Genomic DNA, 144,179 nt, shown 5'->3' with positions numbered 1-144,179 from the left:
AAGGAAGTGTTCAGCAGAGCAAAGGGAGTGGGAGGGAGTGTAGAAAGAGAGGCGGGAGGAGAGATAAAAAGGAGGAAGACCGTAGAGAGAATTAAAGACTAAGCAGAGAAAATGAAATTTAAGTTGGGAGTGAAAGGGAATCCAGCCAAGGGAGGAAAGGGAAGCAGAGATGGAGTCATGGGAGGAGAGGAGACAGAGGGTACGGACGTCAGAATGGTAGATAGATTTAAGGGGGGCGAGATGAGAAGTAGGTAGTCCAAAGAGTAAGGAGGAACAGTAGAAGAGGCGAGAGAAGATGAGGGAGGAGATTAAAAGTTTAGTAGCATGGAAATTAAGAGTAGGGCAGACTTTGCGAATATTAAAGAGGTGGTAGCGACAGGCATGAGAGGTGAGAGAGATATGATGGGAAAAAGTGAGAGAGGAGTCAAAGTGAATGCCCAAGTTGCGAGCGTGGTCAGAGATGGGTAGATTAGAAGGAGGAAAATGAATGAAAGGAGGAGGAGAGGGAGGGGGAAGAGAGTTGGAGGGGAAGAAAACTACTTCAGTTTTATCAGTGTGAAGGGAAAGAAAGCGAGAAGACATCCAGTTTTTAATTGCAGTAAGACAGGAAGAGAGTTTAAGGTGGAGGTTGGTAGAGAAGGAAGAGACGGAAAGGAAGAGCTGAATATCGTCAGCATAGAAATGGCGAGAAATGCCAAATGAGGAGATAACAGGGGCAAGGAGGGAGGTGTAGAGTGCTTCTTAAGTGAAAATGTAGCATCCAGGTAGACGGCCAAGGTTTTGATTTCCTTTGCAATATTAATCGTGTTACCATCGATGTTGAAGGAGGAATATCACAGGTCAAGTTTGTTTAGGCGTATTTGGGAACCAATAATCAGGAGCTCAGTCTTCTCATCATTGAAACATAGATTGTGGTCTGCCATCCATGCCTGGATTTCCAGGTAGATGTCATTAATCAGTTTAAAATCATCTTCATAGCATCCTGACAACGTATTGAGAACTTGGGTGTCGTCAGCTTAATTCGTGTATGTAACACCCAAGTTATCAAGACGGTCGAAGAGGAGCTTTGTGAAGATATTGTAGAGCGTCGGGGATTGGGTCAGCTGAGGCTGATGGAGTGACGACCCTGGTGGTGCGATTAGATAGGAAAGACTATATGCAGTTAGAGGAGTTGCATGTGAATGCTGATCTACTGAACAAGTTGAAAAGATTTCAGAGGCACTCATGTGGAAAGTATTGTCAGAGAAAATACAAAAGTAAAGACAAGTACTACAATTTGGCTTTCCAAGGACTTTGACACCAGTTGGTCAATTGAATAGTTGGATGTCATCTGCTCGACACCATATTACTGGTAAGTCACCAAGAAATACCTATCATTTAAAAAGAGATAAGGAATGCCAATGTATTCATGATTACAATCCTGTCATTGCTCAGCTTTGGAAATTCAAATACTTATGTACAGTTTATTGCTGATTATACAACACCTGTTGCTCGTTATGTTGCAGCATAAATGACAAAAGCTGAAAAGAGCAACGCAGCTTAGGTATGGGCAGATTTATCAGCAGATAATAGTCTTGCAGGCTGATTCATGGAATTAATGTGCGCCGAAAATTCCGGCGCAGAGGTGCCAAAACGTGCGATTCGCAGTAAAAGTGCGAAAAGCGCAGTGCAACTGCGAAAATCGCAGGGAAACCAGCGCACATCGATTCATGGAAGTCCGTGCGCGAGAAAAATATTGGATGTGCGCTGAAAAAGTGCGCGGCGCACGCCGGCACACAGATCATCCAACGGCATGCGCCACGGCTGCTGCGAAATCGCACATAGCGCGGCGCACATTACAAAAGTAGGCGGAACACGGGGCGTAACACTCGGAATGGGGAACAACGCGTGAAAATATGGGCGTCACGGGGGAAGTACAGGAGGCAAGTGCGCGGAACGCCCACACGCTCGCCTACAACTCGTATTCATGGAATTGAATAGGGCAAACCAGCACACAGTCAAAGACGTGCACAGTGCCAAACAAGTACGCCACAAGAAAGCAGGCGGTAGCGTCCCTGCGCCTGAAATAAATGTGCGCCAAAATGTGCGCTAACAAAAAGCACCCATATACAGCTATGATGAATGATCCATACTGTGGCCCTCTAGGACAAATGAGGTGCAAAGGGGTACCGACAAACACGGACACCCGCTGTGTGAAAAATATTGTGTGCGTGTATTACGGGGTTCGCAGGAAGTTCCACACGCGATTGGCCTGGGCATGTGTATTCCGGGGTGCGTGGGAGGTTTCACACGCAAATTTGCAGGGTACATGTATTTCGGTGTGCGCGTGAGGTTCCACACACAATTTCAGTAGGGTACGTGTACTCCGGGTGCGCGGGAAATTCCACACGTGAATCCAGCAGCCTACGTGTATTTTGGGGGTGCCGGGGAGTCCCACACGTGAATTGTCCCGCAGGCAGCCCATCGACCATGGCCATGCCCCCCAGCCAACCCACATGTCACCTTGCACCACTGCCCACCAACGCAAGTCTCCCAGCACCCCCACCCCCCAGCATCCAGGGGCACCCTCCACCAGGCCCCCACTCATGTCCCCCTGCACCCCCACCCCCCTGCATCCAGGGGCACCCTCCACCAGGCCCCCACTCCTGTCTCCCAGCACCCACACCCCCCAGCACTGTAGGGCACCCTCCACCAGGCCCCCACTCCTGTCCCCTTGCACCCCCACCCCCCTGCATCCAGGGGCACCCTCCACCATGCCCCCACTCATGTCCAACTCATGTCCCCCTGCATCCCCGCCCCCCAGCACTGTAGGGCACCCTCCACCAGGCCCCCACTCCTGTCTCCCTCCACCCCCACCCCCTGCATCCAGGGGCACCCTCCACCAGGCCCCCACTCCTGTCCCCCTGCACCCCCACCCCCTGCATCCAGGGGCACCCTCCACCAGGCCCCCACTCCTGTCTCCCAGCACCCACACCCCCCAGCACTGTAGGGCACCCTCCACCAGGCCCCCACTCCTGTCCCCCTGCACCCCACCCACCAGCAGTCAGGGGCACCCTCCACCAGGCCCCACTCATGTCCAACTCATGTCCACCTGCACCCCCACCCCCCTGCATCCAGGGGCACCCTCCACCAGGCCCCCACTCCTGTCTCCCTGCACCCTCACCCCCCAGCACTGTAGGGCACCCTCCACCATGCCCCCACTCCTGTCTCCCAGCACCCCCACCCCCCAGCAGTGCAGGGTACCCTCCACCAGGCCATCACTCATGTCCCCCTGCACCCCCACCCCCCTGCATCCAGGGGCATCCTCCACCAGGCCCCCACTCCTGTCTCCCAGCTCCCCCACCCCCCAGCACTGTAGGGCACCCTCCACCAGGCCCCCACTCCTGTCCCCCTGCACCCCCACCCCCCTACATCCAGGGGCACCCTCCACCAGGCCCCCACTCCTGTCCCCTGCACCCCCACCCCCTGCATCCAGGGGCACCCTCCACCAGGCCCCCACTCATGTCCATCTCATGTCCCCCTGCTCCCCCACCCCCCAGCACTGTAGGGCACCCTCCACCAGGCCCCCACTCCTGTCTCCCTGCACCCCCACCCCCCTGCATCCAGGGGCACCCTCCAATAGGCCCCCACTCCTGTCCCCCTGCACCGCCACCCCCCAGCAGTGCAATTTGCCTGGGTACGTGTATTCCAGGGGTGCACGGGTAGTCTTACACGCGATTTCATCAGGGTACGTGTATTATGGGTCTGTGTGAACTTCCACACGCAATATCAGCAGGGTACGTGTATTTAGGTGTGCGCATGAAGTTCCACACGCGACTGGGCCTGTGAGAGTGGGGTACGTGTATTCCAGGGGTGGGCGGGAATATTTACTCGCGACTGTGCCTGGGAGAGCGTGTTACGTGTATTCCTGGGGTGGGCGGGAAGATTTACACGGTCGCCTACAACGCGCCAAAAAATAAGGTCCAATCCGGAAACATGTACGCCAGCATGAAGCAGGCGCACGTCCCGCGCAGCATAAAAGAGTGCGCAAACAACAAACAAGCTCAGACGCCAGGATGAATATACTGTTCCTAGCAGCAGTGGCCGTGGGATACTGCAGGAGGAGAAGGATAGTCAGGGCCAGAATCTTCACACCCAAAACCAGCCTATTTGGTATGCCTGATGACCAGGTGTATGGGAGGTACAGGCTCCCACCACACATAATACTCGACCTGGTCAGTGAGTGGGAGGATGACCTCACATCACCCACCCTGTGCTCCCAAGCACTCAGCCCCCTGGAGAAGGTCCTCAATGTACTGCACTTCTTGGCTACCGGATCATTTCAGCGGACAAGTGCCATAGTGGGGGGGGGGGGGTGTCACAGGCCACGCAGTCACGGTGCCTACACCAGGTGTTGGCCATCATCACTGCACGCCCATCAGTCCGCAGGCACATATACCTGCCCAGAACACCTGCAGAAAGGCAGGCTGTCAGCCAGGATTTCTACAGGGTGGCACAATTCCCCAAAGTGCTAGGTGCCATTGATTGCATTATATGCCAACTATCCAGGGTCCACCCATGACAGCTTCATTTACAGGATGTCAACCCTAAACCGGGACATGGAAGCTGGGCGGCATGGCGATGCATGGCTGTTTGGGTGAGTATAAATGCCACAGCACACGCATGCATGACAGATACAGAGTAATGTCAATACCCCACTAATGATCCCCATCACCACCTCCCCAGGGGACAATGCCTTCCCTCTGAGCACCCACATGATGACGCCAATTCGGAACCCCATCACGCCTCCTGAGGTAAGATACAACACAGCCCACATTGCAACACGGGGCATAGTGGAGCGCACATTCAGAGTGCTCAAGTCACGCTTTCGCTCCCTTGACCGTTCTGGCGGGCAGCTGTTATACGCTTCCCCAGTAGTGTGCAGGCTCATAGTGGCAGCATGTGTCCTGCACAATGTTGCAACACACCGGGGCCTGGCTGTGGACATGGTGGTGCCCCCACATCCCCAACCACATGCACGCCCACTGCGCATGGGAGGGGAAAGGGCACGGGGTGAGGCAGCCCGTACGCAGCTGGTGGCTAATTACTTCACATAGAAATCACACCCCTGTGGAGTGCACACAGCCCTGGCACATACCATCTGACAATCAATGATGACTCAATCTGACAATTATGATGAATTAAGGTCAGAACCATAGCAGCCTGAGATTGTTCATCTGGAAGTGTCACAATGTGTGCATCCCTACCTACACAAACACCACCAATGCAGTGTCATCAAAAGACACACTTCCATGCAGCAAAAATGAATACCCACTTGCAAAATACAACATGAGAACAGTGCCATGTCACCCAACCCCTCCCCGGCACAGCCACACAACACACCATGGCATGTCATGCTATGTGAGAGCAAACAAATTAATCCCCACAACATGACCCAAGTGTCACAAACTACAGTGTCCCTAATGGAAACTGGATACACATGAAATGCTCACAGTAATGCAGGACCAACAACACACATTACCAAATACTTACCAATAATACTAATCACCTACACAACCTCCAACCTACCATAAACATGACAGTATGGACTTAAAACATTGGTAGCCTCACTACCTGATAATGCCAGCACTTCGAACACTTCCAACTGTACAGTGTTAGCGCCACGCAAAAGTGTAGGTTCACTGCTTACAACACGGACTCCATTTCCAAAGTAGACCGCCTTGTGAAGACATGACAAATGGACCTGCAAATTAGGAGGATGAGATGGATGCAGAGGCACATATCAATACACCATGCAGTGTACAATACAACAACAATATGCACTAGGAATGTATACACAGTATTGACTACAGACTGCCCACACATCAAATGGGAGTCCAACGTCACCGTGTAAGTCAATGTCACTTGGGCACAACCTTTGCAAGCCCATGGAAACGGGAAGCAGGAGGGGTGTGTGTCACACAAACCCAAGCATCTGACCCAAATTCAGGACAAGCCTGCATGTGCCCAGCCACACTACAGCGTATGCCCACGGGAGCCACACAAGGCAACACACTGTCCAAAAAATCAAAAATCAAATATCAAAAAACAAAAATCAAAAATCAAAAATGGCCATGAATGGGCCCGGGGGGGTGGGAGAGACCACACAGGAGGTCAGAGGACAGGGTGCACACCAAAACCCACCTGTGTGGATCTTGCGAAAAAAAAAACACCTCCATGGGCTCATGGCCTGCACGGCTACCCTATTGTGGGAGAATTGCTGCTGTTGCTCTCCTCACCCTCTGCAGCTGCATCAGGAGGTGGTGGAACTATGGGAGGCAGCCCACACAAAGCCCTAGTCTGGTCCTCCATGGAAGCAAGCATGCAGGTGTGGAAGGTCTGGTTCTGGAGGATAATTGTGCAGAGGTCCCCATGCAACAACTCACGGGATGCCTGGACCTCCTCCCTAGTTGCCTGCATCTCAGCTGAGAGCGTACGTGTGAGCCGCTCCAGCTGCTGTTCTGTCCTCGTGTTAGCTGAAGCCTCAAGCTCAACCAGAGTTACCCTGAGCTGACGGAGTTCCACCCTCAGGGCTTCGCTGTGGCCCTGGGACTCAATAGAAATGGCTTCCCGCAGAGTCTCCAGTGCCACCCGCCTGTTGGACGCCAACATGTCCTCCCTGTGTGACTGGCTAATGGAGTCTGTTGTCTGCTGTAGTTGTTCAATCAGCCTTTCTTGGGGGACAATGGAAGTGGCCACCCTATCCATGGCCTGAGCCATCATCTCAGTTGATGCTGCCTGTTGGTTTGCCATACTGTATATGGATTGCTCCCATGCGGTATTGCCAGGTGACGTACGGCCACCGCGACAGCGGGCACCACACCTGTCTGGGGCAAGGCGAACTGCGCCTTGCTGTGCCGGCACTGCCTGAGGCTGCAGGACTGCATTCCCCCTCTGATCTGCTGGCCCAGGAACAGGATCAGATGTAGCGGAGTGTGACCCTGCATCCGTAACCTCCAAATGCGGACCTACCAACACTGACATCCCCATTGAGGGTTCTACCCCTGGTGCAGGTGGGTTGGACAGTACAGAATCCCTCCCAGAAACACTTACCTGCGACGGCACATAGGTCTCATCATCCGAATCGACACCTGAATAGAGCTCGGGGGAGGTGCACCCAGAGACACCCCTTGAGATGATGGTCTGCAGCAAGTGTGGGTTCTCACCCACCACCACACCACGTCCCTCACTGGTGCCCGGTCAGGCCTGAGACCCCTCCTGGGTCTGCACCATCTCCACAACCCCAGCAGTATCAAGTGCGTCATCCCCTGCAAAGACATGAAAGAAAAGAAATGGGAACAGGCATTAGCACCATGGCACACAATTAGGGCTGAGAAACAACAGAAACAGTACTTCACTGACACATGTCCCACATGACTATAACCCTCCCATGCATGCACTGTCACTGCGTATGAAGGGGAGGCAAATGGCACGCATTGATGACACCAAGATGGAAGACCAACACATTTGATGCATGCTGGCTAGCAGTGCCATCACACATTGGCCTGTGATTGGCATGCCCAATACACATACATGACACATGCCATCACACAGATGGCATGTACCCTAGCCATGTCACACATGTGACAATAGGACTGAGAAATGCCTAGTGAAAGTGGTGGAATGCAGACAATCAGCCTGAATGAACACAGAATAATATGCAACTATGTTGTGGCAAGATGACACTTCAAGGGCAACTGGCGTGAGGTTGGGCTGAATGTCTACTGTTGCCAGGAGGGATACTGCAACACCCAAATCCTGTTGCGCAGAATGTATTGGATGAAGCACATGGGTGACCCAAACCACTCAGGCACACACCCCCTCACCTGGCACTCAGTCAGAAGCACTCACACACACACCATGCACATGGATGATACACACATGCATGTGCACTCACCGGACAATGCCTCATAATCTGGCAGGTCTCCTACGCCTTGGATCTGTTCCTCCATGACAAAGGTCCCAGCAACATACTCATGTGGAGTGAGTTCTATGTCCTCTGCTGGAGACCCACCTCCAGTCACTAGAGTTGCGGCATGATTTGTGGCCAGCTTTTTCTTTTTCCTGCGCTTCAGGTCATTCCAGCGCTTGTAGCAATCATTAGCGGTGCGCCTCACGAATCCAAGGGCACTTATGAGTTCCGCGATGGTCTGCCAGTGTGCCTGACGTTGTGCAGGTGTGGCCTTGCATCCTGCAGTAATCACCATTTTGCTGTCATGTGCGGACACATACTCCACAAGTGCATCAAGTTCGGCCTGATTGAAGCTGGGCTTCCTTGGTGGGCCGGACTGTGTAGCCGTGTCTGGGGCATCAGCCTGTACTGGACGAGCACTCTTCCTCTTCCGCTTGGAAGGTGGTGGTGATACTGAGTGTCCTACGCCGCTCTGGAAACTAGGGGCAGGAGCCCCGGTGGACTGTGGACTAGGAGTGTGGGAATGAACACTCACCATGGGACTTGGTGCAGGCATTAGCTGAAGTGTGATGTAGTCAGGGGGAACGTCAGCAGGATGGAAAGGACCGACACTGTCCCGGCTGGGAGACTCAGAGCTGGGGTGGATGGAGCCGCAGCTGCCCCTGCAGCCTCCCCACCCTGCCTACTCGGGGCAGCAGATGACATAGCTGCCCCTGATCCACGTGGGCTGGTGACACCAACGTGCACCGCCACATGTGGCCTAGACCTGCTGACATGGAAGTCAGCCATGGAGTCACCCTGTGCCAGGTCTGGGCCACAATGGGCTGGTCCAACAAGGGCTGAGCAGGGATGGTGTCAGCCACGTTACCCTCAACCAGGGGGGGCATGGGTGACCCTGACTGGTCACCCACACATGGGGGGCTAGAGGCACCCTGCAAGTCCCGGCCACGTCCCCTACCGTATCCACCACGGCCACCTCTTGTGGCTCGCCCACCTTTGCCACCCTTACCGCGTGCTCGCCTCCCAACCATGGCACTGATGTTGTTGTGCGTCTGGGAGTTGCAGTAAACTATTGTCCTGGGCAATTGGGGGTCAAAGGGGTAGGGTACTAGATGGAATTCGTACCCTAGTGCTCTAGCAAGGCTGTATGTGACCCCTGGGGGAAGATGACGGGTCACGCAACACACAGGCACCCCGAAAAGGGAGATAATGTGCACGCAACCCCTCCTAGACCACGTGCGTGGAAAAATAAACCTGCAGTATGCTGTGGCACCCAGAAACACAAAAATGAACGTATACGTGTCACACGCAGCCTAGACTGACCTCTGAAGGGGTAGGCAACACACAGGGCAAGCACAGATGTCAAATACATGCGCGACTCACCGTCTGCCAGGAAATATTGCGTGAAAAATACATGCGTGTGCGCGTTGGCAACACCCCCGCCAAAAGAAGAATTGTACGCTGTCTGAGGAGACAGGACAACAGGAAAAGTGAACGCTGTTTGAGGAAACAGGCCCAGGAAAAAGACAAAAAGAGAAAAAGCTGTCAGAGGTAACAGGGCGTACGAACTTGGAACGCCGTGAAGTAAATCGTGTGTGAACCAACAAGAAGTACAGATTTCATCCACTCGCTCTCCACGAAAAGCATGTACATGGAAATGGCGTTCTATACGTACCTTTTAAACATGCCCACACGTCCAGCGTCACTTCCGCGTGTACACGTTAAGGCCCTATCCTCCAATTACACGAGCTGACACTCTGACGTGCAGTCATAGGGAAACGCCCGCGCACGCACGTCACAGATGCGCATCCGCGCTGAGGCCCTTTCCACCAATTGCACGCTATGACACTCTGACGTGCTTATTTTTTCTATGCGCCATGGAAAACGCATGTGCGCGTAACGTCATAGACGCGCCTACACGCTGGGGGCCTTTGGGACAATGAATTTGCGTACGTGTGCTGACGCGCTTACGCGCTAAGGCCCTTTCCTCGAATTACACGCAGACGTGCTTGATTTTCACGTGCCAAATCACTCTGTCTCAAGCTGGCCACGCGTAAGCACACGGAAGACCATGCTCCTGCCCAGAAGGCTGGATGATTGCCCCCCAGAGCCCCAAGCACGCTCCCACCTGCCATCTGCTGCTGCCTGATTGCCTACTGCCCACGTGCCCTGCCATTTGCTGCCTGCACATCAGCCAGGGGTGCTGTTGCTGTGACTACCCCTGCTGGAACCGAAGACTCCCGACTGGGATTCCATCGCTCCACAGACCAGCCCCAGGACCCAGTTGCCCATCCACTCCTGCCTCTGGGGTTGTCATGTCGGGCACTGCAACATCTGACACCACTGGCAACCCCCAGCCAGAGAGGCAGAGGGCCACCAGCTTCACTGCCACCGAGGTTGGTGTCCTGGTGGAGCAAGTCCTGGGCAGTATGATGCCCTCTACGGAAGTTTGCGTGCCGACAAGGAAGGACGGACTCGGATCTGGACGGACATCGTGACTGCCATCAACACGGAGGGGGTGGCAGTCCGACTATTCCATCATGTCAAGAAGCGCTGGGAGGACTTCAGGTCCAGGACCCTCAACAAGGCCCGGCGCCTCTTGAAGGCAGCGGATGCTAAGGGGCGCCGGGGCCACTTGTCGGACGATCAGATGAGGGTCCTGGAACGCATATCCCCAGCGCTCCACGTCCAGGTCCTTCAGAGGCAGACCCGTCTGGAGTTGAGCGGTAAGTGTACATGCATCATGATTGTAAGCTGTGCGTGTGGTGGTGTGCCAGTAGTGTGCAGGTTGCACATGTGTATTTATGGGGCCAAGTATGGGGGGGGTGTACAGGGCCGTGAGGATAACACATGCGAGGGCTCTCATGTGTGAGGCATGGATGTTGCTTGTTTGTGTAGGCTTGCATGCCAAATGCAGATGTGTGGGCACACATGTTTGGATGAATGTGTATGTAAGTAGGCATGTTTGTGATGTCACACCTGGATGTTGGTTTCAGCTGCATGTATCAGCACTGTCTACATGTTCATGTGTGTGTATTTGACAAGGGGGCAACAGTGATGCAACATGGATGCATGTGACAGCGGGATGTGGAAGCCTGATTGGCAGATGTGACATGGATGCCAATCTGAACACTGCAACAGTTGGCAGAGGCGTACACATGCATGCAAGTGTGGTGGTGTGTGTGCATGTGTAGTGCACTCCCTGTGTTGCATGTGATGTCTGGCTCACCTTTGCCTGCTCATGCTGTTGTATGTGTATGGATGGTGCTGCCTGTTGCAATATGGCTGTGTATGGCTCATGTGTGCGAGTTGAAATGATATGTGTGTTGGCAAATGTGATGCCATGTCTGACGTTTCCAAATACCACTCATGTACAACTGTCATGTGTGTATGTGTCCATTGTACAGTGCCCTGATGCCTGTGTTTTATTTCTCCCTGTCTGCAGCGTCAACTGATGAAGAGGGCGGAGAAGGTGCTGTGGAGCACAGCGGCAGGGATTGCACTGCCAGCCGGAGACGCAAGGCCCGGCTCCCCTCCCAGGTTGTCATCTTGTCGGGGAGTGAGGAGTCCGGTGCCGCGTCCCAGGCCGCAGCTGCTGGGGGGAGGTCCAAGAGGCGGAGGTCGGAGTTGGACTCCTCAGCAGCAGAAGGGGCAGCTGGGACCCCACAGGGCCCAACGGGGGAAGATGGCACGGAGTCATCCAGGTTGGTGGGGTGTTTGGTGGAGGAGGAGGCCGTGCAAGAGGCAGAGACAGGGTCTGGAGGTGGGGATTCCACTGGTGCTAGTGGTGCAGTGCAGGACCAGGGACAGGAGGCAGCACAGGCCACCGCGGAGGTGCCTGTGTGCAATCCTGTCCCTGATCCTGTCACTGCATCATCTTGCACCAGCAGGGATACCTACGTCCAGACCCGTTTTCAGGCAGGGGATGAGCTTACAACAACTGGCCTTCCTCTGCCTGCGGACATGGCTATCCAGGTACGGGTTGAGCCTGTCCTGACTGGTGTGGCGTTGCGTCAACGGGCCATGCGAGATGACCTGCAGTCTTTTCATGTGGAGACTGCACGTCATCTCGAATGGCTCGTTGACCGCGTCAGCCTACTGGGACAGGTCACCCAGGCCGGATTCTTCTGTTTGCTGGAGCTTGTTCCGACCCCCTCCTCAACTGAACACCCTATGCGCCAGTCGTCCTCCGTGCCATCTTTCCACCCATTTGTCACCTGGGTGCCCTGTGGAGCTGCCTCTGACCGTGCGGCCAGGCTGGTGGAGGACACATCCCTGCCACAGTCGGGAGTCAGACGTCCAGCAGGGGTGGCCACATCAACGACTGCACCCCGGCCGGTGGAGGATGTGCAGGCAGCAGGAGCCAGGGCACGGGCACAGGCACAGCAGCAGCAGCAATGAGGTGGGAGCCATGATGGCTCGGGGCCTTCGACATTGGAGGGGCAGGCATCAGCCGGAGGGCAGGAGGACCCAGGACGGGAAGTGTCTTCCGTGTGGCAGCGGTTGGGCCATGCCATAGATGCGGAGCGGCAGCGGGCGGAAGAGGCACGTCTCACGATGGTCAGGGCGGAGAACTCCATGCGGAGGGCCCTGAGGCGGGCTGAGTGCCTCGAGGCAATCCGCAGGGAGTTGGAGGAGAACATGTCGTCGTCTCTGCAGGCCCTCGGGGCCATGGAGGAGGACCACCTCTGGAACATTGAGCAGGAGTTCGATGATGCCCTGGCCCGGAACATCCAGAAGTGAGCCGTCGGACTAGCCCGCTACCCTTGTAAATAGTTCTTTAGTGTTAAGTTTCCTTTTGGTTTTGTTTTGTTTTGGGGCGCTTGGACAATGCCCCAACTTCTTGTATATAGTTCTTCATTAGGTAGTATTTTATTTTGTAGGTTTCATTTAAAGGATTGGGCACATGGACCCTGGATGTCCACCTTGTACATAGTTTGACAATGGATTTGGAATTTTAAATTTTTTTTTTCACATGGATCAATGTTTTTTTCTTTTTTTGGAACATTGGATTTATTTTCTCACACTGACACTTTGGAGACTTGCTTTTGGATTGCCTTTCATTTGGATTTCATGCATCTTTTTCATTTAGTGGACATGCTTGATTTCATTTATTATTTCCATTTTCCTCTGTTCCATTTCATTGCCTTGCTTTTCTGTTTAATACATTATAATTTTGTACTTCAATGTGTGGTATTCTCTCTTTGGTTTCATGCATGTCACAATGTGTGTTCTATCATTCACATGCTGTCATTGTGTGGGTTTGACGGATATGTGTTGATGTGCAGACTAGCCATTTGGGATGCTTCATGTGCTGGTGATTTCTTTGTCGGGTGGATGTCATACCTGGTGGTGTGTTCAGACTGGGGTGGCGTAGGCAGTGTATTGAGTGCGCATGGGGGCCATGATTATGGATCGTCATGAGGTGTTGGGGGGACATGTATGGGGGCCTGGTGGAGGCTGCCCCACAGTGCTGGGGGTGGGGGTGCTGGGAGACATGAGTGGGGGCCTGCAGGCAGGTGCCCTGCACTGCTGGGGTGTGGGGGTGCTGGGAGACATGAGTGGGGGCATGGTGGAGGGTGCCCCTGGATGCTGGGGGGTGGGGGTGGTGCAGGGGGACATGAGTGGGGGCCTGCTGGCAGGTGTCCCACAGTGGTGGGGTGTGGGGGTGCTGGGAGACATGCGTTGTTGATCAGTAGTGCAGGGTGACATGTGGCTTGGCTGGGGGGCATGCCCATGGTGGATGGGCTGCCTGCGAGACATGAGCAGGGGTCCAGGGTAGTCCCCTGTGGTGTGGGCTGTCTGCAGGGGCCGTGGAGGGTGTAGAGGGAACACCTGGGAGGACCCACACGGCCAAATCACGTGTAGTACTCCCCGCACACCCCTGAAATACACGTACCCTGCTGAAATACACGTGTGAAACTTCCCGCGCACCCCTGAAAGACATGTACCCTGCTGAATTTGCGTGTGAAACTTCACGCACACCCCTGAAATACACGTGCCCTGATGGAATCACGTGTGAAACTTTCCGCGCACCCCTGAAATACACATACCCTGCTGAATACACGTGTGGTACTTCCCGCGCACCCCTGTAATACACGTACCCAGGACAATCGCGTGTGGAACTTCCTGCGCACCCCTGAAAGACACGTACCCTGCTGAATTTGCGTGTGAAACTTCCCGCGCACCCCTGAAAGACACGTACCATGCTGAATTTGCGTGTGAAACTTCGCACGCACCCCTAAATGATGTGCAAAGGGTACGTGACAAACACGGACACCCACTGTGTGAATAATAGCGTGTGCGTGTATTTCGTGGGTGCACGGGAAGTTTAACACGCGATTGGGCATGGGGGAGGGTGGTACGTGTATTTCAGGGGCTCACACGTTGTTTAAAACGTGATCGGGCATGGGGGAGCGTGGTACATGTATTTCAGGGGCTCGCGGGTTGTTTAACACGCGATCAGGCATGGGGGAGTGTGGTACGTGTATTTCAGGGGCTCGCGGGTTGTTTAACACGCGATCGGGCCTGGGGGAGCAGGGTACCACTCACCGTCTGCCTTGCATGTAGAAGAACGCGTAGCCAACACCCACCCGCTGTGAAGTAATGGCGTATGAACCCCAACGCCTGCATAACACACGCACCGCACCCCACGAAAGGCACATACTGAGCAATGGAAATCCACGTGGGATCTTCAAGCTCTGCCAGGGCAACGCCCGTGGGCGATACGTCACAGACGCGCTTACGCACTAAGGGCCTTTGGTCCAATGGAATCGTGTATGTGTGCAGACGCGCTTACGCGATAAGGGCCTTTCCTCGAATTACACGCTGACGTGCAGAATTTTCACGTGCCAAATCACTCCGTATCAGGCTGGCCACGCGTAAGCACATGGAAGACCACGCTCCTGCCCAAAAGGCCGGATTACTGCAACCCAGAACCCCGAGCAGCCTCCCACGAGCCATCTGCTGCTGCCTGCCTGCCTGCCTGCCTGCCTGCCTGCTGCCACCGTGCCCTGCCATTTGGTGCCTGCACATGAGCCATCTGCAGGGGTCCAGTTGCTGTGTCCACCCCTGCTGGAACCGAAGACTCCCGACTGGGATACCATCGCTCCACAGCCCAGCCCCAGGACCCAGTTGCCTCGGGGGTCGCCATGTCGGGGGAAACACCATCCGAGACTACTGGCGACCCCCAGCCAGAGGGGCAGAGGGGCACCAGCTTCAGTCAGAAGGAAGTTGGTGTCCTGGTGGAGCTTGTCCTGGGGCATTATGATGCCCACTTCGGATCATCACGCGCTGACAAGGAAGGACGGACTCGGATCTGGACGGACATCGTGACTGCCATCAACACGGAGGGGGTGGCAGTCCAACTATTCCATCATGTCAAGAAGCGCTGGGAGGACTTCAGGTCCAGGACCCTCAACAAGGCCCGGCGCCTCTTGAAGGCAGCGGATGCTAAGGGGCGCCGGGGCCACTTGTCGGAAGATCAGATGAGGGTCCTGGAACGCAAATCCCCAGCGCTCCATGTCCAGGTCCTTGAGAGGCAGACCCGTCTGGAGTCGAGCAGTAAGTGGCCAAGCATTGCTGTGTGAGACAGGGCATGTTGCAGTGTGCTGGTTGTCTGATACTTGCCTGTATGTGTGACATAGGCCATGTACGCGTGTGTGTGCAGGGATATCATGGTCATGCATTTGAGAACAGTAATGTGTGAAGCACACGGTTGGTGTATGTGTTTAAATGCAACATGGGGAGCCCTATGCGGAATGGACACATGAGAGCATGCCAGTCTCTGTTCCTGGACATGGGTGTGGCTGAGGGATGGGTGCTGATGCCATGTGCTTGTATGGTGTCCATGTCTGTGTGTCTGACCTGCGTGTCTGTGACTTGTGAATGCCATGGATGCATGACACATGTCTGTGACAATGTTCAGAATCACTGATGCAGCCTAGTTGGCTGTTACTGCATGTGTTTTGCCTGCACTGACCCATGTGTTGTGGAGGGACATGATGGAAGGGATCTTTGACAGTGCCACTCATCTGCTTTTGCTTCCTGTCTAGGGGACCATTGTACAGTACCCTGATGCTTGTGTTCTATGTCTCCCTCTACACAGCGCAAAGTGAAGAAGAGGGAGGAGATGGCGCTGTGGAGCAAAGCGGCGGGGATGCCCCCACAGCTGCAGCAGAAGGGGTGGGTGAGCCCCCACAGGGGCTTGCAACGGCGAAAGACGGGGTGGAGCCATCCAGGTTGGTGGTTTCCACAGAGGAGGAGGAGGCCGCTACTGAGCCGCACATGGGGCCTTTCGGGGGCATCCCTGCTGGTGCAAGTGGTGCAGTCCAGGGGCAGGAGGCAGCACAGGTCGCTGTGGAGGTGCTTGTGCATGTCACTGTCCCTGACACTGTGACTGCACCACCATGCACCAGCAGGGATGCCCCATCCCAGGCCCGTCTGCAAGTAGGGGGGATGTCCATGTCATCTGACTCCCCTCCACCTGCGGAGGAGGGGACCCCTGGCCGTATGGAGAAGGTCCTGATTGGTGTCGTTTTTGCGCACGGGTGTCATTCGTGATGAGGTGCGTGCTTTCCGGGGGAGCACGCACATCATCACGAAGAGCACCGTGCCAACGTGGCCCAGTTGGGAGTGGCCATGGTCGGGGGTTTCATACATGTGTCGGGCACTCTGGCGACCCTCTCCTCCTCTGTGGAGGCTATGCGCCAGTCGTTCTCCATGCCATCTTCCGGCCCAGATGCCACCAGGGCCCCCTGTGGACCTGCCCCGACCAACGCAGCCAACTCGGTGGGGATCCCATCCCTGCCACAGTCGGGAGTCGGAGGTGCAGCAGGGGTGGACACACCAGCAACTGGACCCCAGCAGATGGAGGATGTGACGGCATCATCGGGCAGGGCACATGCACGACAGTGTCGGTGGATTCCATCAGCCTGGATGCCGTCGTGCTGGCACAGGCAGTTGCGTCGGAGGCAGCGGCAGGCTCGACATGGGAGGCAACATGGCTCGGGGCCATCAACATCAGGGGTGCAGGCATCGGCCGGAGGGCAGGAGAACCCTGGAATGGGAGTGTCTTCCGTGAGGGAGCGGTTGGAGCAGAGGAGGAACGGCTCACAATGGTCAGGGCGGATAACTGCATGCTGAGGGCGCTGAGGCGGGCTGAGTGCCTCGAGGGTATTCGCAGGGAGTTGGAGCTGGACACTGCATTATCCCTGCAAGACCTCGGGGCCAGGGAACATGCCCACCTCCAAGCCATTGAACAGGAGTTCGATGATGCCCTGGCCCATGACAACAACCAGTGTGCCATCGGACTAGCCCGCTGCCCTTGTAAATAGTTAGTAATAGTTACCTTGTTGTTAGGTTTCCTTTGCTTTTTATTTTTTTTTGGACCTTTTGGACAATGGACCGCATTTTTGTATATAGTTTTTTTATTAGGTAGTATTATTAGGTAGTTTTCATTCCTTCTGTTGGGATCATGGACCCTGGATTGTTTATCTGTATAAAGTTGAGTGTGGAATTTTATTTTTTTATTTGGAATTTATCCATGGAGCAATGGTTTTCGGTTTGGATTTTCCATTGGATTTACTTTTTTGACCTGTGACTTTGGACACCTTTCCTTTGGATTATGATTTGTGGTTTTAATTTATTTTACAGACATGCTGCTTTTGGTTTTTAATTCCCATTGTCGTTTGTTTATTTTTTATTCCATTTATGTTGCTTTTAATACATTGTCTTCATCAAACTTCAATGTGTAGTATCATCTCATTGGTTTCATGCATATCATGATATGTGTTTTGTCAGTCATTGACACCCATTGTGTGTATGTGAGAGACATGTGTTCATTTACATACTTGCCATTGGAGTTGTATCATGTAATTGCCATTTCTAAGTGGGTGGATGTTTGGCATGTGGAGGCAGCCCATAAGGGCCAGGGATCTAGATTGTGATGACGTGTTGGCTGGGGCACATGAGTCGGGGCCTAGTGGAGGGTGTCCCTGGATGCTGGGGGGTGGGGGTGCAGGGGGACATGAGTTTGACATGAGTGGGGGGCCTGGTGGAGGGTGCCCATGACTGCTGGGGGGTGGGGGTGCAGGGGGACATGAGTGGGGGCCTGGTGGAGGGTGCCCCTGGATGCTGGGGGTGGGGGTGCAGGGAGACATGAGTGGGGGCCTGGTGGACGGTGCCCCTGACTGCTGGGGTGTGGGGGTGCAGGGGGACATGAGTTGGACATGAGTGGGGCCTGGTGGAGGGTGCCCCTGAGTGCTGGGATGTGGGGGTGCAGTGGGACATGAGTGGGGCCCTGGTGGAGTGTGTCCCTGGATGCTGGGGGGTGGGGGTGCTGTGAGACATGTGTGGGGGCATGGTGGAGGGTGCCCTGCACTGCTGGGGGGTGGGGTGCTGGGAGACATGAGTTGGACATGAGTGGGGGCCTGGTGGAGGGTGCCCCTGACTTCTGGGGGTGGGAGACATGAGTGGGGGCCTGGTGGAGGGTGCCCCTGGATGCTGGGGGGTGGGGGTGCAGGGAGACATGAGTGGGGGCCTGGTGGAGTGTGCCCCTGGATGCTGAGGGGTGGGGGTGCTGTCAGACATGTGTGGGGGCATGGTGGAGGGTGCCCTGCACTGCTGCGGGGTGGGGGTGCTGGGAGACATGAGTTGGACATGAGTGGGGGCCTGGTGGAGGGTGCCCCTGACTGCTGGGGGGTGGGAGACATGAGTGGGGGCCTGGTGGGAGGTGCCCCTGGATGCTGGGGGTGGGGTGCAGGGGGACATGAGTTGGACATGAGTGGGGGCCTGGTGGGGGGGTGCCCCTGGATGCTGGGGGGTGGGGGTGCAGGGGGATATGAGTTGGACATGAGTGGGGGCCTGGTGGAGGGTGCCCCTAACTGCTGGGGGGGTGGGGGTGCAGGGGGACATGAGTGGGTGCCTGGTGGAGGGTGCCCCTGGATGCTGGGGGGTGGGGGTGCTGGGATACATGTGTGGGGGCATGGTGGAGGGTGCCCTGCACTGCTGGGGGGTGGGGGTGCTGGGAGACATGTGTGGGGGCATGGTGGAGGGTGCTCTGCACTGCTGGGGGGTGGCGGTGCTGGGAGACATGAGTTGGACATGAGTGGGGGCCTGGTGGAGGGTGCCCCTGACTGCTGGGGGGTGGGAGACATGAGTGGGGGCCTGGTGGGGGGTGCCCCTGGATGCTGGGGGGTGGGGGTGCAGGGGGACATGAGTTGGACATGAGTGGGGGCCTGGTGGAGGGTACCCCTGACTGCTGGGGGGTGGGGGTCCAGGGGGACATAAGTGGGGGCCTGGAGGAGGGTGCCCCTGGATGCTGGGGGGTGGGGGTGCTGGGAGACATGTGTGGGGGCATGGTGGAGGGTGCCCTGCACTGCTGGGGGGTGGGGGTGCTGGGAGACATGTGTGGGGGCATGGTGGAGGGTGCCCTGCACTGCTGGGGGGTGGCGGTGCTGGGAGACATGTGTGGGGGCCTGGTGGAGGGTGCCCCTGGATGCTGGGGGGTGGGGGTGCTGGGAGACATGTGTGGGGGAATGGTGAAGTGTGCCCTGCACTGCTGGGGGGTGGGGGTGCAGGGAGACATGTGTGGGGGCCTGGTTGAGGGTGCCCCTGAATGCTGGGGGGTGGGGGTGCAGGGGGACATGAGTTGGATATGAGTGGGGGCCTGCTGGCAGGTGCCCCACAGTGCTGGGGGTGGGGGTGCTGGGAGACATGCGTTGTTGATCAGTAGTGCAAGGTGACATGTGGCTTGGCTGGGGGGCATGCCCATGGTGGATGGGCTGCCTGCGGGACATGAGCAGGGGTGCAGGGTAGTCCCCTGTGGTGTGGGCTGCCTGCAGGGGCCGTGGAGGGTGTAGAGGGAACACCTGGGAGGACCCACACGGCCAAATCACTTGTAGTACTCCCCGCGCACCCCTGAAATACACGTACCCTGCTGAATTCGCGTGTGAGACTTCCCGCGCACCCCTGGAACACACATACCCAGGACAATCGCGTGTGGAACTTCCCGCGCACCCCTGAAAGACATGTACCCTGCTGGATTGGGCCAATAGCGTGCGAGACTTCCCGCGCACCCCAGTAATACACATGCCCCGCTCGCACAGGGCCAATCGCGTGTGAAACTTCCCACGCACCTCATTAATACATGAACCCCCTCACACAGGGCCAATCGCATGTGAAACTTCCTGCGCACCCCAGAAATACACATACCCCGCTCGCACAGGGCCAATCGCGTGTAAAACTTCCCACGCACCCCAGTAATACACGTACCTCGCTTGCACAAGGGCCAATCGCGTGTGAAACTTCCCGCGCACCCCAGTAATACATGTACCCCGCTCGCACAAGGGCCAATCGCGTGTGAAACTTCCCGCGCACTCCAGTAATACACGTACCCCGCTCGCACAGGGCCAATCGCGTGTAAAACTTCCCGCGCCCCCCAGCAATAAACGTACCCCGCTCGCACAAGGGCCAATCGCGTGTGAAACTTCCCGTGCACCCCAGTAATACACGTACCCCGCTCGCACAAGGGCCAATCGCGTGTGAAAATTCCTGCATACCCCAGTAATACACGTACCCCGCTCGCACAAGGGCCAATCGCGTGTGAAACTTCCCGCACACCCTAGTAATACACGTACCCTGCTGGAATCGCGTGTGAAACTTCCCACGCACCCCAGTAATACACGTACCCTGCTAAAGTCACGTGTGAAACTTCCCGCGCTCCTCAGTTATACACGTACCCCGCTCACACAGGGCCAATCGCGTGTGAAACTTCCCGCGCAGCCCAGTAATACACGGACCCCGCTTGGCGTTTGCTGTTTGGCAGCCCTGTAAACTGGTCCAGGGTTAGCGCAGACATTTGCGATGATTTGGGGATTTTGATGGATTTTCCTTGCGCAAGGGCGTTCTTGGGGGCGTAACTGGTGCTGCTGCAGGGTCGCAGCGCCACTCTGCGCCACGGCTGGTTTTGGGGGCTAAAATCCATGAATACGCTGTGCGATGAAATGGATTTTATCGCACGCGGCTGGCGCAGTGTATCGCACGGGGACACTGTGCACCAGCCGCGTGTGCCACTTTTGTGCGAAATTCTATGAATTACCCTGTTAGTCAGATACTTTTAAACTTCAAATAGGCGAACTAGTTTGCCTCTGTATGGACGTAGCATTAATGTACTTGGTTAAGTCTTGTACCAGCTAGCACTAGAAATTTGGTACTGAAGCCTTTGAGTGAAATTCAGCAGTTAACTGAAGCAGTACCTGACAGTACAGACATTTTGAAAACCAACTTGATTATACATATTATCCAAATCAATCTTTAGAGTTGCCCCATAGGGCTCAATGGGACTGGGGAAGGCGGTAATTACGGTACCGCAAATTGCGGTATTGTACTTACCTCGAAAGTACCTTTGCGGGTCCCTACTTTAACGGCTGGTCCAAACCCGCCGTTAAGGTTGGGAGCCGCAAAGGGACCTCGTAATCAGGCGTTAAGGGTTTAACGGCGCCGACACCTTATATGGTGCCGTTAACTCCTTAACGCGAGGGTCCTAATGAGGGCCAGTGTAAAAGACAAATTCCCTAAAAACACATACAACATTAAAAGGGATGAAGCATCCAAGTACATCAATGATTACAATGCAATCATTGCCCTCTTGTGGAATGCAAACATGGACTTACAATACATTGCAGACAGTTGCAAGACATGTCACAGCCTATCTCACCAAAGCTGACAAAATAGAGCTAAACGATCTCTGGGATGACATATCATCTGACAAAACAATGTTACAAAAATTGTACAGCTTCGATATAAAAATGCTCTCCCATAGAGAATGCGGGTACTATGAAGCTGCAGACTGTTTAACAGGTGCAAGGTATAAGGTACAGGTATAAGGTACAGCCTTATATGGTATATCTGAACACGTTGGGCCGCAATACAAGTGAGGCGGTAAGGGGTTAACAGCGCCAGTAAAGGTGCCAGCGCCATTAACCCGGTACCGCCTCTTTACGAGGTTCCCTCGCGGGACCAGCATGCTAACAATGGTCCTGTTATTAACAGGCCCATTGTTAGCATGCTCCCCATTCCCATTGAGCCCGATGGGGGCTCAAATGGGAATGGGGATGGTCAGGTTCCTGAATGGGGAAATACCGGGCACTCCAAAGGCGGAATGGCCCAGTATTTCCCGATTCAGGGACCATGGACCCGAGTTTGGAGGCAGCCATGCATGGCTCCTCCAAACTCGTAATGAGGCCCATTGTCTGGCTAAACCTTGGTCCAGCTTTAACACGAAAAAGAGTACTAAAATCCTACCAAGAGATAGAAACAATAGCCACAAATGGTCCCAAAAGCCAGCACATTTTAAAAAACATGTTAATTGACACTTACTAACAAAACAGAAATAATGATTTGCAAAACATGTGCTTGTAAGAAATAGCCCAAAACTTCTCCTACAAAACAATGTCACGCCAGGTGAGACAGATGGCAAATATTCAGTCTCAATTTGTGAAGGGAGCCTAGTAAAACGTACCCAACCCACCCTAATTAATCCAATAAAGTTATCCTTTAAATCTCTGCAACATAGATAACTGTAACATGGCCCTACTGCAACTTTTAAAACCATTTAATTATTAGGTGACTATGGGCCTCATTATGAGGTGGGCGGTAAGGGTTAATGGGCACCGGTAAGGAGACCGGTGCCGGTAAACACTTACCACCCTATTCTGAGGTCCCTTAGCTGGTCCCGCTATGGGCGCCTAGTTTTACCAGGCGCCCTTAGCAGGAGCCGCTAAGGGACCAGGGAGCTAATAACGGGCCCGCTATTAACGGGCCCGTTATTAGCTCCATCCCCATTTCCATTGAGCCCTATGGGGGCTCGAATGGGAATGGGAAATGGTTCTCGGAATGGGGACTTACCAGTCCTCCAAGGTTGGATTGACTTGGTAAGTCCCTATTTCGAGAACCCGGACCCGGAATGCAGCAAGGGGTAGCCATGGTGCTAGTAGCACCATGGCTACCTCCTACCTCGTAATGAGGCCCAATGACTCATTTGAAGCTGCATTGAAAGCAAATGAAAGCAGTATAACAAATGTCAATTTCAAACAATACAATGAAATGTTGGACAATGAATGCCAACAAGAGGAAGACATTGAAGCTCAAGTAGATATAGACACTCCTGAGGGCAGTCAACCTTCCCTTACAGGAAGGAAAGAACCACTTGGAGAACCACGCATTCTAAGTGTAGCAGAAATAGCCATGACTATAGTAGAAAATACCATGTATCAATATAAACAATCTGAAGAAGACTTGTCAGTGCTCAAATCACAGCTAAATGATAATGATGAACAACTCACAATTTATCTGGAAGTCACTAAAGAAACTGAACATAGTTTTAAACATAAAACTAAAACCTGTAGCTGTAAAAATGATAAACCTCTGCGCCTGTATGTAAGTGGTGAAGCTGGTTCTGGTAAAACATTCTTAATTAAAATAATAGGCACATTTCTACAAAACTTACCAAACAACAACCTTTCGGCTGTTGTATCAGCCTCCACAGGTTTAGCTGTATACTACATAGGAGGTGTAATTTTACACCGACTGCTGCTACTTCCAGTAGAACACCAAAACTAATTAGACTACTACAAATTATCAGCAAAAGTTGCTACTGAAGTACGCAGAATTCTTAAACAAATCAAAGTGCTGTTGATAGATGAAGTAAGCATGGTTTCCAAACTCATGTTGGCTTTTTTTAATTTAACTATATACATATTAATTACATCCTACTAAAACATTGGGCCTCATTACGAGTCTGGTGGTAGCCGCTGCTGGACTCGTGATGAATTACTGCCGCCTGACTTGCCGGAATAACCAGGGCATTACAGCCCTAGCGGTCCGGTGAGTAAGGCATCGGCAATTTTACTCAATGGGAATGGGGAGGACGGAAGCACCAGCACTGTGCACAACAGTGCTGGTGCTTCCATCAAAGTCTGCTGGCGGGTGCCGTTCTGCTAGCCAGGGTCAGACCTGGCTGTTGAAACGGCACCCACCAGCAGACTCATAGTTTGCCGGTCCAGAAACAACGGTGTCAGTAAGCTTACCGGCACTGTTGTTTCCAGACCCGGCAAACTTGTAATGAGGCCCATTAACTTTGAAAGAAAAATAAGAAATCAAATAAATGAATAAAAGCATTTTGATATTTATTGACAGGGGGACAACCCCCCTTGTCGAAAACAAGTGAGCAATGGAAGTTATAAAAATAAATCTTATTTTTCCATCAAAGATTTGTCCTCCTTTTCAAACAGACAAAATGCTTTCTTCATATATGCAAGCAGGGCAAGTATAATAGAAACATGTTCTCCTGTGAGCAGGAGCACCCACAAGTCCTCTATGAACAGCAAATTGTTCCAGAAACATTCCAAGCCATTGGCTTCTTTGTTCACAAAAATGTGGACAAATAAATGTCAAGTGGTGTAGAGTTTCCCTCGGAGCATTACAAAGTCTGCATACGCTCTTTCTTTGTAGTTTGTTTTTCAGCACTACTTCGATAATTTCTCTTGGGGGAAGAGGTTCATATGGAACCTCATAAATTGGTGTCTAAGCATGTGGTTTGGAACTCTTTGTTTCTATCCAGTCTTGATCACATAACTTGGAATTCACTTTTGATGGGAAAAGTTTCAAAGACTCTTCTGAGGAGCTTAAATACTGAAGTATAGCCATGCAGATTTGTTTCCAGGCATCTACCCTAGTTTCCTGTGGGCGACCGAAATGTGCGCTGTTCAGGACTTTAAATCCCCCCTCCGGTTTGCCCAGAAAAAATTTCCTATAAAAGGCCAAGGTTTTCCAGACAGTCTTGGCGTATAAAGACATAAGGCCTAATTCACGTCTTATCACTTGAATGGGTAAACTCTGCAGAAGACGGAGGTCCCTGCTCCAGAAAATGGCCTCCAATTTGGGCCAAACCGAAACAGGTAACGAGAATGAGGTCTCAGCTCTGTATGTAAGGATGGGAGCCACTTTGAGGCGATAAAAGTCAATAATTTGCTTCAATGAATACTTGCAGTATCTCACTGCTAGAAGACAAGTCTGTGAAGCCAAATTACGAGTCTTACCTTTAAGGGTGACCTAGCTTTATGCATCACATGCACTGTTATTGATCATAATTCCCAAGTATAGAAGGGATGAGACTTCCCTTAGTTTTTCACCTTTCAGAGACAGAACCGCACTACATGAAGAATTCTTATGTCGTTGGGGCAGTCCCATGTTTTTAGTTTCCCACAAAGATGTTGTTGTTCGATTGTGTCGAATGCCTGAGCCAGTTCAATTGATGCCAAATAAATCTGGCCCGTCCCTTTCCGCTTTGTTTTTGACTCAAGCAGATTGAAAAAAAAAGGTTTAGGGCAGTCCCTACATCCTTGACAAAGCCTGCCTGCCACTTATCATGATGGCCCGTGTTTCTACTCCAAGATGTGATAGACTTTGTTAATAAAGCATTGAATATCTTACCGTAGACATCCAAGAGGGTGATAGGTCTATAATTTGCAGGAACTGACCTATCGCCCTTCTTGAATACAGGGACTACAATTGAGGAGCTCCAAGAGTTCGGGATAACACCAGTTCTTTTGATCTCATCAAAGCCTTTATGCAGAATATGAGCCCATTTTTCAGCGTCTTGCTTCAATGTGAAGTTGGTTATTCCGTCCGGACCGGCCACCCTGGAGTTGCTTGCTGTTTTGATTAAAGACTCTATGGCCTCTCTGTCAGTTGCGAATGAGCAGCCTCCTCTTGTCTTTCCCTGGGCTGGTGTTTTCTCTGTGTTTGATGTAAAGAAGACATTAAAGTGTTTTGTCCATATGTCCTCTGAGACAGCGTTAGATGTAAGAGCTTCTTGAGGAGCAAATTGATTGTTAAAAAGTCTCCACATTTGGCATTTATTCTTTGCTGAGATCATGTTAAGCATCTTTTCTGTGTCCAGCTGGTGCATTACCCATATATGGCCTTTCAGCTAGTTTTCATATCGCTGACTAAGCTTTTTCTGAAAAGTATATTACCGGGATCTTTACGTCGGCACTCCCTAATTTTATTTTGCAGTTCTTTCTTTTTTGGAGACCCGCCCTGTCGAAAGAATGTTGCTTTATGAAGGGGGAGCGAGGGCCCTTTGTCCTTCTTTCTTTAAACATAAACATTTTTAGTGGTTCTTTTATGTGGTCCTGTTGTAGGTCCTTTAGTTGATTTCTAATGGACGCCCTCTGAGCGGGTAAGAGTCTATTGCGCCCTTGGTTAACAATGAGGTCAGCATGTCACTTTGTTTGATTTGTCCTCCACCATCCCTTAAAGGTGACACATACCATGCCGTGGTCGCTAGCTGTAGACTGGTTCACTGTCATGGACATCAATGGAAAAAAGAGGTTCTCTGAAGCAAAAATGTATTCTAGGGTTTTTTTGTACTCCCCTCTTCTCCAGGTGCACGAGGTAGAAACATCTCTTTTCGTCTGGCCACTGGCCATGTAAATGTTCCTGTCTTCCAAGTTAGCCCTCAAGGACAAGCCCCTAATTTCTTGTGATGTTAAAAAATCTGAGCACTCCAAAATTGGTGCAACATTTGTATCGAAAAAACAGTGGATATTTAAGTCTTCACAAATCAAAATATCCAAGGACGCCCAGATCCCCATTCCCTCTTCAATTAAGGAGAGAACCGAGTTAACAATACCCTCAGCCGCTGGTGAGGCTATATTCTGGCAGAGATTTAATAAAAGGAGCGGTCGGGCAGGTCTTCCTTCTGTCACCCCTATTTTTATAAAGAAGGCTTGGATCAGAGGAGACAGCCATTTTTCCATAATGACCATCATCGATAGCGTGCTTTTCAAAGCAATCAACAGGCCCACCATGGGACGACCAGTGAGTCCTTTAATCGCAGGATTTATATTGATCGTAAAAGCCTCTAAGAGGGGTTTGTCTGTGAGCCATGTCTCCTGAAGACACACAATGTCATGATCTTCAAAACTTAGCCCATTGAAAAGGTGGGTGAAGCCTCTTGTGTTCCAGGAGACAAGGGAAATGTCGTGGGCGGATCTTCCCTGGGGGTCCTAGATTCGCTGAATGGTGGCTATGCTGCTCGATGGTCGTTTGCCAGCTCCCCAGCCAGCCATGCCCAGCACTGTTCTTGGGTGCCTCTACTGAAGTTGTCACTACAATGGTGTTTGTCCTCGATTTGCCGAATGTTTTCGAATGTTATTTGCAGGCTGCCTTTTTGGGCCCTACATGTTTGTAACCGTTGATCATCAGAGATCATCAGTTTCTGGGCAACTTGCATTGGAGAGGCCATGTGACCCTTAAGCACTGCTTTCCTTCTTTGAACTTGGTAGTTTTCTTTCTTGAAGTTGGACGAATCAACCCCCCCCCCCATCATAAATAGATAGGGAGAATACCATAAGCAATCATTTTTAAATTCATTAAAAGAGTTTTATTCTTTAATGTAGAAATGTAGAGGATAACCATGTCATGTTTTTCCTCCTCCTGGTACTCTATCAGGAATAAGTCTGAAGAACTTATGCTTTTTAAAGAGGGCACGCAATGGAAAAGGCGCAATGTATTAGCCCTGTTCAAAATTAGTTTGTCATTAAATAACATTATTCTTTGAAGGAGCAAACAGTGAACAGTACAGTACCTGTGTTGTTCTACTTGAGTTCTCTCCTTTCTGCTGTCTGTTTTATATCCTTTTTTTACTCGCCCCATTCTGACGATTCTTGCCTGATTCTTTAAGTTTGTTCCTTTTTTGATCTTATGTTAAAAAGGAGGTGGGAGGTGTTCTTGCAGACCGTGTGTATTGTAACGGGACGAAATGAGACAGTAGCTCATCGGCGTCGTCTTTTGTTGCCAACGGCAAATGCCTTTGGGAGTGCCCCTCCTCATGGCAGCACATGGGGCAGGCAATAGGTCTTCATCTTCTAGTAGAGTCACCTCCCTTCTTCATGTTCTAATAATTTTGATATGATCACAAGCGTTTGTGTCCTCAATACTGGCTTTGCTACCCGTGATGGAGTAAGTCAAGAGGTTTATCAGTTCTTCCATGTCCTCTTCTGCGTTATTAGGTTCTGGCTAAGGTTGTTTGTTAGGATAAGGATAAGGGGCTGCCGGAGCTCCAGAGGAATACTTCTCGCCGATTTGTTCAGAGAGGCCTTCGTCTATGCCTTTCGCTTTGCTTTGTTAGACCTTGTGCGTTAGGATCCATAACGTTTTTAATGAATACTATGGACCTACCTGCAGTCTTAGCTTGCCCCCTTTTTCCTGGCAATTTCTGTGTTTCTTGTGACTTAGGAGGCTTAGTTATGGCCCTTTTAAGCAGTGTTATTTTAGTTTGGGGAGAAAATAACCCCTGTTTGCCTCTGGTTCTAATTTAGAAAAGATTTAATATTTCTTTTGGGAATCCTGCGAACCAGAGACCTTTTTACTTTCATCCTACGTCAGTTCCCTGTTCTTAAAATCAAGGGTGTGTTGGGCTGATGTAGGGCGGTCCTCATTTGGGCAAGCCCCAACCTGGTGCATGGTGTCCGAACTTGGTGGCGGAATATCTTCTCCCCCTCTGGTTCTTTAGTAGGCTTTTGCCCATTGTCTTTTTGTGACTTAGGAGTCCTTGTTCCTTTAATAAAGGATTGCTCATTCACAGGCATTGTCGGGATCAGAGGACCATTTGCAGATGGATGAACTTCGCTTCCTGCATCACGCTGCTTGTCCGATTCAGCCCGTCTCCTGATTTTGTCCTGGATGATTGGGTCTATGATGCTATGTAGGATCTTTATGATGTCTTCCGTATTTTTATCCAAATTGGACTGTATAGCAGTCACAAAGCCCTCCAAAAACACCATCTTTGAATTGATCATTGTGAGCAAAGTTGATTGGTCCCGAATTTGGTCATTTAGGGACTCATGCAGTTTCATGTATGGAGCCAGGGTTAGAGTGAGGGTTGCAATTAAGTTCGTATCTATCTGCACATTGCTAGCTGCCTGGTCCTCCATTTGTGAGGAAGCCAAAGCCATTAAACGGTCTTTGTCCATTGAGGGTTTCCCCAGTGTTGGTCTGAGGAGAGGTTTGTGGGATTTCTAGCGTTTTCCTTTATTTTCATCCTCATTGAGCCCAGAGGCAGCTCTTCTTGTGGACACTGGTCCTCCTTGTGTGTTCCCCTGTAGAGGCTTCTCGTGGCCCTCCCACTTTGAGTGGGTGCCTTTCCCTCCTCCCTGTCAGCATTTGTTAAAAAATCCAAACCGCCTCCTGTTGACCGGGGATTGTCTCTCTGCCTTCTCTTCTGGAGGACTGTTTTGAAGGATGTTGTCTGACCTCCGAAAAAGAACCTTTGTTTGGAAGCCAAAATAGTTGGAGTAAGTCCTGAAGGTTTCCACATTGATTTTATGGAGGACTAATTAAGTGTCTTTGTTGTTGATTCATGATGAGGTTTGCCAAACCTGTACATCATGTAGATTGTGGCGAGGGGTGAAACCTCCCCCCTAGTCTCTGCTGCTTGTCCCACACCCTCACCCATATCTGCAGTAGGAATAGAACGGGACACCTCGATCACCCCTTTTGAGGGTTCGGAGACCATTAGGTCCTCAAATGGGCTTGAGCCTTAGTGCACGTTGTGGATATTGTCTAACTGCAGAATATTGTCAGAGGAGGTTGTTGAATGTCTTATTTCAACAACTATGTTGATATTAGGTGTCACTGACACTGTTGTGGCCGGCAGCCTCCCTGCGGGTACGACTCCTGTTATAATACAGTCCAAGGACATAGGCTCCTCTATTTTTCCTCCTTCACGGTCACCCTGTGATGTCATGGCTGTGACCTCTCCTTCCCCCAGTTGCATTTCTCTGGTCTTTACAACCCCTTTGACCCTTATTATGTGACTTCACGTAACTCTTAATACTCGTGGACAAAAGATGGAGTGCTCTGGGTAGGGATTTGAGGCACAAAGTTAGACTGTCTGCCTTCTCAACCGTGCAGAGGTTACAAGGATGTTCTAATATCCAAAGTAAGTAAAAGCCAGACAGCTAAGGTCAGGGCGTCGTGGATGGGATCAAGGAGCTTACTCCCGCAGTCTCCCAGCCACTTACCGCCCTCCCAGTTGTAACATAATTTCGGTCACTTACTTGTCGAGAGAGAAGCAGGTATCAAGCCCACTGATAGTTCAGAGATGTCAAAAACAGCTCGCTGGCATGCTCCAGGCTACACTGACAAGGTTCTCTGAGCTCATTGCTCGATAGCGAAAAGTAGATGCTGTCCAGGAGACTTCACTCATCTGGAAACAGCGTTCTCCTCCAGTAACTGCATGCCACTTAGCCCGCCACTTTGCAGCGCTTCACAGTGCGAGTGAGGCTAAGTATGGAAGTTGGGGGGTGGAGCACGTCCGCTCGACACAGCGTCCCCTCGCTGTTTTTTCCTCCTTAAAGCAGTATCACTGTTTTTACTGACGCTCGCAGGTAACACGAGAAAGCACAATGGAAAGTGCAAACAAAGTCAATGTTGCACAATAGAATGAACTGGAAACAGCGTTCTCCTCCAGTAACTGCGTGCCTCTTAGCCTGCAACTTCGCTGGCTTTAATTCACTTCAGAAAGCAAAAGTCCTAAAAAACGCCTATGAAGAACTGTTTGGAGGAAAACACGTTATTGTTTTTGGAGGCCTCCTACAGTTAACACCAGTAAAAGGTAAAGCTATTTTGAAAATATTAGGACACAAACAATGCTGCAACATGCTCGGCAGCATTGGAAATGTAAATCTTTGGCACTATTTTCAGTACAGAGAACTAACTCACAACATGAGTCAGTCTGCAGACCTCACCTATGCTAACATTTTAAAAAGCATTAGAACTGGTCTGCTTACTAAAGCTGCACAATCCATCCTAAATGGTAGACTTATCAATCAGCTATATGGGCGAGACACATCTGCTCCTGATGTATTGGAACAATTAACTCAACAAAATATAAAATGCATGTCCTTAATGCCAATCCTTGCCAGCTGTAGTCAATTCAATGAGGACCTGCGTAATCCGACCGCGTCTGCTTTTACCGCAATGGAAAAGTGTGCATGAGAAATGTACGAACTACAAAAGGTTTGTACATTTCACATGCGAACATACATTAAAAACCCCTACAAACCAACACCCCTACCAACAGCCACAACACACCTACTACACACCCCCACCCACACCCCTAAAACATCCCCACCAACACCCCCAACATACCCCTACCCTACTTACCTTTGAAGATGTGCTGAGTCCCTGCGGCGCCAGTTCACTTTCACTTCCGTGATCATGTACTGGCACCGCAGGGTCCTTTTCTTTTCATTTTTCTTTTTTTTCCAGGCAGCTGCAGGGGCTAACCTCTGCTCACTGTAGTGAGCGGGGTATTGCGAGGGACACCCCCCAGCCCCAAATCTCACCCTACCGAAACACCTAAACACACCACGAAAAGTTTAAACTTTTGGTAGTTAGAACATTTCATGGTGTGTGTTTAAGGTCTTTTGGTGGGGTCAGACTTTTATACTCTGTAATTTCGTACAATACAGTCAACAAGACAATGTTAAAAAAGAAATGCAACCCATACTGCATATCAGCTCCACAAATAAACTAGACACACACAATGTGGTTCTCCCTATGTGTCAACAGGCAAAAGCACAACTAAATATCTTAGAAAAATATATCTACAACACAGCTGGATTGGAGAAAATATCAACTTTGTGCCTAAACTGCAGAGTAATTCTAAAACGTAACCTTGATGTAGAACAAGTCAATGGAGCAATTGGTACAGTTGTTGGCTTCCAAACATATCCACATGAGAGCAACATTCAGTTTGTCAACATCCACTTTGGCAAACTTGCAGAAGTTAAAATAATGTGCCTCACAATAGCACGTTTCCCTCTTTTCAAAGACATGTACGTATGCAGAGAACAATTTTCTCTATCTCTTGCATATGCTGTCACTATTCACAGATCGCAAGGTCTAACTCGAAATCACACATTGATTGACATTTGAACCCAATCTTTAAAAAAGGTATGCGTTACTTAGCAATTTCATGTCTGCATACACTCAATAGACTATTCCTAGTTAGGTTTGATGCAAATAAAGTCAAAGCTGACATTCCTTGCATCCTAGAATACATCAAGATAGGTGCACCATATACACCCCATCTAGATATGTACCATGTAACTCAAAAAATAAAATCTTTAAAAAGAAAACTAATGCAAACAGAATCTACAACAGCTCTCCCAACAATACCACTAAACTAACAACAACCAACTCCTTCTCCATCAAATAATACAACCACAAAACTGTCTAGAACAAACTCAACTGCACGTCCATCAGAAAGCAAAGAGACAAATGTCTCTTCTCCAAAAAAATATTCTCTTCCAATTGCCACCAATTTTTCACAGCATTTACTTAAATGGCTCGGACCAGTTCTATTTGCAAATCCTCGCCCTTCATAGAAATGACACAAATAATCCTGATAGCACTTACAGTGTCTCAGGTATAAAACAAGAATTGGACTACTTTGCAAGAATGGTGAAATTTACCATAAACACGCAGGAAGATCCACAATAATTCCTAGGGCCTTATTACGAGTTTGGAGGTAGCCATGCCCTTAAAAAGGGCATGGCTAACCCCAAACCCGGGTTCCCTGAATGGGGAAATACTGGGCCATTCCGACATTGGAGGGTCCGGTATTTCCCCATTCAGGGAACCCGGACCCAGTCCATCCCCATCACCATTTGAGCCCCCATAGGGCTCAATGGGAATGGGGAGCATGCTAACAATGGGCCCATTAATGACGGGCCTGTTGTTAGCATGCTGGGCCGCTCACGGGACCCGCTAAGGACATCTGGTAAAACCAGGTGTCCTGAGTGGGTCCCACGAGCAGATCTCGTAATAGGGTGGTAAGGGGTTAACGGCTCCAGCACCTTTACCAGCGCAGTTAACCCCTTACCACCCTCCTCGTAATGAGGCCCCTAGTGTACTTACTACAAGTACTGGAAAGCAAAAACATCCCTATAAATGAAATCTTCCAGATTTCATACACTTGGAAACATAAAGGCACTCTCTGCAACCATGTTTCACAAGAGTACATCCCTAAAGAACGATTTGCATATGTGTCCTTACCAAATTGTAAATCCATTCCAATTCACCAATGCAAATCATGGAATATTATGCAATCTTCGCAATTCACACATGGCCAAGTATCTCTTGGGAAGAAAACCTTCAGAACAGTAGGTATGACATACCACACCAGTGCCACAACCACTTCAGGACACTATACAGCATATGTCAAAATAAGAAGTGGTTGGTTTGAATGTAACAACACCTCTGTTACTACAAAACATAGGTTACCAGCAAATCTAACAAATGCCTACTTAATATTCCTTTAATCAAAATGTACTCACTGAACTGTAGCACAACAAACCGTTAGACTACGCCAACAGGTATCTAACTACATCCATAGTACTACATTAGTACTTTTAAAAGTCAACATAGTTAGAATATGCCAAAAGATATCTAACTACTTCAAAAATGCCCTTCATTGCAATACACTTTAAATATGCCATCACAGTTATTGTTACAAAACTTCTTGTAAAGTCTAATATAGTTAGAATACACCAACAGGTATCTAACTACTTTAAACATTCCCTTAATAATACCACACTTCAAACAAATATACTATCACTTTTAGATTGACATAATTGTAATAGTTTTTTTAATCCAGTATGGATTTTCTTTCCCAGTGACCCAATGATTATTCAAGTCATCACAACAACAGTGTAGCACACACTAATATTGTACTAAACATAGTACATGTAATGTACTGTTTATGAGGGTAAAAAGAAAGTAAATGTATATATGTAAAATGTAACACAATTAAAGGTTTTCAGCTATCCTGCTTAACAAATTATACTGTTTCTTTCACTGAAATTCCACCTTTACTACTCTATCCAACTAAGTAACCGTACCAAGTGTAAACAAATACATATTCCATAACCACTATCCTCAATTGTACTACAACCATAAATACTACATATTTTCTACTTCCACTACAGTGCCTATAATTACTATACACATATTACTATAATGGTTGTGGCCACTGGCCACAACCACCATAATATAATTAAACCATATAACAAATACATGCAATACACTTGTAAATAACAGAACTCGCCCTGATCCCCGTGGCATTGAATTGCTGTCCATGGACAACAAAATTGATTGCAGACTCAGTGTCACCTGCAAACCCTTTTTTCACTTATAAAGATCTCTCCATATCATCTTTATTCCACTCACCTACCCTTTCCACACCTCTTTCAACAATCAAATAACCTCAAATGTGTTTTCCAAACTGTCCGCTCACAGCGCTGTCCATGGACTACCAAGGTGTCCGCGGACTTGGCGGTACCTGCACTCCCTTTTTCCACCTATAAAAACAGCCCCATATCATCTTTATTCCACTCCCTCACCCTTTCCTGGCCCTCTTTTGGCCACCAAATAACCCCAAATGTGTTTTTAGACCTTTTCCCCACTGTTCTATCTGCAGACACCAGCCTCTGTCCGTGGATCAGACATGGCAGCCATTTCAAGAAAAATGATGCACCTCATGATTTTTTACCATCCAATTACTGGATTTGTCCAATGTCCGAAGACATCACACCGGACCCTGATTGGTCCAGGGAGCTGTCTGCTTCCAACCCCAATCCCAGTCACCTGAAACTGGAGAATATATGGTTATAGGATCATTGCTAACCCATTGTTGTAGGACCAAGCCTGATTTGCATATGTTTTTTCCCCTTCTGTAATGGCTTGGCAGGCTGAAAAACGATGGTCTGGAGGGTTGCCCAGAGCTTTGCCCGTGGTTATGATTAATTCAAAACCTTCCAGCCATCACCTTTCTGTTTTGCTAAAGTCACCCCGAGTGGGACGGGTATGCCCAGACGTGGGTCCCAAGTCTGCCGGGCCTAGAGACCCAAGCTACTCCTCACTGATGACGCCCAACAAGGCTGAAACATGTCTGGGGATGCTTGTGGTCTCGTGCAGAAGGGATGTGACCTACGGGCTGGACTGCCCCTTTTGGGGTAGGACCAAGCCTGATTTGCATATGGTTTTTCCCCTTCTGTAATGGCTTGGCAGGCTGAAAAACGATGGTCTGGAGGGTTGCCCAGAGCTTTGCCTGTGGTTATGATTAATTGAAAACCTTCCAGCCATCACCTTTCTGTTTTGCTAACCCAATGTTCCAACATGGCCGGCCGCTTTTAAACGGTCTGTGAGTCTGATTGACATGATGCAAACATAAATAGGGGGCCATGCACCATAGCATGAACATAGAGACCACTTTCATGTAAATAGAGCATAATCCACATTTTTTGTACTGTAGGTGATCAAGCAGCAGGTCAGTTGCGAAACGCGTAATTCGAGCTTTGTGTCCTTGCATAGGGATCCAAAAATAAAGGACTGTGTGACAATTGAAGGATTCTTTCCTGTATTCTTTCATACATTTGGAGGTTGAGGAGTGCATCTTCAACGTGTTCATGCACTGAATTTCTTTTGTTGTATATATATAAGTGCACCTTCTTGCTTAGACACGTTTTTCGAAAGTATTAAATTACGGCTGTCTTCGGGTGTACCTTATGCCCAAACATAGGCAGTGGTCCACTGGGAATCAAAAATTGCCCTGGAAATGTTTTCCAAAGTGGCCCCATATTTACTCTGTGTAATCCCAAGCCCCTCTATGTTGGGGTTGGGGTGGCAGGTTTCTCCCACAAAAAAAATTGAAAAAAGCGCTCACACAGTGAATTTGAATGCACATTGTCCCCTGTATACGGATTAAAAGTAATTAACCATAAAAAAGGACATGTAATATTCATTCACGAGGAATGAGATACCGGTAGCCTTTTACCACATGCTGTACTTTAAAGCAAAAGTTGGGAATCAGGAAAAATGAAAGGAGGGTATGATGGAAGAGCTGGAACACAAAGGATGCCCACAGAAAGGATGCCCATGGTGCAAATGCCCATCGGTAAATCTCAAGAGTTCTCGGTAGGCCAGACCAGCCCTGAACGTAGGACTAACTTGGCCTTCGGTAACATACGCCAGAACAGGATTCTTTTTTAATCTACGTTATTGCTTGTACATGATATTGACAAATGGCTTGAAGGAGATATTTGTTCAGCACTCAGGGGCTCATTACAATGTGGGCATATTTTTGTTCAGGAATAACGAGGCTAGCAAATAACATCTCTACTAATGGTTTTTCCGAAATTCTGCTGGGGATATTCCAGAAATAACAGTTCATTTTTTGTTTGTTTGTTTTTTTTTAAATTAATTTCCTCCATCATTCTGATGGTCTTCATGGATAATGCAAAGTAGTGCTACAAACCATTATTGTTAATTTTTTTAATGCAATGGGTAAAGTATGACCCTTTTATGCATTACATAGTCAAGGTGGTAAGAGACGGGCCATGCCAAGCTTTCCCGCCCTACTCATGGCCCACTGTGAAATCGTTTCCCACTGAACGTAAGTGCGTGTGCTTTCCTTCTATACAGTGAGCACAGTTAGAAATGCTTTTTTGCCCAATTTAGTATTTTTACCTCTACCTCTGGTGATGGAGGTAAAAAAGGGTCAGATTTCCAAATCGTAACACCCTGGATGGTTTCCCCAGGGATGCAAACTCTGATTTGTGAGGGCGGTAAATGAAATGGCAGTATTTTACAAATGGCACCCGTTTTACCATTATTGCCCCGGATGGAATTGCCCCTTACATACTATTCCCAATGTGGTAATATGGAATGCTTCCTGTCCCATATACAGGCACCTTTCCCTGTATTCTTTTTCTCTGATGCATTTTGCTTCATTTGTGAACATATTTGAAAATATCTGTGTGAAAAGTGGCTAAATCAGCACGGGTGTGGACTTTACAACTGCGGTGTTTTGGAGCAATACTAAGTACTATTACAAGTTTGTTTGCTGTAAACATTACTTTCATAGTTTCTTCTTCCTAGCATATGCTTTAGAATATCTGTTATACGTTCTGTAAACACATTGTCAAGCGTAGGTAAAAACATATTTTTTCTTTTTTTCGTTTCTATCCCTGAACAAGTCCCAAGGAGATCAAATAGTGTACGATTTCTTTCATTTGTAGAAATGTAAGATTTGAGGCTGGAAATGAAAAGTGTTTGAACTACACAGCATGTCTATTTATTGATTTATGTCAACATCTATACATTATATTAAATTGAATGGGGAATTGCATGGCTACATCTCTCCTACATAGAAATGCTTCAAAAGGGGCCTGCTTCCCACTCAGGCTCCAGTCATGCATTGACTGGGGGTTCAGAATTTGGCCAGACTGACTCCTGGGGTAGGAGCTGCTAGTCCTTCATCTCCCCTCCAGATGCAATGCCAGCCTGCCACTGCCTTCTCTTGCAGCCAGTACGGATAGCGCAGGGTGCCCAAAAGCTCTGTTTAGTTTCTGCCTGCAGCACTTACACAGAATGCAACAGAATCCCGCACACGGTAATACTGAGCACCTGAGTACTCAATCTGCATTGAGAGAGTGAAGGGAGGTGTTCCCCAACCATGTATAGTCGTGTTTGGGACGGTTACAGATACACCTATTCTCGGCGCAGAGTGAGCCCGTAATAGGGAAGCGGTGCCCTGCACCTCCAACTCTGCAGACTAGGAGGCCCTTGGAAAGTACTGCTTTGGCCAAGAGGTGACTTTTTAACTGTGTCATGTCCAGGTCTATACTGGCCACCTATTGCCTGGCTCGGACTCTTGCCAATGACAAAATGGGACTCATTGCAAGTTCTGCCATCAGTGGAAAAAGTGGCAGCAAGGGAATTGCCACTACTTTCACCACTCTGTCGAATTAGGCTTCAGTGAAAATGGGCACTAATCCCACTGGCGGAATTAACCCCAGTGGAAACCAGCATAGATAGTGGTGGCACTAATTCCACCAGCAGAATTAGTGCCAGAAATATAAACGGTAATTCCACTGCATGCTCTGCATTACCAAATGGTATACCACTGAAAGCAGGTGGAGGTGAATGCATCCAGGTGAAGGAAATGAACCCACAGGTGCACCCAATGGGCTCAAACAGGGTATGTATGGGACAAACCTTTCCCAAACTCACTTCCAAACGCCATGCAGCCCATGGGAGTGGCTAGCCTTGACATACATGGACTCCTCACCTACATTGACCTACAGAGAATAGCACAGCAGCAGCAAAACGGAACCCATCAGGGTTAAGGGGAGGCGACGTATGAGAAGGAGGGCGCCTATTCCCAGAGTCAGACCATCGCCCAGGGCACGGACAGATGCACAGTTAATTACAATGTATTGCCTCAACCAGCAAACCATAGCAGAAATCCTCACCCTCATCCAACCTGACATTGAGAGTGCCATCAATATACGTTCTGCTGCTGATGCTGGTATCAGTCCTGCACTTTTGTGCCGCTGGCACATATCAGCACATAGCCGGCATGCTGCATGGCATGTTGCAGCCAACATTTACCAAAGTGCTGAGACAAGTGCTGGATGCATTACTGAAACATGCGCACCAGCACCCCTTCCGAAATGCATGCCACGACGGCCAGATTTTACACCACTGCCCACTTCTCCAATCTAATAGCAACGTTTGACTGCATGCATGTGGAACTGGTGGCACCCCAGGCATCAGAGGATGTTTGTTGAAACTGGAAACAGTGTCATTTCCTGAATGTACAATGTACATATGACCCACTGCTGCACCTGTTTCCCTGGTTCAAGTCATGACGCCATGGCACTACGGCGCAGCACCCAGCCTGCTTACATGGAGATCTAGAGTGGACAGAAGACTTTGACTCTTGGTATATATCCATAATGGTAAATGTGGAAGTGATTTGGGAGGGTTGGGAGGCAAAGATGCAGAATGCACATGTACCACACAGGTTCCTGGGGCATGATCCACATGGCTTCGCAAACACCTCTGATGTACAGTCCGGACAAGGTGGGGAATGATAGTCCTTGTTTGTGTGATGCTGCACCGGGAGGGATGTTACATTGCCTGCAGAGGAGGACGTGTCACTGGCAGACTCAGAGGAGAAGGATGACGAGACATGGACAGGCAGACCAGCACAGGATGGCCATACAGAAGGAAGGGATGGGTGCTTCTGGCATCAGAAACTCATAGAGAGATTTTTTTTAACCTCTTTATTTTAATTTTTTCAAAGACAACCTCAATATTATAACATACTTATACATTGGAATAGAAAATCAGTACAATGTAATCAAAACAATGAAGTAGTAATCACTATGGGACTAAAACAAATACAAAATTGCAAGAACATTAAGATTAATATCCGCAAGATTTTAGAATGTCTAATGAAAATTTGATAAAATATTTTCAATCATACCAATAATACACAAACAGACACAAGACACAACAAAACACTAACTTCCCCACCCCCTCTTAAAAATATTAAATATAAGCAAATCTAACTCTGGTCAAATATTAAGCATAACATTCATTAAAAACACTCTATTGCTCATCATAAGCCTCATCTCTATGCAATTTACCAAATTTGATCTTCTGAAATAGACAGATTTTTCTGAACAACATGCACACTGGACAATGTAAATAGAGAAATGAGTGTCGTAAAATCCATGACATGACCCAAAAGACTACCGGATCTTTACTTGTTATCCAAACTCCATTTATTAAATCGGTTACACCCACGCCCTCCCTCTACCCTGACTCCTCAACACCAGTGCCCTCATACACAAATAAATGTCCACAGTTTCCTAATCTCTTGCCATGCTTCCCTGGCGCAGATTGAGATTTTGGTGCACACATGGCAGTCCGTTGAGACCTGGGTCTTGGACTATTAGCAAGGCATCCCCCTGTTGGGGTGGCAGATGCAGAGCTAATGGAATCAAGTCCACAGATGTGCTGCAGTGTCAACAGCAGGGCATGTTGCATAGATTAATTCCCTGCAGATATGGCCTCAGTTAATTCTTGCACTCTCTGACCAACCATGTTATCTGATGGAGTGCCTTCTGTGAGGTATCTGCATTGGCGGCCAACTTCACTTGCCAACTGGCAAGATGCACTGCGCCTTCATTCTTTCCTGGTGCTGCTCCATCCTTGTAAGCCTTTCACATATGGCTGTCAGGGTACCTTGTGACAGCTGATCTGGTGGATAGACTGGGATTGGGGTTTCACCAAGGGAGTGTATTCCACTCCATCAGTTGCAGAATCTTGATCCTCTGTGCCAATATTGGTGTCTACACAGGGCTGCCATAGTATACCCCGAGCAATGGAAGAACGCACAGACGCAGATGTAGGGTGTTCAGAGATGGGAAGGGGGTCAGGTGCAGGAAAGCCATGCTCTGCTGATGCACTGATCAGTGTGCTGGCAAAGATGCTGGTGACCAGGGCAGTTTCATGAACCCCTGGGGCCTGACCGGCAGTAGTGGTAGTGTGTATATTGGATGCAACAGTGGGAGTGTGGCTGAGGCTGTTGTGGCAACAAGTGTCACAGTGAATTCAGGCGTCCTGGCTGGTGTTTCTTGACAGGTTGTCAGACTTTGGGCAGCATGGGCTGAAGAGACACTTTTCCTGGCAGTTGTTTTCTGAGAACTTAGTTGTGGTCTCAGCCTTTGAAGGTCCAGCTGGACCGATGCTGGCGTCATCTACCTGACTTCTTTGGGAGCCTGCTATGAGAACACAGAGCTGTACTCAGTGACGTGCTTGTTAACATTAATTTCAACAATGCAATCTAGCGGCTGTTCCCTATGCATCTGGTACGGGCTGCCCGTGACACAACTCTGGAACTGAATCCACATAATAGCTAGACTGTGCTTTGTCGCTGGAATAAGATGTTCTCTACTTCAGTTAGTAGTAGAGGGATGTTGGACTGCCTGAGATGTCCAGGGAAAATATGTCTGGTTGCCTCAAAGATACATTGTTGATGCTATTCTCACTTACTCAATATCATGGCCCAAGATATATCTCAGCTGTTGGGATTGAGATATGAAGTTAGTGAGCTATACATCACCTAAGTCCATCAGAGGCATCAAATAGTTTTCTTTTGGGTGTTGGGTGAACAAGCAGTATGTTTTGGTCCAATAATTCCCATTGCCAGGCACTTGTTTTTTTGGGGATTACAGTGCATTTGCTTCGTAGAGTGTTGTCAGGCATATTCGTGGATACCGGTTACCCACGCTCACCCACCAATGTGTCAGTCATTCAGAATGAAGGTAAAGGGACATATTATATCGTTCATGACAGTAGCATGCAGCAGGTTGCCTGGATTTCACATTGCCATCATGTACATTGGAACTTGTATGGACATTTGGGTTCTGTTCCATATTGCAGCAATCGTTAATAGTTGCTGCCATATGTATGGGTCCAATATACTTTAGGGTCATATGTCCTGCTGACTTTATGTGAAGGTGTGTTGTTGGATGAAACCATTTACAGTGAGTTGGAAGGCCATAGCCTAGGGCTTGTGCTGGCTCACATGATTTCACGGGGTCCATTCATCCTTGTCATGTTGATCTGCACTTTGTGAAAGGTGTCAGGTGTTCACTTGATGATTCCTGTGGACAATCTGTTGGACATTCTGCAGAACTTCCTCATTCATCTTTCGAGTATATTTCGATGTTTGCCAGTATTGCTGTTGTTTTACTGTGGTAAGGCTGACAAACCTGGTTGGCAAGACTGCCACTCAACATGGGTCACACATTCTCCAAGATTTGGGTGGTTGCATGTCAGTGTTCATCCTCATGTCAGGGTCGATGGCAGTACATTTGTGTTTTTGAAGTGTTTCCCTGTTAGGGGATGGTTGCCCCTGTGTTTTGTCCGGATCTGTACATTGCAGTGGAGGCAATACCTGAGATGTGTGTAGTGTGGTTTAATTATGCAATTATTGTGGATACATTCAAGGCAGAGGGCCTCATCACGAGTTGGGCTGTAGCCCTTAAATGCGGTGGTAATGGTATTACTGCTGCAATAAAGGGCTGGCCCTATCATGAGTTGGGCGCTGAATCGGCTGTTTTACCTCCAGATTATTTCTGGAGGTGAAAATCCCTGTTTTCGGCAGTATTACAGCCGGCTGTATTACAGCCGGCTGTATTAGTCCACAGTATTAGCACCGAAAATTCCCCATTGGATCCAATGGACCCAATCAGGAATAGGGATTTATCGTTAAGGCCCAACCCGTGATTCGGTGGTAATACCACCGGACCAGTCGGTGGTAGGGCTATTACAGTCAGCGGTATTACAGCCGGGAATACAGCCCAACTCGTGATGAGGCCCAGAGTCAGATGTACTGCCATTTTGTTTAATCTGCTGCGTGGCCTGTAGCTGAACACATGATACTCATACATTTCGTTTTCAAATGCACCCAACATCCTCATTTGTACTCACCTGGGTCAACTAGACTGCCAACTCAAGCCTCTGCTGTACCAACTGCCTCTATGCTAGCCATCCCTATGATGCCAGCCACTTTCTCCTCCTGGGGTGTGAGGAGTAATGATTCCACAGTTTCTCTACCCCTGGCTGCTGTCACTCAGCAGAAGTTAGCAAGCAGAATGCGCACACGTGCCTTCTGGTTGTTCCAGAACTTCCTACAGTCTTTTGCGTCGCTCTGCACAGTGCCAACCACCACCACCACCTTTTCCCTGATATTGTTCCAGATGGTGTTCTTCCTTTCTATAGGAATATTACATTGCTGGTAGCCAAACAGCTTCTCAGCATTGGCCACCACCTTCTCTGCTAACACCTGCAGGTCCCTCTCACTGAATTTGGGCTTTCGTGTTTGCATTTCTCGTACCTTGGCCTTAACCTTGTCACCTGGCATCTTTCCAGTGCATGTAGGGTCTGGATGGCTACAGGAAGTGAAGGATTTAAAATGGATTGTGTTTTCAAACATGGCAACTGCTGAGTTTCCAATTTGCAACATGATGCTATTACTGCTTGGTGGTAATTCCGCTGTGGAATTAACATTCAGTAATGCCTCTACTTTTGTAGTGGTAATGGTAATTCCGACAATAATTGGAGGCCTTACCACTCGAAGTTGTTTTTTGGTGATAATTCCACTAAACAGAATAACCGTTACTGCTGATGGCTGGTGCACGCACCAGTCAACTTGTGATATGGTGATAATTTCGCTGGAAACACCAAGTTCATAACAGTAATTCCGTCTGGTTTGAATTACTTCTGATTTCACTGCCCAACTCATGATGAGGCCCAATGTTTGGTATTTATTCAGCATTCACAAGTGTCATTGCTATGGCACTTTTCATATTTGTCCCATCAAATTCAGTGGCAACGAACCACCAAGATGCTGGAGAACTTCTGCCTCCATGTACATCGTAACGCTGAGATAGCCAGGTTTCAGGTTGTTGCAACCAACTGATCTCCGTAAACACCTGGCTCCCAATCGTTCCACCCGATTCTGTTCCACCCCACGATGAAAGGACGTTGTACAGAAAAGCATGAGGCTATATGAGTAGCCCTAAAGTCCTTTGGGAAAGGGCCAAACTGCTCAAGGCATCTAAGTATGCAACAGTGTCTCAACAGGGAGTTTTGACCATAAGGACAAAGCGACACTATGCTGGAGGTTTTTATCTGAGAGATGCTTTAAATACCTGTGTGTTGGCCATGATATTCCACACCCTTCCACTAATCCTCCCTTGCATTTCTTCTAACTAAAACATGTAACAGATCTGCTCTAATATCAGCAGAAATACCTGGGACTATTGTGTCTATTTCACTGAATTGCACAACTGCACCACCTTTTCCAATCATAAAGCTGTACACCAGGCCAGAGGGAAGTAGTCTTGTCCCTTTACACCATGACATTGTAGGAAACATTTAAGGCTAAATCCATATCACACAGCATGTGGCACTCGGAGGAGTACCAGTCTCCCAGAAACACATTTTGGGAGAGCTGAGGGTTTTTGTAGGAAATCAAACCCTACGCGGCTCTCCACGGTGGGTTAATGCCCAGCTAAGTCTGCAAACCCATCTATGATGTCCAAAAAGGATGACTCTGATCAGCAATCATCAACAGAGGCACTCTAATTGGTGACGCAGCCAATTGCAAAGCACCAGCTGAGCAATGATCTGCCTTACTCATTACACCCACTGCATTAAAAATCAGGGATGTGCAGCAAACCTGTTCCTTATTGAGTCCACTACAGCATTTGACAGCATGGGAAACAAACTGCTAGTCCAATGGCAAGGAGTATTTGTTTATTTTGGCCTTCCAAGATATTTGTTGTGTCGGCTGCATATTATTCAAAAAGGCAGCACGTCGTCCTCTCTTGAAGGTTGGGCGCGAGGGACAAAAACCTGTATTGAGTTTTCTCCACTGGTTAACATTTAAGTCGCATTTAGAGCACTGTATGTCCGTTTCATCCATCAATTAATTTGCTTGGTTCGTGTTTCTTGAGGAATAATGTGTTCCTCACATACCTTTCAGAAGACTTAGGTCAGCCTTTCTGGGATTTGTTGCAGATGCCCAAGTTTTGATCCTCCAGGAGGTGGATCTTTCTCCATGCAGACGATCCAACTTTGGACCTCAGAATCCGGTCAATGACCGATCATCTTACCTTTCCTCATGTAGTTAACACTTACCTTTCTTCACGGTAATGATGCTTGCAAGGCTTTAGTGCTTTTTTAAGTGATATTGGTCAGCTTCTAGCACCAAGATGCCATTTGGGGTGACAGCCATGCTTTGCACATTTTAATATCATACCATACAGTGGGTGGGCATGGTGAGACCCCTCAGTGGAGCTAGCAGTATTTATGGAGCTCCTTAGACTCTATTGTTCTGCTGTAATTAAAAGAAGTATCTGAAGCCACTCCCTATATTAATATATTCAAACGGGTTATACAGTGGGTTTAAAAGGCCCACATAGAACAGTACGTTCTTGCAATTTGAATGACTGTGCTTTCAAAGTTCATTTATTAATAGTGGAGGCAGATTGCAAATTAAATAATGCCAGAAACTAGATAAATACCTTATCCCCCTTCCTTGCTTGTAAAGGAAAAGTCCTGGCATCCATTTCACACATTGGAGGCACCCATGTTCCTGCAACCACCTGATTATATAATTCAGTGAAGCCATCCGGACATTATCACTGAATAACAAATGAACTACACCATCTACACTGCCATCATCATGATGGGAGTTCAGAGACTGAGACAGCCCTTTCTATTAAAATTGTGTCTGATGTCTTGATAGTTGCGGTGGCTTATTGCAGAAGCTTATACCCAAGTATCCCAAAAGGACAGACATTCCTGCAAGTATTCAAAGGCACTGCAACAATCAAGACAATCGATGACCCTCTTATACCTGTCTGCAGACCTAACCACTAGTTTTCTGATCTCTAGTCTAGTCTGTTATATCTAGCTGATAGATTGTCTCAAGCAGCTATAGCAGCTGCCACGTGGTGGGACTACATCCTCAACTACATACATTAAAAACATTTTCCAAAATGTAAATCCTCAAAGGTACGAGGACCTGATGTTGATGTCCTCTGTAAAGCCCTTCTTAATGTTTCTGCCATTACTTGGGCATGGCTTTAGTCTTCATGCACATTAGCAAAAGTGGATAAATCTCAAAGAGCTGGGAAAAGTACTCTGGTACCTTTAGAATGACCACCTAATTGCTCTCTTAGATTTTCCCGAAAAATATTTGCCATCCTACTAGAAGGACCTACAACAAGGGTGGGGGCAAACAGAGTAATATGTCCCTACCCAACAGGCTTTGGGGGCAGTAACATCCACCACAGCAAACACCAAGCCATTGACATGCATGGTTAAAAAGGGCGCTAAAGTGATAAATAGACCACAGTGGGAAACCTTTTTATATTACACACATTGGTTACGGTCCATTGGGAAAAACTGTGGTGCAATTAATAAAGTGGTGAATTAGGCAAGGGCCCCTTCAAATGTTCATTGCTTTTATGGTCAGTCCTCAGTGAAAGTTAGATTAGACTTGCCGCCTTCCCAGCAGAAATCCTCACTGAAGAAGGTGGCGGTTCATGTCGAAGATGATGGGGGAAATGAAAGCTCCCATGAAGATCATGACCTTGAAAACCTCAGAGTAATGAGCTTCCGGACAAATTTAAACAGACTCTTAAAGGAATCCTAAGGAGTTTGGTTGGCAATGATGGGAAGAACTCAGGTGACTTTTCCCATGGGCTCTTCATGCCGAGAGAAAGACACCCCTGCATTCTAACTGTTTCTCCCCCTTCAAGCTTGTTTATTGGCAAAATCCTATATATATTTTGGACATCATGAGTCAAGAATAAGAAGGTCCAGGGAATCACCAGGTCAGTGACCATTCCAAGACATACAACACCAGGGAATATATGGGGATGGTGCAGAAAATGGTCAAACACCCCCTTCAAGCAGCCAAAGCACAAGAGAAAGTCTACAATAGAAATGCTAGGGAATGCACCTTTCAAGTGGGAAACAAAGTCATGATGCTGCTGCTCACCACACAGAACAAGCTATTGGCCAGGACAAGTAGAGCGGACCGCATGTCATCATCGAAATCGTGTCACAACAGACTTACAAAGTCCAACTTCTCAGAATTAGAAGCCTCTTGACAGATAAGCTGACCATGGTTCATCCCAACCCTGTACAGAGGAACCACACAGGTCAAATGGCCGTCAAGAAACTGAAAACCACTTCCCTGTAAAAGCCCAGTCTTGATCATGCAGGACTTCTCCAAGGAATTACTGTCACAGATGGATGATTTGTAGTAGGACTGGCTGCACTCCTCTCATAGATCCATGAGGGAGAACTGAAGCCATTTCAATTCATCAGCTGCAAATTCTTTCCAAGGGAAAACAATGATCTGGTACTCATCCAGTTTTGGAACTAGAGTGTCTAACAATTAACAGGGCCATAAACAGTCTCTGCTATTATCTAGCAGGCTGGATATTCAGATTAATAACAGACCATGCTCGTTAAGTATAGATGGCCTCTTACAATGGCACAAACCGTTGCATTTTTAGATGGCTGCGGCCCTCCAACCATATTATTTTGTGGTAGAACACTGGGCCAGTTCTAAACAAGCCAATGTAGAGTTCCTTTCAATGTATTCACAGTCAGGCAGACAAATTGAGGAGGAAGAATAATTTGAAGGAGCCATGCAGGAGTGTGACATGGAGCTGACCCTCTCAACAGGGGATGAGGAAATTCCCAACAGGGGATGGGTGGACTACCATGGTTTTCAACATAGCCATGCAAGTAGAAGGAGGACCAGCAGACCAACCAGAGGAAGGACGGTGTAGATGAGTGTGAATTGAGTGGTATTGATTGTTGAGAGAAAGTGATACCTTGGTTTCAGGGTTTGCGTATGCAAGGTGTTTGAGTGAAATTAATTGAGGAAGAGTACGGAGTGAATGAGAAGGTGACTGGAAGAGTGAAAGGAGGATGAAGCGTGGTGGTCGAATCATAACCCTGTTCCCCCTCCTATAAAACACATGGGTCATAAGAAGAACTCAAGATACCATGATCACCCATACCATTTCGGACTAATTCCTAGTGCTCCTATGATAGACAAGTATGTCGACAGGTACCCATTCAGTCAACCCTATATCCCAGGAGCAGTGCAAATGTTGCCCAATGTGGATGAGGAGCCTCAGGATGCGATTACAGACACCTCAATTGACACTCTCGACTATAGCGCCAAGAAGCCATGCATGATGTCGTTAGACACCACGTAGCAGCGTTAGATATGAAGCACACATGCCATCCGCACATCAGGACACAAAACACGCACTGAATACATGAAGAACATATGCGGAACAGTTCTATAAGTTAGAGGACAGATACATATAAATACTGCCTTTGCCCTTATTATGTTGTCATTAGCTTAACCACAGCAGTGCAGAAACCACAAGAAGCAAGAGATCCTGAACAAGCTTGCAGAATACTTTCATGCAACTAACCTATGGAACTGCAGGAGCACCTATGGGATCTGTCGGAACCAATGTGTTACTAATGTATGGAGGACTATAGAATAACATGAACATGTAGAAGCAATCTATGGCTTAGGAAAATTACAGACCCTCGCAGATGCTGAGCTGAATGAATTCAGGCTGCTCAGAGGCACGAATGTGTGAGACAGGGCCAGCTGCCAAGGCCACCAAGATAGTAGTGACATTCCATTCCCTGATCTGAAGTAGGCAGGCACAGTAAATGCGAATAAATCGGAGTAATTCAGAGCTCCAGAAGCCCAAACCACGGTCTCTAAGCATGTGACCCAGTCGAGCTGATGATGAACCGAAACTAGCAGCTGGGAAAGAGGAGCGATCTCACAGAGCCAGACAGAAGCTGCAACAAAGTTGTTACAGGAGAAGGCAAATGTTGCTTGATATGGATGGGGTTGTCCAGTCAAAGGGTCGAATTCAAAAGGGTCGAATACAATACATTAAACTCAAAAGGACCGGAAAAAAATGATCAAATGACTTTTTTTAAATGTTTTTTTTTTGGGCCTTGGTATAGGTTAAATTTGTGGGGGGTTTTCCGGTCCTTATGATTCGAAACAATTGCATTTTGACCCTTTGTATTCGATCCTTTCACCCTAAACCATGGATGGGCACTCACATAGTCTTTAGTGGTGCCAGCTTGTCACAATGCAGACACATAGTTGTTCTTATTACCTTGAAAAGATACATCTGGAGCTGGGAAGCATTTCGAATCCCAGGCCTGGGGATGCCAGCTCTAGCCAATCACTGTTCAGGACCCTAGGGGTGGGTAGCAACGGACAAGAACCAATGATCGTACCCTCACACTGAAATATTCTTTAGTGACAGCAATATTCTGATGGGGTAGGCCTGACACCTGACATGGCAGAGCCATTAAACTAATACATATAGGGTCTGCTATAAGGGAAGTACCACTCAACACCCAATCCCGAAGGATGATAGGTTTTCTGGCGAAGGGCCCAGGTTGTGACGTTTTTGTGATGTAAGAGTCTATCAAAACTGGCCTGCGAGCCAGAGCTCACTGAGATGTCCACAGATTCTTCTGTCCCTGTAGTGATCCCTATATAATAAACCGCAGTTTGAACTTGTCTGTCTGGGCCTGCGTTCCTTTTGGCAAGGTAAGGAGTTGAGCCTTCCATGAGTTCTGGGTTAGCGAACTCCTAGTAGCCCTCTAACCTACCTAGTTTTATCTCAACAAGGATGACTGTGGGGGAAGGTATGGGTGGAGAGTAGTAGTAGTGTGGACTGAATAGAATAGTAGTAGTATGGATTGGGGAGAGGATCTGTGGTGTGGAGAAGACAGTAGTAGTAGAGTGAAGAGGAGAGTAGAAGTAGTGTAGAGAGGTAGCAGTATGGAGATGGGAGAGTACATAGGGTAAGTTCAGAGGGTGGAGGTAGGTAGGAGAGAGAGGAACATCTGAAGGATAGATAACGCATTTTGAGGCAGGAGAGACAGTGGGTGTGTGAAAACAAAATCAAAATATCGAGGCTGAGTACCCCAAAAGGAAATACACCGAACATGGGTTATAAAGTAACATACAAAGATTTTAATTTATACTGAATCAGTTACAAAGAACAGAACAAAATCAGATAGCTATCGGCCCTCAGTGGAATACAGCAAACTCCAGCGTGGTTCGGTGTATTCAGTGAGAGACGCTGTACATTAGAATTTGTTGCTATTTTATACCATTTGCGAACACGATGTCCAACCCTACTTCGGGTTAATATTCCTCTAATACATTACTGATCTAGGGTTCATGCTGAGTTCGCATATCTACATGTAACTAGTTTGCCTTTAATACATACGTCAACAAGCCTACACGGCAACTGTGTATTCTGGGATTTCCCATGCAGGTCTTCTCAAACATTAATACAATGTAGTTAACCAAGTGTTCTAAGTTCAGTATTTGAATACATTGTTCTTAACATATGCTTGCGGATTAGTTTCATTGACGCGAGTAATCCTTTACACACAGGTCAACGGAGGACAAGGTCTCAGTTCACGACCTCAACAAGTGGCCTGCAGGCAAGTTATATATTAATTACACACAGAGGTCAAGACGGCCATGTTGTATTCCGGAATGACATTGTCCACAATTTTAACACAGGGTGACTTTATAAAGCGAACCTAAAATGGCGGATTGACCTAAAATGGCGGCTTACATTGATTTTATATACATATATTATACATATATTCATTGCAATAGGAGGCACGATATACTTTCTCATTTGACAGGTGTAGTTGTATGGAGGAGAGTGAGTGAAAGAAAGAGAGAAAGAGAGAGACAGAGAGACTCAGTGACAGAAATAAAGGGGCATAGAAGGAAAAAATCAAGTGGGGCCTGAGTATCAGGAGTTTCTCTCCTCCACCACTCTCTCTACTTGTGGTGTCCCCTAGGGATCTAACCTTTCCCCTGGTTTTTCAAGATCTACATTACCCCCTTGGCCCACAGAATATCTACCATGACCTCTAACTTTCAGTGTTGTGCGGATGACACACAGCTCTCTTTCAGGCTACCCTCGTCCTCCTCCTTGCTTATTCTGGATCGTCCATCTGCAATTCAGGCTTGGTGTGCTGCTAACGATCTCTGCCTGAATACCAGTAAGAGTCCTCGCCTACCAATACCAATGAGGCAAAAAATCTTGGGGTTATCTTCGACTCCACTCTTTCCTTCTCTTCTCACATCTCCGACATCTCCTAAAAGTCCAACTACCAACTGCACCTCATCAGAGGTATTCTACCTTTTCTCTCTAGGCTGGACTATTGCAACAGCCTCTTTCTCAATCTTCCTACTCCTACTCTCTGTCCTCTACAGCACATCCAGAACAGAATCTCAAGACTTATCCTTGGCCTCAAGCCTTGGGGTCGCATCTCTCCGGCACTGAAATCCCTTCACTGGCTCCCAGTGGCTGCGAGTATCAAGTTCAAGATCCTCTGCAAAATCCACAAGGCTTTCTGGGGCCAGAGCCCACACTATCTACAACGCTTTCTTCCTAAATACTCTCCCTCTAGAGCCCTCCGATTGTCCTCCTCCAACTCTCTGTGGGTGAGCCTCCAGAGATTTGGGGGTAGATATTTATCCTCTGCAGGTGCGTCCCTCTGGAACAGCCTGCTTGCCTCCCTCCGTCTTAAGCTGGAACACCTTAAGTTCCGGAAACTCCTCAAGATCTTCCTTTTCACTTCCTCCTTCACTCTCCCTCTCACTTTCTAATCTACTTTCCTTTCTCTCCTCCCTCCTACTCCCCCTTACGTCCCAGGCTCCCGTCAGTCTTTTGCCCTTGCTTCAGGGCCGCTGCACTTTTTTCAGCATTACTGCACTTTCAGCTTACGCTCCATGAGCAGAGCAACCTCTCTGCACTTAACCCACGGCCCTGTTGATCAGACTTGTTTTGTCCCTCCCCTGCCCTCCCGTCGACGCACCTCCATATGTACGTATGCATTACCTAGATGTTCTAGGACCAGTTCGTTGTCTGTCTTGTCTCCCCTGTCCGAGCTTGTCGCAACTATGACATTTCAGGCACTTACACTAGGAGAAATGTCATCGGGCCTAGTGTTCTAGTTTTCTTTCTCAGTTTTGATCATTCTGAATTTTCAAGGCCCAAGAATGAGTACTGTATTCCCTTGTTCCCTTCCCGCCTTGAAGCATGTTGAAGCACTTCACCTGTGTATAAGAGCTGTATAAATAAACTATAAATAAATAAATAATGCACCAATCCACTATATTAGGTAACTTAGACCAGGGACCACCTAGATTGTTCCCAGGGAGAGTTAGACATAAAACATGTTTACCTTTAGGCCATCACGACCAGCTAGATAGCTTCTTAGATAGTAGGTGTTAGCGACCTCCAGATTCAAGTCTGGTGTCCAGAAAAACCTGGGCTTGGGAGAGAATGGCCCACACTAAATGCAAAAGCAAGGGTCGTCCCTTAGCAAGTTCCTTTTCTATTCTGAAAATAAAAACCATTGACCTGTTGCTGTGTTCTTGAGGACCTCTGTGACAATGTATTGTAGGTTCATGCTAACATCTGTGTTTGTGACAAAACTATTTTTTTTCAACATTTAAATGTCTTACAGGCAAGATATTAGAGAGATTAAATGGTTTCAAGTGCTGCCAATGTGTGAAAGTGTGGCTTACAGAAAGCACCCACATATGGTAAATTTATATTGTGTGGTAATGGCAAAGAGGATGTCACCTCGGCTATCTCCATGAAAGCCCAAGGCTTTAATGCAGCTTTACTCCAGCACTTCCATTCTAGTTTCCAACATTGCCCAAAGGAAAGCTTGAAAAGGTCATAGAAACTTTGGACCACATATGCAGAAAACTAGATGCTGTTAGGACTGGAGGGGTCTATCTGTACTTCTGCAGCCGCAGCATGTACCTCGGGATAGCTTCGAAGATTGGGACTCGACCACAGGCTGGATCTCGGATCTTCATTCTGTCATGTGTCCTCGGGATGTCTTTGTCGGCTTTGGGTGGCAGGGACACACTGGCGGAATTTCCTTGGTAGCCGGAGACCTATATTTTCTCTGGGCGGGACAAAGTGGACTGTGGTGATGGCATGGGAACCCTCTGTAAAATGTTCTTATGCAAAGGTGGAGCTTTTGTGGCTCTGGTTGTCGAGCAGCACAGCGTCGAGCTGTCCCCGCTTCTGGGCCACACAACTTGACTGACTTCCATTCCAGCGGTCATGGAAATCTTCCGAACCCTGGTCGACGGCAATGGACTTCGATGGCCTCGATGTCCCGGAGCTTCTCTTCAGGATTCTCGGTGGACCCCTTCTCCGGTCGACAGCCTTTCAGGACTGGCTTCCAGGGTGCCTCGATGCCTCGATGAAGAGCAGCGGGTGTTGCACGATAGTTCCTCGTAGCTTGGGGAGAGGTTCCCTTTTCAGGTCCTCTCTCGAATCAGTCTTCAACAGACATGACATCTTTAAGATTTCAGTGAAGGAAATGCAGCATCAATTCTTCTTCTTCCAGCTTAGCTTCAAGGATTCAACTTCAGCTTCTGAACACACTGGTAAGTGAGAGGTCCCCAGATATACACATCTGTCCCTCATTCATTCTGGCTGAACCAGGCTCAGTCAGCCAATCACACCGAAGGGCATTTATGCAGGCAGGCAGCAGCCAATCAGGCTCACAGGCATTCAGGCCATTCACTTCCACCCAGACCCATAACAAGGAATGTGGATTGGGGCAAGCACCCAGCATTTCAGCACACCACACTGCTTTCATGTGAGTTTCAGGAAGGGCTGTCTCATTTATTGTGTCACACACACAGAAGCCAGACACCCATAAAATAGAATGCATATTTGTCACACACTCTTCACACAGGTCCCACCCCAAGGTTGTGCCCATAACATACACTCACTAGGAAGGCTCCAGCCAGTCTGGCCTCAACGTCCCCACAGTACCATATATGGTTCTTCCACCCAACAGCCAGTCAGGGGAAGGAAAAGAGTCAGGGATTCGCAGGACTTTGGGAAAATAAGGTAACAGGCAATAGAAACTAAGAGACCCCAGGGGTCATCTTGCCTTCTATCAGGAATCCACTGATTCCTATGGCAGGGTCTGGGTATCCCAAAATGGAGAATAATCAGAACACCTGTTACTTCAGCATGGAGCTGACACCAACCTTTATCTACTCTGTGGACAACAACACAGGTGCCCAAAAACATACACTAGGGGCAGAGGGTTGTACCCCCACCTATGGGTGCCACAAAGGTATCCCAATGGGCTCTGTTCACCATGAACCCAAAGAGGAAGAGCTGCACCGCCGGGGGTGCTGACTGGACTCCTGTGCAGAATGTAACACAGAACACACATGATGAGGGAGTACAGGACAAGGTCATGGAGGCCCTGACCCTCCAATGCATTTCCAGCATCACAGGTGCCATGCCAATAAAGCACTCTCAGCTTATCTTGGTGACCTCTTTATGCCATCAATCGGAAATACCAACATAAAGCATACTTTTTTTTACACATTTTCCTTACATGAAGGAGTGTACATCACAAATGCTGGACATTATCGGTCCTTACAAAACATTCAAGAGCCAATCCATTTCTACTGCATTAGCTAACACAAATGTTAATCTCAATGCCTCTGTTCAGACCCGCTATTAAGTATTTTAAAAGACTATTATTTAAAAGGTATATATTGTCACACCTGTCACACCTGTCCACTGACAATTGGATCACATAAATGACTCTAAACTTCATAAAATATCTTCCAAACTAGTGTGTTTTGATAGCAGAACTATGCACTGCATGCAATAGAAAAGATGTTCCAGACCTCATTACCTTTTATCCTTCAGAGATAATAGTTCAACACCCATTCATTATAATTGTTTAGAGAATGTACTAAAGACAAGAAAAAGGGAAGAGTGTTTTCCTTGAGGTCTCCACAAACACAAACAGAATGATAAATATTTCTAAAAAGTGAAATAAATACATTAAATAAATATTATGGAACCTAACTAATGGTTGTACCAAGATAACTTTTGCGAGAATACAAAATGTATATATGCCTGTCAAACATTTTCTTTGAGAAAGTAGTAACCTACATTATGTGTACATGACATATGGCCAAAAACACCATAGTTCAACTTATATTTGGATCTTTTATAAACAATATGGCACATATAACAAATTATTGTGAAAATCACCAACAACCAATAATGATTATTAAATGATGTATGAAATAACACCTTTAAAGTATAAATGGACAATGTCTGGGGTTGCTTGTGGTTTCGTACCGAAGGAACTCCTCCATGCTAACTAATTACGGGACCCCGAGCAAAACAGATCTATGATACCGTAGGTATCTCGCAGCGGGCAGTGGACTGGCTGACCTCCCTCCTCAATGACCGTCCGTCACAGGTTATTTTGGGCTCCTTGTACTCCCCACCTCTATCTCCACAAGTGGCATCCCCCAGGGCTCCATCCTTTCTCCCTGGCTCTTTAACGCCTATCCAGCTCTGCTTGTATACCTCATTTCCACATTCTCCGCCAACTTCCAGTGCTATTCAGACGACACATAACTCTTCTTCAAACCTTTCTCTGATCCTCTCCTTGCTTCCTCCATCATTCCTGACTACGTATCTGCCATCCAGTCCTGGTGTACCTCCAATGACCTCTGCCTCGATGCCAGCAAGACTGAGATCCTTCCTATTGGGACTCCTGCCCCCTCTTTATTCCACTCACTCTGGCCATCTTCTATGGACCCTCCCCTTCATCTGAAGTCAGAAAGCATGGAGTAATCTTCGACTCCTCTCTTTCCTTCCTCCCTCTCACTCAGGACCTTGCCAAGAAGGCCCGCTTTCAATTCCACCTCCTCAAAGGAATTCTTCCTTTCCTCACTTTCCCGCAGAAGCTCAATGTCTCTAGGGCTCTGGTTCTCTCTAGACTAGACTACTGCAATAGCCTCTTCCTTAATCAACACTCTTCTTCTCTACCACCCCTCCAACTAATCCAGAATAGGGCTGCAAGACTTATCCTTGGCCTCATGCCCAGGGATCGCATCTCTCCAGCCTTAACATCTCTTCACTGGCTCCAGGATGCTGCAGGATCAAATTCAAATACCTCTACATCATCCATATGGCTGTCTGGGGCTGGGGACCACGCTACCTACAACTGACTCTCACTAAATACTCTCCCTCCAGATCTCTACATTCCTCTGGCACCAACTCACTGTGTGTGAAGCGCTTCGCTAAACAGCGAGCTGGTGGCCATTCTCTTTCCTCGGTAGGCTCACTCCTATGGAACAGCCTCCCCCTTCCTCTTCATGTTGAGCCGGATCTCCTCAAATTCCGGAAGCTCCTCAAGACCCTCCTGTTCACCTCCTCCTTCCTTCCTCCTTCCTCTGCTAAACCCCACAGTTACTGAGATTGGTGACCAGGGCCCTTATGTGTCCTCCTGGGGCCTTGCCTCCCACACCCAATCACCTTCAGCCTCCAACCAGCACTTTCCTTGGCCCCCTCTGGCCTATGCCACCACTGACCTGCGCTTGACCACTCTTACCATGTCACTTAACAGCTACTTACTGCCTAACACATGCCTCCTTGGTACACCTAGCACTTAGACCCCACTCCCCCATCCCTTCTCTCTCTCTCTGCACTTGCACAGTCTGAATGATCACAAGGCCGAGTAGGTCCGCCTCTATCTTTCATTGTTAAATTTGCTTTTCATTCCCATGTTCCTTCCTTGTTGCCCTGTGGGTGCTTTGAAACACAATTTTCTTGATGTACTTGATATATAAGCATCGTACAAATGCACAATAAATAGATAAATATATGTGACCAGGTAGTTCAGGCAGGACTGTGAAGTGATGTGTGATGGATACAATGACGACACGGGTTCCGGTAAGTAACTGTGATAGTACGCTTTATTGTCCTCTGTTCCTTCAAACATGCAGGGTAAACATAAACAGGTACATCTCATCCATAAGTCCCTTTGACAGCATCAACGGTCCTCCACACCCTTCCAGCCAGCTCCTTCTCACCAATTGCTCACCTCCAACTGTCATCACTAGAACCCCTGGTCCTCAACACTCCATCACGCCACACATTCCACTTCGACCCCACAGGCACTCTGACATTCTCAACACTAAGTGTCCTGCACAACAACACACAGGGACACTTGCCTATGGCAAATTCCCACTTTTGGGGTGGGACCAAGCCTGATTTGCATATGGTTTTTCCCCTTTGTGTTATCGCTTGTCAGGCTGAAGAATGATGGCGTGATGGGTTGCTCAGAGCGATGCCAGTGGTTAAGATTAATTTTGAACCTTTAAGCCATCATCTCTTGTTTTGCTGAATTATGAAGAATGGCAGGAAAATAATTTCCATAGAGATTAGACAATAACAATGAAGCAGGCTGTGATTAGTAAGTTACTTTTCGTTTATTTGTTCAGAATAAAGTAAAGCAATATTCAAATTATTTGTATTTGTATTTTGTATTTATTTTATTTGTAAAGCGCTCCTGGCCCTGGGTCATCTGGGCGTGTGTCATACACAATATAATGATACACAAAGTATACAATCATTTTACATAGGTTAGAGCATAAAGTCAGGCAATACATATAATTGAATAAGGCAAGTACAATAAAACAGGTAGCAGCGAGTAGCAATGCCACAAAGGAGCACAGTAGGATTGCAATATAAGGAGGGGTCTAGTAGGGGACGTGTGGAGAGGAGAGCCCTTTAGCAATCCCCGTCAGGGATAGCTAAACTTATGAGTACTGTCCAGCAAGATCAAGTTCCTGAAGCCAACGTTTAGTGTTGCTCTTAAATAGTTGGAAGGAAGGTTCGGATCTGAGGGAGGTGGGAAGTGTGTTCCAGAGCTTGGCCGTCAGAACAGGGAAGCTGGAGCCTCTGGCTTTTTGGAGTTTAAATCTCGGGATGGACATGGTGTGAACTTGAGCAGCTCTTAGCGGCCTTGTGCAAGTGTGTGGAGAGAGTCTATTGGTGAGGTATGCTGGGGCCAGATTCGCCCTTGCTTTGTGTGTTAAAGCAAGTGTTCTTAAGGGAGATTCTGTGCTCGACAAGCAGCCAATGAAGGTTACGTCTTGTGCCTGAAATATGGAGCTTCTTCGGAATGTTGAGGGCAGCCCTGATGGCATTGTTTTGTGTTACTTGGAGTTTATTGATATTTCTGTGGCTGGTCCCTAAATAGAGGGCGTTGCAATAATCAATTTAGCCATAGCTAGGATTCTAGCAAGAGTAATACAGTTGGATGTCGGAAAGAAGGGCCTACACGCAGTGATTAGTTTGCAAGTGTATGCTGACGCTGCTACAACAGCGTTAGTTTGTCTGGTGAAAGATAGTGTGGCATTGAGGTAGATACCGAGGGTTTTCATATTATTAGTGACCTTGATAGTGTTGCCATCAATAGTGAAGGATTTGAAGGCAGGGTCTAACTTGTTAAGTGTAGCATGAGAGCCGAGGATTAGTAGCTCAGTTTTCTCATCGTTTAGGCATTGTCCATGGTTCGCCATCCAAGCTTGTATTACTGAATAGATTTCGTTAAGGGCTTTTGTGCCTGTTACGTGGTCTCCAGTGAGGGGAATGAGTTTCTGGGTGTCGTCAGCGTAATTGGTATATTTGACACCCAGATGATCAAGAACGTCGAAGAGAGGCTTTGAAAAGACATTATAAAGCGTAGGGGAGACACATGACCCTTGCGGGACCCTGCAGTGTACTGAAGAAGGTTCAGCAGAGGCAGATGCTGAGAAGACCCTCATTGTTCTGTTTGCAAGGAAAGATCTAATCCAAGATGTAGCAGAATCAGCGAAGTGTGCAGCTGTTTTCAGGTGGTGGCACAGGGTTTGGTGATTGACCAAGTCAAAAGCCGCCGGTAGGTCGAGCAATAGTAGGAGTAGGGCTAATTTAACCTTATCTTTTATGTCTTGGATTTGTGTTAAAAGGTCAATCAAGGCTGTTTCCGTACCGTGTCTGGGGCAGAAACCTGATTGCCTGAGGCACAGGTGATTGTTAGTTTCTAGATAAGCCTGTATTTGCAGGTAGGCTGTCCGGTCCAATAATTTTAGTGAAAAGGGCTCTGTTGTGATGGGTCTATAGTTGGAAGGGTTACTAGGGTCGAGGGTAGGTTTTTTGATTAATGGGATGACCCAAGCATCTTTTAGGTTATCAGGAACAATTCCTGTTTTAAAGGAGGCGTTAATGAGATTGGTGATGAAAGGTGCAAGGTCATGTGCAGCCGCTTTAATGACAGGTGCAGGGCATAGGTCGCCTTGACAGTTGGACGGTTTAAGCTTCCTGACGATGTTTTCCACTTCCCACGTGGACAGAGGTGAAAAACTAAATGGTTAGAATGAGGGCTCAGGAAGGGTGATGTTACGCATAGCTGGTTTGGATTTTGTTAATAATGATATGATATGATATGGCATTTATAACGCGCCTACACACAAGTGTTTCAAGGCGCGATAATGAACCTTATATATGTCAATAGGGTTACCATTCACCCCCAAATTCCTTGGAGACTGTCAAGCTACTGCGTCTTCTCCTTTTCTGATGAGTATCCATAAAAATGCCCCACAATTCATATTGACATACATATGTTCCTGGCACATGCCACGCCCTCACATTATACCTGGCAATTCTATAACATATGTATAAGAAACCTCATATTACTATAGCGTCCTACCCTGTTCTTCATTAAGCTCATTTTCCTGTCCCACCAGCCATGCAACATCATTATACACTCACTCTGCCTTTCCCAGCATCCCCAGAGAAGCAGTGCAGTAAAACAGTGCAGCCTGCAGATGGTGGCTGTACTATCAAAGCTATTTCTATGTAAGCAAGACAACAGCTGCACCAGACAAGCTTTAGGAGGCACAAGCCACGAGAGGCACTGCTTATACAATCCCCTTCCAATGCAAGGGCATGCACATTGCATCCCCTTACTATATATCGATTAAGCAAATAGGACCCTGCCAGGTATCCACAAGCTAACATTTATGCAGAATACCAACCTATAGTGCATTACACATGAATAAACAACAAACAAAACGTACGTTGTAACATTCTGTTTAACACAAGAAGAAATTACAGAAAGGAAAAGAAGAGTGTGAAAAACAAAAACCAGGTACAGAACCAAACATCCAGGGAAATATTTCAGAGGTACAGGAAATGCTACACATAATCATGACAGGAATGGACATGATGTAAACAGAGATTGAAAACCTTTATACAAAAGTAAATAAAAAGGAAGAAGGACAGACAAAAGAAAATATTCTTATCTGTATAGCTAAACAATGTCTTTGACAAATTCAACCTCACACTTTCTCCCTTTAGATAATATCCCGAAATAGATTGACTTATGTCTGAAATCAAATCCTTTATAACCTATCTTCCGGTTTCCACTTCTTCCCATACACACTATTTTTAAAAATAACGTTCTGAATGCATTTTGTCTTTATTAAAATTGATTTATAAAGCACTAACGATGACCAAAGTCACTTAGTGGCACCACAAGAGGTGCGTGAGGTGTAGAGATAGCCTGAACTTCACAGCCTTGTAACATTCAACTAGTGTAATTGATAAGGGAAGAATGGAGGTTATAAGTGAAAGATAAAAGGGTATCACGAATCCATGTGGCACAAAAAGAAAGAGATTCAACACAAATGCTCTAGGCATGCAACTAACACATCCACAGAGGTGATTAGCACGGAGAAAGAGATGAGAGCTTCTGATGCTTTGGCTCTGCCATGCATTGCCCTACAGCCATTTAATGATAGTTGAAATTCCTAGTTTGTTCACAAGGCTTAACGGATGCAGCACACGGAAGGATAACTCAGGATAGATCAGGTGCAATGTGCTTGGCTTGGAAGCAAGACAACATGGGGTAACACAGGTTCGATCCCCAGGTCTGCTTAGAAATCTCTGGCTATTAAGCGCGTTATAAATAACCAGTTACAATTACACCATGAACACCCACTCAAACAACACCTCCCTTCCATTCATAAATCGGAGTTGGTCCTGCAATCTTCTTTGTGTGCTTTTAACTGATCTGTCCAGCAAACATCAATTTCTCTCTTCAGGAAATGAAGTCCTCGGCCAGGGCCCCTGGTGACTGTTCCCTCTTTTTCAAGGAATGGGAATATTTTATAGACAGCCTCTACTGTGTTTTGAGTAACATACTCATTCTGGAGTCTTCAATATTTCGTTGGATGGTCCTTTTAGTTAGTCCTATTTTTCGTCCCTCTGATGGTCTTCCTGTTAAAATCTAATAGCCATCACCTCACTCAATGGACAACCAATTTCAGATGAGACGATGCAGTTGATCCTCTGGGCATCACGTCCATGGTCTACCTTTGACATATCACTCCCTGCTGCTAACGCCTGGTAACTCATCATGCCAAAAGTGGCAATGTCCGAGCTCCTGCTGTCTCTAGTGCAGCGGGCTTTGTTTTTCTTAGACCAATACCAACAGTCCGGTGCTGGATTGAACCCTGTCGAGGCCCCTAGGCAGGCCCCCCTTGCAAATGATCTCCTAATACGTTTTTAATTTTCTGCGCTGCTTTATTTTGGTCTGTTGTCGTGGGACCCTTACAAGGAGTGAGGCCCATAGGCCGGTGTCTACTTGGCCTAATGTATAATCTGGCCCGGCAACAGTCACTATAGCAGCATACACTTATATGGCTACTCTTGATTTGGCCCTAGGTATGGAACCGTCCTTGCTTTAATGAGGTGTCCTAATTTGATTTTTCCGCTAGGTCACCGGATGGGCTGAGGTGAAGCCCACACTTCCTTTGTTGGACGTTTGGGGGTTTATCCTGGATACCTTACGTTTTATTTGTTTTCTAAAAAAAGTGGATTTAGCACACTTTTTTGTTAAAAAGTAGAAAAGTCCGTCTTTCGTGCAATTGTGGCTGACCACAATTGGGACTATGAGTCCACATGAAATTATGGATAACTAAATAAATAATTGCACCAAAGACAGACTTTCCCATGTTCAGCAATTCGCACCACTACAGTTCATGATCTATACAGAATATAATATATTGAAATGAAACAACACTTTATTTACCTGTCAAAAATAAGACACACATTTTTATTTGACAAAGTGTAACTCAGTTCCTTTTTTTTAGTCAATAGTGACCCTAGAAAGGACCATATTTCTTAATTTCTGGTAGTTTTTTTTCTTGTATATATTTTGATTATTCTGGAAATTTAAATCTGTCAGTTATCAAATTGGAATCTCCATGACAAAAAACAACACTGAAAGAATGAGTTCTTTGAAAAACACTTGTGGGCCTGTTCAATCCAGACAGAAACATTCCCAATATGCTCACCCACCCCATAGCCTCTTACCTAGGCTAAACAAGCCCTTCATACCGCCTTTTTTCCACCTCATGGCATCCGTGGATATGATCAAGATCTGCGATTCCGTGGCCACAATTCACCGTTTTCTTTTTTTGAAAGGCAGTGATACCATGTGAAAAATGTATCCACTTCTGAAAGCCACAATGCACAGTGATCCCTCATACCATTCCCCCTCCTTCTTGGACTCTACCTTACACGAAACAAACCCTGTATACGCCTAGGGAGACATTTTCTCAGCAACGCGCCATCCGTGGGTTCGGTCACCAGAATGTGCTACCCCTCACAACTTTGCGAAGTTTGAAAGGTTTTACATTAAACTTCATAAACGTAGTGAAGGTGAAGTCCTGCAACATTGCACACCCCCTACCCACATTTTGAAACAGTAGCAATTACACATTTATGGCTTCCACCCACCATTTCCCTTGGACCATTTTTCTGGCATAGGAGTTTAATTTCCCTTCTGAAATTAGATTCTTAAAATGTGGCCAGTGCAGTTTTGTTTTTGAAGAAAAGCTGGCATTCACCAGCCGGCGGTGTGCAATATTGTATTGAGACCCATACATACATGGGCGATAAGTGATCGCTCAGCAGTGGACCTTTAGCTGGAGGACCTAGGATGTAATGCATGCTGCATGTCTTGCGAGCACTTACTCAGCAACATTAGCTTCTAAAATTCAGTAGGGGTGAGGATGTAAACTGCTATGGGCCATAACACCTTTGCCCGTATCCTGGCAGTAAATGCGCCAGGATACCGTCCAATGGTAATACCCTTAATGGCACTCAGTCCAATGGAATTAGGGTCGGATTATGGGTGCAAGTAAGGGTGGTAAATTCACGTTCCATGGAATTCCATAGGACTCCATGTGGGATTTGCTGGTATTACCGGCAGCGGTAATACCACCTATTTATATCCTACTTGGGTATTGGAATTACCTCCAGCTTTTTTCTGGAGGTAATTTCTCCACCCAACCAGCAAACTTGTACTTTGCCGGTGCAGAAACGTGCTGGTATATGGTAATGCGGGCAGGTTAATTATGCAATGACCTGACATTATGCCATATCATGGAGCAGAGGTGTACATTTTATGTACTACCTTCCTCAGAGTACTCGGGACATTTGTTCTAAATCACAACTTGCCCTAAACCCTCCTAAAATTAAACTGACCAGCTTCCATAATATGTATAAAAAAGGGGACCTTTAACTGGAGGGGGCATGTGCACATGTGATCTAATTTGGCTTTTGCAACATAGGCGGTTACTCTGAACTGTCTCATTTTAGTGCATCATGAACAGACATGTAGGCCTGATACATGGAAAAGTGCTTAGAGATCCTGCAAAGGTCGCGCACCGAGAACCAATCTGGCGAGTGCAGAGGTTTTTCTTGGTGCTGCACGTATTCATGGAATTGTTTGCGTAAAGTGATCGCATATGCAAGTCGCAGCCGGAATGCCCCAGAAACGTCCCACACACAAGCAAAAAGAGCCTGATACAGATAGCTTTGCATGCTCCTCGGGAACAAACACAAACACCCTTGAAACATTGCGTGGGGTCCCCCGCAACCAGGTCTGCACCTCTGGCACACTGCACGTGGTCCCCCATAACTACTACCGGCACCCCGGCAACATGCATACACATTTCCATAACTCAGATAAAAACTCGGAAAAAACTGCGTGCAAACCCCCGTAAACTATTCATGCACCCTGCTACACTGTAAGTTAGTTCTGTATGCTGTCTGCGTGCACGCACTCCTAAATCCAACATGCAATCTCACCGCACAGAGGTGATTCCTATGCACAAGTGTCTGTATGCCTGCCTTTGGGTGGCGGATAGATAGAGGGCATTGCGTGGGCCTTTCCCCGATGAGAGCTCACGCGGGTAGATCAATAAATATGCTTTGTTCCACATATTTGTGTGCATGCGTTGGACTGCTTGTGGCACGTCCCTTGTAACAACCACATTTTCCCATGTTCTTCCCCATTTTGCGTGTTCCACCCCCTACTCTGGCCTCTGCGCTGGCCACACCAATGCTCTGCTAGGTGTGTTGCACAGGGCGATCGACCGCATGCAGAGATGTGCCGAGCCTGTGCGAAGTCCCCGCACAGTGCAAAAAGGTGCCGTGCAGTTGATTCCATGAATCGACAAATGAGATTTCACAGACGTTTGATATGCAAAGTCCCTATTTACTGTGCAAACAATTCCATGAATTGGGCCCATAGTGACCATGCACTCAGTTCTGTACTTGTGTCTGGCACATTTATGGCACACATGTGACCATACCGCAAAATCAGTTAACCTTTCCTATGGATACCTCCTGTGCCTTTATGAGCTACGTTCCAATGAGCTTTCATTTCACCGTACTTAGTCTTACATATTCACTGGCATCAACACAAACGTAACATTTTTACGTATTACCTAATAAACAAGACCACTTATTCATGTAAAGTCACAAACATTACCTCTCTGTGTCCAGGGACGTCAATTGGAGTTACAAACAATTTATAAATAACGAGCAAGCTCCAGACCTGATGCCACCCAGGCCTGGTCAGTGGAAGCAGCGTGGTGCGCTGGGGCCTTCATGTCTGTTACTCAAGCTACTGTTGCTTAACAACCATAGCTCGTCCGGGGCTGAGGCAGGGAAGAGCGGAGCTCTAAGTGCAGCAGCAGCCAGCCATACCGAGGCATGTGGCATTCCTCCCCGGGCTGAGAAGACGGTGACCCAAAGCGTAAGTAATGCATGATGGTCTACGATAAAGTAGCAAGCTTTGAAAATGTGTTCATACCCATAAGGTCTAATAGCTCGATATGCTAAAAAGTAAACTTTGATTGATTTATTGGTGAAAGAAAGCAAAAGTAAACTGTGCGAGTAGGTTGGTTGCACATGGAGCCCGTGGTCTTGTAGCAGAATTTCTTTTGCTGCAGTCAAGAGGCCCAGCGCTGAGCAACTCCGGTCCAAAGCCCTGATTTATTGGTGAAAGAAAGCAAAAGTCAAGTGTGCGAGTTGGTTAGTTGCACATGGAGCCCCTGATCTTGTAGCAGAATTTCTTTTGCTGTAGTCAAGAGGGCCAGAGCTGAGCAGCTTGGGTATATCGTCACTTTTTAGTTTTTCATTATGAATCCTGTGCAAATGGCACATGGACAAATATGCATGTTCAATTCAAAACTCCTTGAACCATAGTAAATAAAATTAGGCATCGATTTGTTAGGCTTCACGGTGAGATGGCGGCAATGTAGTATTCAATCTGCTGCTTTGAAAATCTAAAAAATAGACTCACTGATTTACTGTGCAAACTGTAGAGTGAATGGGCAACAGCATAGGTAACGCTGCTCGTGTATTTCGACTGGCAATGTGTTCAGTTCAGAGCGAGGATGCATCTCAGAACTCAGTTCATTGTATTGAAAACACTGTGCAGAATTTTAAAAATATTACTGCTAAGCAGTCCGATAGATGTGTTATAATTAGAGCTTTATAGACCACTGTAGATAACTATAGTGGCCACCGAAGGCTCAGCGACCAGGATTGCTAAGGATTTTATCAAGGTCTCACCACAGCTCTGAGGGCCAGTGCTGCGCAGCTCGGGTCCACAGCTCTGATTTATTGGTGAAAGAAAGAAAAAGTAAAGTGTGCGAGTAGGTTGGTTGCACACAGAGCCCCTGGTCTTGTAGCAGATTTGCTTTTACTGCAGTTTAGAGGGCCAGCGCTGAGCAGCTCCGGTCCACAGCATTCGCTGCAGGGGTGAAGTGCACAGGCGCCTAACCCCAGACTTGTACACCCCATGATATCCTGTGGTGCTGTTCCAGTGAAGGAAGAGCAACTGTATAAGAACATGTGTTCTCTGGTGAAATATTCTCCCTCTCTGCCCTTCTATCCTGGCTTTCCCTTATCCCTACACCCTCCTACCACCCCTGTCCCCTCAAAATGTGATTGGCTCTGTAGTCATGTTGAAATAACAGGGACGATCCACATAAAGAGGGAATTTATAATAATTAGGCTTTTATATAGCGCTACAAACCCTCAGGTATCTGAGCGCTGCTTATTATTACCCACGGTGTGTGGTGCTCATTTATCGACCTCGGAAGGATGAAAGGCTGAGTTTGGCCCCGCCGGGATTCGAACCTGCGTTAACAGGCTCTGCACGGGTGTCAAAGCGGGCGCTCTACTCGCTGTGCCACTTGACCGGCCATTATCCTTTGGGTTCATACACTTCCGTGATAATATGGGCCTAGACACACTACTACATATGATGCTTCATTCTTGTACTAAATGTGTGTCATATTACATTGATATTGTAACCATATTTTTCTTAGTGTACTTCCTGACTGATGTCACTCGGGGGCGGGGCATGTGATGTCACATCCGCAACCAGTGGCATTTTGCTGAAATTACGTCCCTGCCTGTGTCACTTTAAATGTAATGGAAATAACAAGCAAACCAACTCTGGCACGAAACATCCATTCATTGAATGCCTTATTTGTACAAGGCTGGGATCATTATTCCTCACAATGATTTTCTAACTAGTGGTTCACCAGGCGTGCTTCAAATACACTTTTCAGTAATTTCTCTGCAAAATATTATGTAAAAGGCTTCTCTTCCAAAAATATGCTTTTCAGATTCTGTGGCTTTATTCTTGGTGTAATATACACTACTCGGTGTTCTTCACAAGGAGGCCCTCTCATGTACCCGAAATGTTTCCACTGAACCTTCCTCTCACATGTCATTCAGTCATCAGCTATATCACTCCGTGACAACTTGCCAGCTGGCCCCCTGCAGCAAACCTCGAGTCGCCGTCCAACTCAAATATGGAGCTAAAAGCAACAATTAAGTGAGAGCGGGGCCATGGCTGCCAAAGCGTGATTAAACATCCCCGGGAAATTAGCCATTAATGTGTACATGCAATCCCAGCTCAGTGGCCCTTTTTGCACACTTATGACATCACGCCCTTTATCACCGCTCCACATTTTTAAAGTGAGTGCTCACGCGAGGAATCTTTCCAGGAACATGCGAGGCAGTAAACCGCCTCCGTACCCCCTGGAAAGGTGAGCCGTAACTTTATAGTCGGAAAGAAATGCCTCTTTCCTCCTCTCAGGACGAACGTGCTCGGTTCTACGTTTATTTTTCGCGGTTAGTTTATTTGTGTGCATTGTGTGCCTCGATATATTTTCACCCACTTTTTTTTTTTAATGGGAAGGGGTGGCGGCGTTTGCTTGTGACCACTCTAGACCCCCCCAAGACCACACTCCCACCGCCACCCCCACCCCCTAACCACAAATAAAATATATTAAATAAAATTGGTCGAAAACATATGGTGGAAAAGTGCATGAACAAAGTGCACACGAATGAACTAACAATGAAAAACAAACGCACCTCGACGTGTACAACATATACCAACAGGGCAGTATGATTTCTAGTATTAACTAAAGCAATGTTCAGCCCTTATTGCATAAACCATCACACACACTGGGCCTCATTTACAAACATCTGTTCAATGTGACTTTCCCATGTTAAAACCTTTTTGTAAATCCAACCCACTTAGTCTATGGTGGGCACTCAGCAGTGATATGAATCGCCAAAGCTGCATATTTGTACCTTTGCATTTTTAATTTAGGAATGCATACCGTCAGTTGGTCAAGTAACTTTATTTCGGCAATATGCCATAAAAGTCAAAATGCACATACAAATAACAATAAGAATAAAATACCATGACGTATAAAGGTATACAATCCCACATTGTCACGTTAAAAACACAAATCACATGCCCTACAATATCCGATCGAATATACAGCAGTAGAATTAAAAAAAAACGGAAAACAAAATTAACTTGCACATCAAAAAATATTCAAGTAAAATCCCAGAGAATACACAAATTATGCAGAATCTTTTAAAAATGCAGATCTTCTGCACCATGCTGTAAAAATGTATTTTGATACAAGAAAAACAACGAAACCATTATCAGAGTTTCTGCATACTTTAATTGCATGGCCGATCGCTCTAATACCACATTCTTGGAGCCTCGGTTTCAGGTAGGTCCTCCTATATGCCAAATACATGGGACAGGCAAGAAAGTCATGTTCAATCGATTCGATCCTGTTCGGGCAACATGGGCATTTATCTGTAGCATTAGGGGTCCAAGTATTGTATACCACAGCCAGGGGAAGAATGCTAAATCTGAACTTTAGGTACAATGATTTTAGGGGCCGAGGTCTCATTAGTTCCAGATAAGATTCATAACCCCCCATGTGACTCTTGTTTTCCCAGTAAATTCTGAGAGCAGAGGACACACGTGCTTTACCACGGAGCTCTGAATGCATTTTCTGCCAATAACTTGCCTTTATTTTAGGTTTGTGATTAAGTATAAGGACAGTTGGGTTAAACCATATATCAGAGAACCCAAGTGCCTGTAGCAAGATTTGTTCAACATACAGAAACCATTTCAGGGATGCCCCCCCAGGATGACTCAAGAGCTCCCTAGTAGCATCTCTAAACTTGTCTAACCCCTCACTCCCCCACAATCTAATCCAGTATAAAACTGGCATGATGGCCACCATATCCTCTATCTCTGGTAATCCTAATTCCGTGTGTACAAGGATTGTGGAAGTCCTTGCTGGGGGGTCCCAGGTTTTTCTTAAGGAACCCATTCTCCGCCATTTCAGGTTTCTTGCAATTTGAATTACCCCAGAGTTCTGCACCATGCATAGCAGCTTGCCTTGCCTGAGATCTATAGACATGCAAGAGTGGTCTAACAGTAGCATCACCGTGAACAGTAGCATCACCGTGACTGCAGGAACATCTGGTGATGGCTCTCTCGTGACTCATCAGCGTATTGACTGCACGTGCAAAATAGCGTTATCCGCGAATAGCAGAACAGGGATTTTGTCCCCCGCTAAGACAGGACCATCTTTAGGTGTATTCAAGAATCTGTGTATTAGGCCATCAATACACAATAAAAAGATGGTAGGGGACAGCACACATCCTTGGCGTATGCCCGTTAGCACTTGTATAGGGAGGGTGGTTTCTCCTCCCAACACCCATCTTATACCAGCTTCATTATTTTCATAGAGCAGTAAAATTGTAGACAGCAATGCGTTTGGTATACCTCTTGCTTAAGTATTTCCCAGAGTTTGGCACGTTAGACTGTGTCAAATGCGGTACGCAAATCGACAATAAATGCGCATACAGTTAATTGTTTAAATTCCACATATCAATCTAAAATCAATTTCAACCTAAAACGACTGGTCCACTGTGCTTATGCCATCCTTGAAACCCACTTGCCGATGGTCAATTAGATTCTTTGACTATACCCAGGATTTAAGGCGATCACTTTCACAAATAACTTTCCTGCGGAATCAAGAAGTGAAATAGACATGTAATAACACAGGTGGTGACGCCCACATTTTTTATACTCAGTTTTGGACCAGGGTACTGGTGCTGAATCTGCTCAAGTTACTGCATTAAATAACTAAATAGGTAGGCGTCCCAGATCAACACCTCATCCTTAAAAAAATTGCCTGGAATCTTGTCCGGGACAGGGGCTTTGTTTGTTTTCTGGTTGACAATTGCTTCTTTTATTTCTAAGAGGGTAAACTCAAGCGGAGATAAAACTAATGGCCATTCCTCCTGTGTGGTAGACATAAACTCTACCCTGGTTTAACTATGTAGCTTACCAAAATGTTCAGCCGAGCAGGAAGAGCTTATGCATCCCTGGATGGTGTTACTGGATGCTTGACGGCACAATATAATAGGCCCCCAAAATGTTGCACAAACCCTATTTTTGGCAGCCATAATTAGATCATCCCATCTTGCTGAATCAAAATCCTCTATTTTTGATGCAATCAATTTCTTGTAATCAGATCTAGCTTTGTAAAGCTCACCCTTGTCAATAGCATTTTTAGTCTCCTCAATTACATTTCTTTTAGCTTCTCTGCATTCCTCATCGTATCAAGGTGTATGTTTGATTGCCGCCTTATTATTAATGAGCTTACTTGGAACTGTAACAAAGTCATGCATAACGAGAGCTATATGACTGAATGTGTCTACGATATCATTATCAGAGACGTCCTCAATACCCAGGATCCCGCCCAGTACATCAAGGAGGTTTATGTACAAATGCGAGTGAACTTGGTTCAAGCCGAGTTTTGCCCATTTGATCACCTTTCCTGCTTGATCTCCATCACTATCAGAACCAACGTTTCCATTCTTCCCTCTTGATGCTCAGTGGAGATATCCTTTGCCAATTTGAGGACTACCGGCCAGCGATCACTCTCGGCCCTGGATATCACTTCACAGTTTACCACCTTGGCCCAGGCATGAGTGCTTACCATAACATAGTCAATGTGTGATGTTCGCTCCCTCACCACAAACGTGGCTTGCGTCGGGGTATCTCCTGGACATCTCCCATTACAGGCTCTTAACTCCAACCTGGGCCAAGTGCGAGTGATGTCTAGGACAAACCTGTTTTGGCACTTTGGGAACTCAGCCGCCAGATCAGGTGTGTCCCAAACCTGTCCTTATCTTCCACTAACCCCTCTAATTCACGCAGCAGTTCAAATTGAGCATTTTGATCACCTAAAACAATATTGTAGGCTTAAAACTGTGATTTAGCTCCTATGTCTTGATCTGCACGACAATAAGCAAGGCCGTTTTAATGCCCTTCTCAGTTGATAATATGTTGTACAAATTGAATAGCAAGATGGTGCCTCCTGCAATGAGCTTGATTTCAGATTGCTGTAAATCCATGGAGCCACACTCAATTTCATTAACATATTTAACATGTGTAGAGTCTATACAAGTTAACAAACCCCCACAAGGCCTACCTCCCTTCCCCTTGTGTGTGGGGAGCAGCTCGAGGGACATATAACCGAGCAAAACGCAGGGTGTCAGAGCCCAGGTTTCCTGGAAGCAAACATGTGGTTAATTCGAATGAAATTACACCAGTCACTATATTTTACATTCTTTCTTAACCCAGCAATATTCTACAAAACAATAGAGATTACATCCAGTAGCCACATCGCTCCTCACTCTTATCGACTATCCTCAAGAGGTGAAGGCAGAGGGGAGCTCCCAAGGTGTCATTTAACGTCTATTAGAGCGGATGTTATCTCAGTGGCCTTTGGGAGCACCATTTGACTGGTTGGGGAAATTAGTGGTTTAATCATAAAATTCCCTCAATTGGTGGGGGAGTGGGGTGGTAACATTCTTAGTTCTACACCAAACAGCCCCTCTACCAAATATGGGTTTTTAAACCTTATTTGGATATTATCTGGATCTCCAGTAATGCTAACACAATGAACAACATCCTCCCTTATGATTGAGTAGAACCCCTGTGGGTTCTAATCCAGCGAACAAGCTTATTCAATAGGCTTTATTTTGTTTCTCTTTTCCCCTTCACCAAGGTAGGACTGTTCATTAAAAAAGGATATCCAATGGTTTTCAGTAACTAGTGGCACAGGTGACTCCACCCTCCTAAGGTTTCCATCGACATGGGGGCTAGATCTCACAATACCACCCCCTGGCTGCACCCTTGCCCCATTCACAGGGTCTCTAGTAGTACCGTGAGGGCACATGTGTTTAGTCATTTTTCTCACCTGGTGCACATCGATTGCATTATTAACCCTATCAATTAGTGTGCCCTCATTTTGGTGGGCAGATGATGTGGTTTTCCCAGAGCAACGATTGGAATCATATTCCATAATATTCCCCTGGAGTATAACACCGGGAGAGGGCGCAGGTCTAATCATACTCTCTGGCGGGAATGGATCAGCCTGGGTGCTAACAGAAATCCTAATAATTTTACTCGACTGTACCCCTCTGTCCAAGAGAATAGCCTTATTGGTAGTTACTTACAGAAAAACCTTTCTTACCAGTAACAGCCATTCACTTACAACCCCACCTACTTCATGTTCCCTCAAATCCCCAGTAGAAGTGTCCTCTTTCCCCAAAATATTATTTGTGCAGGTTTTAGATTTCTGTAGGATCTGCAATGCTGGTGCTATCAGGGTATTGGCTAGCGGACCATGTTGAACACCCTCATTGTGAACAACATTTAAATTAACCAAGTCAGATCCAAGGCTGAATTCAATGCATCATACCTTGCTGATATTGGAACATGTATACCAGGGTACGAAGTCTTTTTCTGGCTCACCCAGTGTTGCCAGATTTGAGCCATATGTTTCAACACAAATGGAATACTTCTTGCCCCCCCCCACCCAACTGGTCACTCGCTTTAGCAATCTAATAGGGATAGAGATAGTTATTTAATCTTGGAAGAGGGATTACAGGAATGTTATTCCTTTCACTTGTAGCGACTTGGGGGGTTGTGTTGCTTAAACCTTGTGCATTGGGCCTTAATGGGGTGACTGCAGACTTTCTACTATCACTGCCGAAAGGAGACTGGGTATCTATCAGTAATAGTTCCTCAGTATTTGTCACAATGCAATTTCGAGCATCTGTACTGGGTTGAAGGGCTTTCTGAGTTTCAGCCGGTGCTGCAATCGGGCTGGAATTGGCTACCTCCTGGAGTGGGTCAAAAGTATTAAGCAAAACTTCCATTTTCCCTATTAGAAGATTAGCAGTATCAACAAACTTTTTAAAAACAATAACAGAAAATCGCCATAATGCCATGGTTACATTCATATACCCAAGAGAGAAAGAGAGAAAAAAAAGAAACAGCAGCCAAGAGCAAAAGGGCTCTTAAGTCCTTGTTATTTTCTTAATGGTCATCTGCCATTCTCTTGTTCAGCTCCTCCAAATAAATTGTCAGTGCTATTGTCTGTTTTTTGCATTCACCACTATGCATTCTTGTCCACCATTCTTCCCCACTGTAAATCTCGGATTTTTCCAATTCTTTTTTTAGATGCTTAATTCCGTTCAGAACAGTACTAGATGTTTCAAAGTTTCTTCTTCCTTATTACAAAATCTACAATGTGATTCATTTTGACCCACTTCTTGTCACAATTTTTTTATTTCTTTAGTGGGGAAGAGGTTGAATCTGAACTTCAAGAAGATTGTTCTCAATCGTTTGCAGGGAAATTTGTCCATATATTTTGGCAGACAATTTAAACTTTTTGCTTACATTAGCCTGTTCTTCATACATATGTGCTCTGTTCCCCTATCGATAGTATCGAACCAGTTTTGTTGAAAGAGCTTTTATTTTAACGTCATTTGGGTTTTGCACCAAATTAGTTTCATCTGTATTTAATTGCTGCAGGATCTCTTTACATTTTTGTCTCCATCTCTGCAGTAATGGGTCATTCTCATTCATACAGAGCCATAGTGTTCCAGATAATCTTCGCGTTGATGGAATACAAACTCAGTTCATAAAGGATGCAAGCTGTCGGAAATCCTTGTGGCAACTGCAGGATTCTTTTCCAAAATGTGTTTTCACAATGCGACCAGATCAAACATGCTTTCTGCCCCATGAATTAGAGCCAGAACCACTTTACTCTTATAGAAGCTTAAGGCGGCCTTGTATATGTAGAAGCTGATTAATTACAGTGGATTTGTTCTTCGCTTTATTGGGATTAGAAGCCACAGGAGATGTAGCCGCCTTCCTCGTAGCCATTGTTACTCGACCTATGCAGGTCTACATATGGTTAGCAGCCTAAAGTGAAATGCCTACACGGTACAAATGTGCAAAATAAGTTGAGTGAAAAAAAGAAAAAAACATCACACACACTGCCGGTGATTTAGAAAAATGTTTTCAATGTGACGGTCCCATGTTAAAACATTTTTGTATATCAGGCCCACTCTGTTAGTCTATGGTGGGCCCTCAGCAATGATATGAGACCTCAGAGCTGCATATTTGGATCTTGGCATTTTTGATTTGGGAATGCATACCAATTCTAGATTTTAGTACTCAATCTAAAGACTAAATTGGGCACCGAAGAATAAGTAATCGAGCTAAGAGGGGTGGGGTGAGTGAAAGTTGTTACGAGTGCCCAATTAAATAGAATTTTGGAAGGTTGCATTTGTCTCCCGTCCATTCTTCCGAACTTGTCCACCTCCACTGCTTCTCCCTCTAGTTTACTGCTACTATAGCCACAGAGACCCTCCTGGTCCAGTACTTCCTGCAGACTGCTCCATCACTGCTCTAAGCCCCTTTTCCCTGGAAGCTGTGCAAAACGCCTCCCCAAATACCCACATTTAATTTTCCTAGGCTGTCTGCTATATGCTCCCCATTGGCCCAGTTCCCCAGGACTTCGTCTTTCCCCTGACTTGGACACAGAGGGGCTCTCTGCTCCATTGCACACAAACACCGAAGTGCAAAAATCAACATGCACAATAGAAAATACTATCTTTGTGCTAAAAACACTTTAGTGAATTTTGAAATCTGAAGCATATTTCATGATAACAAGTAAAATACATTACAAAATTGCATTTACTACAGAAAAACATTAAATGAACCATTTATTAATTTGCCAAACGCATAGGTGTGTCCATCGAGTGGCCTGGGGTGGCACATGCTACCTCTGGAATCTGATTGGCCACCCCATGTGCCTCCCTATTATCCTATTCAGACGTGTGTGTGTGTGTGTGTGGTGTGTGCACGTGCTTGTACCATTCAACACCTGCATAAATCAGTGCCCCACTTGGGCCACCCCAGGCAAAAGAATCTGGAAACGAAACTGGCCAAAAGGCTCTTAGGGGTAGCATAGGCCTCTAGTACTGTACTATACTTTGGTACATGTGCCTTGGCGGTCATGGGTTGGGGCACTGCAAAATGTAGGGATTCCCGTTCTTTTCTGGCTCTGTTACTGACTCTGATGGTGGGGGGTATGGCACCCCAACTTAGACTTCAGCCATTTAAGCCCTTAGGATATTGCATAATGTGATATGGGGTAACTTACTAATGTCGCATGTCGGGGCACCTAAGAGAGCAGTACCATAGATTCATGTATTTTTGCAGAATTATTTTCCACTTTTTTACCACCAACTTGCAGATGGTAAGAATAGGTAGGGGATTTAGTAAGGAGGGGACTGGGGGTGGAAATGCTGGTGTGGGCAGCCCCCTACCCCGCCCCCTGCTGTTTGTGGTTACAAAAAAGTATAAACTTCGGCAAAAATGCCTTTGGCAAAATAAATGCGCAAAAATGCGGCAACCAGGATCGATGGGGATCCAAAAGTTATCCCTATTCACCTGCGTGGGCAGGAAAGCGAAAAAACATTGATGGAGTAACAATAGATTTCTAGGAGAAATGATGTTGCTATATTCATCCTTTTAACAGTAGAAAGATTAATCTAACAGTGTGCTTATTTTTATATAAACGTTGGGCCCAGTTCACCAAAGAGTTGTATCCACTTGCATGTGCCCTGCACACAGAGATGTGTGCAAAATACCCTAATTGTGTGCTTGTTCTGATTCGCAAACGTGGCTCAAAAAGTGCAAAATGTGCACAATGGCGGCTTGAAACAGGGCATCGGGGCATCTCGAACCACCAGGGGGGAGTGCTCTGATCTGCTTCAGATGTGGGCCTCCTGCCATGGAGGGCTTGCTGAGGGTCCCTTGGTGCAGCATGCTGCCCCTCCTTCACCTTACAGTTCCAATCAGTAGTGATTCCTGAAGTGACAGCTGCAGATGCGGAGGTGCAGAGAAAGGTGCTCTTGCACCTCTGCTGCACCTGTAACTCTTGGTGAATTACTTCTATTAAATATATTCAAGAACATGTCCTTCATTTCAGCCTACACTTAAATGGCTTCTGCTTAGATGCGCAATGACGCCATCATCACCACACCGTTGCGTCACGTGTGGTCATTGCTTTTGCCCTCTCCTGTCCTGTGCGCTTTCAAAACTAAGGTGCGGTTTAAACCTATTTGTTGCAACTCTCTCGTCACATAGGGGCATCGTGTGTAGGAAATGTGCGATGCTACAGTGCAGCGCTGACACTCACGTCAATCCACTCAGTGGGAGCCTTTATTTCCATTGCTTGAAACAGGTACACATCAGACACTCTCTCTTGGTCGTAGTACAAATAAGTTTGCTGTTTCTTGGTATGTAAATAATGCCCGCCCACCGCCCGTCATCCCCATCCACCCTTCAAATGATTCTGAACTTCCAAATAACGTGACATCTATTGGTCGCGAGAGACATTTTTTTTGGCAAGATATCAATACAATAACTTTATATGAAATTAATTCCTGCAAGCCAGATGATCTTATTTCACTCATAATGAATACCCTACAAGTATTATTGTTTTTTGCATTAAAAGTAATAAAAAAAACACAAATACTAATGTTTTTTAATCACATTTGTGGACTTGGGAGGCAGGCTAAAATGGGGAAGGCTGTGTGGGAGACGCCAGGCAGAGCCACATTTTTGGGCCAGGTATTAACTGAGCCGGTGAGGGTGCTTTGTGTGTGAAGACGGACTGGGTGCCCCCTCTGGCAAAAACAGGCAGGCTACACCGAAAAATGGGAACACCAATTAATGTAACAAAGTCTTTGCAAAAGAGATTTATTACAGGCAGATAAGTCGATTTATTGCCAGCATAATATGTTAGGTACACAGGACACGGATGATTGTAATGGGCTGCAGGCACAAGGCGGGCATTGATGGCAGGCATACAAGCTAGACACACACACTTTCATGGGACCCAGGGAACTTTGGAGTAACCTCGGATGTGGGGCAGAGAAGCGACACCAAGGGAAGACGGTAACGGTTTTCAAGGAAAAGCCAAGTGGGGAGTCTGCTGGGAAGGATGAGATAGAGAGAGAGAGACTTTGGGGAAGGGTGAGAGAAGAAAGAATGAGCAGCTGGGGAGTGATGAGAGAGAGAGAGAAAGTGGGGTGCGAGGAGGAAAAAAGCTGATGGGAAGATGGTGGGAGAGAGGAGAGAAAGGTCTGGTAGAGAGGGTGAGGGCTGAGAAAAGGGGAAGAAAGAGAGAAAGAAAGAGGAAGAGAAAGAAAGAGAGAGAGAGGGAGGGGGAGAGAAAGATCGAATGAGAGAGAGCAAGTGAGAAAGAGAGCAAGAGGGAACAAGAGAGAAGGAGAGACAGAAAGATAGGGAATGAAGGAGAGAGAAAGAGTGAGAAGGATGGGGAAGGAGAGAGAAAGAGAGAGAAGGAGAGAGAGAGAAAGAGAAAGAGAGAAAAATAGAAAGAATGAGGGACATGCAGCGGCAGAGTGGCAAGGCGGTCTACTGGTGGAAAAATTGACCATATTAGGGGAGAAGGATAAGAAAAGTGGGAGAATGGAGAAGGGCAGACAGGGATAAAGGGTACCTGCTAAAGGGCATCCTCATCTTTTCTGCACCCACCCACATGGTCAGCTCAACACTGCCAAAAACCAAAAAGAGCCCCATATCCTACCTCCACACACTTATAAGGCTATTACTACCCCAATCCGGAGCCCACCCCATTGATGGAATCAAAATGTGGAACTGGTTTCTGGCTGTTCCCAGGGATGAAGGAGGACAGTAAGGGAGAGGGGCATCACAGGTGGGCAAACATAGGCAGGGACAAGTCCTCTCTCCACAGCTGTCTCCCCCCTCCAGCACCACCCCCATGATGGACACAACAGGTGGAACTGATTTCTGGTTGTTCACAGGGTTAGGGAGGCTTTGGTGACATGAAGGGAGACAGGTGGGCAAACACAAACTTGGACAACATATGATGTTACTGAGGAAGGGAGGAAGTTTCTAAGGAAGAAATGGGAGGGCCAGCCCCTCAGGCTGCAGTTTACCCTGGTTGTAAAGCTAGCAGATGGTGCCTGACCTGGGCACACATACAGTGCATGATGAAAAATACATTTGGGAAAATGAAATGTCATGCAATACATTGGCAACAAGGAAAAATACAGAAAGCCCACAGTAAACAACAACTGACATATATGTGAAACACAGGTGAAGGCTTTCAGGGGTCCATACATGGAGAATGCCATTTCCACAGTCACCCTCTGCTCCTGAAAGCGGACTGCTATGTGGTTAAGTCACAGAGGAGGCAGCAGGAAAGTTACTCAAGCTTCTTTATTCAGTTTCTTCAGGTTTAGATGCCATCAGGTAAATTATCATCATAGTAGATATTGCGAACATCAGGAAAGGAGCCCACTGGCTCCCACCACCCAGGCTACATCATTCCAACTGCCTCAGGTGGAGCACTCAGGACCTCAATCATATCACAACATTCCAGCCCTCATCTAAACATTCCACGGATTACCTCACTTAGTCAGACATCCAGGGAGACATGGAAACATCAGGAAACAACAAAAAAGGCAGACCCTAACACCTCCTTCCCTTCCATAACAGAAACAGAAAGACAGCCCACATGGCCCCAACAGGGCCAAATCAACTGGGCTGGACACCAGCATCACACCTCAATCAAGTACAGTCTGTAAAGTTCTAGGTTTAGGGAGGCCGGATTCCAGGATGTGAGGGGGCTATGAGCCATGGTCAAGTAGGGCCCAGGCGTCTGGCAACACTTTGACAAGAGGCGCCAAAGTAGTTTGCAGATGGCAATTAGTGCAAGCAACCCACCAACAGCATACAGGACAAATGAAAGTTATTGTCCCCAGAAGAAGCTTAAGCAGTCTTTTATTCCACCCAGAAAGTCCTTGGATGCATCAATGTGGGGGCCACAAGGGAGGTGATCTGCCCGGTCAAAGATTGCATGAGAGGAGTCTGGAACAAATACAGAACACTCTGGCACAATAAGTGTACACGTTCCACCCTGGGAAGTTAATATCATGTTGAGGGCCATGTGGTTTTGGAAACCCAGTTTTCTCAACTCCCTCTGTTCAGTGGTTAATGTTTCCAATGAGACAGCAGTCTCATTCGCCACCACCTCCAGAATTGCCTGCAACCAATACACAGCCCAACCTACTCTCATGACACCCATCTGAGATAATATTGTGGGGCCATACAGCTGTGGAGTGGCACCACATGGACGAGGCACCACATGGCCCAGGGTGCAGCTGCTGCTCCAGTAATCCAGCAGCTGCATGTAGGCTTTTCTGCCTCATATCCAAAAGATGTATTCAGGTGTCAATCAGGTGTCTGTTGGCTGGCACTCAGCCAAGGGCAGCTTTCATACCCGACAGGCAATATAAGAAAGGATGCAGGGCTGTTTTGTTGCAAAGTGTGTTGTAGTGTCCACGCAGGGAGAGGACATTCAGTTTGCTTTCTCTTCAGGGCAGTCCATGTTAGAACTTGCCAGTTTTTTCATGACCATAGGGTGCTGGTGCGACCAGAGCACGTGGACTGGCATCTGGTGGTGGTGCCCACATCTTCTGCCCCTTCTTGACATTCACACTCAAAGCGCACAGGGAAGGTGGACTTGTACCTGACAGAGCTGCTTTTTCCAGGTGTGCATTGGGCTCCCCGGGATGGCCTGGAGCCGGAACTCTTCGCCCTGATGGGAAGGCATACGGGTACATATCCAGCAGTCAGTCTGATTGAGTTCATGGACCACCAGATCTGAAGGAAAAAAGTTCTCTTGGTAGTCCATTAACGCAGTAGGGTGGAGAAGAGGAAGCAAAGCAATCATTTTCATTATCTTGGCTTTAAGGGGCAAGAGGGAGCAAGAACACCCATTTATAGCAGAGCGTGTGCAGATTAGCCAGAGCCTCTTGGTCCTCCAAGTCCTTCGGCCAGGGGAATTCAGAGATCTTACAAGAAAGCAAGCTGGAAAGCAATCAAAACTGGTACATAAAGATGGGTTATGCAATAGTGCAATAAAGAAAGATGAAAGGTAAAGCTGGTACGCTGGAACAGAAAGTGAATAATAAATACACTTAAAGCAAAGTGAGCTTGGTATACTGTAGCTGTATGATGGTCACACTAAGAGACTGTGAGACTTTCAAAGCAGAACTGTCACATCCCAAACACAGATCAAACTGCAAACATATCCTATTTCGAAATAACGCAATTCACAAATGTCAAAATGCAAAAATATGTAAAAATATTTAAATTCAAGAATATAATCTTTCAAAGAGATATCATATAAAACATCAACGTTCAAAATATCAAAATTAAAAAATTAAGTTAAAAAATATAATTCTAAAATATCAAAATCAAAAATATCAAAGTAAAAAAATACATTTTGAAAAATAACATAAAAAATATCAAAATCTAAAATATCAAAGTAAAAGAATATCAAAGTTCAAAAATATCACAGTTCATGCAGTGCTGTCTTCCGAACACAGGTTACTTCCCCACAGTGAGAGAAGACAGACTTTTCCCATGCCGGCAAAGTTGCTGGCCTGGCACAGGCTGTGCCTCTTTAACTTGGAAGTAGATCTTTCTCATGACAGATGTAGGTGTTTGAAATGTGCCAGAATTTAATCATCAGTCAATGCCAAAGGCAACTTGTTGACAGAGGGAGAAGCTGCAGCCAGCAGGGGCATTGGTCTTGCCATCAGGATCTCAAGTGGAAAGAGTCCAGCAAAGTGGTTGGGCAACCCTCCCATGGACACGAGGGCAAGGTGCCTGGCCTGGCCAACGTAGTCCTGTCTGTGCGCACACTTTTGCTAGCATGTTCTTGAGCTCCCCATTCTTCGTTTCTGTTTTCCCTGAGCTTTGTGGTCTATTCTGTTCCTAGGGTAGCCTGCAGTGTGTGTAGCAAGTTTGCCAGTTCTGCTACAGGATCTTGTCATGGTATATTGGGGAGAATGAACCAGGGACAAGGAACTTGCAACATCGCACAGACAAGAGGGTACGGTAGCAGCGACAGGGTCAATTGGAGTGCTGTAGTAGGCCAGAGGATGCAGTGCACCATAATTAAACAGGCACCTTGGAGGGGATGACCTCTACTCTTACAGCTGTGACATTTGGCCAGACACTGGGGCATTCGGGAACTCCCCCAGCCTGAGCGTAATGAAGGTGGGCCACTTGTTACCTGCATGGGCTGTCACATAGGGGCCACTGGAAGGGAAATGGATGGTTCGGGTGATGAGTTGGGGTGCCAGGGGTACTTCATCTGGGTCCAGTTCCCATCAAGCTTGTGGGACCTGGACGGGACTCTGACCTGGCTGTGGCACTTGGGTTGCAAGGTGGTGCCAGAAGAGGCACCCTGGCTGTTCCAACTGCTGGCTGGGGGATGAGAGGCATGGGTCTGGATTCGAGCTGTGCTTATGATGAATCTACTGAGGACAGTGGTACTTCGAGTGGCCATATTCCTTACAATAGGTGCACTGGTTCTGATGCATGAGCGATGTAACTGGGATGGATACCGGGCTGTAGGTGGATTATGGCCGGGGACAGGCTGAGACATATACTGAGGTTTCTGATAGCTCCAGTACTTGGGGTTCAGCAGGGCATCTGGGAGTGGTGACTGATTCCTTCTCTCCAGCTCCCTCCCCTGCTAAAAGATTTCAAGAAGCTCCACATTGGCCCCCATAGGGTGCGTTTACCATCTGGAGGGCAGTCTCAACCAGGTCAGAGAGAACAGGGGCTGACCCAGCAGGGGCATACGGACAAGGGGCAGGGACTGGGAAGGAAGCAGAATAGCTGGGTGGGAAGCAAGCACAGAAAATTCTAGGACATCCTCTGGGGCAGAAATGGTCACTGGGGGTAACACTGGGAATAGGTAAGGGTCACACCTATAACTGGAGTGCTTTTACATCTTCTTCTCGAGATTATGCAGTTCTGGCTTTTTCTCTAGGGTCACTTGTTGTTTCAGCCACTTCTTCCTGGCCACAGGCACACTTTGCTCGAACCACAACATGTAGGCCTCCCACTGCCTAACTGCTGAGCTCCTTTTCTCCCTTTTAAAAACATCACCTTCCAGAGCTAGGTGAATCTCATCAAATGAGCCGTCTAGGGACCAAGCCATTAGGCCCTGGCACTTCATCTGTTTATGCCATCCTGGCATCCACCTGTCACTATCCGGGCCATGCACTGTGGCCATGAGGGCACCAGGACATCAGGGGAAAGGCTCACTCCCTGTTTGACAGAATGTATAATTTTGACAGGCAAAAAGGTGTTGTACACAGACTAAAATTTCTTGACAAGTATCTCAGGACAAATACTAAATCACTACAGGGGGTAGGTCAGCACCACTGAGTCCCTACCATTCTAGTCTGTCAACCAGGATGACTCTAGCACACACACAACCGCTCCCAGGCACTGACAGATACACACACACAGATGCTCAACTAGTGAAGGGGTTGGCTGACAAACTGTTGACAGGGGGCGCAGTGATGCCCAGCTACTGGTCAAATTCCAAAATCAGTATCAGGTACAATTCCCAGGCGTCCCTGGAAAACTACTCAGATTCAGACAGGTAGGTCAGGCACTATAGCACAAGAGAGTTCCAGGCAAAGACGATGTCTTGGAGCCCACTCTTGCGGTCTTAAAGAAATATATGGTTCTCACGACCAGGATATGGATGCAATCAAACTGGGTAAGTGGGTGAGGTTAGGTCCTCTGCTAACCTTGTTCACTCATGGTGAATGTCTAAGGGATGCGTTTGGTACAGACTAGCTGGCCTTGGTAATAGTAAATGGAATTAAGTGACAGGTAGCATGCTCTAAAATGATTCTCCATGTGGACCGATCCCTAAGGTGAGCAATGAGTCACAGCTACCCTTGTTCACCCTCCGGCATGGACATAGAAAATGAGTTTGTTATAGGGTGGGTGACTCCCACTCCTGAGGAACACTCACGGTCAAAATTGAACACTGGATAAAATTAGGGGTGGAGATCTGGAGGCTATGACTAGTTGGGTAGATTATCCTGAGAGGAACACTCTACAATTGTCCAGTACAATTGTATGATGTGTGTGGGTGTGTATATTCTTCTCTGGCAGTGGCAAAAGATAGTGCCTCACCACTATGGGAGTGGGACCTGATTTGATATGTAGAGGAGCAGGTGGACTAATTTTCCCTAACTCCTGCCCCGTCACTGCCATCATAATGGAGCAGCAGGAGAAGGGCCCTGTGTGAGACTCCATGTGTTATGCCTATACCTCATCGAATGTATGAGAGACAACATGCACTCAGACAACCATTTTGAATGAACACTCGCACTAAAAAGTGTGGAAGGATGCCATATGGAAGGATGTCAGTTTGCACCATTGGACATCATGGAGCGCTGAGTGAAATCTGACGAGGGCAGAGTGGTGTAATGGAGAAGATATACATAGCAATGTTGAAACAATATGAAAATACTTAAGAGTGATGATGTAACTGAAGTGATAAAGAAAACATGTACGAAACAATTAAGTAATCATGAATACAAAAGAAGACAAAGTAACTTGCTGACCAATAAGTGCAAATGCGCAGTAACAAGAGGTAGAAAAGATATATAGAAACTTGCTATAGAGGAATATATAACATGGCAAGGATGGCCATAGTTCGAAAATGGACTCCTGCTTGTGTAAATATTCAATTCAAATACCTCAGAAGTCGATTAGTATTGCAGAGTCAGGAGACGTTGAAAGAAAAGCTTTCTGTGCAAAACAAAGAGGAGTCAATGTTGGCTTGGGACCACTGGTGCTATTTTTAAGGAAGAGCTGCAAAGTACAAAGGGAGGCAGACAGATAAGCCATGGATGGGACATATTTCTCTTAGATTACAGAAGAAGAAAAACAGCAAGTATTGGAGCAAGTCTCTAGAGGCCAAGAGGAGCAATGACACTGAGTATAATTAAGTCAAATAGCAGTAAATAAGAGGCTGAAATGGACAAATTCGTGGTCTCTTCACATAAAGGAATTGAAAGCAGTGACGGGGTATGTTAAACTGACATATGATCCCTCTGCTTATAACAATGAGGACAATGCGGAAGAGAGCAGAAGTAGAGAACACACATATATCTCAACACGCGATGAAAGTAAACAGCATGATGAGAGGAAGGATAGGCAAGATAAACAGATGGAGCATAATAATGACAGACGAAGAGAGGGAAGAAAATGAAAGAGCATGAAGGGAGAGTGCATGCACATTTTCAAAGAATCAAATGTAGAAAAGGGGTCAAATCGACAGATTTAGCAGACCCCAAATAGAGAAAACCAGAATCGACACCATACACTGAGCAACCAAAAGCACGATCGTGCAGTGCAGGGAATGTATCCCCTCCTTATGCAAGCAGATTAAGGGAACTACCAGGATGGAGACAAATGGGTGAGACTAGCCCCACCTGGAAAACAAGAAGTGTAGGCAGGTGTGATTATGGACCAGGATTTTCAAAATTTCCATTATTAGAGAAAGGGGGAGGATGACCAAAATATATGCTGTGGTCACAAAAGGAGAAATAACAAAATAGAAAAATGACCAGGGTGACTAAAGCCTGTGTACACACCTCTCAGAATTTTTACACAATGATCAGCATTGTTTCTGATTGGTTAAACAACATTAAACTTTAAAATAGACAAAGATTTTCTTTTTTATCCAATGATTTAATACATGATAAATAGTTTTTGTTTTGTGTAAACATTGTGAGAAGTGTGTACACAGGGTTCAGTCACCCTGGTCCTTTTCCTATTTTGTTATTTCACATCAAATGTTTTTTGTAAATAAACCAAGCAATAGCACACCAAACACCAGAAAAGTCACAGTTTATGTCACAAATAAATACACAAAGTGAATTAACGTGTGCAATAGTGATACCTGTGAAACAAAATCAAATAAGTTTAAAGTGAATTAACTTATGTGAAGTACATGAATGAAAAATATATGAAATAAAGTGTGCAACCTATATTTAGACACTAACAAGTGTCTCACAAATTATTGTATAACTCAGAAAACTGTGGGGATGCCAAAAACCTAAGCACAAAGGCTCTATAGAAAAGAAAAAAAAATGTCATCCTTTGTAGCAATCAGACCGACTGGTGAATATCAGTGCCTACTGAGCCATGCAGCCCCAATTAATGTGGACAGGTCTGTTATTAAGAGTACCCAACTAACTAAACCAGGGGTTGAGCGCACAGACTGGTATTACTCACCCATAGCAAGAATACATTGTATATAGGACAAATGATTTCTCATGAAGGGAGGAAAGTGGTGCCTGAAAGAGCAGAAGCAATTATGAAGACCTCAGAACCTAAAACAGTGAGGGAAATGCAACTGTTTTTAGGCCTATATAAATATTGCAGGGCCTTGGTTTTCGATTACAGTACTTATATTCAACCACTTTTAATAGGGCTTAAAAAAGCACAGGTGGGCAAGAGTAAAATAATATGGACAGGTGAAATGACTGTAACATTTGAAGAATTTAAAAAGGCAATCAGTATAGCCCCTGTGTTGGTAATTCCAGATTTTCATGAAGACATTTATTTTGTATCTCATTCAAATGGAGAAGTCATGGCAGCCGTCCTTACACCAAAGATGACATTAGGACATGGACACAAACCATTAGCCTATTATAGTGGGATTTTAAATCCAGTTCTGAAAGGGCATTATCCTTGTGAGCAGTCTTTAGCTTCTGCTGCTGCATTCACAATTGAAAAAGCTTCTTAAGCATAACAATGGGGTGTTCAGTAACATTATTTGTTGAGCATGCATTATTTGTGATTTTAGAGAAACCCAAATGTACATTGACCACACAGAGAGCATCAGGATATAAGGTAATAATATTGAATCCCGCGATTAGAATTGTCAGATGTAAGACAGTGAACCCAGCAACTTTCATAGTTGAATTAGTAGGAGAGGATAATTCTGTAAATGATTGCACAGCATATACTGAGAACTATAATGAATACCCTTGGGTGGGGGGAAGTTTTTTTTATTGATGGTTTTTCAAAAATTGATCAAACGACTGGCAAAAGGCATACTGGATCAGTAGTAGTAAAGCTGAACCGAGAGGGTGAATTTGAAGTAGTGACAAGTGCGAGATTGCCTACACATTGCTCAGCACATGGTGCAGAATTAGTGGAGCTTATCATCACACTTCAGAGATTCAAAGATGAGAAGGTGACGTTGTACTCGGATTCCGCCTATGTGACGTCAACTGTACATGCAGGTCTGTCACGCTGGAATAAGAGGGGCTTCCTCCATGCAGACACCACTCCAGTGCAACATGTGGCCCTATTGGATACAATTATTGAAGTACTAGCACTCCCATTGACTCTAGCAGTCATACAATGGGCAGCACATTCTAAAAGGACAGATGTATTTCTCTCAGAAATGGCCTAGCAGATTTAGAGGTCAAAGAAGCAGCCAATTTCCCAATTTCTCATTTTGAAATAGAAAGTGTTAAACAAATGACAGCACGACACAGAGGAGGGTTTTAACATGCTGTCTATTGTCCAGTTAATTGAGATACACGGGTGAGCACCAGAGCACAAGAGAAGGAATTATGGAAGAAGAAGGGGTGTTCTTTATACCCCACTGAGGCAAGTTGGAGACAGGATAGGACTGGAAAGCCAGTTATACCTCTAGCATTATTGACGGTAGCACTGGAGCAGCTTCACTACCCTGCACATGTGACTCGAGAGAGTTTAGCTGCTACAATATCAGAAGAGTGGTTTTTAACAAACCTGTTAGAGCATGTAGCGCAGTTTATTGTAAATTGTATTGTGTGCCAGAAATGTATTGCAGGGCACACTTTGCGAACAGTCAGAGGAATAATTCCTACACCCAATGGCCCATTTCAGCACCTAAAAATAGATTATATAGCCATGCTACAGACATTCAACAGTTACAGAGATATGCTGGTTGTGCTATGTCCTTTTTCTAGATGGATCAAGACAGGTCCATGCACACACCCAGATGCCACATGCCCTGCCAAGTTCCTTATGTGTGAAGTGTTTCTAAAATGGGGAGAGTGTGAGGTTTTGCGGTCTGATAATTGACCGCATTTTGTAAATGAGTTGTTCAAGAAAATAGTTCTTCTATTAGGCATTAAGCATACTTTTTCTTCTGCTTATCACCCACAGGTGAATGGTAATTGTAAACGATCAAATGGATTATTGAAGGAAAAGATTGAAAACATCAAGATAACTCTAAAGAGGGGATGCTACATTGCCTACTCCTTGCCCTATATGCTCTAAGAAACCAGCCTCACTCAGATCACCATCTAACCCCTCAAGAGTTGGTGACTGGATGCCACATGAAAGCCCCCTCCTCCAACTAGTTTAAAAACTGATGCCCATAGTGTAGCAAATACATTAGGTGACAAGATGCATGATTACCTAACAACAATGACTGCAAGTGATTCTTTCATATATTTTAGTTTATTTGTATATTTGTGATAAATAAATTGTGAGGGCCAAAATCACTCAAAATACCTTTGACAGCAATTTAGTTTTACTTCCATCATTTATGCAAGTAATATGCAAACTAAATGAAACCAAGATGATTGTACTCTGTATCTGCGAAGCACATGTGGATATGCAACACCCTGTTCAGCATAATGTAACGCTCACCTGGTTCCCACGGGGTGCTGGTCTAGTCTGGATTGCTGTGGCCTCTTCTAGCGTGATGCGCAGGACCCGTAACACCGATTGGACAGGACCTCCAAATCGTGCTTGCCTGGCCCGTAGGAATATCCTTCTGCAGATGAGAAAGGGGATTAACAGTCTGCAGAATAGTGTGCTAGCTTCCCCCCTTTCCCCCTTCCCCCTTCGTTCCTCTCTAACTTCCTCCAAACCCCGGTTTAAGCTCACCTTATGGTTTGGAAGGATGAACTCTCCATCCTGCTTCTGGTGCAGGGGCGCGTGTTCGTCCAGTTACTTCACTGGTTTTCAGAATGGCGCTGGCAAAATCCACTTGACTTTCCTGAGCGATGCGCCGTAAGTATGAAAGTTCAAAGTTCAAGCGAGGCCCCCTTTATGTTGTCTTTCTAACCTGTGATCTGTCCTTTATTTCAGGTGCAGAATGAAGGCGATGCGTCGAGGGGTTAAACTGCCGAGGTGAGAAGTGATGAGGGCGATCCCTCTAAATGTCCTTATCATTCCCCAGAAATGTCTCTTGTCCTTTCCCCATAGGGGCCGGGGTACGGTACCTGCCAACGGGGCGGCGCAGACCCGAAATGTGGAAGAAAAGCCGGTAAGTATTATGGCTGTTAATCAGGTTTTCCTTCTGTGTTCTTTCTGCTCACCTTTTGTTTCTTCCTCTCTCCCCTAGGTGCAGAGATGTGGCGTCCGATGCTGACAGCCGCGATGGAGCCGGTAGATGTCTCGAGGACAGGTGAGTGAAGCGTGGCGCTGCAGCGAGCAACGCAATGCTTTTAAATGGAAGTCTTTCTTCAGGGATGCTGGCGAGAAGATTCCGGATGCAGGTAAGACGTTTGAAATAGTCCTTGGTTTTCACCTTTCTCTTCTCTTCCTTCCTTGCAGGTCTTCCAGGTTCGAGGCGGGCGTGGCTGGAGTCCAGGAGCAGGAGCAGACACGGTGAGCGTTAAGCTGCAGGAAGCAGAACAACGCGAAGCATGAGCTGCTGTCTGGGCGTGGCTTAAATAGCCTCCAAAGAAGTCCCAGGTATGTATCCTTCCCCAACTAGGTATGTATCCTTCCCTGGCCACGCCCAAGTGAAAAAATAGTCCCTATGAAAAAATAGTCCCTTTCGGGTCTCAGGGAGGCCTGAAGCGTGCACCATGGTCTGCATCAGGTAAGTGCACAAAACACCTCCCTTTATGAGCCTGGTGCCTATGGCCCCAGGACTGATGTCTAACATGAGCCTGGCGCCAAAGGCGCCAGGACTGAGTTCAAAGAGCCCCTATAATGGGCCGCTGGGCTATTACCCGAGGGCATGATGCCTGCTTCCGGGGGTGCTGGCCCTGGCCTGGTGCTCCGGGGGTAGGCATCATGACACATAATGCTTTTTGAAATTATGATTTATTTCTCATTTTATTCATTATTAGAAATTGTATAAAGGCATAATTTGGTGCCAAATCAAAGAAGAGCAGTTGCTCTTTTAAACTCACTTAGCTTCATGTCTTGTCGTTCAAAGATCATGGGTAATATTCACTTTCTATATCTAAAGTCAATCATAAATATGTGCTGCTTTAAAATCAAGAGAAACATACATGCCTAAACCTGCCCTACAATTTCCCTGGGAACCATGTGCCTTGTACATGAGAACAGCTCCTTGTGAGATCTTGATTAATGATTAATGATTAATGTGAGTCAGTTTACATGGTTGTTTTGTTCCCTTTGCATTATTCCAACACACATGTTGCATTTTATGATGACCAGGGTCAATAGGTTGTCAGCTAATACACTATTTTACCTTTGTGGCTGGCAACAAAATTGCTTAGACTCCAATCATCTGGTTATTCCATATCTCAATCTTGTGTGAAGCCCATTGATTTTGTATTCTTGTAATTTAAAAGTATTTTTCTAATATCCTTCCCTGGAAGACTTCCAAAGGTGGAAGGGATTTTGCTTCGAGTTGAAATTCAGGTGAAGTTAAGGTCAGCACAATGTCGGCTGAGTTGAAACCAATAGAATTAGTGCTTAGTACTTCTGTCCACTGTATAGTTGGGGTAGAGGCACAGAGCACACCACCCAAGGTTCTCTAATGGTAAATGTGGATGAGCAACTAAGGCTGAGACTCAAGGGAGGTGATGCAGACTGGTTATTGGGTACAGTTAATCCCTAAGCTCCCACAATGGAATGACCACACACAATGACAGGTGTTACCCTTGTTGCTTTATTCAATGACATAAATGTTACGTCTATAGTTACAAATAAATAAGACTCTCTTTGTTACTAGAAATCTAATCAGTTAATTTAACCCAATATATACACTTCTATGTGGTACCACTGTTACCATTAAATTCAATTGTAACGCACCAACTGCTGATAGTTATTAAAAAAACATCTAAATTATTAGGCAAGGGCTAACTTCATAAAACCTTACTCTAGATAGGCAGGTAATAATTAGAACATAGGTGGGATGCTTTCTTTAGGATAAAATGCAATACTGTGTGAGGATCCCCCCCACCTGGGCAACCTGCAAGGAAAGGTTAAGGTGTACTTTATGTTGTATATTACTGCCCAATCCAAATATGTTCATTCATAGTCTGCATCTCGTTCTACAGATCCCACTAGCCCAAAGTACCTGGAAAGCCACAGGAGAACAGGATCCAAGATGAATCTTGGACCCCTGGATGAATTCTAATGATCGAAGACGCTCTCCCTCATAACAGTACCTTGGTGCCTTGGAAGGCGAAGTGATGGGAGTTTCTCGGTTTCACACGATGATGCCCCTCGTGGATGGATCCCCCTTGAAAGAAGGAGCCACTGGGATGTCAGGGTCGAGCAGGAGAAGGGAACAAACAGAAATGCAGCAATGCAGGTCTGTTGCAGTGGTCTCCAATGTTGGGTTGCTACTGAGGATGTCCCACGAAGATGAAACTTGCTGTGGACCTCGACAAATCATGGCTGAAAAAGATAAGCCCTTTGTTGGTTGTTGAGAACTTTTGGTGGCAACGGGTGCAGTGTCAGAAGTAGGTGTCGGGTTTTAGGATTTTGCGGTTTACCGCTTTTTGGTTCTTCAGTGCTGCAGCTGCAGCACGGATTTCAGGATGGCTTCTGACAACCTAAACACAACCACTGGACTGGACTGCGGACCCTCATAAAGTCTGGCGCCTCAAGTCATCATATTCAGATTTTGGTGGCAGGAGGAACCCGGCATACACTTCTCGGCAGGCAGCGACCCTGGATCTTCTCTGGTGTGGAAAAGTGGATCGGTGCCATGGCAGATGTGTCCCTTGAAGATTTCTTTAGATGGTTGGAACATTTGCAGCTCTGGGTGTCAGGCAGCACTATGCCACGGTACCCACTTTTGGGTGATACTCAGCAGCTTGGCTTCCATTGTCACAAACACTCTGTTGGACACTGGGTGATGCAGATGGACTTCATGGCTTCAAGATGTCCAGGCACTCCTCTTCTGTACCTACGCAGATCCCTTCTCCAGACGGCAGGCACACAGGACTGGCTACCAGGACACTTTGGGTGAAGAGCAGCAGTTGCACAATGTTCCCTCATTGCTATGGGAAGAGGTCGCCTATCTAGGTCCTCTATGGTTCAGTCCTTAAGTCAGCACTGCAGCCTTTGGATTAATTGAACAATTGCAGCCAGAGACTTCTTCCTCCAGCTGGACCCAGGATACAAGCATAAAATGACTTTAACTTCTGCTTCAGGTTTCTTGTTTCAACTTCTGACAAGGCAGTGAGCGTGAGGTTCCCTTTTATAAAAATAAAAAAAACACTACCTATTTACTTAGGCTGAGCAAGGGTTTGCCAGCCAATCACAAACAAGTGCATTCATTATGTCAGCCCCCAATCAGGTTCACAGGCATTCAGGCCATTCACCCAAAACCATACACCCACAACACAGGATGTGATTTGGGGGCAACTCCTGGCCCTTTCAGAGCACCCCACTGCATTCATTCCAGTTTCAGTCAGGGCTGGCTCAGGCATTGTGTCACACAACCAAAAGCAGACATCCACAACACAGAATGCACATTAACACCATACTCCATACAGACAGGCTCCACCCCAAGGGTGTACGCACAACAGGCAGTGTCTGGGAAGGCTCCAGCCATTCTGGCGGGATGCCCCCTCAGAGCCATATATGGTCCTTCCAGTCAACAGCCGTTGAGGGGAAGGGAACAGAGCCAGTGCTTTTCAGGACTTTGAGAAAATAGGGGGAAAGGCAACAGAAACCTCTCTGGCCATCTTGCCTTTGTGTAAGAATCCATTGATTCCTATGGCAGGGCCTGGGTAGCCCCAAAATAGTGGATACCCAGAGCCATTGTCAATTCAGTATGTAGCTGCCACCAGCCCATACCCTGATCTGTGGGCAACACACAGGTGCCCAAAAACATACATACACTAAGGTTACAAGGGTGTCCCCTTACCCATGGGTGCCCTAATGGTATCCCATGGGTACTGTTCACCAATAGGTAAAAATTAAGAGCTGCTGCACTGCCAGGGATCCAAACTGGACTCATGTGCAGAAAATAACACATAAAATACCAACAGAGAAGTGGTAGGACAAGAATAAAGATGCCCGGTCCCTCCAAAAGCATTTCCAGCATCACAATTATTTCACATGATATCAATGAAAAACATTGCAGGTTCCACTTATCAATTAGTTGTGCTCCATTTGAAAGCCAATAACAAGTTAGTTTAGAAAATCACAGGTGACGTCATTGGCTGGTGTATTGTTTGACATCAATATTTCTACATTGTAGGCTGGGTTGTTGCTTGCTGATTTAAATTTGCACACTTAGGCCTTGATATTTTGGATGTGCAGTTCCATTTCGGCCAGCACAGCTTTCTATGAATGCAGATTCCACTATAGGTTTTTTAAACTTACTCTTTGGTTGAAATGTACTCAAATGCTCAATATGTCGAGTGTTATCTCTCATGTAATGGTGGTAAGAGACAGAAATCATAACTCAAATGTTACATTTTTCTGGTATCTCTCTCACTTAAACTTGAAGCAGTGTCCATTGGTCTCTTATTCTATCTACACTGAATCTGTTGGTTGTCTTCATGACCATCAATCTGGCTTCAGAGCTGCCAGAGGCATGGAAACTGCTCTCCTGAACATCTGTAAAGACCAGCTCTCCAACATTGATTCTAACACCCCCTGTGTCCTCATCTTGCTTGATCTCTCTTCTGGCTTTGACATGGTCAAACATGCCATCCTGCTCAATTGTCTCCGTGATAACCTGGGTATCACTGTTCAGGCCTTGGCATGGCTGACTTCTTTCCTCTCTGACCGACCCTCCCAGGTCCAACTTGGGTCCTTCCTCTCTGCTATCTTTTTCTCTACCTGTGGTGTCCTCTCTCCCTGGCTGTTCAATCAATACCTGCCACTTCTTGCCCACTGTATTGCCGCTCTCTGCCCCAACCTTCAGTGCTGTGCCGATGGCACTCAGCTCATTTTCAGGCTACCTTCTGCCACCTCTTCTCTGTCTCTCATCACTGACTGTCTGTCTGCTATCCAGGAGTGGTGTGCCGCCAATGACCTCTGCCTTAATGCCAGTAAGACTGAGATTCTTCTCATCAGCACATCCACTCCCTCCTTTCCTGTCACTCTCTGGCCGGCCTCTCTTGGCCCTCTTCCTGCTCCCACCTGTGAGGCTAAAAACCTCGGGTCATGTTCGACTCCACACTCTCCTTCTCCCTTCACATCTCTGATGTCTCTAAGAAGTCACACTACCAGCTGCACCTCCTCAGAGGTATTCTTCCTTTCCACTCCTTCCCCCAGAAGCTCACTGTCTGCAGAGCTCTGGTTCTCTCTAAACTGGACTATTGCAACAGCCTCTTTCTAAATCTGCCTGCCTCTACTCTCCGCCCTCTGCAACTCATCCAGAACAGGACTGCGAGACTTGTCCTTGGCCTCAAGCCCAGGGATCGTATCTCACCAGTACTGAAATCTCTGCACTGGCTCCCAGTAGCTGTGAGGATTAAGCTCAAAACCCTTGGCATTGTCCACAAGGCCTTCTGGGGCCTCAATACCTTCAATACTCTCTTCCTAAATATCTTCCCTCTCGAGTTCGTTGCTCATCGGCCTCCTACTCCTTCAGGGACAGTCGCTCCTATAAGCAACAAGTTGGTGGTAGATCCCTTTCTGCGGCTGGTGCTTCCCTCTCGAACAGCCTCCCTGCCTCCCTGAAACTTGAGGAAGAACCTCAAAACCTTTCTCTTTGCTTCTGCTTTCTCACCTCCTCACCCCTGCTGACCTCCTGGCTGAATTGAAACTGCACCGGTTACCTGGTCACCCTGTGATCTCGGGCTCAGGTCCCTCCCCTGCCAGTCTCACATACCCACACTCCCTTCCTGGCAACCCCCACACTTGGGGACGGTTTCTGTATCCCTACAGTCACACTACCAGCACTTGACACATGATTTCTGCACTCACCTTTGCACTTGCCACCTGCTGGCCATTAATTTTACTTATCGTTATTAGTCTATTCCCATATACTATACTCTCCCCTCCACCCCTGCACTTCCCCTCCCCACTTCCCCCTTCCCATGCACTTGCGCAATCTGAATGACACTTGGCCTAGTAGGATCGTTGACTGTCCTCCCTTCGTTTCCCCTCCCTTGCCTCATCACGCCTTGAAACACTTGTGTATAGGCGCGTTTTAAATGCCATATGATATCAGATCATATCACTTTAGCCATCTACCTCACACTTACAAGGAGCAGTGTATTTCACAGTTTTCGGCATCAGTTTGCTTTAGGGAAATAGTATTAGGTTCCATTTATTTCACCACCCGGGTAAAATCACTGCATAGTACAAATGTGGTGGGGCATCAAATAGGAAATACATATAGCATAAATTACGGTGATGAATCAGGGAACAGATTCACTGTGGGACAGCAAGGAGCAAATTGCAATAGGGCAGAGCTTTTGATGGGACACCAAGGGGAAGAATTACAGTGGGACACCCACGAGTAGAATCTGAGAATAGCACACGTTATGGTGGAACATGCATGAGGAGTAAGAGTTACTGTATAACAGTGGTTAAAGTGGACCCCAGCTACGTTTACAGTGCAACACCAAGGGGAAGAATAACTATGGATATCAGGGAGCACAATTGCAGTGTAACAGAAATCATGGTGTGACAAAATGGATGGAATTAATGTGGGACACCAGGAAGCAAATCTGAGTATAGCCTAAATTATAGTGGTGCACCAGGGAGCAAGATCCGAGTAGTGGATTACGTACAGTGGAACACCAGATGGCATATTCATTGTAGGGCAATAAGGAGCAAATCACATGACAGTGGAACACCATGGGACAGCATTACCGTGGGACACCAATGAGTGAATCACAGTACTGTGTAGTATAGAACATTATAGCACAATTAATAAAAGTAGGAACTCTAGGAGAGTCACAGGCAATAATCATGGTAGGACACTAGGGAGAAAATCACAGTGGGGAACCAGTGAGCAAAGTTACCATGGAGTAATAACAAAGCTGGACACCATTAAGCAAAATGGCAGAATCCAAAATTACAGCAGGACACAAGTGAGAAATGTTACAACGGGACAATAATCACAGTGGGACACATGGATGAAAAAATGTAGTAGGGTGATAATAAAAGTAGGACAACAGGTAGAAAAGTCAAGGCAGGACACTCGGGTACAAAAAAAACAGTGAAGCAATAATAACAAAGGGACACCATGGTGTAAAATATCCATGGCAAGATAATCACAGTAGAACACAGAGAACTAAGGAAGAGGCTCAGAAATCGTCCAAAACAGAATTGACGTTCAATGGGGAACTCCATAAACTGCGCCAAAAGATAGACCAAGCTGAATTTGATATAATAAGTATTTCTCTTTTTTTATTGTATAATTTGGTCAACACCTTTTTTAAATATACAAATAATCAATAATAAAGAGAAAAATACAACAGAGAACATTCCAATAATTATTTATGGTCACTATTAAGGCCTAAACAAGAGTACTGGGAAGACCAAGAGCATCTATGCAAAATTCAACCTACACTCAAGAAACTGCAATCTTCAAAAGTGATGCATGCCAAAGGGAATTTAATGGGCCGCCCACTTAAAATTTGACGAAATCAACCTGATTTTTAAATATTCCGATGAGTCACTTTATGCTGCTCCACTTCACAATCTATATATATAAAATGCTTTGGTATGTTTCCGTACTCAGTTGCTCAGTGTTAGGTTAGCCTCTGTTGTACAAATGCAAAAGTGCACCCACTTTGACAACAGCTATCATTTCAGCATATAAATGCAATGTATCAGTATTCGTTTGTCCTCTGCTGTCCAAATGGCAAAATGCACCCTCTTCAACAACAGTTACCATTTCAACAAACAGAATGAGCAAAGTTCTACATGGTCACCTTCATCTTCCACTATCACAACCATTCGGAAATTACTTCTTTCCACCACCACTTCTCTTCACACAGGGCATGGCGGTTCCAGTGTCAATGAACATTTAATTACCAGCTCAACGTTTAAGTCTCTGAAGAGCAAAACACTGTAGGAAAAATGTCTCCTCATGAGCTAAAAATGAAAGAAATTGCTTTAATTATGCTACTGCACATTCCTATGCCATCAAAGGGACTCTGCAATGGAACAAGGTTGACAATTACACTTCTACAAAGACACATCATAGAGGCCTGTGTGATCGATGGAACTTAGATACTGTTCTCATACCATGCATGCTTCTCAATCCATCTGATACGTTTAGCTTTTCCAATAACCATTAATACATCACAGGGACCTATGCCCCCTGAAGGCCTCCTCATGAGCTAAAACTGACAGTAGGTGCTGCAATTATGCTACTGTGCATTCTTAGGCCATCACAGAGACTCTGCAATGGAACAGGTTGACAATTATGCGTCTACAAGGACAAATCATAGATACTCATGTGATTGATGGAACTTAGATACTGTTTTTATACTGCACATACATTTAATTCCATCTGATACATTGAGCCTTTTCAATGAACATTAATAAGTCTCATGTGCCTACGCCCCCTCCTGGAAGTGATCATTGGTGATTCCAATGTTTAAGAAAGGGGACAGAAGTGATATTATGAATTACCGACCAATATTGACCTTTAAAATATGCTAGAATAGCATATGGTATGCCAGGAACATTAGGTATATAAGAAATGGCAACCCCTCTGTGCAACTTGAATAATCCATAAATGAAAGGAAAAGATAGGGAAAATCTGAGCTTACTGATTTTTGCTAACAAGATTGAAAGTGCAATAAGGTCTCTGAGACAAAGCAAATCACTGGATCCTGACACATACCATCTGGGATTCTAGAAAGCCTTGGAATCTACAGTGTCACCCCATCTGACTGAATTACTCAATGAAAACATTTGGCTTGAATAATGTACAACATCTATCAAGTTGAGAAAGATAAATCTTCTACCAAATTAAGAAACATACCTAATTATCATCCCATATCATCCCATATCCCTAATAAACATCAACATGAACATATTTACAATTGCCTTAGCATGGTTATCCTTGCTGTGGTTAACAGGGACCAACTAGGCTTCATTAAACATTGGAAAGGATGAACTACCATTTGTCAAGTGGTGAACATGATCCATGTTGTTGTGGGGAGGCATGATCAATATCTCCTAGTAAAATGTGATGACAACAAAAAGACATTTGATAATGTCATTTGATCATACCAAGCGGTGCCCAACCTGCAGCTCTGCAGATAATTAGGACTATGAGTCCTATAGTCCCCTCATTATTGACGATGCTGGCTACATCCAACTGTAGTTGTAATCCAAAACATCTTGAGAGGTAAATGTTGCAGACCCTTGGTCACATCTGTTTCAATTTAGCTATGAAAACTATGAATTCTGTTGGCTAATTCTGTGAGTGCCTTGCCTCCCTGTGCAGAGACACTGAGACCTGTGCAAGCACCATGAACACAATCTCAACTAAGAGAAAAAAGCTGTTGTTCCCTGGAGGATGGGTTAGTCACATATATTTAATTTAGAAAAAGAATGTTCACTCCCTGTAACTCTCTCGTATTGAGTGATTATACACAGTTTTAATTGATACGTTTGTTTGCCTTTGCCGACACGTGTTTTGACCCCTTATTTGGGTCTTTTTCAAGGGACGGCTTCCTACAAAAGCCACTCTGAATCAATGTCCATAAATGAACTAGTTACATATGCCATCCAATAAACATCAGGAAGAAAATATACAAATCCATTGCATGGAAGGGAAAGGGAAGGATCAGAAGTAGTCCAAACATATGCATAGTAAAGATGACACATTACAAGAAACAATCAGACTAACAATCAAAAGATCAAAAGATCAAAAAATCAAAAAAATTGGGGAAACAAACAAGGGAAGAAAAAAGGGAAGAAAGACACTCAATTAGTATCAGGAGATTGAACCTTGGACAAAAATGAATTAATCTTGTACTAAATTTGTCATGCAACATGCATCATGACAGTCATGATTAACCACCGTAAATGCAGTAACAACCAATTTTGAAAAGAGTAACATTCCCATACATGATTCAATAACATGCCATATGTCCACATTTGGTCTAATCAAGATGCTGTAAACGCTTTGAATTCAGTCATCAAACAATAACGTTCAGATACAGGGTGGATGATGGTCTTCTATGCAAGAAATACCCTATCATCATTTGTCATACTGTTATCTACCATTGATATGGGGAACTCATCCCTTAAATACACCTAGATAGTAGATGGAATATAATTCATGCAAGTGGTTGCCACTCAATGAAATTAAGAATGGTCAGAGTGTGTGTGGAATCCTTGAGGTACACAGGCAGTAATAGTACCAGATCTCTAAATATTGCGAGAGGCCCTCTGTTGCCCATCCAAGTCCACTCATAATTGGTCAGACATCTGGCAGTAATTCATAGCTTTTGTGGATCTTGGCCAAAAAATACATGATTGGATTAACCGGATGTTGTCTAATCAAAAATCTCTCTCATTGTCAGTGGGCATGCCCTGTGAGTGTCAATCTTGGATAAGTACCATAAGGTCTGAAACTGTCTCTACTGTAGGATTATTACTGAGTTTTTTGTAACACCCTGGTGTTGCCAGGTGTATATTTGCCATTTTGAGATAATCTGTTGTATTAAGAATAACAATATTCCCGCCCTTGTCAGCCTCTTTAATCACAAGATTTGAGACATTGGCTAAGTCCTGAAGTGCAGCCCTCTCTGCTTGGGAGAGATTAGATTTGCAACTAATGTGACCCTGCTTCCAGTGATCAATGTAGTGCTGCATCTCTTTTGTCACAGCTTGGGAAAAGGTGTGAATTATATTTTCACCAGATAAGGGAGAACACATTTAGATCTTTTCTTATCTCCAAATTATGTTGGTGTACTCCTAAACCCTGTTACATGGATATTAAGGAAGGTGTTGATTCTGTAGTGTGAGATAAAAGTAACGTGGTATTCTCAATGTCTGTGACTGTAAGAGCGCTCACAGGTTCTATTCTCTCCAATGGATGATGAGCTGATACCTGATTATGAAAAAAAAATGAGATTCAAGTTTTTTCACATATTTGTAGAGACCTATTTGAAATTCAATTAGATCGGCTTGTCTGCTGGGAGCAAAAGGAAAGCCTTTATTGAGAAGAGACAATTCATAAGTCATAAGTGTTCTGTTAGACAGATTGTATACTATGTTTTGAGAACAGACTTCCCCCTGAGATTCCTGGTACCTGACCTGGTTAATCTTGCATTTGTATTTCTTCCTGTTTCTGCTCCTAGACCCTCTTCCTCTTCCTCCTCTGAGGAAGTGTTCAGTGTTGGAATATCTCGGCCTAAAGGGACTTGGAATCAAACTTGTTTAGTGGATGTGAGATTATAGATAGATTGATTACCTTTCTTATAGCACTTTATTTCTGCTAAGAAACCTCTTCTTCGTTGTTGTAAACCCGTGGCTTCCCTGCCTTCCCACATTTCTGTTGGAACCCGATTTTCCTCTTCTGACTCCATTTGAGAAGAGACTGGGGTAAGAGTTGGTGTTTTAACATATGGTGGAATATTATCACAATCATATTTGGATTGAAAGGTATAAACCCTATTGTTGTTGTAATCTCTCTCATCCCTATAGAACTTGCGAAATTTGCGCAATATAATATCATCCTTGTAGTCTTTCAAAAGAGAGTACATTTTGGAATCATTTTTATCTTTTGTACTGGCAGGATTACTCATATTTTCAATTTCTTTTTGATGACCTCTATTTGAACGAAGGCTCGCTTATTCTCACGTTCTGCATATTCTAAGTATAAGATTCTCTTCCCATTGCTGGGTAAGATCCTGATCCTCAGAGTTGGGGAAATCGGGAAATATTAGGATTCTAAGTCCCCTGGGAACAATGTTATGTTCTAAGTAGTTGGCTAGGGAGGCTTTCTCCCAGTATTAATTAATTTCACGCTTAGAAAGGTGCTCAAGTTTCAAAAATGTGCTAGCTAATGTTTCAGTTGCAATGTTTCTACTCAGGAAGGCATTACTGGTATTGCCTTAGGGGGAAAAAAGTGCTGCTCTATTCTCCTCTCTGTTCAAGAAATATTCTGCCATTTTCAAATCTAGTAATCCAATAGTTAATGCCCAGTCAAGTGCCAACCTGTATAAAAAACATGGACAGGAGGATGGGGTACCAGGTAAGTGTGCACTAGGCCCAGAAATGTTTCCTTCCAAAATAATATAAGACTGCTGCAAACCAGGGGGACAATAGGTTACCCCAACCTAGTCAAACTAAGAGAAAACATCTGTTGTTCCCTGGAAGATGTGCTGTCACGTATATTTGATTTAGAAAAAGAACAATTGCATGCTGTAACTCACTCGTATTGAGTGAAAATAGACAGTTTTAATTGATTTCTTTTTGCCTTTGCCTACATGTGTTCAACCCCTTACATGGGTCTTTTTCAAGGCACGGCTTGTTACAAAAAACACTCTGAATCAATGTCCATAAATGAACTAGTTACATATGCCATCCAATAAACAACACAAAGAAAGTATACAAACCCATTGCATGGAAGGGAAAGGATTAAAAGTAGTCCAAACATATGCATAGTAAAGATGACACATCACAAGAAACAATCAAAAGATGAAAACATCAGAAAATTGGGGAAACAAACAAGGGAAGAAAAAAGGGAAGAAAGATACTCAATTAGTATTATGAGATTGAACCTTGGAACAAAAACTCATTCATCTTGTACTAAATGTGTCATGCAACATGTATCATGTCAGTCATGATTAACCGTCCTAAATGCGATAACAACCAATTTTGAAAAGAGTAACATTCCCATTCATGATTCAATAACATGCCATATGTCCACATTTGGTCTAATCAAGATGCTGTAAACACTTTGAATTCAGTCATCAAACAATAACGATTAGATCCAGGGTGGATGATGGTCTCCCAGGAGGATAGCTCAGTGGCAATGTGTTCACCTTGGAAGCAAGACAACACGAAGCAACACAGGTTCGATCCCCGGGTCCGCACTTAGAAACCTCTGGGTATTTCAGCATGTAATAAATATGCAACTAAGACAAAAAAAATCAATTACGCAACTAAAAAACAAACAATTCCTGTAACAGCACCTCGATGCCATCGGCTGTGTGAGCGCTTTAAAAATGCTAAATAAAAGATATGCAAGAAATACCCTATCATCATTTGTCATATGATTATCTACCATTGATATGGGGAAACTCATCCCTTAAATACACCTAGATAGTAGATGGAATATAATTCATGCAAGTTCCACACACTCTCGTGCAGGTCTCTTATTAGATTTGCTTGCAATACTAACATTCCAACACCATTGAGCATGCATAATGCACACACCTTCTTAAAGAGGCTACATGTATTATCTATATAAGAAAACTAGATTAATAACTATCTATAATCACCTCAGCCGAATTAAGATGACAAGTCGTAGTGCTGAAAAATAAAGATGAATGGACTAACTTTTCGTCCGGAACCTATTCAGGAAGGGCGTTATGAAAATACATCCTTAATTAATTGCATTGCATTGTGCCACGCGAAATAGGTGCAAACGAATATAGGAAACAGCATCATTTACCTCAGATGATTTTTTTTAAATATATCCTGCACATGTCCCGTGAGTGATGGGACCTCCTAATCACCTTGTGAGGTTCCTAGTAATAAGTCATGTATGAGAACACACAGTGGTCATATTGTAAGTCACTGTGCCTAGGCATTAAGACGGATGCAGAATTGACAGGTGACAGTTGTGCAGCTTTAAAAATGACAGATGACACGATTTCTAGGAGGCTTGTGATGGCCATTCTGTCCTTTCACTGATGGAACTCGCAATATCTGGGATGTTCGCCTCCTCTTCTTCCAATTCCATAGATGGCACAGTTCAGCATCTTTTCCACCCTCCAGTCGATCAATCAGTTCTCCTTGCTGGTCCTGATGGGAGGATTGGGCGGTACCCCGGGCCCCTCGGGTCTCTGCTCCCGGTCCCCGGTCGTCCTCCTTGGTCAGCCTCCATGGTTTCATCTCTCCTAGGATGATAAAGCAAAGCGGCAATACACATTCCTAGACATTTCTTCCCCACCATTGATATGGTGGGGTGGCATATACATTTTATAGTCAAAACATTTGCGTTCTTATTTTAACAAAAACAAGATACAATTATAAGACATTTTTTTTCCAAATCATAATATTTTAGAGACTATGTGTGGGATATTTTAGGGTTGGAATTGAATTACTCTGGAGCGGTCCCCTCTGGTATTGCAGAGGACTCCTCCAGTTGTTGCAGAGTGTGTCTGGGATGGCAACACTTGAGCTGATTTATATGGACCCACTTGTCTTCCCCCTCTGCCAAACCGCCTTTGGGGATGCAGATCTTGTAGGCCACAGGGGAGATTTTGTCTGTAATTTCAAATGGTCCCTTCCATGTAGGCAAACATTTTCGCTGTTTGGCCTGGTTCCTTTGGAAATTGTATAGATAGACCCGGTCCCCAACAGTATATTCCTTCCTGGTGGTCTTCAGGTCGTAGTGGGTTTTCATTCCATCAGCTGATCTTTCTAGATTCCGCTGAGCATAGGCAAAAGCATGCTGAAGGTGTTTCCTTAAATTCTCCACATACTCATGAGTTGTGGAGGCATTTATCAGTGTCTGCTCTTCAGTCCTGTAGAGCAAATGCTGGGAAAGCACCATCTTGCGTCCAGTCATCAACTCAAATGGTGACATTTTAGTTGCAGATGAAGGGGTAGATCTGATGGCCATTAGGACCAGAGGTAATCGGATATCCCAACTTGGCCCAGAATCTGCCACAAACTTTTTTTGTATGCTCACAATGGTTCGGTTGTATCTCTCCACTGCTCCAGAAGAAGCTAGCCTGTAAGCAATATGTAGCTTCCTTTTGACCCCCAGTATCCCCCACATCTTTGTCATTACTTCACTGGTGAAGTGGCTACCCCTGTCTGACTCAATCCTTTGAGGTAGACCAAAACGGGAAAAGATGTGGTTAATCATCAAGGCAGCTGCTGTTTCTGCCTTGCAGTTTGGGGCTGGGAGACATTCCACCCACTTGGTAAACAAGCATGTAACGGTCAACATGTACTTGTTTCCTCTAGACGAGCGAATTACAGGGCCTACAAAGTCGATTTGCAAATCTGACCATGGCAGTGTCATCCCCCTCTTTTGGAGAGGCGCACGGTGTGTGAGGGATGATGGCTGAAATTGTGCACACACAAGACACCCCTTCAAGTATTGGTCGAGGTCCTGCCCCATGTGTGGCCAGTATGCAACCTCTCTTAAGATTTCCAGTGTTGTGTGAAACCCCCTATGACCGGCAGTGGGCGCATCATGGGCGTGACTTAACATCAGGCTTCGGAATGAGGTAGGGACCACCCACTGATCGTGGCCAGCTTGGGATTTCCTTACCAACAAACCGTCTTGGATTCGGAACCTTTTTGGACATTTCATCAACACTCTTAGGTCCTCTTTCCCAATGTAATTGGTATCCGTCAGGGGAAAGTTCTCAGGGTCCTCAAGGTGTTGGTAAAACTTACCAATAATTGGATCCCCCTTCTGAGCTGTAATTAAATCAGCATCAGGGGTCTCCTTACTCCATTGTGCAGTTGAAAGATCATTGTGAGCATTTGTCTGGGACCTAGTGATAGCAGTGACCTGGATTGCCCCCAACAGGGACTCAATCTCTATTAGATCCCCTTGGATGGCCCCGGTTTTGGCGAGCTGATTAGCTAAGTCATTTCCAGTTTTGTCTGGTCCCTCTACTTTGGAATGACCCTTGATCTTTTTCCAGTAGATGGTCATCCCATTCGATGTGACCAGATCATCTATGTTTTGGATTAACTTCCCATGTTTCAGGGGTTTGTTATTAGCACATAACATGCCTCTGCTTTTCCAATTAACCAGGTGCTCCACGAACCCGTTCCGTACATAATCCGAATCTGTGATTATGACCAGTTCGTGGAGTTGATGTTGGACAGCAGTGAGGATGCCCTGATGCACAGCCATCAATTCTGCCACCTGACTACTTCGGGGACCAATTTTGTATCCAGCGGATGGTTCTGGAAACTCCCTCACCCATGCATTCCCTACGCCGGCCACCAGTTCTTTCTCCCCGTTGTTGTCAACATGGTAAGAGCATCCATCCACAAAGACAGTGGGCATTCCCTCACACTTGTCTTCTTCAAAGACTTTGTGTGGGGAATTAAGGTATGCCTCCATGCTGTCCTTGATTTTTAGACTTTCGTCCTCGAGACAGTTTTCTCTGGCACAATCATGCAAGTCAGCCAGACCTTGCGCGAGGGGACTCTTCTTGTTTTGGCCATATCTGACCTCCACAGGAAAGCCTTGCATTGTCAGAATCTAGGAAGTAATTCGGGAATTACTCACATTTCCGGCCCGGATTCTGTCACTTTGGAGATATTGCAGAGGCTGGTGTGGAGTCTCCACTATGATGTGTTCCCCCTGGATAAACGGGCGGTAATTCTTCCATGCCCACACCGTTGCCAGGAGTGCCTTCTCACAATCGTTGAATTTTTCCTCCACAGAGGATAAAGTTTTGCTAGCATAGGAGATTACTTTATTGACCTTGTCATGCTTTTGGTATAATACTGCCGTCAAGCATGTATTAGAGAACCCTGTCTCCAGGAAGAACTCCTTGTTTCTGACAGGGTAAGCTAGGCAAGGTGCTTGTGAGAGGCTTCTTTTGAGTTGTCTTACTGCCTCGGATTGTTCTGGACCCCATTCCCACTTGACCCCCCCTTCAAGAGATGAATCAGGGGTCTAGTGATCTCTGCGTAGCCTTCAATGAACGTTCTGCTGTAATTAGTCAGTCCAAGGAGGCTCCTTAGTTCCCGCAGAGTTGTGGGGTCTTCAGTTTCTGAAGTGCTTCCACTTTCTTTTCCTGGGGACAGAGACCCTGAGGAGTATTCTCATGCCCCAAGAAATTAACAAGGGTTCTACACCACTGTGCTTTCTGGAAGGAAAGTTTTGCTCCGGCGGCCCTCAACTGCATCAGAACATAACGGATCTCTGCTATGTGTTCTTCCACAGATGAACTTTTGATGAGGACATCATCTACATAAGCCAGGTTACCCCTCGCACCCAGGTCGGGCATGGCCTTATGTAGGAAAATGTTGAATTCATTGCCAGAGTTGAGGTATCCGAAGGGAGTCTGGGTCCATGTGTACTGCTGGCCCCAAAGGTAAAAGCCAGTTTGTATTGGTCCTCCCTACTGACAGGCACGGTCCAGTATCCATTGGTCAGGGCTATTGCTGTGAATACCTGTGACCCCTGGATCTGGGCCAGCCCTTGGTCAATGTAGGGCAGAGGCCATCGGGAAGTATGGACCCGTTTGTTGAGCTCCCTAAGGTCGGCGCAGAGTCTCCACTGGCCGTTTGGCTTCAATATTCCCAGCACCGGATTATTGAAAGTGCTGTGGACTGGACGGATTATTCCCCGGGACTCAAGGTTCTTAATTATTTCAGTAAGGGACTCCATGGATGCGAGAGGCAAGCGATATTGCTTCACAAACACTGGAGTCATTCCAGGGTCCGTGGGAATTGTTGTGGTGTGGATGTCGGTGCGACCACAGTCATATGAGTCTACCGCAAAGAGATCTTGGAAATCCAAGAAAACTTGTTTCAACTTTTGCTTCTGTTCCAGAGTCACGCAGGCGTCAGCTAGGTTGACCCTCTCTTCCACCATCTGCCTGAAGCCGGGAAAGACTTCTGGTTTGGCTATCTCAGCGGCCTCCTCCAGCTGGGTGGAGAAGTCCCTGGTCAGAGTGCTGATTTGGACTGGAGGCTTCAGGTGGGAAAGGCAGCCCACATGGACCTGGAAAATCACCTCATCCCTCCTGAAGTCAAAAGTCACATCTTCCTTACCATAAGGGCAAGAAGTGTACACCAGGAAGTTCCCCTCCATGCCGGGTGAAAATCCTGTCTGGTGTTGTATTGACATCACTGTCACTGTCAAAACAGTCCTTGGGGATTGGTCCTAACAGTTCATTTCCTAGATCAATGGAAAAATGCCGGTCATCAACCGCCATTCCAATAATGGTGCCTGCGGCTAGAGTAATACTCTTTAAGTCGCTGTTATCCACCTCTATTGGAATGGTGACATGTTCTATGTTGACTAATGCTGTTGGGTTTACCCCTAATCCTTGCTGTTAGAGAGAAGCATTTAGATGAATATAAGCATCAGGGTTTTTCAATTTTTGTCCTCTTTTAACTTTCACTTCCAGGGAGAATTGTCGGGTCCTTTCTGGGATGGTGACTTCCTCTTTAATCTGAATTTCAACTGCATAAGGTAGCAATTGAGCTGACCTAAATGCTTTTTCTGAATCATCAAAGCCCATGGGATTATCCGCTAATCGGGACCAAGCTTTGAAGTTTATTAGGTCCAAACTAATGGCAAAGCGATTGAGAATGTCACTGCCTAAGTAAAAGGTGGCAGTGACGTCTCGCACGACCCAACAATTATGGACTATGCTCTTGTTGCCAATGGAGATTTTGTGCATACACTTGCTTGGCAGGAGATGTTTGGAATTAGGTGCTTCCAGGTCCATTTCCCATTTGTCTAGCAGTTTGAATGTGGGAATGGCAGGATCTTTTGGGAGTTGGCAGAACATGGCTTCGCTGATGAAGCTCTTACCGTTGTTCACACACACTCGAGCGAGAACAGAATCCTTCCCATCATTTAATTGAACAGGGATGAACAACTGCTCTCCAATTTGCTGAATATCAGCCAGGCTCTGAGCTGATTTCACATCTTTCTGGAATATAGGAGTGGGAGTTTCTGATTGTGGATTAGTAAAGAATTTCACGGTGTTTCCTTCCAGTGTGGAATACCACCTTATACTGGAAGGAAGGTTGATTTTCAGAAATAGAGAGGACCCCCCATCACCAGTCTGTTGTCCTACTGCTATTACTGTCACGTCTGGAATTTGGTTGTTCTGGAAGTGACATTCTACTTGGTCAGATTTTTGTTCAACCATGTGGCAGGTGCCATTTAAACTAACATGGTTGACACTCTGTTTTAATTTTATTGGTCGGCTAGTCTGGGTCCAGAGGACCTTGTTTACGCAATCTATTAGGGGTGACAACCTTCTCAGAAGGTCATTCCCTAGTAAACAAGGGGTGCCCTCTGGAGTCACTACTATGACCGGGTGTTTCACCTTGTGTCGCCCAATTTTGATGTCCAAATCTGCAGTCCCCTCGACAGGAATTTCCTTCCCGTCAAAGTTCTGCAGTTGTCCAGGAAGAGAGGTGAGAGGAATACGGTAATTCTCCCCCCTTCCTGCATTTAGTTCCTCAAAGGCCCTTTTGGAGAGAAGGGTAGCTTGGGATCCAGTGTCCACCAGTGCCAAAATTGTACCGTGCCCCTGTACTTGTACCGGGGCATAGTATCTTCCCTCCTTCTCCTCAAGGGGGTACAGATAATGCACATTTTTGGACAACTGGTGGGCTAACTTTCTGGTTTTGGACATTGCTAGCGAAGAGGTTTGGGCAGAATTCTGTGGAGAGCCTTGGGAATCTGAAAGAAAAAGTTGGCAACTGGAGATCAGAGCCATTGTGGGTTCCCCTGGTTCCGGTTCTGGGCCGCCCCCCCCTTTTTGGAGGCAGTCATCAGGATGGGTTTGACCCATGGGATTTTGGTATTGTCGGTTCTGGGATTAGATGATTATTGGCGGCGGTAGCTCAGTCTCCACATCTCCCCAGTCTGAATTGGCATCCCTTGGGACCCATTTTTCCTTGGGAGGAGTTCCTCCATCACTGAAGGAGAAGATCCTTTTCCCAGGATCTTCTGAGGATCCCTCTCCCTCAAATTGGAAGACCTGTACCTCCTCAGCAAAGTGGGTCTGTTTGGGTCCTTTGTTTCTCCTACGCCCCTCTGCTCCTTGGGAGGCAGGCTTTCAGGGGCAGGAGATTTTGTTTCCGGTTCCTGGTTTTCCAGGGGCTGTTTACAAGTTGTGAAGGAAGCTTCCTCCAAGGCTTTACACCCCCCTTCCTCTTGTGCCTCCTCCCTGGGAACCGGTGGGTTATCAGGGTGCTGCCCCCGTCATTGTTCTGGAGCACCAGGCCCAGAGTTTGGGGCATTCTGCGATGGCATGCTCATCTGAGGGTTCTGTTGAGCCCTCAGTATGTGACCCAGATCCTGTACCATATTTTGGACGTGGCGCTCAAGTTGTGAAACCCGCTCAGGCTGATACGGGGCTCTATTTTCTCCCCTGGGCTGATCCCGGGAAGGGTAGCTATCCCTTCTCTGGTAATACCCTGGATTGGAAAGATTTGGGTACCCCTCCACCCTTGGCCTCCCCTCTCCCGGATTAGGTTGTCTGGGCTCAGGGAATTGGGGAAAGAAGGATGGATGGTTTTGGGGTTGGGAATTGGGTGGATACCTGGGAAAAAAGTTCTGCCCAGGATTTCGTGAATTTCTGCCCTCCTGGGGGAAGTTAGGAGGGAAGTTCCCCGGGTTAGGTGCTTGGCTGGATCCCCCCCCTTGGGCTGGAGGAGTCCACACATAACCCAGGATGGGTCGGTTTCCCTTGTAGCGGGGACTTACATAGTCAGGGGAGCGGGGGACCCCATTTGTGGGACTACCTCCTCGACTCCCTGTCTGTGACTGGCCCGAGGGCCTTCTGAGCTGTGAATTATTTGATGCAGGCAGGTTTTTAAGCCCCCCCATCTCCAAATTTAAAACAGGGGCAACCTTTACCTCTGCCACCTTGGCAGCAGCAGGGGTGCTGTTGGTTTTGGGGTTTTTCTGCGCATTATTTTTATTTTTGATGGGCTTCTGCACCGCATAGATCCGGGTAGCCTGTTCAATGACCCAGTCTAAAGATCTTTTCTCATGAAAATCTCTCACGAGCTGGGTCATTATGTATTTGGGTAAGGCATGGAAAAACGTATTGATAAATTCTCTGCTATCCGTGCGCACCCTTCTGGTGGTCTGCGCAAAAGCACGCTTTAATTCTTGCACAAAATCTTGTGGGGCCTGATCCTCCCCACATTGCAAATTGTAGGCTGCCTTGCAAGCCTCTTGAGGATTTCTGTGAACAGAAAAATGTTTCAAGATGGCCGCCTTATAGGTGGACCATCTTAAATGATTTTGGTCCTCCAGCCCCGCAAAGAAACTGGAGTATTCTGGGGAGAATGTCCATTTGACGTACTGGATGCAGCTACTGCTCTCCTTCAAATGGAAAGTCTCCATCATTTGCTCATAGAGCTCCAAGTGTTCCCAAACGGAATACTTGGCGTTCTTATGATAAGGAGTGATGACACTCTTGATTGCCTTTATTTGTTTCAATGGGTCCTTAAGCAAGGCCCTTTTTGCCTTATTGGCCTTTTTGGTTCTGGTAACCCTGGTCCATTCATCCTCTGACTCAGAAGCACTGCTCCCAGAGGTGCCTGTCTGATCTTCCAGGTTTTCCCGGATTCTGCGAGCCTGGGAATGGCTGGCAGAATGTGGGGACCTGGTCTCCTGTGTCCTGTAATGCTCAGAGGAGTCTTCAGACCCCTCCTTGCTGCCAGGATTTGATAGGTACCCCCCCCACTGACCTAACTGGGCAGAGGTTTTCAGGATGCCCTTAATGGGCCTACTCTCCTGGGGTTCCCCACTAAATTGCACTGTGCTTGGGTGCCCATACCCGGATGCCCGCCCATCCATTCCTGGGAGGTACTGGCCTATGAGTCCCATACTTCTAGCTGGATAGTAATCTGCCATCCCCGTTGCCCTGGGCTCATGTGCGCGAGGGGACATGTGGGTGGCAGAGTCCAGGGACTGGGAGAGATGAAGGCCTCTGGTACCAGAGCTCCTGAGGTTATGTTCAGGCGTTTCCCTTTCCAAGCGAACCTCGTCTCGATCAGCCCGTGCTCCCTGTTGCAATGCAAGAGCCTGCGCTTTCAGTTCCTCAGTTAAGGCCTTACTAGACTCTATCAGTCTCTCCTGCATCACTACCTGTTGCTGGAGCCTATCATTGTGCTGACAGAGAGCCTCATTTTCTCTCTGTGCCTCCTGATTGGTCCTGGAGTACTGGTCCAGTCTCTGCTGCAGGAGGGTTACCTCCTCAGTCCCATCCCTACTGGCCTGCTCCTTTCTTGCCAGAGCCTCCTCCACCCTCCTGGTGTGATCTAGCAAGCCCTGATGCTCTTTTTGGAGGTCACCCAGCCCCTGGAGGGCCAGGTGATTTTCTTCCATTTTCCTTTTTAAGTGGCAGACTTCCTGGCCTAAGGTATCCCTTTCCTGACTAAGAGCCTGCATCTCTGCCTCCATGTCGTCCCTTTGCCTTTGGAAGGCACCAGCTTTGTGGTGCTCCTGATCAAACTCTGCCTGGGTATCCAGGTCTTTCAGAATCAATTTATTGCTTTCCTCTTTCTCTCTGTCTATCGAATTTTCAGGGTGGCTACCTGCTCTGTGCATGCCCTGTTGAAGTCCAGTTGTTGCTCCAGCTTTTTCTGGCTCTGCAGAAGGGAGTCCAAACCTTCTTGGTACTCCTTCTGCAAGGCCAGAAATCTGGTATCCTGGTCAGCCTTTTCCTGTTGCAGCCTATCCATATCCTCCTTTATTTTAGTGATGTACTGTCTGCTGCCATTTTCTGATTCCTGGCTCCCGTGCAGCCTCTGCTCAGAAGAGACCAGGTCAGAGTGGGCCTTTTCTAACGCCATTTGTTGCCTATTTGCCAGATCTTGGTCTTCAGCACATTTGTCCTGCATGGCTCCCATATATAGATACAAATATGCCGCTATCCTGGCAATCTTATTGTGTTCATCTTTGGCCTTAGAAGCCATATATAATTCACTCATGGCCACATGTAATGGACCCTGATCTCTCCATATATCTGACCCTGTTTCAGTGACCTGTTGCGTGATTGCCTGCAACCAGACCGTTTGGTCCTGATGAGTCCACTCACCTCTCACAAATAGCTTATGTAAGACGTGCTCTCTGGCTATTTTCATATCTACCAAGGTCGCCATTCTGGAATTTGAGTTCCTTCCTGACTTACAGAAGTTTGTATTTTATTTTGCAACAGGTAGAGGTTTGAAACACAGGCCCAATTACTTTAATGTGTTTTGCAAGGAAGTGAAAGGTGCTAAAATTGCTTTTAATTACCTCTAGAGGTTCAGGGTAGGTGATGGCTACTTTATATTAGTTCAGGCTCACTTTAACAATACTCTATGAATGATTAGCAGATTGCAAACGAATTTTAGCAAAGAGAAGCAAAAAGCTGCTGATTTCTACAGATGAAGAAATCGGGCCAAATCGCGGTAAATTTTGCGAGTGCGTGTCTCGTGATTACGGACAAAGTATAGGGAGTAGGAAGTCGGTTATAGGTTTGTTGGAAAGCCTGGAATGACAGCTTGAAAATGAAAGTTAAATTTCGTTCCTAGCCCAAACGGTTCCAGAGATACAGACAATTTAATAACGGTAGATTTTCGGATTTAAAGTAAAACTCAAAATGACAGGTGAAAGCTTGCAGCTGCAGAATTGACAGGTGACAGTTGTGCAGTTTTAAAAATGACAGATGACACGGTTTCTAGGAGGCTGTTCCAATTAGGTTAAAATAGTTTGGATTAGATTAGTTTAACTAAGAGATTGGTTCTGCACAGTTCTGCTAGGTACTCACAATATCAATTTGAAATAGGCCTCGTCATGGTCTGGACAGGTTGGACGGGACTTCCGGTGGCTGGTTCTGAAGTGCCGGCTATCTGGGTCAGCTCTGCTCTCTGGGTCTGTCAAGCACCGGATCTGCTCACAACGGTCTGGTTTGTGGTTCTCTCAGGTTCCGATACAACACTGCTTTCTGGATACTGCTACAGGTTCTTGCAAAAATTCTTGGCAAAAATTCAAACAGCTCGCCCGGCTGTTGAATAGTTTGGTTGGTTTTGAGGCCTGCTGAAGAGGATTCAGCTGGTGGATTCAGGCCTCTCTGCTACAAATTCTGGAGTTAATTTCTGCTACAGGTTCTGGAGATTGATGGATTTGAAGTCTGGATCTCTGGAGGTGAAGTTGTCGGTCAGCATGCTCTGCAGCAAATGGAATTGAATGTCTCTACCTGTCCCAGCAGTCTCTTTTTATGTGTTTTGAAAATGGGTGTGTGCCTGGGCCTAGCTAAGCCTGCCCCTCTCTACTTGTCATTGGCCAAGCTTTCCCCTCTCCCTTGATTGGGGGGAAGAAATGGAGTGTCAGAGTGATGCTGCAGGTCTTATGGCCAGAGGAACCTCCCCTTGTCAAATTGCACACAAATCTATTTCTGACCCAACTACATATTTATCTATATACCATTTTTCTCATATTATAGGTCCAGTTTACATATTTTCTGTAGAACCAAACCATCCGATTCCTGTCTTTGTACGATGTTGTGTCCACTGATGACAGAATTCTAACCTTTTCATCCAGATAACGACCTCTAAACCTTTCCAGATTTTACACAAATGTGCACCAGGGATATGGGTTACAGATGATAAAGTGTCAGATTTTTAACATGCATACATTTGGAGTGAGACCCTATTTTCCGCTAGCAACCCCCCCAGAATACACCACAGGGTCCTAACGCCTCATAAAACGTGCACAGAAAAATCACAAGAACAATGATATTAATTACATAATTTTGACCAGTCCGCACTATGCGTTATCTATCTTTTTAAAATTATGCTTGGTCAAAAAGGGGTGTGGCTTCCCACATCACATGGTGGAATAACTGGTTTATCCACTTCCCTCAAGCCAGCTTGATCACAAAGGCACAGCTGCCCCCCAGTTTCTCCCAAGAGGAAGCTATTTTACGACACCCCCAATATAACATCTGCCTGAGTCAAGGAAGTTGCATTGTTCTGTCCCTTCCAGTTCCCAGGTGCTCCACCCCTAATCTAATCAGAGAGGTGTCAACTCCTTTTGGCAAGGGGCAGCAGGATGCAGCTAGGCCTGGGAAGAGTGGCTGAGCAGGTTTCAACTCCTGTCGGGGGTAGTTGTCAGGCAGAATCCAGTTTCATTAAGCCAGGTTTCAGCTAAATGTCACTTTTTGTTCCCAGTTTAAATCAAACTTACAATTTTTACATATACATTAAATAATTACTTCCTTCAACTCATTTCAGAATATAGTTTTACATTGTATCCACCTCTTAGCAAGTCTTTCCTTGGCCTGGTTTTGTTTCATTTGTTCAGTTTTACACAAAAGTCTGGTGGTTTTAAAATGCTGGCTTTCTGATAGTGGTGAGTACCGGTATTGCAACCATTTTTGGGATTAAGAAAATGAATTCCCCACAGTTCTGAGTTGCTTTTTGGCAATCAGCATTGCCATTCCCAATGGTTTCAGGCTACTATGTGTGTAGCCCAATGGTGGTTTTAGGCAGTGCCCTCCTTTGCTCACAACATAGGCAAAAATGGGTGGCAGCCTATTCTTTATGTTTTCCCTGTGCACTCTCTGGGGAGTTCTGGCCATCATGAAGTTTTCCATGCCAGTACTGCACAGTTTTATGGTAGGGCTTGGATGCATGGGTAGAAACATCCCACAAGCATCCACCATTCATAGTTGTTTGAAATCTTCGATATGGGCAAAATAACTGACTCACTGGCTTATGTTTGTGTCATGATAAATCATTTTCATCTTCTGTTCCTTTGCACAGCTAGCAGGCAGAACATTAACAACTAGGAGACATGCATTCCCATCCTTCAATCATTAAATCATTTGAACTGCCTAATTTGTACATGCAAAGCCTACATTTCATGCCAAATATAAGAGTCGTCCGATCAATGGGCGCTCCTACTACAGAAAACGTTCAAATGTCCACAATCGTTCGTAGTGTTAGCAAATGTATTGCTATGTTCCACACTGACAAGTTGTATCTAAACTTCCACAATGAACAATTGCATCTCAGCTGACAAGTGTTTCTTCCCTTTTAGGTCTTTTTTTTATCAGAACACCCTTATATACGAGCAGGCACAGGTGTTATTTTTTCTAAAAAACAAACATACAGAATACATTTGCACGAGGTGCAACTTTACTTATTTGCAATGAATTTTCCTTGCAGAAAAGTGAAACGTAATTTATTATTACAAAATTATAATGATTTAAGCAATGTTATCAACTTGCATTGGCAACACCACTTGTGTATTATGTTTGCACTAAGTCTATAGCTGTGAACTCTCTGGGTCTGTCCCCTAGGCTCAGTTTGATGGATGTATTTACTATTTTTAGCCCACTTGTCTATAAGGATGCTGATGGAAAGACGGATCTCCAGTCACTTAGCTGGGAGATGATTAATCTATAGATTTATACCTTACATGATATGGGGTATAAGGGGGTGCTTTGTTGTCCCCTAATAGAAATTACATTTCAGCATGTGTGGTATGATCCGAGCGAAAAGACTGCTATTTGGTGGCAAGGAGGCAGGTCTGTGTTGTGGGTAGGGGTGAGGTGGGGAAGCGGGAAGGGATAGACACACCCCCTCTAAAATATGAACGTTACATATGTAAAGTCCTACTCAGAGCCCTTCACTTGCACAGTTTACCCTCACATGTGTGTAAAACCCCTTCATCACTGGCAAACTTAGCAATTGATAGTGAATTTCCTTCTGACCCAGGTGATGCAAGAAGTGTCACTACTTCAGTACCTCACGCTGCCTACTTCAGAAAGCTTCTCAAGCTCAGTGGTTTACATTTTCGCTCAATTCTGCACGCTCCTTAATAGGCCGCACCTGATTACACCTGCAGAGAAAAACAAGTGGCATGCATCACATTCAAAATACTCGAGTCGAGGGTTTTATCTAAACCAAGTATTATTAAAGGGTTTGTTGGCAGTTTACCGCATTTTGAAGTAAAAAAAAAATATTTGATGAGTTCGGGAAATCAGTCCAGACTTCTCTGTCACACAGATGTGTGCAAAGCCAAACAAATCAACATCGAGCATTTGGCTTTGGCGTGAGACTGCGTGCGTGATGACTTGTGATGCGTGAGAGCATTGCTCATGGAGCTTTCATCCTTTGGGGACTGGCCGGCCTGAATTCAGGGAACGCCAAAGACTGATGGGATGTCGCGCATCAAATTCAATTACCGCTGGGTGGGTGTGAGCGGGCGCGGGGTGAGGGAGCGTGAAAGAAAGGAGCAGAGAGAGATCAAGAAAGGTGGGCCTAACTGGCAACAGGAGACAATCATTTCATAGACTGTGATTTGCTGTCTAACGCAACCTACTGTTTTATGCCCCTGCATGTCCCGAGTTTACTTCAGGACCGAAGACCATTTAACACGCCAAAAAGGCCTTGCCTCAGCAAAGTGGCCTTTTTACAGTTAAATAAATGCCCAATGCCGCGACGAGAGTAGACACATATGGATGGTGTTTGTGGAAAAGGTTTGCTTCAAGTTCCGAGGCAAACGTCTCTTTAATAATTCAATGGCCTCTGGCCAGTCTCAAAAACTGAAGTAAATGCATTCCTTTAGTATTCTGTCACAAATAAACCTTTAAAAAAAACTGCCATCGCTTCAGGGGGCGGCTGACGCGCCTCTCCATTGCTGTGGTTTTAGGCCATCCCCTCACGTGCCAATATGGTAATAAAAAAAGAAAAAAATACCAAAAAGTGAATGACTCCTGTTGTTTGTGAGGTGCGTTCAACGCATGCGCACGTCCCAAGGAGCAGCTCGAGTGAAGCAGGGGCGTGATCTGCCTGTTGAACATTAGTGGCTAGAGGCGTATCTGTGGGCACCTTTCCTCAATTGTCTGCGTGATGGATGAACAGACACGAAAACATGGCAAGCGGGAAAGAAGAACGATGCTTCCAATTTGTTAAGAGTTATGGCTGCGGGCTGGCAAGAATGAATAATACCTACAGCTGAACGATATTTGTTGTCTGTGTGTTCTGAAATTATGGGAAAAAAAACTGCACAGCCTTGCCTTGATTGTGTTGATTACATGTTTGGCAGCTTTGCCAATCTTGACAGTTAATTTGGTGGAGTGTAATGCCGTTATTTTATTTTGTATTTTGTATATGTAACAGAACACAAACATCGCAGAAAGCAGTGCTTGACCTTTGAGCACTGTATGGTTATGTTATTATTCCATTGTGGCACTTTTAAATATGTTTCTGTCCCAGGGCGATTGAAGGCTGAGGTACATGTGCGAATCAGACTGTGCGCATAGGTTATAGGCTGTTATGATCGCACGCATTCGCCGAAGGCATCTTGGCGCAAATGAACCAACAGCTTAAACAAAAGAGTTTTTAGGGCACGCCTAAACATGAGATGGTTCTCTGGAACGAAAACCATGTGGCAGAGCGTTCCACAATTTAGCAGCCGCTACCGAAAAGGCACGGCCACCCGTTCTAACCAACTTGTAGCCTGGACCCACATGAAGATAGTTTTAGAAAAACAAAACTGCGAGTTATCGGCTACCTCTCCCTCTCTTGTGCAGACCAAGTAGCCGAATCTGTAAATTTTGCAGACAGAACGCAAATACTGTACACAACCTCCCATTCAAATCCTTCATAAAATCAATTGATCAAAAAAACGTATATTACATATACTTATTCACTTCAACAGATATCAAAAAAACAGATGAACACTACCTAGAGTGGTGTACAGAATTCATTCATGAACAGTTCATACATAAGAAAACAGATTTGAACATAATCTAAAGAATATGCTTACACATGATGTATTCCTTATCTTTAGAGTGCGTCAGTGCAAACTCAATATTATAACAGTGGGGTTAGTGCAAAAAAGTGCCATATATGCAGAATAACAGACTTGTTTGGAAACATTTTCTATTTTTGCAAATGGGACCGTACGTACAGATATAACCTGGAGCACCTAATAAGTATACATAGGTATTATTACGTTTGTGCCAGAATATTGGTTTATGTGTACAATTCCCTGCGGTCATGTTGTTATTTAACCATTCCGCTTCTTAGAAGGATATATTATGCAAAATATAGTAGTTGGCACAAGGTGTTTCAGCCCAACATGTGGGATCCGCCCCTTCTTGGCATGTAAAGTGCCATGTGAGAACTTCTTGTGTGGTACTGCATGTCTTGTCTTGCCTCACCCATGCCAGTGGATCACCCAGGATTTTGAATAAATGCAGCTTGTTAGACTTACTTGTGCCCGGTTATTGAATCCTTGTTTAATTTCTTCTGTGTCTCTCCTGGGTGATTCACCGGCATGGGTGAGACAAGACACGCAGTACCCCACTAGAAATTTGCACTAGAAATTGGCAAATGGCACTTTACATCTTGCTGTCGGTGAGAACACGGGGCCGAGAGAGCACCTATTTTGCACCTTTAGGGCCTCATTACACGGAAGGCGGTAAGGGTTAACGGTCACCGGTAATGGTACTGGTGACCGTTAACCCTTACCGCCTTACTACGAGGTCCCTTAGCGGGTTGGTACTTTAACGCCTGCTTTTAGCAGGCGTTAAAAACCAACCCGCTAAGGGACCTTGGTGCTAATTACGGCACCGCAAATTTGCGGTATCGTAATTAGCACCTTCCGCATTCCCATTATGCCCTATGGGGCAAAAATGGGAATGGGGAAGGGCAATGGTGGAAGGGGGAATTACCGCCCCGCCAACCTTGGAATAGGGCGGTAATTCCCCTTTCCACCAAGGCGGTGCCGGTATTTTACCGCCATGGACCAAGGTGCTATTAGCACCTTGGTCCACCGTCTACCGTGTAATGAGGCCCTTAGAATGGAAACTCTAAAACGGGTATCCAACTTTAACATCACACAGTACAGCAAACACATGGATTGGGCAAGTAGAATCCAGGGGTCCCCAGTGTAACTGTAGAATTTGATGGACAACACATTTAGCGCATTGATTGGAGCACAATATGGTGATGCCCTGGTGGGGGATCTCTAACAGTGCAAAGATATAGGGCCTCATTACGAGTTTGGAGGCAGCCATGGTACTATTAGCTCCATGGCTGCCTCTAAACCGGGCTCCATTACCGGGTTCCCTCAATGAGGAATAACCGGGTCATTCCGACATTGGAGGACCCGGTTATTCCTCCTTGCAGGACCCATTCCCCATTCCCATTTGAGCCACCATAGAGCTCAATGGGAATGGGGAGGAAGGTAACAACGGGCACATTACAAGTGTCCCGTTGTTACCTCCCTCTTCCCCTCGCAGGACCCAGGAAAAGATGTCTGGTTTTACCAGACGTCTGATTCGGATCCTGCAAAGAGAAACTCGTAATAGGCGCTCCCGTAATGAAGGGGGCCGGTCCTGTACCAGCCCCCTTCATTACGGGAGTGCCAGGGTCGTAATGAGGCCCATAGTGTCACAATTGCCTTCCAATGCAGATAAGAAATTACAATGTATTTTCCCGATTAGGTTCCATATGAATGGGAGCAAAGATCAGTGAGACCATTACATACAGCAGTCTAATTTAATAAGTACTTGCCTGCGGAACAGTGAAAAAGGTCAGCACTGACATATTCAATTAATTTTGGCACAGAAGTAAATGGGCCTCATTACACGGACGGCGGTGGACCAAGGTGCTATAGCACCTTGGTCCATGCCGGTAAAATACCGGCACCACCTTGGTGGAAAGGGGAATTTATTTATTTATTTATTTAAATTTATATAGCGCGCAAGCAGCCCAGGGGCATTGAGGCGCTGTTACTTGCAATAACTTAGTTAGATGGAACATATGATAGCGATTGTTGACACATTATGAACAGTACAAGAAATCATACTATTGTTACAAATATTGCATTTGGTCGTATATTGCAAACATAAATGATAGGTATTCGTGCTGATGTGTCGGTCCTTATGTGAAGAGGGTAGTTTTCAGTGTTTTGCGGAAGGTGGTGAGGGAGTCCTCGCCACGGATGGTGGGAGGTAGGGCATTCCAGTGGGTGGGCGCGAGGTAGGGGAAGCTGGATCCACCCGCTTTTACTCTTTTTACTAGTGACACAGAGAGCATGTTGGTGTACGAGGATCTGGTTGGCCTGGTGGTGGAGACAGGGTGGATCCTTTGAGAAAGGTAAGCAGGAGCAGTGAAGTGAATGCACTTATGGGTCAGTGTCAGGGCTTTGAATATGATCCTTTCCTTTATTGGGAGCCAGCGGGCTAGTTTTCTGGCTTCAGAGATGTGTTCTCTTTTAGCAATGCCTTGGGCTGCCCGGAGAGCATTGTTCTGTATTACTTGTAGTCTCTCTAAGTTTTTGTTGGAGGTTCCTAGAAAGAGTACATTGCAGTAGTCTAGCCTGGAGCCGGTGATGGCTCTGGCTATGTTGGTGCAGTTCTCTTTGGATAGAAAGGGCCTGATTGCGTTGATAAGTTTAGCATGATATGCAGCTGCGGATGCTATTGCGTTGACTTGTCTATCCATGGATAGGCTGGAGTCCAGGTAGACTCCCAGAGTTTTGACAGAATCGGAGACCGGGATTTTAATGGAGTCAATGGTGAAGTGGCTGAATTGGACATCTAGGTTTTTTAGCGTGTCAGGGGAACCTACCAGGAGGAGTTCTGTCTTGTCAGAGTTGAGGCATAGTCCGTTGTCAGCCATCCAGGCTTGGATGGTGTTGTAGAGGTTGTTGAGGGTCAGGGAGTCGGTGTCATAGTTACCTGTGAGAGTGAGGAGGATCTGGGTGTCGTCGGCGTAGTTGGTGTATGAGATGCCCATAGCGTCGAGGATGAGGAAGAGGGGTCTTGTGAAGATGTTGTACAGGGTGGGGGAGAGACAGGAGCCTTGGGGTACACCACAAAGTATAGTAGTTGGTGATGCGGCAGCTAGGTCAGAGAATACTTGCATGGTTCTGTCTTGTAAGAAGGAGGTGATCCAAGCTGTGGCCTCTGGGGAGAATTTGGCGGTGGAGGAAAGGTGGTGGCATAGGACGCCATGATCCACGAGGTCGAATGCCGCGGATAGGTCAAGGAGTAGGAGAAGTGCTGGTTTACCCATGTCTCTAGCATCGTCCATTTGGTTTTTCAAGTCAAGTAGGGCGGTTTCGGTCCCGTGTCTAGGGCGGAAGCCAGATTGGCGGAGTCCAAGAAGTTTGTTCTCTTCAATGAAGTGCTGGACCTGCAAGTAGGCTGCTTTGTCCAATATTTTGAGGAGGAATGGGACAGTGGTGATAGGTCTGTAGTTGTTGGGGGAGGTGGGAACGAGAGTTGGTTTTTTCAAGAGAGGGCGGACCCAAGCTTCCTTGAGGGAGGCGGGGACTTTCCCTGTGGTAAAGGAGGCATTAACAAAGGCTGTTAGGAAGGGCGCTAGCGCTTCCGTGCAGTTTTTGATAATGGAGGCTGGGCATGCATCACCTTTGCAGTTAGAGGGCTTGATGTTCCTCATAATGTTGATGATGTCTTTTTCTTGGATGGGTTTGAAGGAGAAGGGTAGGGGGGGATTCGGGGCGGGTGATGGGATAGGGATATGCCTACTGGGTAGGGCTTGTTTAGTGGCTAGTATTTTGCTTTTGAGGAGGCTTAATTTGGTTTGCATGGCCGTTTGTATTTTGTCACACCAGTCTTTGTCTTTGGTGAAATTCTGAGGGGCGGGAGTGGGTGTCTCGAGCTCTCTGAAAATGGCGAAGATTTCTTTTGTGCTAGATTGGGCTTCCGAGATTCTGGATTCAAAGGATTTGGCCTTTGCTTGGGTGATTGCCTTTTTATATTTGGTGGATAGGGTTTTAAAGATCATCTTGTCTTTTTCAGAGTGGGACGTTTGCCACTGTGTGAGTGCAGCTTTTTTCTCGTTGCGGAGTGTGAGGAGCTCAGTGGTGAACCAAGAGTTGGAATGGGTAGTGGGTTTGGATTTGCGTGGTTTGAGAGGGGCAATGGAGTTGATAGATGCTTTGATGGCGGTATCATAGGTTGTTGCGAGTGTTTCTGGGTCTGATGAAAAAGGTGGTCTGAAGGCTGGGCCTTGGAGGAAGGGCAGTAGCCTTTCCTTAGTGAGCTGGCGGGAGCTTCTGGCGAGGCAAGGTGGGAGCGGTTGAGGCAAGGGGGCAGCAGGGGAGCTAGTGGTGAGGATGCTAAAGGTGATGATGTGGTGGTCAGACCACGGGGTGTGCTGTTACCTGTAATGATGAGTGGGCAGTTATGCTGTGCTATCCAGTCAAGCGTTCTGCCCTGAGTGTGAGTAGGGCTAAGGATGGTGTTCTTGTAGCCTAGAGCATTGAGGGCAGAGTCAAGGGATTTGGCTGCTACGTCCTTACTATCCCAGAGCCCTAGATTGACGTCCCCGAGGAAAATGGCTTTGGACTGTTTTTTGAGGTTGTCAGAGAGAAGGTGGATGAGAGAGGCTTGAAGTCTCCTGTTGGGCCTGGAGGGCGGTAAATGGTGTGTACAGTAATGGTGCAATGGGGAGAGAGGGTTATTTTAACTTGGAGGTAGTCGCTGTTGTTGTTGGTCAAGGATTTCTCTATCTTTCTGATAGAGAGCGAGTCTCTGGCAATAATTGCTACACCTCCACCTTTGGAGAGGCGGTCTTGTCTGGTTATGGAATAGCCAGGGGGTAGGGCGAGGGATAGAGCCGGGCCGGAGGCCTCATGTAGCCATGTTTCTGAGATCATGAGTAGATCTAGGTTGTGGGAGGTTAGGAGGTCGTGTATGTCTAGGGCGTGGGCATTGATGGACCTAGCATTAATCATGGCGCATTTCATGTTGGGTTCAGTAGTGCCTGAGAGGGGGTTCATGATGAGAGAGGGTTTGGTGGAGGGGGGGGGGTTGAGCTCTGGGTGTTAGGGGGGATGCACAATCCAGATTTTCCTTTGAGGGTCACATTTTCAGAGGTGGTGGACACATGTGGTATAGCATTTGGCACACTAGCATTCAAAATGGTGGTAGAAGAATTGCAAATCACAGATTTTACATTGGGGGTCACATTTTCAGAGGTGGTGGACATATGTGGTATAGCATTTGGCACACTAGCATTCAAAATGGTGGTAGAAGAATTGCAAATCACAGATTTTACATTGGGGGTCACATTTTCAGAGGTGGTGGACACATGTGGTATAGCATTTGGCACACTAGCATTCAAAATGGTGGTAGAAGAATTGCAAATCACAGATTTTACATTGGGGGTCACATTTTCAGAGGTGGTGGACACATGTGGTATAGCATTTGGCACACTAGCGTTCAAAATGGTGGTAGAAGAATTGCAAATCACAGATTTTACATTGGGGGTCACATTTACAGCGGTGTTGGACACATTTGTAATCACATTGGTTATGGAGGCGGTATAATTATACGAGAAGTTAAGTACTTTAATGGTGGCTGTGTTGGTAGTACTTAAGGTGGATGCAGGCTTTGAGGTTTTGCGGGGGTCACTGGCCTTATCAGCGAGTGAGGAGGGTTGTACAGTGCGTGAGCATAGTCGCGTATTACGACTACTCGTGGGAATGGGCTGTGAACTGAAGGCAGTTTTCAAAGTACGGGCGCGCAACCTGGAGCGCCTTGAGATGGTGCAGGGGTTGGAGAGAAGCTTGCAAGGGTAGAGCTTCTTACCTTCTGGGTGCGACGTAGGTTTCGGGCAAACGGCAGACGAGCAGCGAAGAGCTGCAAAGAGCACAGGAGGCCTTTTCTCCTGGCCTTCTCTCGTCGGCTTCGCCTCTCGGCCCTCTCCCCCTCCATTTAAAGCAGGAGGGGAGGGGCGGGCAGGCGGACACAGCAAATGGGAGCCTGGGCCTGCGGCGGTGAACTGCTCGGCAGCAGTTATTGGTGTCTATGTCTCCATGGCAACGGCATCCATTTTGTGGCTCCTCCAGGCGGCAAGGATTTCCTCGGAACACACGGTTGTTCCGAAGGAAAGAACAGCTGATGAGGCATCCAGCTGGAGTGTGGGGAAACGTGCTCGCAGCGGAGCTGCAAAGAGCACAGGAGGTCTTTTCTCCTGGCCTTCTCTCGTCGGCTTTGCCTCTCGGCCCTCTCCCCCTCCATTTAAAGCAGGAGGGGAGGGGCGGGCAGGCGGACACAGCAAATGGGAGCCTGGGCCTGCAGCTGTGAACTGCTCGGCAGCAGTTATTGGTGTCGATGTCTCCATGGCAACGGCATACATTTTGTGGCTCCTCCAGGCGGCAAGGATTTCCTCGGAACACACGGTTGTTCCGAAGGAAAGAACAGCTGATGAGGCATCCAGCTGGAGTGTGGGGAAACGTGCTCGCAGCGGAGCTGCAAAGAGCACAGGAGGCCTTTTCTCCTGGCCTTCTCTCGTCGGCTTCGCCTCTCGGCCCTCTCCCCCTCCATTTAAAGCAGGAGGGGAGGGGCGGGCAGGCAGACACAGCAAATGGGAGCCTGGGCCTGCGGCGGTGAACTGCTCGGCAGCAGTTATTGGTGTCGATGTCTCCATGGCAATGGCATCCATTTTGTGGCTCCTCCAGGCGGCAAGGATTTCCTCGGAACACACGGTTGTTCCGAAGGAAAGAACAGCTGATGAGGCATCCAGCTGGAGTGTGGGGAAACGTGCTCGCAGCGGAGCACGCTACCGCCCTATTCCAAGGTTGGTGGGGTGGTAATTCCCCCTTCCCCCATTACCCTTCCCCATTCCCATTTTTGCCCCATAGGGCATAATGGGAATGGGGAAGGTCCTAATTACGGCACCGCAAATTGCGGTACCGTAATTAGCTCCCTGGTCCCTTTGCGGGTTGGTTTTTAACACCTGCAAAAAGCAGGTGTTAAATTCTCCAACCCGCAAAGGGACCTCGTAGTAAGGCGGTAAGGATTTACCGGTACCGGTAAAATACCGGTACCGGTAAACCCTTACCCCCTACCGTGTAATGAGGCCCAATGTCTTAAGAAATAAATGTGAAATCAAAACACATATGCAGGATTATGATATATTTTATTTATATTGCTCTATTACACAGGTGTTTCAGAGTGCGACCATGGGGAAGGGAAAAAGGGGGAAAGTGCAGAGCATAGGAGAGAAACAAAATAAATGGTGGGTACATAAATAATTTAATAGAGTGTTAGCAGTGGTAGTGCAGCCTGTAAGAGGCAAAGATGCTAGGTTATCAGATAGGGAGTATCTGATAAGTGCAGAAGAAGAGTGGGTGGGGAACTGTATGGGTACAGACACAGGCCCCAGTGCAAGTGGTGGCCCGGAGGCAGTGCAGGAGGATGGCAGGGTGAGCAGGTACCTGGGCCCGAAGGGCAGAAGGTGGCCAGGTGCAGAGTGCCGAAGGAAAAAGGCAGATCAGCAGGGGAGAAGCGGGGCGAAGGCAGAAGCGAAGAGGAAGGTGTTGAGGAGCTTCCGGAACCGTAGATGGTTCTCCTCAAGTTTCAAGATGACAGGGAGGCAGTTCCAAAGGGAGGCCCCGGCCGAAGACAGAGATCTACCTCCAGCTCGTTTCTTTGAAAAACGACTGACCCTAAGGGAGTTAGAGGTAGAGGAGCGAAGGGCTCGAGAGGGGAGGTATTTACGCAGGGATAGTTGAAGGTATTTTGGACCCAGGCCCCAGAGAGCCTTGTGGACAGTGCAAAGGGTTTTAAATTTAAAGGGTTATAAACTAACAACATATTATTGTTGTAGGTGGGCCAGTTAATCCACATGCCTAACTGCAAATGAAGTAAGCTTGATTATGAAGCTAGAACCAGTACTCTAGAATAAGAAATAAATCACCATCTCCGAATGTGAAACAAGCCAAGGTCAGTAGTTCAAGATGGAAAGTTATTCTGGTAAAGAACATTAACCCAGATAGCCTCACCCACTAATTGCATTTCTGTATTTATTATTTGCCAGACCAAAGAAAAAATATGAAGGGCTAGCCTGCGATCTATATATCTGTGTGTACGGAAGCATTTGCAAAAATAGAGAATGTTTCCAAACAAGTCTGTTATGCAGTATATAGAGCACTTTTTGCACTAACCCCCCTTTTACGATATTGAATTTGCACTGATGATAAGGAACAAATCATGTGTAAGCCTATCCTTTAAATTATGTTCAAATCTGATTTTTATGAATGAACTATTCATGAATTAATTCTGTACACCATTGTAGGTAGTGGTTATCTGTTTTTGATGTCTGTTAAAGTAATGAGTGTATGTGATATATGTTTTTAGAAAACATTGAATTTATGAAGGATTTAAAGTACAGGTTTTGTGCAGCATTTGCGTTGTAACTGCCTAATTTCCAGATTTGGCTACTTGGTCTGCACAAGAGAGGGAGGGGTAGCGGATAACTTTCATTTTTGTTTTACTAAAAGTACTTCATGTTTTGTGATAAAGGCCCCCCATGAACAAAAAAAGAAGGGGTTGACCCAATTTTTATAGACCACATGAAGATATCCATGCTGTCAGAAAAGGACCCGGTTGGAACATAAAGTTGAAATTTAGCCCAGAGATATTCTACTCCCTGTCCATCTATGGCACGATGAATGACACAGAGTGATTTAAACTCAACGTGTTTCATCAACGGGAGCCAATGGAGTCATTATATACCTTGATTCCCCAGATGCCTTGTTTGGAAGTATTGGGAAATTTCCTTGATACCAGACCCACTTCATATTGTCCAAGAACAGGTTTTATTCTGGAATGTGCACGTCTGTCAATGACAGAAAACTTTTTTTCTGTTCAAAACCCAACTTTACAAGTAGAAACGAGGAGTGAGCATAGGGGGCAATGTTTGCTCCAAACGTGGCAAGTTTGTTCCTAGCGGATTTCGAGGATAAATATACCAGATCTATACCGGTGTCTCATCACCTGGTATAGATATATAGATAACATTTTTCTAATATGGAAAGGAGATCTCAACTCCCTAAATGCCTTTCTAGATTGGGTCAACCAATGTAATCCGAATATTAGATTCACATCAGAATGGAACATGAAAGACATGAGTTTCTTGTATCTGAAGATCAAGATATCCGGAAATAAGTGAATCACTAATCTTTTCAGGATGCCAACAGATAAAAACACGCTACTGCACTTCACGAGTTTCCATTCCGTGGGTTTGAGAGAAAACCTGCCTTACGGACAGTTGCTGCAGATTCGCAGGAATTGTACAACTAAAGAAGATTTTGTAGAACATGCAAGACAACTAAGAAACAGATTGGCTGAGAGGGGGTATCCCCGTAAATTGGTAAATAAAAACTTAAAGAGAGCGCCTAACACTCACAGAGAGGAATGCCTGAAACCCAGACAAAAGAAAAAGAAAGAAAGAATAGTGTGTGTATAACCCGATAAGCAATGATATAAAGAAAATCATCAATCAGAACTGTGACCTTATTAAACAGCCGGGGAGTCTAGCACAAAAACCACTATTTGCTTTCAAAATAAATCAGAACCTACAACAAAGACTGGCACACACCTATGAAGAGATCAATAATGAACAGACCATTCTGAACCAGTGGGGTCTGCCCCCCATTGTGGGACACCACAAATGTGGGGGATGTGTGGCATGTCCCCTCACAGAGAAAAGAACAGATTTTAACTACGGGAAAATCAAATGGAAATGACTAACTCACACATACTACAAATCAAAAAACCTGGTCTATATAATAAAGCCCATGTGAGCTACTTTATGTAGGCAAAAAAACGAGAGAAGTGCAACAACGCATAGGAGAGCATAGATCTTGCATGAGGAATAAAGTTCTGGACAATCCTCTGATGGATCACTTTACGAAATCAGAGCACCTAGATACGGAAATAAGGTGGTTTGTTTTACAACAAGTAAAAGTACTGACACGGGAGGAGATATTGCATCTATCCTCCATAGGATTGAACAAAAATGGATTTCCACATTAAACACAGTGAAACGAGGACTAAATGTTTCTGTGGAGTGGAACAACTTGATCACCCAGAAGTGAATAGCCGTGACATTAGTGATAACCAGCATTTTCAGACTCACCGGGAGGGCAATTACACACATCTAACAACTATAATCAACCTTAAGAAGTTAGCCGGTGAAAGTTTTGGCAAGTTATCCGGGACAGGATGTATGTGTCTGACGAAGTATGGGTTGCACAATTAAGACTGAGTTTCAAGGAATGTACTCCCCTTCCTGCATCTCCGTCGGAGGTAATGAGCGAATTGCACATACTATTAGGTTTCTGTAATTCGTAAACGTTAGATAGATAGTGAAACCAAAAGAAAGTCTGACACTCACTAACCTGATTTGATGACCTTGAAAATGAGGACAGTGAGAGTTCCCCTGAAAATGCTACAACCCTACTTCCTTAGAAAACAGAAGAAGAGGGGGGAGCACTCCCAGGGAAACCCTCTGGGGCAGAAAACCCTCCACTGGAACAGGAATAGTGCTTCGGAGGTAGGATGATCTTCAGATCTTGGAGTCGAAATCGATATGAAGTCGAACACTATCTTCCAGGTGAATTGGAGGATTGTTGACAGGCTGCACCTCCCACTAAAAGGTAAGTGATAAGAAAGAAAAGGTTAAACAATTGAAAGATAGACAGATAGAAAGAGTCTACGTTAGGAACCCCATACATAAAAGGATGTGGAATGGTTCAGCATTAGTTTGAGTGTGAGCAGGCTCTAGGAACACGAGGAAGTCCCCCATGTATGGAAGAGAAAGGACTCTGGTAAGAAGAGGACAATAAGGTCCTATATGGGGTCAGATTCAAGAAAAGGAAAAGTCGAAATGTCACCTGCTGGAGAGACTTGAAAGGGGTTGAGGTATGGAAATGATCTGCCTGAACAGCGGCTGGCGACTGGACGGACCCACGTACTGCCAGAAAGCAAGACAGATTAATACGGGAAATAGACTTCAGGCAACTAATGTAATGAACTATGAAATTCCTACCTAGAGAAGGCGAGAGGTTTAGGGAAGCAATGTTTCTGTGACTGCCGGGGAGAGACTCGTCCGAGATCGGCAAGGGGCGACTCTCGGATTGAGTAGGAGCGGAAGTTAGCGAAAGGTCCGTTATTCGATTCAGGGTGAAGTTTAGAGAGTGATGAGAAGTGTTCATCCGTTCTAAATCAAGAAAGAAGAGGTTAGCAGGTAGGTTCAACAGAAGGAGAATTTCCCTAGGAATCGTAAACTTACAGAGCGTCTATCTGAGGAGTAGCGACGTGTTCGTTGAGTTGCTGCTACGCGACTGCTATATGCTGTCATGTGACATCTCTCCAGCATCGGGAACGTACGTGGAAAGACTGCACCTCCTGTTACAGAACAACAGGAGGATTCCACCACCATTTTAGGGGAAGCAAATAGCAGCAAATTACAATATCTGTTGCGATGCCACAGCGACCATCGTTGGTAGCAGGATCTAACACATACAGTGTGGGCATGGTAGCTACCGGAGTGGAAGAATCTGATTACATGTATGTGAATAGCAGTGATATCAGTTATCATGAAGTTCAGAAGAACCACCAGGTGAGTAACCACACACATCAAACGTAGATGGGCATTTCTAAAGACTCATCAGTGAAAGATATTAAATTGAGACAGGACGTGTGTGTGCAACTATATTACGCATATCCAATTGCAGGTTGCGCAATAAAGTTGGAAGACTGAAGGAATGTACCCCGTTTTCCATATCCACACTGCGGGTAACAAACAAATTACAGTGCGTTGATGGTAATATTTGGAATGGAGAATGATATGGAAAGAACATATGAGGCTAGAGAGAATAAACGTAGTCCTCGCTTTATGACCATAGTTGTGGCCACAAATAGACTAAGCCTATCACATAGGCGATGCATTAATTTGTCTACGCGGCAGTCAAAACCCTCCCAAATATAGGGTAGGATAGTCCCCTCTCTATGTTCATAGTTGGACTAATGAATACGTCAACCCTGGAGCGTGGGCGCCAAACGGAATGATTTGATTGGGAAACAAGAAATGAGCATCAACAACGGAGACAAGGCAATTTAAGGTAATCCCTAATATCTTTCTACATGTATAGATAGGGATACACGCTCCAGTCAAGCGGAGCAGTAAGGTCTAATAACCAATCAGAATTAAACATGCAATGTAAAGCAAACTGTAGAGGTGGAGCCCAGTATAACTTAAACTATAAATGAAATAGCTCGATGCGCAAAAGACAAAATATACAATTGCTGAAATTTAAAAGAAAAATGTTAGCTGGAAATCCATGTTGTAATTGCCTCACAACCTTTTGGAATTTTTGCAAATACGTTTAAAATAGATCCTGCATGAGAAAAAAGGGGCTTTTTGCCTGGCGAGATACGTAATGAGTGAGATTTATTGCACGGGTATTGATACCACTCGAATTAAGCATAAAGAAATCATATAGAATGAGTAAAGAGGACATTAAATACAGGAACATTCAATCACTTACCTGACTCTACTGGATCTCTCCATAGGGGCTCTGATGCGATATAGCTAGGATCGGAAAAAGATACTTACCTGCAGTGCTTTAAGTGGGGTAAGAAATTGAAGGGGGGGCCCTCATTTGCGGGTGTGGCTTCCATTGTGGGCATTGCCTAAAAGTGCACAAATCATAGTAAGGTGCGCAAACAAATACATAAATGTATTTGAGCATTTATATATTTGTTTGCATACTACTATGGTTTGTGTATTTTTCAAGCCTTCTTTTATATACATAGCAATGTTACATATTTCTATGTTTATAAAAGGTGTCTTGAAAGTGCACAAACCATAGTAAGGTACTCACACTTGTGTCCTTACCTTACTATGGTTTGTGTACTTTTCAAGCTGCCTTTTATAAACATAGACATTTGTAACATATGTCTATGTTTATAAAAGATGGCTTGAAACGTAGGCATCTTTTATAAAGCGTTGAGGACGGACAAAACCCAAGGTGGCTTTGTCCATCGACAAAGCTTTATAAAAGATGCCTTGAATTGTGTACGATTCAAGCCATCTGTTATAAACATAGGAATATTTCTACGTTTATAAAAAATGGCTTAAACGTACACAGTTCAAGGCATCTTTTATAAAGCCTTGCCAAAGGAGAAAGGCACCTCGGGCTCAGTGATCTCTGCTCAGAGCAGAGATCACAGACCCTGAGTCGTCTTTCACCCTCTGCGAACCTGCGGGCTCCGTGATCTGCAGATTAGATCACGGAGCCCGTGGGTTTGCTGAGGGTCAGTGACCTGGCGAGGGCAAACAAAGGGACTCTAACTTCCTATGATGGCACCTCAGATAAGGGGTCATCATAGGAAGTTACAGTGACTGACAGAAGTGCCAGCCAGTCATAGCAACGATGTGACTGGCTGGCACTTCTGTCAGCTTGCCTGACGTTAAAGTGGCAGGCGCATCTCCCGTCGCAGCTGCGGCCGTGGCGGGATAATGCGTCCTGCCATGACGTGGTTGGACTGGGGGACCCCGGCAGGGCCCTGGATCACCCCCACTTTTTGGAGACTGCCGGGGCCTGGCCCGGGCAGGCCCCGGCCCACTGAAAGCACTGATTACCAGTGAAGATAAAAGTAAACTTCCAGTGGGAATTTTACTTAACAAAAACAACAGATGCTGCAAATTGAGCATGAATCACTGTAGATATTGATGTGAGTAAATATACACAAATAATACAAATTCCACCAGTAATAGGTGACATTTTCGATCAAGATGCTGTGTTAATAAATATAATATCGGTAACTTGACTCTACAGGTCGGACCATTTTGGGACATTGAGTACCTACGTAGAAATGTGGATTAATCCTTACATCCTTCACCAAATAAAAAGTGGGAGTGAGTCAGATAATGACTGCTTAGGAGTCAGTACACATACATTACTTGTAATATGAAATGATGAGAGGGATGACATAGACACTGAGATTGTCTTTTAATTGTCTTTTAGGGACCATGGCTTACTCTACCAAAAGATACAGGACATAGATGGGTTGCTGTTCTTTTCGTCCTGAAGAAGGTTGCTGCATGAAGGGGCCAGAATAGGGGTCCAGAGACAAACGAAACACGTGTAGACATTTAAACTCTGTGGGATCAAAATCCACACAGATGGGTTGATTGAGCAATAGATCTAAACCCACCAAGGAATTACCATAGTGAAATAGCGGCATCTAACCAGCAAGGGTTAGAGAGAGATGAGATAGAGAGTATGAATGTAACGGAGAATGAAAGTGAATGAATGGTAGCAGTTTGGAAAAGTGAGCTTTGGTGTCCTATAACCAACCCTGAAATCAATACAGAATATTGGTAACAAATGTAAAAATATATTTTTATGTATTTTAAAATATGTTAGATATAATTAAATTGAATCCATTGAACAAGTGACAAGAATTGTTGGTTGGTATTTATAAAAAGACTACACAGAATAATGAGAGATCACCCCTCTCTTCCACTGGTCCATTGTATATTGTTTCTCTTATTCCAGCCTGAAGGACCAGTTGTCAGAATCAGGCATTCCCATTTTGTTGACCGGCGCTTAATAAGATACAGGCTCATAATTAATAACTCATAGCGTCAATCCACAACAGAATTTTAATAAATGGGCACATATAACTAATTAAGGTAGGCCTACAAGTCACCATGATAAGCAATCTTGGTTTGCGCATGCTGAACCAAGCAACTACAGAAGAACAATGCATGTTAGGATCTATTAAATGCATGTCATGTATGCAGACAATACACATTTTGTGCAAATAATTGGGCGCTTTGCAAAATCCCAGAAATTACAATCAGCAAAAGGTAAGAGTTCAAAGGGGAAGTTTTCTCTGGGAATTTTATTGGCCCAATGGATAGGTTTTGCATTTTTGAGCATTTGTTGCGATTGATCAGAATTGTTTTTCCAATGCATCGTACCTTAGATTGTCTGACATTTACACATGCGAAACTCACAGGTCTGAAACCGCCATCTTGTGATAATCTTATCCACTGATCCGTAAATGTAAGTGCCTTCGCCTGAGTTGTAACGCCTGAGTTGTAATGAGGCCCATAATCTTTGTTACCAAAGACACTAACATTACATGTCTAATTAGTATCCAATGTTTATTGCATGTGCTCTTATGTACAAGGAGTCAACTAGTGAAGCGGTCGTGATGGAAGATACACATGGACCACAGGTACAAATAATACTGATAGTCATCATTTATCATCAATTGGACTTTTAGGGCCTGATTCACAGAAGCATTTTATAATGGCGCAATTCCATAGGGACACTCTCTGTGAATCAGCCCCTACTTGTTCCATTCCTTGTGTGTAAGTTGTTTTTCAAAGTGAAATAGTGTACTTGTTGTAATTGTACCTATGTTTCTTGCCACGGAAGAGATTTACGGTTGTTTACAAAGTTTTGTGAATGTTGTGTTACAGTTGGGGGATGAACTAGGCACATCAACTTTGACAGTATCAATACACACTCTGAAAACAATCCAGGCTTTTACATTTGTTGCAACGTGGTGATTTGGAATTTATTTCATTGGGATTAGCTTGTACTGTTGATATTCCTATGTTCTTTAAGTGTGAAACAAATAATGCTTGTTTTTTAATGTATTATAGCCGTAGGAAGAAGATGAGCAGGAATACTAGACTATAGAACTAACAAAGGATGTTGCTTGCCAAACCGATCTCACTTGGGAGCAACTAATGTTTGAGATTTCAAATGCTTGTCCCTTGGATCAGAATCAGGATTCCAGTTGTGCACTGGTTGGAATTTGAAATTAATATCACCAGCGAGCCATGGAAAGTAATAATGGATCATTGTTACAGCCCACAACCTCCTCTGAAAGTGACCGACAACACAGAAGATTCTTCATCATTACTTCCCAATCCTCTGACCCAATACACGCCTTCGAAAAATGTATGTCAAAGAAAGACATAATGTTCCCTGTTTTCCTCAATAAATTATGAAAATCCAGAAATATCAAAGATTTAAATCATAGGGGCATCTTTGGAATTAATCAATGACTATGTGCATGACCCCAACTTCACAAGAGGTAGTGCAGAGGACTTTCACCACCATAGAATCTCAAACCTCTATACTGCAGGACAGTTGACCATGGAGGGAGCCAAAATACATTGTATTTGACAGCTGCCTGCTACAGATTATACAAATTATTACATGTGACTATAGGATATGTAGGAGTATTTGTGGGGATCCATTAGCAAAGTATACTTGAATAGTCAAAGGCACACACCTGAAGATCAACGGGATCTGTGTTCAGGACCATTATACTTTTTTGTGGTCCGCACAACCCATTCTTAGAAAAGTACCACCTGGGATTTTAATTTGTTCTTCTGCTCTGTTGTTCAGTGGTTCAACCTTTAGTAAGATATTACGTTTCTGTACATTTGTGGGACTGGAGTTCCTTGCTAAAACATCATACTACAAATATGAGAGACATTCCTGGTTCCCGGCTATTAGTCAGGCCTGGAATCTCGAACAAATATAGATAGCCAATACACTCCCATGTGAAAGGGTTAGGCTTACTGGTGATGGACAGTGCAACAGTCCTGGATTTTTTGGCAAGTACTGCACTTACCACTTCCAGGACATGGACACACAAAAAATAGAAAGTTCTTTTGTGGTGCAAGCATCAGAATGTACATCCTCTGTTGCCATGGTGAAATATTGTTTCATTAATCCATTGAACTGCTACAGTCAAGGGGATTTCAAATAGAATTGATAGCCACTGACAGGCACGTTGGAGTAGCAAAGGTTATGCAAGAGCAGTTCCCACACATAAAGCATCAATTTGATGTATGGCATGTCGCAAAATCAATATCCAACAAACTCACAGCTGCTGGTGGAAAAAGGGGTCAGAAGAAATTTGAAATGGTCACAGTCCAGCTACAACCATCTTTGGTGGTGCTCAAATACTTGTGAGGGTTCAGTCCAGATTCCAGTTGAATAGTGGTGTTCAATGCTGCATCATAGTTCCAACATAAACTCATGGGAGGATAACAAGCATTTTCACTAGTGCACACATGGACCTTGGAATGAAGAGCATGAATTTAAGAAAAGGTGGTTGGTGCAAGGCTCCCCTCCTGACATAGCCCTACAAAAGACTGTGTTGATAAAATGTATAAGGATTGCATTTCAGCATAGACGGTATGGAGGCTAAAACAAGTCTGGCTATATTTTCTCACAATGAGAATGTTGTTAGGGAACAACCAAGGACAGGAGCTGCTTTTGGCATGATTTGTTACATCATGGCCTTTAAAAAAGAAAAAAAAAACAATGTGTGTCTAAGCCAATATTAGAGCAGATGGAATTTCACTTTGTGAAAGGTGACATTTACTGCGCTGGCCATGCAAACACATGGACTGACAACAGATTATGTTTCCACGGGTCAGTTGATGACACAGAACATTGCTAATGTGTTTCATCCTCTGAAGTTGAAATTGTAAAGTTAAACAAAAGAGGGGATGGTTAGAAGGTTTAGAATAAATCGTAACATTGCATTGCTCTGCCCTCGAGACCATCTTTCTTCGCCTGCCAAGACATTACAAAAGATGAAAGACCATATGCAAATCAGGCTTGGAACCACCCCAAAAGGGGCAGTCCATCCCAACCTGCTCAGTCACATCCCTTCTGCATGAGACCACATGTCTCCTCAGACATGTTTCAGCCTTGTTGGGCCTTATCAGTGAGGAGTAGCTTGGCTCTCAAGGCCCAGCAGGCACGGGACCTACGTCTGGGCATACCTGTCCCACTTGGGATGACAAAGCAAAACAAAAGAGGTGACGGCTGGAAGTTTTCAAATAAATCCTAACCTCTGGCATTGCTCTGGGCAACCTTGTAGACCATCGTTTTTCCCCTGCCAAGCCATTGCAAAAGGGAACGACCATATGCAAATCAGGCTTGGTCCCACCCCAAAAGGTGTTGTAAAGTTGACTTCAAGTTTCAAATGGTGTGGTCTTTAAATATTCTTCCTATAAAAATGTAATTATTTTCCAGCAACTGTAACCATATAAAATGTATGTTTTTAAAACAGTACTTATTTTGTATTTTTTTTAAATTCCCGTTAAATAAATGTGAGTTTATTTTCCTTATTAAATGTGTATTTTATGACATTTTTGAATATGTTTTGTCTTACATCTTATTTTTTAAACTTCAATAAATACATGAAAATGGAAAATATTTTGTGACTGCAATATTTATGGTTTTATCATTTAAATGCAACATTAATTTGGGTCTTATTTAACTTATTTAAATTGTAATACTTTATTTTCTGAAGTGGACATCGAGAACAGGCACATACATGACAAAGGCATAACTGCCACATTAGAATCATAAGAGTCACACAGGTGAAAGATGTGACTTTCATGCACAATGGATAACATTAAACATTTGGCCTGGGGAGTCAGGGGGGTGGGGTAGCACAATGCTCCAGCATCCCTAACCTCCATAAAACTACAGTGAATAAGAAACTCTACACCAGGTTCACATTACAAAGTATATTGCAGACAGGACAAGGACTGACAGGACAAGAATGATTATTTGAGTGGTTGCTAGAAACTGTGGGTCTGGGTCTGTCCTTGGACACTGCAGAGAAAAAAGGCAGAGGCTATGTGGGCCTGATTGACAGAAGTGTTTTAGAATGGCGCAATCCCATAGGAAAATGTTCTGTGAATCAGGCCCATTGTGTTTTATCCTGCAACAAACATGCACAGGATTGTAAAGTGGATTGCATTTCGTGGAAGCAGAGGTAACTGTGAGTAGAGTAGACAAAGCACCTGCTTAATAAAGATGAATCAAGATCGACCTATGATACGTATTGGTATTTTAAATGAAGGTAGGGGGGGCGGGGTGTGTGTGTGTGTGTGTGTGTGTGTGTGTGTGCGTGTGTGCGTGCGTGCGTGCGTGCATGCGTGCGTGTGTGTGTGTGTGTGTGCATAAACAGATATACAAAAAGTTTCCTATAAGAATCCTAAAGTAACATGGATTGAGGTCATATTGATCATGGTATCGCGTTTGCCCCAAAAATTACTTTAAAAAACTCATCCAAATATGTAGGAGGGGTGGTGTAAAGGGGTAAAATGGGTGGGTAGGAGCTTGGGGTAGGGGTAAGAGAATGGGGAAGGGGGAGTGAGGGGTCCCTCAAAAATAAAAAATAGAAATCACTGAGTTTTTTTAAAGTAATTATTTAGGCAAAAATGACTTTGAAAAAAGGAGTGTCGATGATGGGACGTAGAACCATTGAACATTATGTGACATTTCTTATGGAATTAAATCACCATTGAGCAAGAACGTCAAAAGAATTGACAAAGCTATCAGAAATAATGAAAAACAGAACCAACCAAAAGATATATGGACTTTGACATCACTGATAAATTGGTGTCATTAGAAACTGATGAGGATTTAAAGAGACCAATAGTAAATGTAATACAGTACTGCCAATGTTACCAACAAGGTTTGACAATGGTTCAAATAACCATATGTATTTGGCATACCCTCTTCGCCATCCTTATTAGGCAAATGTGCATGCCCATTTGTCTGGGTCGACCAGTTACCAGAGAAACATTGCTGAAATTGAGACCAGTCTACGACTGCATCTTATCAGCAGCATTGCAAAGGACTTGAGGCATTGAAGCAGTATAAACTGACTCTTCTGCCATGCTTCTTCAATACCTCTATGACAACAAATGCTTTCTCTTGTGCATATATAATGATCTCCATCTATATGTATCCATCTCTATTTATCCACCCACCTCTTTTCCTCCATCTCTACCTATGCGTCCTATAGCTCACTGTATGCATCTTGCTATGTCTGTCCTTGGTGACCTGTGTTTCCATGTCGTAATACAGTTCCTTTGAGCTCCATTATTGGCTCTGTGTACATCTCTAGTAATCTTTACATATGTATATGAATCTCTCCATCTGTTGCTCTGCATGTACATGTATCCATACTTTGCCCTCTATCAATCTCTCTATTTACGTTAATTACTATGTCGATACACATATTTATATTCCTTAATTTATTTGCTTCTAATTTTATTTATATATCTCTTTATTTTGCGGCTTGTCCATATATGTCTATAAACAGCATGCTCAATGCATGCCTCATTTCTACCTAGTTCTCTATGTATACATCTATCTATCTATATACATACCCATCTATGTGTTTATCTACGTCTGTCCATATCTCTCTATACATGTTAGTGTATGCATCTCTTTATGTATATCAATCTACATATCCATCACTGCCTATCTATACACCTTTATACATCTGCATGTCTCTATGGCTCTCTATCCATCGTTCCCTGCAAATGTAACTATGTATCTCTTTTACCATAAATCAATCAGTTCATTGATCGCTATCCATCCATCTACATTTATTCAATCTCCTGTATGCATCACTCTACAACCCTCTATCCATTTGTCTGTACACCTCTTTCTCAATGCATATCTCTATGGCTACAGCTTTATCTACCCATCACTCTCTGTGCATCTGTCTCTATCTCTATCCACATGTCTGGTTACCTATCCATATTTCTGCTAACTCTGTTACTCGATAGATCAGTCTCCTTCTAAACCGGGCGCACACAGCCTATGTCTGTCTCTCTGTATGTCTGAAGTATTGTGTCTTTCACGGTATGTAATGTATAGTGTGCTATAATATGCCAAGTCTAGCCTCAAATACAACAATAATATGGTTGGTAAAGTCACAATATGTAGGCTAAAGCCCCAAATGTATGAACACAAATGACCCAACACTGCCAAGAGCCAGGGCACAAATGCTGTAGCTCACATACTGCCCGCCCACCACCCAGAGCACAAGCCATATTACTGGCACCCTTCAGAACTATCATCAAGAAAGCCAAGCCAAACAGTCAATGTTTGTGCCTGACACACTTTCATTGCTGGGCTGGCCTCCACAGCTAGATTGCTCCTCTGAATCTCCCTACTTCGTGTGTGTCTCACATTTGAATTTGTGTTGTTCTGCACAAATATAATTGCATTTTTCTCACCTAGGGTTCAGGGTCTGGGTCTCACACTTGAGTTTTGTTTTCTTGCATTGCCAAACTTGTATCTTCTTCCCTTAGGTTTCAAGATGTGGGTCTCAAAATTGAATTTTCTGCTGTATGGCTTATTCACACTTGCAGTCACTCGGGAGTGACCCACGCCTTGAATATCCCCTCGCCTTCAGGAATGCTCTCCAAACTTGGATATTCTCTTCAGCATCCTCACAGACTTACATCATCTCCTGGGTGAAACTATTACCCACCCCTGACAGGAATGCAGTGGCACTTGAGGAGTTAACAAGAGGCACATGGCCCCCCGCGGAAGTCATCTCAGTCAGGCCTTATGGTAAGCTCTGCAAATCCATATCTAGCTTAGTGTCAGTATTTCTTCTCTGAAAGGTCAGGCACTCCATCACAATGGAACATAGCTGTATGTTGCCCGGGGCACGACCCACCCACCTCCGTACATTTGCAATACAAACTGCTCGAATTTATCCACCCTAACACACAATAGAATCCAGATGAGTCCCATGAAATAATTCGGACCAGCTGTTCACATACTCAGTGCCCTGACTCTCCTACTCCCCTGACCATCTGTCATGGCAACCATCCTCTCATCTGATATCTCTGGGCTGCTATCAGGGACCTAGTCATTCCCTACCTACCTTCGTGCAGGCAAAAAACTCAAACACACATTTTATAAATCCTTCCTTGACATCTCACATCTTGGACTACGGTCATCCAGAGTGTGTTCATCAGCACAGCGCTTTGAGGCCAAACCAATGGCAGTTGGCAATATACACTATACAAATGGCAGTTGGCACTATACAAATGCAATATAACATAACATAACATGGGACACTGCCCCCTTTCCCTAACAGCCAGAGCAGAAAGACAGTACTGTACATCTGTTGCTGCTGAGGTGTCAGCACGTTAGTGCATTCCCCTACTGTTGGATGCTAGCTTTTTCCATAGAGAGGATGCCAGCATGGCAACCCAGACCCACACCTAATGCCTGAGTGTAAGTGGTGGGGGCGAGCTGTTACTGTTTTATTCAAATCACAGTAAACATTTAATTTAATTCTAGTTGTTAGTATAGGACACTGTTTCAATTAGGTTTAAAAAAGTTCATTTTTAGCAATTTTACCTAAATTGATAGTGAATACAAGTGATAATATAGTTGGATTGTAAAAGTGGCTGACCAAAACACTCCAATGTGAGCAGGTAGTCTTGTTTGATTAAATAATAATAATAAAAAAATAATAATAATTAAACTTGGTTTGATTAAGAATGTGTATATTTATGGTAACGTTGAAGCAAAATATCATGTGATTTTGAAGCATACACATATGTTCATATTTTTCCTGTAGAGCTCACTATTGTCAGTGGAACATAATATTTGTCTGTTCTGCATTAAAGCCAAAAATGAAACCGAGCTTTACCTTGGAAATTTGAGCACACAATACAGAGCCACTCTGTAATTTGTCCCTGAGTCTCTCGTAGTAACAACTGCAAGAATACAATGGAGCAAGTTACATCAATGAAAAGATAAGATGCAATTGAAAGAAACTGAACAGATACAAATCAAATGTCTGTAAGAGATATTGAACAAGGACACGCTTCATTTTACATTGCTAAGATCGAAACTCTACAAATCAAGTAGGCAAAATTGACAGTATTACAATAATATTTATGCAAATGTATGCTTGACGAGAAACGATGTGCCCCATTGATATTCAAGTTGACCCAAAACAGCCAATTTTTTAAGTTGAAGTACAATGTATAAAGAAGAAGTATATTTTTATTGCCATGCAGTGAAATGTGTTACTTATTTTGCTAATGGTTACTAAAATATATTTCCATTTCTCTGATTTACATAGTTATGTCATCAAGATGTGCGCATGTCATGTCAATCATCTGCCCATCAATGGTTTTTCAACTGGAATTGGTATTTCGCCAAAACACGAACAGAACAATGATTAGTATCTTCTGGGACTATCGGCCCACCGAGTATGCACAATTGTGGTTCCTTTAGCTGAAGAAACATGCCAGAGTTTACTCAGTGAAGAAATGCTTATATCAATGATTTCTTGTTGATGTGCACACAACCTTTTTTTCTCCCCACCATTGAATTAAGAAATATAACGATTTGATGAATTCCTGATTTTGAGTATTTATAGAAAAAGGGAAGTTGTTTTCTTCTTTTTGCAAAAAGAGAGTACACTTTTACTGTGTGCATGTGTTTCTGCGTGCATGTGTGTGTGTGTGTGTTGATCTTCGGGTTTTGTGTTAGGTAACGTGATGACGTTGTTGATGACATGGTACCTTTGGTTATGCTGTGCAACAACGTTATGAGAAGAGGTGGAGCATATCGGTGTGACATGTCAATGTAAACCTGAGGGTTGGGTGATCTGATTTACTGCCGTGAGGGCAATGGATCAACGGATTGGATAATCACAAGATGGCGATTTCTGACACGTGAGTTTCACATGTGTAAATGTCAGAAAATCAAAGGTAAAATGCATTGGAAAACAGTGTCTCATTGATCGATATAGGCTCCAAAATACATGCCCTATCCATTGGGCAGATAAAATTGCCAAGAGAACCTCCCCCTTAAGTAAATACCTATTTGTGTGTTTATCCGCTACGGCCCTAAAACACACCCACCAAAAAAGACAGCCATTTCCTAACAGTGAGGAAATACCATGCACACCAGGTATTTGCACAAATGAGTAACAAATTGGCCAGCCCTCTGTTACTGACAATGGCCAATAATGGTCCTTCATGACTATCACGCAGAGAACCACAGTGTGATAGAGCATATTCGGCACCAAACTATTTATTTAGACCAGTGAAATGATTAAGCACTCCATATTCTTCCTGTGACACTACATGCCATCCATGATGGGGTATGCAGAGACATGCAACAAGACTTTCAGCAGCTACTGCATGCTAGAACACTATGACAGGACATGGGGAGTTGCTAGGTTTACTGCATTTTATATATCCCATCTTGCTTGAGTGCACCAATACCATCATGGCCTGTCTATTCCGGGAAGCAAGAACCAGATGCCATATTCCCGCCCTGGCCCTCAGCATGCTCATCATGCATTATCACATTATTATTGCACCAGCGGCATCACCAGGTCAAGCTGCTGTTTACTTATTATCCTTGTTCTCCCACTTCCCTGTGTTATTTGGGGCAGCTGACTGTACTATTGTTTCAGTCAGAAGTTCATCTAGAATAAAGCAATGATTCCATATTCCAAATGCATGACATCCCATGAATAAGTAGGTGATGCCTGAGGGTAATATGAGTGTATCCATGGTAATGCCCTCTAGATGCCATACACTACCAAATTCCCTCTGCCAGATATCAGTGTTACGCCAAAACAAAGGTCAGGAGGTGTGGTTTTGCAAGAACACTGTCCTGCACCACCTTTGGGTCGTGAACTGGAATGACAGTTCATTCACCAGACTGAGCTTAAAATAATAAAAACGAAAGATCCCTCTACATGTATTATTGATACGTTCATTTGAAATTGAACGTCCTTAAAAGAAACATGTTGCAGACACCCTTTAGTACTTTCCTTCCCTTAATTAGAGGGTCTGTTAGCTGTGTTAACTACCCCAATATTTGTGAATCAACTTTGAGGGTGTGAACTAGCCCTTCACACCATTCTAAAACATCCCTATGCCCCCTAAGGCCCACTGCTCGCCATGGCCTCCTTTCCTCCTAGCACCACAAGGATACATTATTTTTTAATTTCCCAGGAGTGCTTGAAATTGAAAAATCGCGAACATGCCTAAATGGCACAGTTTGCCCTCCCCAGCAGCGAAGCAAGGCATGCTACACGGCCTTGTGGGCAATGACTGCAACTTGCAGTCCCTTTCAAGGTCCTAAACTTGTACACCTTGATTTCCGGATGACCATCCGAAAAGTTTGAAAAGTTTTCGGGCCATCACATTTCGTGCGGGGTTGGCAAATGTTAATGTAAAACCATCGAGAGAGCATACCATTTTTAAATGCTTGCTCCTTATAGAGACTCATTTACAGAGTACATAGCTGCTGTTTCCATAATGCTTCTGCTCATGTAAGTTGCAATTAATATAATGACATTGGTCATTCCTGACATCTCCGGTTAATTTGTACATTATTATTTGAACAAAAATGAATAAAGTGTGAGGTCAAGAAAGTGATGCAGATTTCAAATAAGAGTAAAATAATAATTTAAGAACGAACCAACACATTCACCTAATCAATGGATGGCCCCAGGCGTACTACATCGCCGATGTAGCCCTCACACCAGCCACCCTGTGACTCTGGTACTAACCATTAATTTCATAACACAGGCAATTGCCATTGTACCATCTAAAAAGGTTAATGGTTATCTCCACAGCTGTGAACATCAAAATGCATGTGAGGGTTAAGTGTTCAAGTTCAGTTTCTTGTCCTTTCTCCTACCAAAAATATATCACTCACTGCCATTTCCTACCCTCAATACATTTCAACATATGACTCTTGAAAAGTACATCACCATGAAATGAGGTGATGGGGGAATTGCATGTATGCTTAATATGTACATATTAGTGCACCCATGGCTCTGCAACACACATTGATTGATCTTCCCTATTACCTCAAGATAATCTGTACACATTTCACTTCCTAGTTGATAGTGAGCATGGTCTCACAATGAATGCAAGGTAATGCAACTGGATCTTGTACAGAACAACTTTAGCTATTTTGTTGACTTCCTGGCATGATTCTCTACTCTCCTACTCCTCTTAACTCCTCCTGCTGGGTGACCTCAACATCCACCTTGACTCTCCTGACTTATCAGGACCTTCCGCAATATATGTGACTCTCTCTCCCTCTCTATTCTACCCTCTGGCTCCACTCACACTGCGGGCCACACATTGAATGCTTTCTTCTCCCCTGACATCCCACTCTCTATCCCTATCACTACCTCACTCTCTTGGACCAACCACTCTATTCTATCAACTCACCTCAAGTTCTCCTCTTCTCTGGCAGCATCTCACCCGGCAGAGACACTTGGCTTCAAGGTCACCAGACCCATGAAAAAAGTGACAGTGGCTGTCTTTGCCTCCACCTACTCTCCTCCTCCCATTCCTGCAGCTGACTCCCACCCTGACACAGCCCTCACTATCCTAAATCTCTCTATCACCAACACTCTTAATATTCTTTCCCTGTCATGAAGGTCTGACTGAAGCCTTCCATAAAGTGCAACTCTTGGTATGACTCCGACCTGGCTGCCCTTAAACGCAAGTGCAGGGCAGCTAAGCGGAAATGGAATTCATCGGATGGACTATCTGACAAACTCGCCTGCAGCCTCCTTCAAAGGCAATATCGACTCTGCATCTACTCCAAGAAAAGAGTCTTTATTGAAGCCTGCATCTCCGCGGCATCAAACAACACGGACAAACATTTCAAAGTCTGCAAGGACCTGTCCAGTCCTGCAGCATTCTCCTCCTCTTTCACTCCCTCCCAGGACCTCTATTCAGCCCTGGCAGCACACTGTACCAAAAAAATCCAAGACATCCTCTCCTCCCTTCACCCCACACCACAGCGCACACCAGGTGAATAAGACTAAGTGTTTGACTGTAAGAGGAGAAAACATGTCGATCGGAGCGCAAGGTGGATTGGCACTAAAAATAATTAGTTCTAATTCAATGGGAGAGGCAGGAGATACATAGAGTAGAAGGGGTGGGAGAGAGGGGGTGGACAGAAGGAGGTTGGAGAGGTAGAATGAGGAGGGATAAGAGTTGTCCATAAGTAAAATGTGTAGCAGGCCAATGGTAGTGCATAATACTGTTTCACTGGACCGGCTGCGTCATATAAAGGGGACAATCATCAATCACCCTAAATAAATCATTATTGCCTCATTATCCACTGTCATCTTTTACCTTTCACAACACCTGCTGTCTGCTTTACGGACCCTTTTTCCAGGGAGATTTCAACATTTTGATGAACAATGTATGAAACCCAAATAAAGAGGGAGACATTTATGCCAGAATTAACCTTAGATTCACGGATCTACGTTAAAACAATGCATTTTCTACTGTGAAGTCTAAAAGCTCGAATGTAAAACAATGTTTTTTCTTGTTAAAATGCGGGGAGAGACCCTGCAGACCCCTCACACCATCCATTTTAATAAATAGCCCATTTGTTTTGTCATTTGAAAACATTGTTTTTACATGCAAGGTTTTCTACCTCGCAGTAATGGTATGCAAAGTGTTGTAGTGATACCAAGTTCATCCAGTTTGTCTATAACGCAACTCATGAGGCATTCACTGCCTACATCATCTGTTCTCACAGTTTCCTGGTATGTTGCTTCCTCGCGTGCTTTTCCACCTATGATTATCTCTGCCACAAGGTTCACTCTCCGCACAGCTACCTGTGCAGCATTCTATGTTGGAAACATTAAAAATCATCATACAAGCAAATACCCTGAAGTAATCTTTCCCAATAGCCAATGCGAGGTTTAGCAAACCACCCTTAGAGATATTTACTTTACTGAAAGTTGCTAAGGATCACCACCATCAGATCCCAAACAAGAGGGGAGAACCTGCTAATTTAGATACCAATGAATGACTCACTAAAAAGCTCCCCCTCCTTAAATGTATGGAAAGAGTGCCAGAAAGAATATGGGAACATTAAAACCTTTCAACTAACAGCAGAGTGTGCCGCCTCCATCTTCATGGGTATGCACCTGCCTGACTGATGCCCCATCCTTGTCTTTTATTGTGTAGTATTCTACACTTGTTCAAATACTAGACTGCTTTT

At 45.7% G+C, this 144,179-nt stretch overlaps 1 long non-coding RNA gene across 1 annotated transcript; it reads left to right on the top strand.

Annotated features, from left to right (window-relative positions):
• The first annotated feature begins 64,396 nt into the window (after positions 1-64,396).
• Positions 64,397-139,486, top strand: LOC138481719 (uncharacterized). Its single transcript, XR_011274353.1, has 3 exons — positions 64,397-64,525; positions 137,456-137,720; positions 139,255-139,486. It is a non-coding gene; the product is annotated as an uncharacterized lncRNA (long non-coding RNA).
• The last annotated feature ends 4,693 nt before the right edge of the window (positions 139,487-144,179 follow it).

This window comes from Ambystoma mexicanum, chromosome 5p, assembly GCF_040938575.1.
Source record: "Ambystoma mexicanum isolate Mex_15411 chromosome 5p, UKY_AmexF1_1, whole genome shotgun sequence".
Lineage (NCBI taxonomy): Eukaryota > Metazoa > Chordata > Amphibia > Caudata > Ambystomatidae > Ambystoma > Ambystoma mexicanum.
Note: the sequence above shows the minus strand (reverse complement) of the source record. Positions and strands in the feature narration are given on the sequence as shown.